At 45.9% G+C, this 121,896-nt stretch overlaps 1 protein-coding gene across 1 annotated transcript; it reads left to right on the top strand.

The window, feature by feature from the left end:
• The first annotated feature begins 204 nt into the window (after positions 1 to 204).
• Positions 205 to 104,332, top strand: LOC125706401 (thyrotropin-releasing hormone-degrading ectoenzyme-like). Its single transcript, XM_048973124.1, has 19 exons — positions 205 to 1,651; positions 5,247 to 5,520; positions 11,076 to 11,202; positions 46,159 to 46,313; positions 55,646 to 55,759; positions 64,603 to 64,740; positions 65,159 to 65,224; positions 71,785 to 71,850; positions 73,958 to 74,145; positions 79,784 to 79,872; positions 81,388 to 81,521; positions 81,627 to 81,682; positions 87,998 to 88,145; positions 90,132 to 90,229; positions 90,333 to 90,440; positions 95,046 to 95,213; positions 98,943 to 99,083; positions 99,871 to 99,952; positions 102,763 to 104,332. Exons 1-19 carry the CDS (start codon positions 930 to 932, stop codon positions 102,901 to 102,903), a joined length of 3,015 nt encoding a protein of 1,004 aa, XP_048829081.1. The 5' UTR covers positions 205 to 929; the 3' UTR covers positions 102,904 to 104,332.
• Positions 104,333 to 121,896: the final 17,564 nt, after the last annotated feature.

Raw genomic sequence — 121,896 nt, 5'->3', positions numbered from 1 at the left:
ATAAATCTGTGTGGCAAAATGTACGTATCCTTCATTCTAAAACAACGTTTAAATCAGCGAACATTACGCTGTTGTTAGTTAAGGATCAAATTGAAGGCGCCTGTCTTTTCGTGCAATGCCTATCCCTCTATGTGCCTTTAGCCGTATAAGAGGGGGCGTGACATCGGTATGTGCAGGTGCTCCTATCAATCTGAGATCATTGGTTGTAAGCCCACACAGCCCGTCAGTATGCTGCCTAAAGTGTATTTAGGCAGGGGAAACCCAGACACATTCACCGTAAGCAGTGCTTCGTGAGGATTTGAGGATATAAATGTTTCTTTGTGGTCCGCAGCTAGAGAAAACCCCAGACTCATCATCCGATCACGCAGCTGCAAAGTTCTCCTTCCGTTGTTTCTCGTGTTACAAAACATTAAAGGATATAGGAGTGGAAGAAGAGGGCTAATATTTGTTGCTCCAGTGATTGATACTTTGCTCACATCGGATCGGGCTGGGATTTTGCGAACCCCCGTATCTGGGAGCGCAGCTGTTGGCCGGGGCGAAGTTCGTTCAATATGCGGGAAGCGCGCGGAGACGCTGGGAGCCCAGCTGCATCAGCACCGGAGCCCAGGATAGATGGATGCACTTCCAGGAGCCCCCTTACCCTCCAAGGACCGGGACTGTGATACAGACTGCGGAAGATATGATACCGAATAATATGCACGCCGTCGTTTCTTCGCGCTGCCACTGACACGGATATATCCTGTCGTTGAAGTTAAAGCAACACTTCGATTGTTCCTTTTTCGGGGCGTCCATTGCATCGAGCCACTTTTTAAGTGTTTACAGGACTGCATGCATGACTGCTGTCGGCTGCTGACACCGGAGCTTGGACTCCGGTAACCGATTCACTTTCTCGACGCCGTGCTGAAACTTAAGGTCATATTCAGTGGAGTATGGCATTGGAAGACAAGCGTGGCAAAGGCTTATCTTTCACGCAGATGGGCATCGAAGACAACTCTATGAGCAACGGGAGAGGCCTCCCGGATCAATGGGCCGACACCGTTGTGGTGCGACCCAGGACAACCGAGCGACACATCACGGTGCACAAGAGGCTTGTGCTGGGGTTTGCCGTCTCCATCCTGACGCTGATAGCGGTGACGGCGGTCGCCGTGCTGCTCGGGGTGCGCTTTGATGAGTGTTCCGCCGAGAGCATCCACCGGGCTACCAACGGCTCCTCCACAAAGTCCAACCAGTCCCGGGATTCCCAGTCCAACCACAGGGAGGAGGACGCTCAACCATGGAGGCACGTGCGGCTGCCAGCATCTCTGCGACCGCGCCACTACGAGCTGAAGCTGTCAGTCTACATGGATAACTTCACCTTCTCCGGGGAGGTGAACATCGAGGTGGAGTGCATCACCTCCACCAGGTTCATCGTCCTACATGCCGATCGGTTGGAGCTGGAAAAGGCGGTGGTCTACTCAGACAGCAAGAAACCCGGCGTAATGCGAATCAATCGCCGCTTCAGTTATCCGGCCAACCAGGTTTATGTCATTGCTTTGCACAGGGAGCTAAAGCCCCAACGGACATACAAAATAAATATCACGTTTGAAGCACAAATTGAAAACGAACTTCTGGGATTTTTTCGCAGCTCCTACGTTTTGAACGGAGAAAAAAGGTAAATCCATATACCACCTGCGTTTATCTGTGTAAAACTGTATCAAAAATGTAGACTATGTATTCTATAACCACATTGACTACCTATAATTTAATCGAACTTTGGTATCCTCCGAATTAAATCGTAAAACTTTTCCATTTTATCATTGTCGCGCAAGCTGGGGTTAAGTCGTATTTTAAGCAAGATGAGTACCCTAAACACGTGGCTTTGTTTACTCCTCGCCATTGCCATCGATCGCATTTGCCATTAATCATTTACATTGAGAAAGTATTTTTTTTCGGTTCTTACCAACTGCACCCGTGCCTTATACAAATAAATCACTTGCACTGTAAAGTTGACTTTGCAGCTGTAGGTTTCAGAAGTACTCAAGGTATTAAATCGTCTCTTGTAAAATGAGGACATATGTATATCGTAAATGATGTACTTCCATGTTATGTCATAACTGGTCATTTATTGGCTTCTTATGAATCTGCTTAAAGTCACCTAGAGTAGAACATAACCTGATGTATTAGATCAGTTACATTAACGGTTTTTTTGTAAATAATATCCTTGGCTTTAGGTTTTTATTTCCTTTCTTGGCCTTTCTATTTCTTCCTGTAGAGTGGTTAGCTGTTACGGGTCTAAGCTGTTTCAAAGTTTCTGCACATGAAATATGTCTATGTCTCTAGGATCATGCTGTCATGCCACATGATGCGCCACTGTCCCAGCATGCACTGCTCAGTGTCTCCAGGTGACTGTAGCGCCACTCGCTGGGCCAACGTGTTTGTCACTATGCCATGGCACAGGCCGAAAGGAGAGTCAGCCATCACAGATTTTCAGCTTCTGATCCAAATGCTGACATATTTAAGATTCTGATTTTGTCTTGAGCTGACGTCAGCAATTATTGGCGGATACTGCTGACACTGCAGGTTCTTTATTTAAACAAACCTGTTGCGTTTTAGTTCGTTCAGTTAGCATTATAAAAATAAGTGGATTGATTTGTAATTTAAGTATACAATTTTGGAAGAGCTGCATTATTTATCAGGCAGCTAATAACAGAAATCACTGGGTCCGCGACGGCTTGCTGAGTTTTTTATTTTATTTTTTTTTAACTTTGCGCAGCAAATTTATCAGTAGCGATTTGGGAGCAGTGCGTTCGGGTGCATCGATTTCCACTGCCGCAGCCAGACTGGGAAGATGCATTGGCCTTGTTTAATTTAACTTTGACTATATAAAATATGAAAACTACCAAAGTTGGACTAGGGAACGAAGCCAAAAACAAAGCAAAGTTGACACATGTAGAGTCGCAAGCATAACTGAAGGCGAGAAAAACTAACGCTATTGGTTACATTTAAGCTTTTTACGTTTGTGTGCAATTACCACATTACACTGATATTTAGAGGTTTCGGCTGCGTCGGATCCCTATTGTTGATCAAATTCTGGATCTGATGTCCAGCATTAAGGGCGGTTTGTGACGTCATGCCCAGACTAACGGTGACACTCCCGCTGGTGGCTGGTCTTTCAGCTTTCATTCACACTCATGAATGAGTTTCTTTCTCTCCTGTCAGGGGCGCCCTTCATCTTCTCCGTCCAGTAGACGAGCCCGATTCCAGCTGTGCTTTTTCTCCCCGTGCTCACTGTTGCTGGCAGAGTTCAGCGCTGCTAAATTTCCAAGCTCCGTATCTAAATCACTCTTTTCCATGTGATGTGACGTCTACTGTCGGGTCACCCTGCGCCAACGTTTTACCCGTAATGCATTGAGAAAACGGTCGGGTTTTAGGGAGAAGGCTAGAACCGTCAGATTTGAGAGATCATTACGTTATAAGGTGCTTAATTGTCATAAAATGTGTTCTGCGCAACATTTGCGTACATTTTGACGATATAACCTAAGTAATTCACCCATCTCCCACAATTGCACGCTTGCATATTATAGGGATGTGGTAAGCCTGTAGCCTATACTGGGAACTGCACCATACAAAGCAGTGGTCACGCTGGATGGGATGTCAGTCCATAGGAGGGAACACACAACCATTTTAGGCAGTTTAGAAAAAAATTGTTCTTCAAATCTCGTTTTTGGCCGGGATTTGGAAATTGCAGTAGCTCAAGGGAATTCACATAAACACGGGGGGAATATGCAAATTATATACAAAGAGTGGTGGGCGGGAACTGAACCCAGAACGGCCGTGATGAGACGCAGTACCCCACTACTACCCACTGAGCCACTATAAGCACAACATTGCGAGGAACTTTTATTAATATCACGGTTATTAAAATATGCCTGATTATAAATTTAAAACATGCGCCATAAAAATAAGAAAGGTCTACTTAAGTATGCGGTTCCCTCACTGTTGCAGAATGTGTGGTCCTTAAAAGCTGACGTTTTTCATAAACATTTCAAAAATACTTTTTAACTTTTAATATCTTCTTTCACAAGCAGAGATTCATAAAGCCGTATGCTCGCACTAAGCAGGAGTGTCGGGCTACGGGGACTGAGCTCATGAAGCGTGAAGCGGTAAAGAGGCTCCTCTGTGCGGAATAAATCAGCGCCGCGCTGGTATCAAACGCCGGAGCTCCGGTGCCGCCGCGGCGGGTCACTCCAAAGTGTGTATGCGGGGTCTCTTTCTTCCCAGCGACCGAAAGTCACTTTTATGGCTGTTTGTCTAGCTGCAGGCGGATGAAGTGATACTGCTGTTCGCGAGATTATGTTTTTTTCTAAAGAGATCCGTTATTAGCGCCGTTCTTGTTGGATTTTGTTTTCCAGAAAGTGTCCCCAGCTCCCAGCTTTGGGAAAAGAAAAACCCGTGAGCATTTTAATTTTAACATAAACAGTTTGTATTTATATTAACAAAAATCGCGGTACAATAACAGCCTTTAGGGATGTTGCTGAGAATGGTAATTTGAGGATAAAAACATCTTTAAAGAAGTGTAGTAAGGACGAATCAGGGGCGTAGGAACGGAGGGTGACGGGAGGGGGACATGTACCCCCTAAATTATAATTTAACTTCATTTGTAACATCTACAGATAGACATTTGCCCTTATATCATCAAGCTGCCCTCCACCCAATATCAAACTTTCTTTTACACCACTGGGACAAATGTAGCCTATTACATTTCTGGCTGACGACATGGTTACGTCGATTACTCATGTTTTTGGAGAGAAACTGGCATGATATCAGCTGGATGGCGGATATCGATTTACAGCAAAATCATTTTATTGGCCTAGATACGTGAAATAATTTACGTGTTTATTATCTGAAAACCAATATTGCTAGTGTGCATATCATAAATCAGCGGTGATTCAATTAAAATTATATTGAAGTATATCCAAAAATAGGAATTGAAATGTAACTTCGAAAAACAATCTCTTAATTGGTTTGAATTTTATACATATCATTAAGTAGGTGATTAATGCTGGTTAATGAATCCAGACATTCAAGAAGAAAGCGGTATATTTAAAATGTAGAATATTACTAAAATGGCTGAAGAATTGAAGTGATTTGTTTCACCTATCCTTACACTTCAGCAGTCAAAGCTAGCTACAGTATGTAGCCGAGACCCTCTAAGTGCTTCTTTCTGTAGCACAAAGTGACCCCGTGCCTTCTCTCCCCACTGGCAGGTTCCTCGCTGTAACGCAGTTCTCCCCCACACACGCCAGGAAGGCCTTCCCATGCTTCGATGAGCCCATCTACAAAGCCACGTTTAAGATCAGCCTGAAGCACGACAGCACCTATCTGTCACTATCCAACATGCCGGTGGAAACGTCCTTAACGGACGAAGACGGATGGGTGACCAACCACTTTGCCCGAACTCCACGCATGTCCACGTACTATCTGGCCTGGGCAGTGTGTAACTTCACGTACAAGGAGACCGTCACCGAGAGCGGTGTGGTGGTAGGTGATCTCAAACTTCTCACTGATATCCCTCTTTGTTGAGCGTCTCATATACTAAAAACAAATACTAAAAAGAATCTCATAAACTAATAAAAATTCTAAAAATATGAATGTTTTGTTGTACTGTGGAGAGCCTTGATTGAGAACCTTCTCAGCAAGAGTGTTGAAAAGTCTTAAGCTGAGACTCAGCTGCATTTTTTAAAGGTATATTTTACCTGTCATTTTATTCATCCGTGGGCCTCTGTTTACTTACTGTCTTCATTTATTTTATTACAGTCTGCCATCTTGCTATAGTTACTTCCGGCTATTTGGGAAGTGTTGCACGATCATACAGGATGTTAATTTTAATGGCGGTTATTTCACACTGCATGAATGATTTAATCGCACCACATATCACGTTGACCCAAAACCCTTCCTGTTAAGTGCATCCAACAGCATTTCCCGCCTCCTCTCTCAAAGAGGGACAAATGAGGTCACAACCCAGGGCCCTATGGTAGGGTTAGGGACCCCAATAGTTCTGTCATTACCAGATATGGTGTCAGTCTGAGGTAATTATACGCATAGAGCTTCTCCTCCCATAATCCCTGCAAGTTTCAGCAAACCTCATTGATCACCGTGGTAAGACCACAGTATCCACTGGCATTAGTGGCAGCCCATGGGACCCTACCAGGGCATAGCTTCTGGAGAAGGAACAAGAAAACCAAACATGTGTTTCAGCTTCGTGGATATTTGTAACCTGCATGTAGTGATTAATTATGCCGCTGGTTTGTGCTTTTCAGCCTGAATTGCTTCTTTGCACTCCGAAATTCAGTTTGATTAATCTGTATATAGGATTGCCACCTAATCCATGTCAGGTGGGACACTACTGTATGAGCTGCAACAGGATTTACAAACTATCATTTCAGCCGTTTCAATTTAAAGGGCCCGGATTTCAATTAAATTCTTGCTGCGTGCTGATTGGTCAGTCTCCTATAACCATGCACATGTGTCACTAATGTTAATGCGAAACAGCTGGATGAGTCTTTCAATCAAGGAAACAAACCAGTAAAAGTACAGGACGAACTAAACAATTTATCTGAGCATGGGAGCCTTTCACTTTTAAATTAGTTTGTAAAAGCTCATGGAGTCCCTCCTGACATGGATTAGGTGATAACCCCCATCTGTATACATGAAATGACACATGAATTCTAATACGTCTACCTTGGGTACCGGTAGCAAACCTGATCCAGCGCTAAATTAGGTGTTTCCCTTCTTGCACCGCATTTCCTTTTGTTTTGAAACAGAGCAGTGTGTATCAAGAAGCGAGGAAAGTAACACCTTCGTAAAACATCTAATTTGGTCCCTGAGCCTGGGCTGGAAAGACGGTGGCTGGGTGTTGTTTTTCAGTTCCATTAAATGCTGGCTGAAAGGTCTCAGATCAGCACATAATAGGCAGAATTAGAGCTACAGAGCTGAGCTGGCACAGCATCTGGGGTGGGTTTATAGTGGCATTTGATAGCCTGCCTTGCTTATTCAAATGATCGTCCTCAATAGGCAATCTGCAGCTATTTTAAAAACCGCAGATGGAGATAAAAAAGTTGTCTAACACTGCAGGAGCAGCAAGGAATCTGCCTTAAACCCTGTGAGTCGGGATCCATCCCACAGTCTCATGAACACACAAAAAACTGTCTTCTTCCCCTGAACAATTACCTGGCCCTTTGAAGTAGCACCTACTCCCGCTATCTCTCCTCCTGAAAGCTTGGGGCAACCCTTGGCAGTGTTCTGTTATGTAAATTGCCCGGCAAAGTTGCTAAAACATTTACCTGACACCACTAGCGTCCCAGTGGCACAGAAGCGGCAGACTCACAAACTCACCTAGAGCCGAACGTGCATGTGGGGAATGAAACGCAATCATCTGATAGCCCAAGTGGATCCATTCGTGTGGATCTGAAGAGGAATTGCAGCTCTGGTGCTGTTCTCATGCAGTTTAATATCTCTTTATTGATTGGTCAGTCAATCTTTTGCCTCTAGTGGTTGGTGCTCATCTTGTGCTGATGCATTTCAGACAGTGAGCTCCAGTGGTCAGCCGCTTTTAAATTCATTAGTTGTCATCCTTTCCTGCCCTGTTGCCGCTGTGTTTTCAGAGCCACACGTCATGACACCAGTGCTGAGTTAGAGAATATCTAACTTTAATAACGAGGTCATGCCCCATGGCTGGCTTATCTGCCTGTCAATCCTTTCTTCCTTGGCAGGTGAATACTCAGAGCTCAGTACAGCACTGGGCTGACAGGCCTGGGGATGCATCTGAGGTAGCTAAGCAGGATTTGTGTCTGGTTGATAAGAGTATCAACAAAGATGAAACTGTGGAACTGAAAGGTCTGGTGAGCAGCAACAAGGAGCCATGACCCAGAGCAAAGCCAGGAACCAGAGAATGAACCAAACGTTAGAACCGATCAAAGAAACCCAAATGATATAGAATCAAACCAAACCAGATATTCAATCAAAAACAGATTCAAAAACTGGAAAAGCCTTGTTTTAAGATGATGGGAGGGGGATATAGTTCTTTCGAAGGAACAACAGGCAAACTTAGGTCCTCTTCTAAAAACGCTTTATTACAAGTAACACAAAATGACCTCACATTAAAATCAATACCAAAATACTGGATCAAAGGTAATGCAAAATAATTCCATATCACAAGTGATATCCAATGGTATTATAAATCATAAACAATAATCAAACTGCCAATACAACTAATTATATGTATATATAAAAAGTAACAATAAAACATCCATACATAGGAAGTACCAATTAATATTACTATTATTGTGATTCTTATAAAATGATACTCAATCCCAAAGATGATTAAATCAGTACACAGACATTGCAAAGCTGTTCACACTCGGACGTGGATCATCACTCACCTTCACTCTTAGACTGGGGAGACCATTTCAGTCCTGGCAGGAGACCAACATGTAAGTCCCGAGAAAGTGCCGGGTGATGCGCGCTCTATCCCACGGTTGAGCTCCAACCAACACAGATCTCCCCTTTCCTTTATACTAACTTTTGGGCATTATGTGTGGGCAGGGGACGAGCTGGCCAGGCTCACCCCTCCCCTCATACAAGGCATTCTCAAATTTCCAATCTTCACCAGGTAATGCGGCTTGCGGTTAAAATTAAAAATACAAAAACACCTTCCCCTTTTCTCTAGATAAGATCAGTATCCCACACCAACTGCTAGATATGGTTTCAATCAAACGTAATTAAACAAGGATCCTTGAGCAGTGCTTTCCCTCCCCATGAAGATACTGTAAGGCAGGTGTCCCACACACTGACCAGTGGCATATGAAACAGTCTTCAGCAAAGCCCCTCCAAACCCGGGGAAACATGGTAAGCGTCCTTGAATAGGGTAAGCATCCCAAAACACATAATACAAGGATACTTAGAAATCATTTGTGAAAGACAAGTTATATAAGCGATCAGAAAGAGAGGAAAAAAAACATGCTTGTCAAAAGTAATTGGACAAATATCCTTGAACAGAATAAGGATCCCAGAACAAGAGATCTTGGGACAAGATAAGCTGATTCTTCTCATGAAAAGCAAGTTACGCAATTCAACCTTGACACGCCGATATTATGAGTGAATCACGGACGATATGGGCGCTGTGTCTGAATTTCAGGATGATTATGATCCACACCTCAACCACCTCATATGTATGTCGGCTAGGTGGAGCTGGAGGTGCTCCACCAAATCGTAAGTAGTGGAGCTGGACAGTTATTACCTCCCAGATCATCACAGTGACAGGGGGACATTCAACATATTTCATTAATTCTATGCTCCTGGGAGGACGTGGCCAGTTACGGGGCCACCTGAGAGTTCGTCTTAATGCAAGCCAGAACAAAAGAACAGCCTGTAATAGTGAGTAGGGAAAAGGAAGCCTGGAGACTGATAAAGGATACATTTGCCCAGACTCAGTTTAAACACACTCATTTGTGGATGATCATACATAAGAGTCATCTGGAGGTGGGTGTGGCCATGGAGAATGACCACGCTTGTGATAAGTAACTGGATTTTGGACTTGATGTGCCGCTACATATATGATGTTCCATTTGTTTCTTCTTGTTGTGTGAGTGTGTGTCCACTAAAAAGCTTCAACGTCATGGATACTTACCTTAGGTTACTGCTTCTGCATCAGTCACACACGTGTTTGTCTACGGATATTCAGTGGCACGAGTGCAGGAAACCTCACGTCAGTGGAGAACACACAAGACATTGCCTCCTCTGGACATCACTAATGAGCATGTCTGTCAGTACAGACACCCAATTAAATTTCTAAAAACCAAGAGACAGAAAATGTCATTCGCTGATCACCGCCATACACTCTGTTGTACTGTGCTTGTAAAATGATGAAGTTTGGATAATAATGTGTTGACCTCCCAGGTTACGTTGCACTCAAACAAGATGACAGTGTTACTTCTGTATTGTTACCTGAGGTAAATATTCTACCCTGTGACCTTTTCGTGGCTGAAAACGTGTAATAGTTTCAACCACCAGCATAATTAGTACAACAGAACTGGCAAAATAAGGGGAAAAGCAGAGGCTTAAAGCTCAGTGATGCCACAGTGTATTATTACTGTACAAGTGTCTCATCCAAATTGTGCATTTTTCAGCACTTCAGACTCCAACTGAGTCGTGTTTGAATCTTGCGTGAAACTTGGAATGACAAACACTTTGAAGTGTGTACACAGTTTCTACAAACACCTCAAGTCTATCAGACGTCATTAAGAATCTAACGAGTCGACACGGCATCATATTCGCAGTATGATTTCATATCACCCAGGTACTTTGACTTCAGAGTGTTGTCAGTGCATTTCAGGATTTTTTTGAAGTGCTTAATCTTATCACTGGTTTTCGAAACATTTCAGTGACCTTGAGTAAGTGAAAATCCCCACGTTGTTCCGTTACGGATAAGGAGTCTTTTTCATGTTGGTGCTTTGCATATACTGTCATTAAGTGTCTGATATTTTCCGGGGAACCCATTCAAATTAGATTAGCAGAGTTTAAAATTCCAGTCAGGCTTTGTTAAGATACCACGAGTACTTAAAATATCCCCTTTCACTCTCAATAGCTCTTAAATGTTGTTGATATCCATATCATAGAACGTGTTTCTCTTTGACTGATTAACATGCATTAACGTGGGCAAACTGTTAATTTACTCCCCTTAGTAAAACAATTCTATCTTTTAATTTAGCACTTATTTTTTGTGCCAAGGCAGCAAATGGAGGGAAAATGGTAACTCGTGACTTAATGCGCGTGGCTTGTGTGTTGACATGCACATGCGTGCATTTGAGGCCACCATGCATCTACTTTGAACTTGGGAATAGGGCTGCCTTAAGGGGGTTCAGATCAGCCATTGTGGCAATATGTCTCACTGACCACTCACTGCATTCTAGTTATATAAAGTTATGTACATTTTAATGGATATAGGAAATGAATGCGGCAAACAGCGGTACTTCAAGGTACAAAGTAAACAGTAACGTGTATTGCGGTCTCTTTCTTTCCCCATTTTGTCTTTGAAGATACGACTCTATGGCAGACCCAATGCCATCCAGAGAGGATCAGGAGACTACGCACTTCAGATCACCAAGAGGCTTCTGCAGTTTTACGAAGAATACTTCAAAGTAAAATACTCACTCCCCAAATTAGGTAAGAGTTATCAGTACCCTACCTTCATGTACTGTACAGCAGTGATTCCCAACCGGGGGTACGCGTACCCCTAGTGGTACGCGAGCACATTACAGGGGGTACGTGGAAAAAATTTTTATATTTAATTTCCCTGATGATGGGTAAATATTATCAGCCATTCCATTAGCTGTGCCCTGGTATAGAAAGAAAATCTATCTGGGATGTGTTGCTTAATGAATAACAAACCCAGCTTTTATCAATGAAAAGAGCAAAAAAAGACATAAACTATTGAATCATCAACACATTTGACAAAGGGGGTACTTGTGGTATGAGAAAATCTCTCAGGGGGTACACAATTCAAAAAAGGTTGGGAAACACTGCTGTACAGAGGTGCTTGAAGGTTCCTGGTGGCTGGGGGGATTTGAGGACTGGAATTGTCTACTCTAAGGGTGGTTAGCTTCCAGGAGTTACTTAGTTCCATTGCCTGCTGAGATGACCTACACTGCTTCTGGTCTTTCAGGTTGAGTGTTTCATGAGCCTTGGAATCACCTGTAACTCTGTCTTGTCAAAAGTCCACCATAGAGATGGGGAGGTTTTGCATGCTCCGGGATTGTTCCCCATTGTTTTTAAAATGGCTTGTGGCCAATTCCTAGTTCATGCCTCTCTTGGTCCATTAATGCATGAAGCCATGAGCCCCCCCCCCCCCCCACCCCGACACCACCCTCCCCCCCAATTACTCATACTTTATTCATGCCATCAGATGAGGGATGTACCAGTCAGGGAATCTCTTGGTACTAACAGTAGGCGTCATTCTCGGGTCAAGACTTGCTCACTCTGAGAAGACAAAACACAGTCTGTCAGTAGGAGCTTCCTCTGCCTTGTGGCAGACCTTGTTTGCGGACCGACAGAGCTCTGCTGGCCTGCAGTTTTTGACTACTGTGGGAGTCCCAGGAGCACAGCGATGGTTTGCTGTATTGTACCTCGGCATCAGTGAAGGCAGAGAGCTGGGGAACAGAGGGAGGTTAACCCAGGGCCGGGATTTTGTTGGATTAACTTGAGCTGGCCTGGTGCTGTGGCTAATCCCTCGACAAGCACGTTTGATTTAACTGAACCTGTACTTCAAACCATGCAGTTCTGGCTCCTCTCTTCGCCTTCCGTTTTTCTATCCGACCAAGCGCACTGCGTGTATGTGAACCTTTGGCATGTCATATCCACTTAATGCCCCTCTAAGGGGTAAAAAACCCACAGCAGCAAGGAACCTCATGCTAGCGAGTCAACACTAAGTCGCATGCACTAGCTTCTGTTGTCTACAGCCTCTCCAGAGCTAGCCTCAGTGTGCTCGATGAAGTCAATAAGTCTGGTTGATCGATATAAATTGGACCGTAGTAAACTCAGTGATGTTTGGGTGAACCTAGCCGAGATCACAGAGAACTGTGAAGCCAATGAGGAAAAGGAGGGAAGAGAAATGATGAGGAGGTGAGATCCTGAGATGGGAAAGTTCAAGTGAGTAAAAAAAAGATCATTCTTTGAATGAATGAAAAACGGCCACGTCTGGGAGCCCACTCTGCATAGGTGCTCTTAACTTTAAAAAAAGGCCGAGCCTCGTCCAGCTATGTCACAGGGGGTCTATGATCATTTGGAGTCATTTGGAATCTCCCGACAAGGCGAGGCAACCACATGGTGGGTGGCAGAACCACGTGAGGCACCATCTGCACAGAGGGCAGAGGCAACGGTCACTTGGCCCAAGGGCTCGTTACAGTGACCCCTTGCCCTGCCATCCTGATTGCGGAAGATTTCATGTAAATATGGCAGCGTGTTCCAGCAGCAACACCTAATGGATACATAGTCTGCCGACTGCGTCCTTGAGGGGAGCAGGCCTGTTTCATTTGCTGTTCCTCTCCTTCCTCCTCAAAAATGGTGTCGGCTGGTTCATGCCTCTTTATCTTCCAGTGTCCATCAGAGCACCTCTGCTAAAAGGTGTTACCGTCTTATTTCATGCCATTACGCTGTAAAGGAGGGCACTTATGGCACTCTGTTTGGACCTTCTCGCTGCCACCTTCATAGCTGACTGTCCTTCGTAATTTCTACTTTTAGCTGCTGTTACCTGGAGCATCTTCACCGACTTTATTCAGTTTGTTACCGAGTTTCTCCTAACTTTCTACTGGGAGCGGGAAGTTAGTCCCAAGGAAGGATCTGTGTTGTCTTTTTTTTGGTCCTCTTGCAGTGACATGAGCAAGTTTTCCCCAATTTGAAACGATGCGGAACATGCCGCTGTGCTTGTTAGTCAGCACATTCCCTTCTCTTGTTCTCTGAAGTGGTTTTCCGCTGAATCAATGCCTCAGGAAAGACTGAGATGCAAATACACGTGTGGATGGCAATACAATGTCGTGTCTTCAAAATTATATACAGCAGTGTTTCCCAATATGGTCCTCGGGGACCCGTAGACGGGCCATGTTTTTGCTCCCAAATGTGGACTGTGTGACAGGAAGCAAAAATGTGGAGCACTTGTGGGTCCCCGAGAACTGGATTGGGAAACATTGACATGCAGAGCTTAAGGTTTTCATTGTAATTATCATTATGTATGCATTTTCCTTAAATACCGGGCCGTGGTTTGTCTGGAACCTCTTCCAGGAAGCACTGGGTACTGGATACTGAAACTCTGGATGGGATGCCAGTCTGTTGTAGGACTCACACAAAAGTACTTACTACAAAAACCAAACCAAATGACTTTGGACCGCAGGACCAAGCTGCAGTGAGTGGAGGCTTCCCAAGCAAATATACAGTAAAATACATAAAATCATCCACATGCAACGGATCCGGAATGAAACCTGCAGCCTTAGTGGGGCAGTGCCACCATGCAGGCCACTGAGCCATCATTCATTGGTGCTCCGTCTGCGTAGATGCCTTTAATGATATCGCATTTTTCATCACCATTCCTGATTATAGACTCCCTTGTCAGGAGCAATGGAATGCCTCCCTCTGCCCCCCCCCCCCCCCCCCCCCCCCAATTAACCCCCCTGAGGAATGTCTTTCCAAAAACTGCACGACTATGTTTGTTTCTCCTGAATCACCCGGTCTGGGGTGCATGAAGCTCCCCACGCCTGTCACTTTATTTTGTCAAGGATGCACATTTGTCGCTTGCGAGATGGTGGCAGAGACCGCAAAAATAACATCAATGAAGAGAGAGCGAGAGAAAGAGATGGGGGGTGGGCAGCGGGAAAAGACTGAATTAGATTGCAGTGGCTGTCCCGTTAGACCCCCAGGTGATTGCTGTTGCTTCTGATGTGCACCCCCCCCCACCCCCCCGCCTCTCGCATGCCTCCTCTGAGCCCCCCCCAAACTTCAACATGTCAAGATCCTACTACCCGGAACCCCACCCCCTGGAAAAAAAATCTTTCCGGCGACCACGCTGCGTGCAAAGGCTTGTCTCCCACGTCCGATTCATCCCCCGGTTCGCTATGCCGATGAAGAATGGGAGGCACAGAGAGAGAGAGAGAGAGAGAGAGAGAGAGAGAGAGAGAGAGAGAGAGAGAGAGAGAGAGAGCTCACCGATCTACTGTTTTAATCCACAACGCCCCGCATTAAGGTGTTGTTTGTAATTGCATTCAAGCTGGGTTCTCCTGGACTACCAGTAATGGAAGTCATTCAGGTATTAAAACCCATTTCATGTGGGCGAAAGAATATGAATCACTTTGACAGATGTAATGTATCTGCGAGGAAATATTATATCTTGTCTATTGATTCGTGCTAAATGCTTAGAGAGAGATAGATGGACAGTCGCAGAGACCTGACCTGCCACTGACTGCAGCTCTTAGAGGGGAAAGTAGGAGGTGTTGGATTAAAGTACTGCAGGAAAGACGCAGATGAAGGAGATGGACATGGCTGAGGGTGTTCAGTGCCAGAAAGCTGGGCCCACTGCAAAAAAAATGAAAAATGTGTTGCTAGAAAGCTGGTTGCTCGGGAAGTATAATTGCTCCAGATTAGACTATCTTCTGGTGACATTGGTATGATGTGATGACACTTTCACCTTTCATCATCACCTTTCATCTTAGATTTTTCTTTTTAATGTGTGATATTTACCGGGTCATAAATTTAGCTCCTTAATGATTAGATCACAGGTGTTTAACTAGCCAAGCATCTGCAGGTTGCTGGAACAACAAATTTACACCAAAGGTCAGAATTAATTCAACTCCAGGGATCAGCAGTGGCTCAGATGTCAGCGTTGAGGTATCTGTTAGACAGTCAGGAAACAGAAACCAGACCTGAAGAAACTCCACTTTTCTGTAGACTGGCTGAAGCTCTCTTGTTGGTATTGGATCTGCATCTTTGGGGCTGTGGGTTTGGCTCTGTTCATCATTGCAGCCGCAGACTCAAAACATGAGCTATCGACTGCAGCGCGGAGCGAGGAGCACCGTCCTAGTGGGACGGGCGCCGTGGCGGGGAGTGGCGCCGCGGTTGCCTAGCTGGAGCCCCAGGGAGACGCCCCGAATTCCAAAAGTGGGGGTCAAAGCCACAAATCCTTTAGCACTGGTTGATGTGCAATGCAGGCTGAAGCAGCATTAGCTGCGTATTAGCTTGGTGGAGCTTGTAGACCCATGGATCAAGCAACAAAGGTAGGATGAGGTAATTGGGGAGAAATGGAGGGAGGGGGTTTAGTGAGGTCGGGGGGCATTAAGGGAATAAAAGCTGAGAAGGTGGTCTCAGTGACGGCAGACATGTTGGGAATACGAACAGGCTAAGAGGGGCCATGTGCAGAAATTTACTACACCAGTGTAACTCATCCCAGTCCTTGGGGATCCACAGTCAGTCCCATTTGGCTCCCTCCCAGCTCCCAGTAGGAATGAGAAAAAATGTGGACTGTCTGGCAGGGTACCAAAGAACTGAGTTGGGAAATGCTGCTCTATACTATCCGTTATATTCTATACTGATAGGAACAAATACAGCAGAAATTGTTGAGGTCATGGGGGTTAAAGGGAAGTGGAGGAGACCTCAGTGAAGGACCCTGCCTCTGATTTCTACAAACACATGGCATCAGAAAGCTGGCAGGTCCCATATGGGGGGTGGGGAGGGGGGCATGCCACTCGTGACTCCTGAATCTGCTGTGCAGTGACATCGTACATGGCAGATTGGCAAAGAGAGCTGGATAAGGGACGTAAAATGACATTGCGGCCATTTGGAAGAAAATATCATGGCGGATTGGCCGATCCGCCAGTGGGATCAAAGAGCAGGACATTAGGATTCGACTGGAAACAGCTTTCTAATAAATCCCACACACAAAACAGAGTCTGGGCCCCTTTAAAGCTCACTCTCGATGTCACATGTCAGCTCAGGGCTTCCGAACACTCATGCACGACCCCCTTTGGCTGGGAGGCGAGCCTACCGCTCCACAGCAGCCTCCTGAATCCACCAAGCTGGCCTTATTTACTATACATTAGCTAATGAAGGCCAGATGGGTTTCATTAGAGCAAAGGTGTATCTTGGCACGGGCCAGGAGTGGGCCGTCCTGCGGCTCTGCAGTGTAGGACCCCGTGGCCATGTCATCCCGCGGTCAGCTGAGTGATTCCACCACTGAGCCCCCGAGCAAGACCCTTAACCCCAATAGCGCCAGGGTTTGGCTAAGCCTGCTTTCTCATCTTCATCTGCTAAATAAATAAATATCGGCATGAAAGAGCTCAGATGGTGTGGGAAGGTAGTCCCACATCCCCCCCGCGTTCCGACAGCGGGTGCAGTAAGCAGACAGTGTGCTTGCGTGTCAATGTAAAGCTCTTCTCCAAGAAAAGACAAGGTGTAGTTTTCTCATGGTCCACTTCATTGATTTCATCCGCAGATACAGTGTTGCTGTCAGATACAGTGTTCGGACTGGAAAATTTGTAAGAACACAGCTACAATTTGGCTAATCGGGTGACTCTGAATTTAATGTTATGGATCGTTATAAGCAACATATATGGATTGATATAAAATTTGACTCAGTGAGATGGGAGGTCCAAGGAGCAGTTACTGGTAATTTCTAGGCAAAAAACATTTACACCACAGTTTATGCCTAGAACCTGATATAAAAATTCAATATGCACTCAGAAATTGCTGTTTTTTGCTTTTGTTCAGGGCGTGCGGTACCTCACCTGAGTGGTGTTTATGCAGTAAGGTGTTATTGTGTAACAGTAAGTGCAGAAATATAGAAAGAATGATGTCATGGCTTAAAAATGTGCATAATTACAATTGACCTGGGGCTGTACATGATAGAAAAGCAGGCATATGGCGAGACTCATCATTTCATTTTATCTTTAAAATGCCATTATCCACTAGATAATGTTTCGCCGGTAGTTTGCAGCACGTCCTCTAATGTCGAGCATTGCTGAAAACAATTTGATTCAAGCTTTGGAGTTGCAGAAAAATCTGTTGTTAAAATTTAACAGCGCGAGCCGTCAGCGATCGAGAGCTGATTTCGTGCCCCTACAGGACACGTGTTGAATTTCAGTTGTGAATGTGCGGTGCTTTGGGGAAGAATGCCAGCGACCCCCCCCCTCCCCCCCCCCCGCTGTGAGTTCACACTAAGCTAGTATGACTGACATCATGCTGACTGGGAGGTGAGGCCTCTCCTGTTTCATAGGTCCCTGTTGGCGTCCATCCTCTTATCCCAGTCCTTTGCCATGAGGGGCTCCCTTCTGTGGATCTGCGCCAGCCCAGCCTCCCGAAGGGGACCCGCTACAGACGGCGTCTCCGCTTTTGGCCATCATTTGGGTTATACTGTTTCGCCCCCCGATGCCTTGCATGTCGCTGCCACCCGGCCTACCATCACCCACCAGCGATCGTAATCTCCCTCTGCTTCCGGGGGTTCGCATACCATCTCGCTGACTCCGCCTTGGGTGTGCCACGAGAGAGGTTCAGCCGGGCCGTTTCAAGGTTGGTCGAGTGATTAGAAAGCAGCCCGGACGAGCGACCTGTGTGGCAGCTGAACAATCCCTTCATGAAATTATTGATTGGTTGGATAAACAGCAGGTGGTCAATGGAAGGCTGAGACGCCGGCCACGTTATTAGCGTTGAATTAGGCTGGAATGAACTGTGGCCCAGTCCTGTGTGGAGTTTGCCCTCTTTACTGGGCTAATTGGCATTGTTAAAGGCCCGACTTTCCGGGGATGGACTGGCATCTTGGCCTGGATGTCCTCTGTGTAATGCCCTGTGCTGCCTCGTATAGGCTGCAGGCTCACTCCAACCCTGTATGGCATTGTCCCAATCCATCCCTCTGGGGCCCACAGACAGTCCACGTTTCTGCTCCTTGCCAGCTCTCTGCTGGATACACAGGCTGTGTGGCAGCAAAACAATCCCTTCATAAAGTTATTGCTTGGAGGGAGTAAAAGCATGGAGCAACTGTGGGTCTCCGAGGAGCACAGGGGGGTGAAATAGCAAAATGGGGGTAAAAATGAAGGCTCTCTTTGACTTTTTTCAATTAGCAGAAAAAAACACTTTCTTTAAATGACATAATCCTTATGGCTAGGGTTGGGCGATATGGCCTCTTAAGAATACCTCAATATTTTTAGGCTATATCTCGATACACGAAATGTATCTCAATATTTCGAAATTTCCTCAATTCATAAATGCTTGATTTAGCTATTTGATTCATAATATTTGCTCCTAAAAACAGTATTTATTTAAGGTTATGTAGTTGCACAGATAGGTATTTAACAGAAATATTTATTATGAAAATAATGGCCAGGCAAGGGTGTGTGATGTATATTGTAGCGTTTTCTGGGTTTTCGCCACCAGGGAGTAATGGAGACAGTCGAGGACTTTGCTCAACAGGAGAGAAGTCTCCGAGCTTTATTCCATCAGCAAAGAACAGAACAAAAGCACAGCCAAGGCAAGCAAAGGGCAAACTCTACCATAAGCTTACTTGCTCGCACTCCCTTTGACACACAAAAACCCTGCCCAGATACACAGTACTACCGAGGATCCCGTCCACGGTAGCCTGTGTGCGTTTACACAAAAACCACCCAAACACATTTCCAAACATGCCAGAACCCAATTACATTAACAAATACTAACAACTTCCCCCCCCAAACAACACAAACAACAACAACAGGAATCACAGGTAAACAGATTCTCCCCCTCGGTGGGAGCAATGCATTATGGGTGCCGCCGCCCCCTACAGTCCAACTCCGTTACACTGCCCCCACCTCAGCTGCGGATGTCCCCATACGCAAAGTCCGTAACAAAGTCTGCAAGGCGCCGTGGCCGGCGGCGACGCCTCCGCGGCCGGTCCCCAGCACCACGCTCAAAAGGAGTTGGAGAGACAGGGGACGGGGGCTCGTCCTCAACCTGCCCCACCCCTTGAGTCTCTACCGGTGGAACCGATGGTTGGTAGGGAGCGAGACGGTCCCGGTGGAGGACAACCACCCGCGGCCTTCTCTTCAAACGGACCCGATAGGTTACGTCAGACAGCCTCTCCAACACAACGCACGGGCCCTCCCAATGGGACATGAGCTTGGGTGACAGCCCCCTCTTCCTCATCGGGCTATATACCCAAACTCTTTCCCCGGCCACGAAGTCGCGGCCCGCGGGAGCGCACATCGTACGCCCGCCGTTGCTTGGAGCCAGCGTCTGCCAAGGCCTGTCGGGTCAACCCATGGACCACCCTCAATCGCTCCCTTAACTCATAAAAATAGTCCAGCCCTGGCCTACCTGGAAGTTCCGGTTCGGGCGGAGGGCCGAACACCAAATCCACCGGCGTCCTAAGCTCCCTACCAAACAGTAGCGCCGCGGGGGTAGACTGCGTAGACTCCTGCACCGCGGTGCGGTACGACCACAGGACCAGCGGCAGGTGCACGTCCCAGTCTCTCTGGTGCTCGCTCGTGAGGATGGCGAGCTGTGTGGCTAGGGTCCGGTTGAACCGCTCAACCAGACCATCGCTCTGTGGGTGGAGGGGAGTGGTGCGGGTTTTCCTCACCCCCAACCGCGAACAAACCTCGCTGAAAACCTCAGCCTCAAAGTTGCGGCCCTGGTCGCTGTGGAGCTCCTCCGGCACCCCGAAACGGGAGAACATCTCGTCCACAAGGACGGCCGCTGTAGTCGCCGCGCTCTGGTCGGGGACCGCATAGGCCTCCGGCCACTTTGTGAAATAGTCCATGGCCACGAGCACGTAGCGGTTCCCCCGGTCTGTCACAGGGAACGGGCCCAGCACGTCCACGGCGACCCGTTCCATAGGAGCCCCCACCCGATAATCCTGCAAGGGGGCCCGGGAGCGCTGTGACGGCCCCTTCTGGGCGGTACAAGTGTCACACTTGTGGACATACAGGGCCACGTCCACGTGACAGCCCGGCCAGTAAAACCGCGCGCGCAGACGGTTTAAAGTTTTGGCCGTCCCGTAATGGCCCGCTCCCACCGTTCCATGGACTAGGGGAAGGACCACAGACCGCAGGGACCTGGGGACGATGAGCTGGAGCACTGCCCTCGCGCCATCTGCCTGTGTCCAGCGGCGGTAGATCAAGCCGTCCCTCTCGACCAAGCTGCCCCACTGCGACACGAACGCCTTAAGTTCCAGGTCCCTGTCCGAGACCTCAGCCCACTGCGGATGATGACCGGTCCGTAGCCACTCTGCGACCCGGCCCAAGGTGCTGTCACGGCTCTGCTCCACCCGCAACCGCTGCTCGTCCACCTCCTCGAGGACCTGAGGGCGCGCCGTGCACACCGCGGCCAGCTGCTCCCCCGCGCTGTCCTTCACCTCCGTCCGCTCGCAGAAACGGCACTCCCCCTCTGAGCACGGCCGCCGGGACAGGGCATCAGCGTTGCCGTGCAGGCGGCCCGCTCGGTGCTGAATCTCGAAATCGAAGGTCTGTAAGACCTCCAACCAACGCGCCAGCTGACCCTCTGGTTCCTTGAAACTCAGTAGCCAGGTGAGTGACGCATGATCCGTCCGGAGCTGGAACCTCTGCCCATACAGGTACGGGCGGAAGTGCTTGAGGGCCGCCACCACAGCCAACAGCTCCCGTCGCGTGACACAGTAATTCCGCTCTGCCCGAGAAAGCGCACGGCTAAAGTATCCAACAACGTGCCCCCCCTCCTGAGACAACACGGCCCCCAGCCCCACATCACTGGCATCGGTGTCCAGCACAAATGTCCCTTTGGGATCCGGGTAATCCAGCACAGGGGCGGAAATCAGTGCTGCTCTCAAAGTCAAGAAAGCACGCTCACAATCACTGTCCCACATGAAAGCTTGCCCCTTTTGTGTGAGACGATGTAAGGGGCTTGCAATCGTGGCAAAGTCCCGCACGAACCGCCTGTAGTAGGAGGCCAACCCCAGGAAGCTCCGGAGCTGGCGGATGTTAGCCGGCACAGGCCAGTCCTTGACAGCGGTAATTTTGGCCGGGTCTGTAGCCACCCCCTTTTCACTGATCACATGCCCCAAGAACGCAGTTTCTCGGCGGAACAAATGACACTTGCGTGGGTGCAGGCGCAGGTTGGCGTGCCGTATGGCGGTGAACACCCCCCGTAGGTTCCCCAGTGCCGTTTCGAAGTCCTTAGCGTGCACTAAAAGATCGTCCAGATAAACCACACAGCACGAACGTGGAATGCCCCTTAAAACCCTGTCCATGAGTCGCTCGAATGTGGCCGGAGCGTTGCATAACCCGAACGGCATCACTCTAAACTGCATTAGTCCGTGCCCAGTGGTGAACGCCGTCTTTGCCCGCGCCTCCGGAGCTAGTTCCACCTGCCAGTAACCGTTCCGCAGATCCAGTGAACTGAACCAGGTAGAGCCGGCAATCCAGTCTAGGGCCTCGTCAATGCGGGGGAGTGGATATGAGTCTTTGTGTGTCACCGCGTTTAGTCTCCGGTAATCCACACAAAATCGCCACGAACCGTCCTTTTTCCTCACCATTACCACCGGTGCTGACCAGGGACTGGAAGACGGCTCGATCACCCCCGCCTCCAACATCTCCTGCACCTTTTGCTCGGCAGGGCCACGCTTGGCCAGCGGTAGTCGGCGCGGCCGAAGGCGGATTGGCTGCGCGTCACCAGTGTCGATGTGGTGCTGGACTAGATTGGTGTGGGTGCAGTCCTTCTCGTCAACTGCGAAAATGTCCATGAAACTGTCCAACAGCCGGCGCAGCTCGAGCTTCTGGGCTGGATTCAGTCCCTCGCAACTGCGTTTAAACAGCTGATCCACTGCTTGCCGATCTGGCGACAGTCCTGTACGCGTGGCACCCTCGGCCGACTCCGAGGGCCGTTCGCAAGTCCGCACCGGCAGAGGAGCCCCGGAAGTATTCCACCCTGGCTTGCGTAAGGGTATTCCCCCAGTCCGTTTCCCGAGCCGTACAACCCCCCGAGCAGTGTCCACCACCGCGCCCATCCGTCGCAACAAGTCCAACCCCAAAATGCACTGGTCCTGAATTCCCCCGATAAGGAACGAGTGTCCAAGAGTGAGTGGGCCCACCATGACCTGCACTGTCCTCCTGACTGGCATAGTCACTCTCTGTCCCGTAACCGTAGTGATTCCCCACCCATCTGTCCCCTCGTCCGCAACAGAGTCAGTATCCGCTAAAAGTCCGGTACGGATCAGCGACACGGTGGAACCGGTGTCCACCAAGGCACGACATGGCACGCCGTTCAGTTTACAGTCCACATAGAATCCGTCCTGACCAGTACGCGCACTAAATCCACAGAGCGGGGAAAAGGGAGCTGAGGCGGGTGGCGGCTCCCCCTCGACGCCACCCCGTCTTAGTTTAACTGCTGCTGGGGCACATGGTCCAAAGGCGTAGGAGCAGGGCAATAGCGAGCGATGTGCCCCAGCTCTCCGCAGCGGAAACACCGACGTCCTGACCCCGGCGTGACGTTCGGAACTCCAGTCCGCTTGGGCGGCTCCGTCGCTCTGCAGACCCTTGCATTGTCGCCGCTCGCCTCGTAGGACACCTGCCGGACCCGTTCCGCCGTGGTGGATGCTGTGCGCTTGTCCGCCAGGATGCGCTCGGCCCGCTCAGCCACGTCCACGGCCTGCTCTAGGGTGCAGGGTGCGGAGAGCCGCACATGTTCCCGCAGCCGCTCCGGCCGAAGACCACGTAGGAAGGCCTGTAACGCTAGCTCTTCCTGGATGGCCACCGGGAAGTCTGGATGGCCCCGCTGTGCCAGCTGTCGAAGGTCAGAGGAGAAGGCGCCTAGTGTCTCACCGTCGCGGCGTTGCTTGGCAACTAGCTGGGCACGGGCGTCCTCCAGGCAAACCCGCTGGCCAAACCGGCGCTGTAGGGCACTCTTGATGGCGGGCCACGAGCTCTGTTCGTGCGGCAGGAGATCGTCCAGGACCCGCAGCGCCTTCCCCTCCAGGGTTAACGCGACCCGGACCGCCGTCTCTGCCGAAGTCCAGCCATTGAACTCCGACGCCAGCCGCACTTGGGTCAGGAAGGAGTCCGGCGGCTCGTCACCCTTGTACGGCGGAAGTTTCACCGTCGAGCCGCTGGGCTGTCGGGGCCGCTCAGTGGCGTCATCTTCTGCCGGCCCTCGGCGCACGCTCAGCTGCCGGAAGGCTGGGCCAGATGCGCTAGACCCCACCGGAGGACCCTCAGCTGTCCTTTGATGCTCTGTGCCCCTTGGAGTCTTCTTCTTTGGTCTGGCTCCTTCTAGTCGCCGGATGAGCTCTTCGATTTCCTCGAGCGTCGAAATCTCCATGATCCCACTTCTGACACCAATGTAGCGTTTTCTGGGTTTTCGCCACCAGGGAGTAATGGAGACAGTCGAGGACTTTGCTCAACAGGAGAGAAGTCTCCGAGCTTTATTCCATCAGCAAAGAACAGAACAAAAGCACAGCCAAGGCAAGCAAAGGGCAAACTCTACCATAAGCTTACTTGCTCGCACTCCCTTTGACACACAAAAACCCTGCCCAGATACACAGTACTACCGAGGATCCCGTCCACGGTAGCCTGTGTGCGTTTACACAAAAACCACCCAAACACATTTCCAAACATGCCAGAACCCAATTACATTAACAAATACTAACAACTTCCCCCCCCAAACAACACAAACAACAACAACAGGAATCACAGGTAAACAGATTCTCCCCCTCGGTGGGAGCAATGCATTATGGGTGCCGCCGCCCCCTACAGTCCAACTCCGTTACACTATATATGTGGATTCATTTTGTATCTTTGAAGGAGAGAACTGAAATGACTCTCCTGGCTTAAAAAAAAATCAACAATTTGTACCATATTCGATCTGCACGATACAGTGATTTACTATATCTTGCATAGAATAAGCCGCGATACATGAAATATATTCAATATATCCCCCAGCCCTACTTATGACTATAATGTCTTGTTGTTTAGGTGGTTATCCAAGTAAGTTATAGGAAAGTATAGTTTTCTCATTTCTTCTAGTCTTTCACTAAAACAAAACATCTATGACCTCTTTATTTAGTTTTATTTTCTAACACACTATGCACTCTTTTATTAATATGCATGCAGCACGATGGTCAAGACTTCAAAACAGCTTCCGAAGAGCCTAATGATCCCCTCCATATCTAAGGCATTATGAGTCATTATCATTGTAGAAAACTTACTTCACACTAAGTCTTAGTTGAAGTTGATCTCTGGGCAGTACTAAAATTCTAGAGACCAGAACAATGAAAAGATTATCAGGATAGAATACCACAGACACAATGAAAATCTAGCTATTATATAACTTAGAGTTATTAATATTAATTCAGGTCACAAGGCATGCAAGTACTTTTTAGATGTGTTTTTATGCCAGAAAGACAAGTTTTACATAAAGGAGAAAATAGTATAGAGCAAAAAGTAGCAAATTTCAATGCATTGGCATTGCTAGTAAAAGTCCTTATTGTAGGGTGTGTCTGTGCTCTCGTTGGAGGGTTTGCCTGTGGAATCCTTCATTAGGGGGTTTGCCTGTGAAGTCGTCTTTGGAGGGTTTGCCTGTGAAAGCAATCTTTGGAGGGTTGGCCTGTGAAAGCCCTCATTATAGGGTTTGCCTGTGAAGTCGTCTTTGGAGGGTTTGCCTGTGAAAGCAATTTTTGGAGGGTTTGCCTGTGAAAGCAATCTTTGGAGGGTTGGCCTGTGAAATCCCTCATTATAGGGTTTGCCTGTGAAGTCGTCTTTGGAGGGTTTGCCTGTGAAAGCAATCTTTGGAGGGTTGGCCTGTGAAAGCCCTCATTATAGGGTTTGCCTGTGAAGTCGTCTTTGGAGGGTTTGCCTGTGAAAGCAATTTTTGGAGGGTTTGCCTGTGAAAGCAATCTTTGGAGGGTTGGCCTGTGAAATCCCTCATTATAGGGTTTGCCTGTGAAAGCAATCTTTGGAGAGTTTGCCTATGAAAGCTGTCTGGAGGGTTTGCCTGTGAAAGCCCTCACTTGAGGGATCCCCCATGAAAGTCCTCACTGGAGGTTTTCCCTGTGAAAGCTCTCTTTGGAGGTGTGCCACTGAGCAGTCAGCTAGCTACCTATCAGGGCACTAATCCTGAACCATTCCTAAGATCACGTTTAGCCCACTGTTTACAGTTACAGTTTTTCCTGAGTCACTTCCCCCAGAAAAATTGGTGGTATATCTTCAGCTTTCTTTGAAGGATCCAGCTTGCCAGAAAAGAACTTACAGTGACATTCTGAGTGACCTTGCCTAGCAAAGTGCCACCCTGACCTGAAAAGCAAGTTTGCCGTGCTGACTGTAGGTGTCGACGGCTGTGGGTCACTGAAAGGGGCGTCTGTTACCGGTGTATGAAGGCAGGTCGTATGAAGTGTGAAATACAGAGATGTGACTGGCTAAAGGCCTCCCCCCATTGAAATAAGCAAAGAGCAGCTCCTTCAGAGTGGCGGTCTAGCATGAGCGTCACCCTGTAACTGGCCTAATAGAGAGACAGCGAGTGAGGCAGGTCGAGGTGGATCAGCGTGGGTCCCGGATGCCGCTTGCCAATGATTGGCACACGCAGGGGCTCGTAGAGCCCGCGCCAGGTGAGAGTGCCCACTGCTTTCACACCTACACCACAGGGAACGGAGCTGTCAGGGAGAGACCGAAATTAGTGATGGGCCCATCACCGACGTCAGCTGTGAATGAACGTGGCAGTGAGCCGGGGAGCGTGGGCTAATCAGATGCGCCGTGAAACCTGGTACGTTTCCCACCGTGACGGGACGATCTGATGCTTCTGTGGAGTAGCATGTCGGCCTTGCTGGTGTGGGGGGGGGGGTAGGTGATGGCACGTCACGGCGTCAAGAAACATGCTGTACAGGGGGTATCGTTCACATCACCCTGCGCTGCCTGTCTGCCTCCCTGTGCCGTATCCGAAGCTGCTGCCTCTCTCACTGTATCACAGCTCTCTGAGGGTCATATTCCTCATGGGAAGAGTGAATGGTCTGTACCCTGCGCTGGTAGGCAGGCCACAATAACAGGGGATGTCCATAATGTCTGTAAGATATTTAAAGGCTGGTGTGGACCTTCCAGGGCAGGTCTATATCAAGTGGGGTGTCTTTTATAGTTTAGCACACTTGTTGATGTCTTTCAGTCTCGTCCACAGGTGCAGAACCTGTTGCTCCATTTGTAGACCCCACAGCCATCTTTCTTTCCCCTTACATAGCACTGAATTACTTTTTCAGCCATGTTTTTTGTACTATTTTCTCTCTTTTTGTTTGTCGAAAAGACAATTCGCCCCGGTCCCGGTTTCACAAGATTGATCCTCGCAGGCTCCTCATACGTTGCACAGCTGTGGCGTTTGGCCAACAAGGTGGATGGGAAGTCAACCCTGAAATGTGACCCCAGGGAGTGGAAGCAGGGGCTCGATAACGGCATCGGTGGGAAGCACCACGACACCGGCTGCAGGCAGCTGGCAAATCCTGGGAAGGCTGTAGAAGGGATTAGTTGTGAACAAAGGGGACTCGGGAGAAAGAGCCATTGATCCGCAATGTAATCCTGTAATTGGACTGATCATGACGAGAAAATAGGGAGAAGGCAGGAGAGGAGGACCGGTGTGGTGTGTAAACTCCACATGGGGTCCCCACCTGAACCTGCTGCTGAGATACTGTACCTTGTGGGGGGGGGGCATTCTATGACCTGCTAGATGCGATACTGCCCCCCCCCCAGATTTCTGCGAGCAGCATTGCAGCAGTAAACAGTCAGTGAACTCTGCTCCGCTCTGTTTGCTACAGCAAACGCAGCACTTTCCAGAGTCTTTGCTCTGAAGTACACAGAGGGAATCGGGCCGCTTTTGGTGAGATTGTAACTACGTGGATCTGTCACATTTTATTGGTTGTAATGTAATACATCTATATTCAGTTTTTTTCATTAATGTGTATAAAACAACCTAGAAATACCCCATTTGGATATTTATAAATATCCACAAACACTGTCATTTGTCAAATCCTAGAATCGACCTTGTCCACCCTCGCCTAGTTCCCACTGCCCCCCGGGTGTTGATGACACTATCACACCGAGCGGGCTTTTAGCACGCCGAAAATCCTGCCATTTCCTGTCGTAAATCGATACTCTGAGAGGGGAAAGCGAGGCCTGCCATCACTTCCCTGTCACATTACGATGTCTCTCTGGAGCTGCTGACGTTCAGAGGCGGTGCCAGGAAGCGAGGCGGCGTCACAGCCTTCGGAAAGTCGGGTCCCACCTGAGCTCCTCTCTGCCCCGGATAGCCTCGCTGTGTCTTTCGAGCCACTCTGTACTGAATGAGTGCAGTGTGAACTCCGTAATTGATGTTTACTTGGAAGTAAGCCAGGGCTTCCAATAAAACGGATGAACCTCAAATCCCAACAATGCAGTCTAGCACATGCTGCCTGCCTAATTTTACATAAACACAGTTTTGCATTTATCTTCCTTTATAGCTTTTACTCCCTAAGTCAGACTCCCAGAAGTCAGTTTCCTCCCACAATCCAACTCACAGTTAGGAGAATTACTTTGTGTGTGTGTGTGTGTGTGTATGCGTGTGCCTTGAGCCTGATTAGTGTCCTGTCCAAGGTGTTCCCTGCCTCCTACCCTTTTCTTCCTGGGATCGGCTCCAGGAAGACAGTGACCCTGTAACCACATAAGATGTATGAATAAAGATGGATGGTTGATTTAAATAAACAGGCCACAAAGTAATCAGTGAGTTTGAGGAAACTTAAGCAATTATAAAGTAAACTTTAACGTTCCAATCTCATTACTGCACCTGCACTCTTCCTTTGATTGATTTATTGTTGGTCTTTACTGATAATTATCGATATTTTTGGGTGCCCCCCATGGAATTTTTGTTGAGTAAAATCCTTGATTAGAAGCTGAGATTAGAAAATGATTCCACCTTGATGAAACCACACTACACTCTCTGGTACTGAAGAAAATACCTGTTGGTCAAGGACATAGTTTGATACTGGGAGGGAAACAACTTAATCATTTAGATGGCAAAGATTTTTTTATGGGGGGTGGGGGATGAAGCCAAATTAAACATTGGGGGTTCATATCCCACTGGCCGTGTGAAGACAGGACAGGAGGCTATAGTGCTGCCACATCTGTAACTCTCCATTGAATGATGGGAGGACAGGCCACTGGGAGCTGGACTTCCCCAAAGTGGTCACATGATGGGATAACCTTGAGCAGGTTCTGGGCGGTGTAGCAGAGTTGGGGAGGGGCTGAGGAGCATGTATTTTAAGTCTCTGGTAAGAAAACAAGCAGCATCACGCTGGGAGGTGAAGTGGCTCTCTGAGGTGCCGAGTGTAACAGGAAATTCACAGAATGGTGCTAAAAAAAGATGGCAGACTGGCGAGCTTGGGTTGGCACTGCCAGCATCGCCCATCTGTCGGGAGCCAGGCGGGCTGCAGCAGACGCTTTCTGCCAGCCCAGAGGCCGAGATTCCCCCCTGCACACTGTCATCGTGCTTTGAACGCCCACAGTCAGGCACTGGATATGGGGATTGAATCGAGAGCAATGGATGTCATTTTCCAATCTGCGTGGAGAGCCACGGACTGTGGGATGGATCCTGTGAGCAGAAAAGCGGCCTTCTTTACCTCTATCGCAGTGGGGAGAGTCGAGTAGTGCAGGAGGATCAGGGGACACCTCCTCACGCCACGTGATCCAGCTTCTGGCTAGTCCTCATGGAGTCGTCTGGCACAAACAAGCACAATCTGATCACGTCTTGTCCTTTATAGCTGTCCAAAGGAGGTGGAAAGTTCAGGTCCAGAAAGTACAAATCCAGACCAAGGTTTTGTTTCAACCAAGCAGCTGAGTCACACTGAGACTGTGACTCTTTATACTCAACTGATTGGTTGGAAGAAAACCTTGGTCTGGATTTCTGCTTTCTGGACCTGAACTTTCTGAACCTGAACTTTCCACCTAAGCTGTCCAACACATTCTCCTCCTGTTGACACATTTTCACGATTTTCGCCAATTTAGATATGCAGCTTGGTGGCATCCCGCCCAGGGCGTATATAAGTGCCCCCTGGGATAGACTCCAGGCCCCTATGAATCCCTGACCTTCATTGCTGATTTCAGATGGAATCATGTGACATGGGGAGGGTAAGTAGGAATAGGGCCTTTGTTTTTGATAAAGGAGTCGAGGAGTTCAATACCTGCTTGTCCTGTGTAGGGTAATGGAGGTCTGGAGCCTACCCTGGAAACTACAAGCACAATGCAGGGAATTACCCAGGATGCATCTGGTAACTCCAATTTACCTTAGCATGCTTTTGGACTGTGGGGAGAAACCGGAGAAACCTCCATGATGACACAAGGAGAACATGCAAACTCCATACACATGGAGCCATGGCAGAGGCAGATCTCAGTCTTATAGAATTGATAATATTGAATGAATGTACTAGAATGAATCTACTAGACCTCACCCTGCCTTGGGACATACAGCCTCCATATAGTGTTGTTATTAAACTGAACTTGACCATGATCAATATCTGTGTGCAATAATCTCTGTTAGACCAAACGAATCGAATGCCCATTTATCGCCAGTATGATTAAGGGGACTTAACAACATCTGAAGGAGTGATTCCAAAGCCTCATACTGTTATGTAAAGCACAGGCCGATATCTATTACTGACAGAATCAACGCCAGAATGATGATGCCAAATGAATAACTGAAAACATGAATATGAAACCCCAGAAAAGATAAACAAAGGCAAATGGGAAAGACATGAGCAGTGCTTGTGTGATGGGAGATCAGATTGCAGCTGCAGATTACTTGTAGGAATCGCGGTGTCGATATAACAGTCAAGCCGCTGCCTGTCATCAGAGTGACACTGTTTTAATTAGGTTCCTCAGGCAGAGTCCTCACCTTTGAACTCTGATCTCCGAACTGATTCTGCGCCAAGTCTGGATGATGGGCTGCTGATGTAAAGTGATGTGAAGCGAGGCGACAGAGGATTTTAATTGGACATGTCGCAAGCCAATGGATTTGCTGTCATGTCAATGGGAGTGCACAATCGCTGATTAATGTCGGCGTTTGCTGCGGTGCATTTCACATATAACTTCTTCCTTTCTTCTGGCTGCGGTTTGTTTGGGGGGCTCATTACCTCATAATTAAATGCTGTCGCTGTGGCCTGACAAAACAGTTTTGTCACTTGTGAAGTCCAACTTTCCAAGTTTCCGCCCTTGGGACCGTTTCCAGTCCAACGAGACAGTGTCTCTTGCCCTTACGAGGTTCTGATTAAATATCCGAGACGGCGTCTTGGCAGCAAGGACAGAATGCTGATATTTGGAGGATTTGTGAGTGGAGCTGATGTGAATGTACCTGTTACCCGTGTGTCACCTGGGGCTTAATTAAAATCTGGAGTCCCAGACCCAAATGCACTGTGCGGCTCTCCTCACAGAGCCAGGACTCCACGCTCCTGTCTGGTCAGCCTCATGTCAATGTCTTTAGCTTTGGTCTTTCGTAATCTCTCTGTCCTGGTTTTTATTTCCCCTCGGTTTCACCAACCATTCGCGCTTGAATTCTCCTGCATCACACCTTATTCTGGAACCTTCTGTTCAGTCAGCACCTCCTGGGTCCCGCCGGTTACCTGTTACCTGTGGCGTAAAGTCTGTCGGGTGGAGAACCTGACAGCATATGTCTGGTTCGGGGTACTTTGTGTCTGGGTCTGGTCTCGTCTTGCAACAGTAAAGTTAGTTTTGGAGTTCTGGAGTCTTCATCATGGCCTCAGAAACTGTGATTCAGCTCGGGACACAATGTGGAGGATGCAGAAAGGTTTAATGATGGCAGGGGTCTTCAGCTGCCCTGCTATGTGTGGTCTTTGTGTGGCTGCTGTTGTGAGCTGGGAGAATGAAAACAACGGGTAGCCGTGCAAATACACCTACATGGTGATATCCCAGAGAAACATACTCTCACTCACAGAGCACATGAAAGCCAAAGCTGCTAGCGTGTAGCGCAGTATAGTTACATTGGCAGGATGTGATGTTCACAGGAGAAATGCCTGTGATGCTGGGTGTAGAGACCTCTTCACATGTTGACGTGTTACAGGAGTAACATCCATGACCTAAACATTGATTAATCATATCTTGGAGTGGCCCTAATGAGGGAGTTAGGGTAGGTATGACCTAGGATGGGATTGAGACACATGCTTTGTATATTTATCATATTTTTTTTACACAGACATTATACAATAATTGCGTAAAGTAGTTTTCTAGCTGTAAATGAATTGCATAAAAAGTGCATTTTATTTATCTACCAAATACTTATCTTGAGCAGGGTGGGGGGGGGGGGGGGGGGGGGGGATGCATTCAAACCATAGCATGTGTATAATGTGTAAATATTTGTTTACATGTCTAAATATTAAACTTCTGCTCCTGTTATATTTACTATTGCTTGTGTGTTGTCCGGAAGCCAAATGCTTGCTGCAGCATCCCAGGTGCGCTGGAAGCTTCTGGTTAGTTCTCTGGACAGTCAGGTTTCAGTCTGACAAATATCAATGTCGTAAATGTTCATCGCATTTTGGATGAAACGCGCAGCATCAAGGGTGCAACTTACGAACCATTCAGCAGAAAATTCTCGCACAGACAGGACTCTGTGTGCATGGACTTCTAGTCTGGTTCTCTCACCAAAACAAGCCAATTTGATTCTGTGGAGCGTCTCTCTCCCACAGGCCTTCAGAGGGCCCACAGACAGTGCTGCAATCGCTGATCGAGATAAATCTGATCCTAGGAAAAAAAAGAAACAATGCTCATTTTTTCCTGACAATGAATAAGAAGGAAGGGAAATCTACAGATAAGTTCAGAGGTGTCAGGCTAGGTTGTTTTCATATTTGCAGATGGCCTTAATCGCTGGAGCCTTGAATAATGAGCCTTTTTGTAGTATGAGGTTACCATCTATGGATTGTTCTGGAATAAACTGCATTGCTGTTCTGGTTCTGCTTAAGCATCAGATAAAGATGTTGCATTTCAGTTATTAACTGCACTGTTTTAACTCTTTTTACAGACACACTGGTTAGTGAAAGACCTCCTAAACCATGAATTTCCCACAGCTTTTTTAGAGAAATGTCACTGTACACAAATGTGTCATCATGCTTCTCTGGTTTATTTGTCCATCCTGTCATCTCATCATCTTCTCTGCCATTACCTAACTGCCCTCCTGCTGGTTATTCTGCTGATGTCCCTGAGGGTGTAAGTGCTGTAGGAAGCACATTTCACTTACCGTTACCGTGAAACTGATTTGATGGACCATCCCGCGAGAGTCAGACAGGGTACATCAGACATCTTTACTTTTTTAATCTGGAAAACGACTCGCTAGTTTGTCAGTGAGCGCAGTGCGAATTTTGTGAAGGAACAGTCTGACTTGCCAGGTCTGTCTGGGTGGGAGTGGCATGCGATTTCCGTCCCACGTTAACGCTTCCGGAAAATTCTGTTATGATCAAAGCAAGTCGTCAGAAAGCCTGGAGAGTCGCACAGCTATGATCTTAGTGGAGGGGGAGGTGTTTGCTCAGTTGGACTGGACTATTGATCCTGTGGCCCTGACGTGACTGAATGCCGGTTGACGGCCAACATGCGGCCCTGTTGTTTGTTTGGGATGAGGAGGCGCTGTCTACATTTGGGGTGCTGAATTAGCGGCTTTCTCACGGGCGCCGGTGTAGTGCTGACGTCCATGAGGTCGCGCCATTAGATGAGGAAGAAAAACAGACACGTGCACAGACATACAGAAGCGGTTCTTCGTTAAGATTAAAACAAGTGCCATCTGGACACTTACAGAAACACGCAGCTTAGCCACATGTGCATTTTCGACTGTGACAAATTGAAACAAAACAGCTGTGAAAACAGAAATGAATCAGCTGAAAATGTTCTTCAACTCTTACAAGAATTGATGGTCTTCTGGGTTGCAGAAAGGGTCTTAAAGAAGCTTCCGTCCAGCTTATCTCTCAAGAGTTTGTCTGGATCAGAGTGGGGGGTGGGGCGAGTGAGGGTGGGGTTTTGGGCTATCTCAGGAAGCACCGGGTACTTTGCTGGGTGGTATGTGAGGGTAGTGAACTGCAGGACACACAAACTGTATGCCGTTTTAGAGACCTCAGTTAGGCGAGCTGTATATCTTCAGACTGTGAAAGGAAGCCAGGAAACCTAGAGGGGACCCACTGGACAGGGGAATGACATGCAGACTCCACACACACAGAATGGAGGCAAGATTCAAAGCCCCAAGCCTGCAAGTGGGAGGAACTGCAGTTTTGATAAGTGGCCTAAAGGTTTCTGGCTGAGTTAAATTATGCTGTGTTGTTCATGTCAGGTTCTCAGTGGAATTTGAATAATGAGCGAGTTTTGTAAAGGGAAACACACTATTGAAGAAATAAGCACAATTTTTTCACATGACGAAGTAGTATGTCAGAGTGACACAGGCTGCAAATTAAACTTAACTACTTGTTATCATAAATAATTCACTGGCTTTGATTGTATGCCTGTAATTTTATTTTGAGTACTAGAATATGTAGGATTGTGTCACATCCTGCCTGCCATGTTCACCTCACCCTCCTGTCTCCTCCCTGGTGTGACCCTGTCTTACCTCTCATTCCTAACACTCCCACTCCATCGCTCTAACCACTTATTCCCAACTGGCCTTGTGGGGGGGAGCATGGTGTGTGTGTATGTGTGTGTACACACGCACACGCCAACCTGCCCTGCATGCTTTTGGACCATGGGAGGAAACTACAGGAACATGGGGAGAGCATGCAGAAAGGACCTACACCCAAACCCAGGACCTTCTTACTGTGAGGCAGCAGCGCTAATCACCACCATGCTGCCCCACTGTCCCACTCCCCAATCCTAATTCCTAATCACTACCACCTGCCATTTGTTAGCTTTCCTGTTGGTCTTGTATACCGTATGTGTGCTTCCCAGTCTTCTGTTCCTCAGTCTGGTCATTAATGACGCTCCGCCTGTCGGCTGGTGTCCATCCCGGTTCCAGCCTTCTCGTTTTCATCTTTCACAATCCTGTTAATGTCCAGTCCTTGTTTGTTTAAGTCCAATAAAACTTCTTTCGCTTCATGAAATGCTAACCCTCGAGTCATTCGTCCTACATGTCGTGACATGTTCGTGTGACAGGTTTTAAGATCTGGTTTGGGTTTCATTGAGATTCTTAGGTATAAAATTCAGACCCTGTAAAAAATCTACAATTTTCTATGGTTTTACATTTTGCAAAGTAATTGTGGAATTTGATGTATCCAAAACCCCCAAACTTTCCATAATTACTGCACTAGAAGTAAAGTAACAGTTAAATCTCAGCAGGCCAGACCCGATCCGGTCTCCTTCCATGGTCGCAGATTCTAGTTGGTTTTTATGGATGCCTAGAGGTTCCCAAGCCAGCTGGGAGATTTAATCCCTCCTGAGTCCGCCCTGGGGCCTGCACCCAGTAGGATGTGCCTGAAACAGCTCCATTGAGATTCGACCATGTGCCATCATTAGAAGATGCCCAAACTACCTCAGCTGTCTCTGATCTGAAGGAGCAACTGCTCTGTTTCCCTTCAGAACCACAAACTTCTCACCCTATCAAGGGGAGTGACTCCAGCATGAAGGAGACACTTCATTTTGGCTACTTGTACTTGTGACCTTGTTCATTACCCACAGCTGATGACCACAGGTGAGGATGGGGATGTACACTGAATGGTAAGCCATGAGCTTCGTCTTACACCTTAAGCCCTGAGGTATTTCATCTCCTTCACTAAGAGGAGACTCTTCCCCCTCATCTGAAAGGGACAATCCACACGTTTGCAGGGAATACCATGGCCCTGGATCTGGAAGTTCTAAATCATCCCTGCAGTTTCGCACTAGACACCTGACTGTTGCAGTGCGTGCTGGATGAGCTGGTCTAATGAGGCCAGAATCATGACATCATCTGCTGTTTTTTGATACCCTGTACATAGAAATCACTAACAGGAGTGGAGACAAGACACACCCTTGATGGAAGCTGAGACTCACTCTAATCGGCGTTGATTTTGTGCCAAGGAGGCAGAGACAACTCTTACCAGGAAATGTGGTCATTCACCTTCTCCAAGGCGCAAATGTTCACTGTTTTTGAATCTTCCCACAAACCCACTCGTAGCTGTGCGAAGGAGTTGGAGAGGTTCTACCTCCTATCCAGAGGTCTGGTTCCAGACCTCATGCTTTTTGAGTGGGGGTGTCCATCTAGTTGATTATTTACTAGATGGAGCTCCTTCCTGAGCGAAGTCACTGTCAACTGGCAAGGTCACATCTACCTGGGTCCATCCTGATCATTCCTGTTGTCTAAATGGCACTGCACGTGACCACCACCTTTCATCTCGAAGGTGTAGTGAGCCCACAGGATGGTCCACATATCTGTTTCGGGCTGGGCCAGCGAACACCACCTCTGGTCCTGGTTCGTTTTGGTCCCTGGACTCTGCGGGTCTTGGGGGTCTTTTTTGGATTGTAGTTATATAACCTCTATCTTTACACCTGTTCTCCAGTGCTCTATCATGATCACAGGATCCAGACCAGGCTCAAAAACACTCCTCCAGACTAATAACATGACTAAAGTATGCCAGCTCATTGTAATAATGAATAAAATAACAATGGGGCAACTATCCTCAATGCCCACTAGAGAGGAACAGATCGAACAGTGTTTGGCTCAGTACTCTCAGTAACGGCGTGACCTTTATTTTAATGACTTTGGTGACAAAACGGGTCAGCTTTTTACTAGGGACTAGTGATACTTTTATACTTAAAGATACTTACTCTTCATTTTCCTGTCCAGATCTCACAGCAGGTGTTGAATGTTTTTAATATGCTGTTAAAGTACAGAATCGATTTTGTTGTGAGGTATTCACTCAGGGCATTTGAGTTTCAGGATAGCTGCTGAACGTACCTGAAATACCACAAACGGGTCTCGTGGTTTCAAACTGCTGTCGTCCCAGCATGAGACTTGAGCAGCTTTCCATCCATCCATCCTCCATGCAGCGAATGCACTGCAGGGGCAGATTATCGCAGTCGGGATGCAGGGGTGGTCCGCCGTGTGCATTTCTGCCACGCGTCACACGCTGTCAGGGTGATGTATGTGTGTTTGGTTGCAGCGAGTTGCCCGGTGATACCCGTTACCATGGCGCCTCCTGTCATATAGGATGCGTGCTCCGCGACTCGTTAATTGACTTGTTTCTGCATTAGAAGTAGAGAAGAGTTGCAGGGGGAGGGAACAGAGATTGTGTACAGCAGAACCTCTGGTGTATCTGGATTGGATGGGTGAGTTTGAAAGCTGTTCCGGAAAGCGTGTAAGGTAACACTACAGCCTCACGCATCTAGGATTGTAGGTTCAGGTTCTGCCTCCGCTCTGTGCGTGGAGTCTGCATGTTCACCCCATGTTAGTGCAAGGCACAACGACAAGTGGTTTGCTGACTGATGTCTTTAAATTGCCCTCAGCTTGTGTGCTCTGTGATGAACTGGCATCCCATCCTTGATGTCTCGTACATCCTGGTTCACCACAACAATGGAGTGGCTACGGAAAATCCATGGATGGATGAAAATATATGAGAGCGCACTATGGAAGTAAATTATGACAAAAGTCGTTGATGAAAAAAAACACGTTGAATTACTCTTATCAAATAAAAAAGCATTGCATTATTGATGCTTTGAATTTTTGGGGACTGTGATTTAATATGTGCATACATTTAAACATTGAACATTTCAACTGAAAACATTTCGATTGCAATTTCATTGCTTAAATATTGTCATTAATTTACTTCCATAGCGCACAGTCTAGAAATTGAGGATTTGAGCATTTTATTTTTTTTTTTTGCCAAACGGCTCTTTCTGTGATCTTCAGTCTTCTGAGTCACGTTGTCTTCTGTTTGTTCTTTCATAAAATGAACAAACAGAGATGTTCGCCATTCTCATCCTGTGGTGGGCGTGTCTCGTATTCCTGGATCCGTAAGCTCCTATGGCTGCCAAACCACCTTCCCACCCCCCCCACCCCAACCCCCCCGAAGCTGTGCCTCTGGAGATGTGGCACGCCTCTGCTGAAAAAGTCCCTTTCAGCTTGGAAGAGGGAACCCGGGGAATCTGTTTGCTGCTGGCAGTGGAGCCGAATCCTTGATGCCCATTAGAGAGAAACCGCAAATCGAAGCGTGCTTGGCTCAGTACTCGTAGTAAGGTGTGACCTTTATTTTAATGACTTTGGTGTTAAAATGGATGCGCTTTTTCTTCCATCACTTCACATTCCTGCTCCTCATGATCATTCTCAAAGATGAAGCTGGTCTATGAATAAAAGACGGGCATGATGTATGTTTTGCTGATGGAGATCCCTGCTGGACATACATATTACTGTAGCTTTCGCTGTGCAAATCTATTGTGTTGCCCTGCCATTGTTTTAATTCACGTTCTGTCATGCTGGCACCTAGCAACCACTTTGGATGTGTGCATTTTACCTGATTAACCAGGGCATGCCTTCACAGTAGTTAAATAAAGTATGTGCACGGTAATTACTGGAGGCAGCGGAATTAAATTTCCATGACTTATCTGGATCTGGGTTTTGTTTGGTAGTTTGGGAGTTTATAAAATAAATACAATGGCCACTGAACCTTTGTAGACAGCATTCATAAGTCTTCTTGTGCTGAATTTAAATCTGTATCTCAGAAATCATTTGTGATTTTCAGTGCTTTTGGAATGAAACAGGATGTGCTCCTGAGGCTGGATTTGACACGATGGTTTTGCTCCATATCTGCGCAGACGTCTTTTTTTTTCAGGGAGATGTGAGACCCACGCAAAGCCCCTTGTTCAGGATTGGCTCTGACAAATAAAAACAGCCTGAGAAGATAAGGACTGACACATGCCCACATGCATCTGAACCAAAACTCTCATTCTCTTCTGCTCCTCACCGCTTGTCAGATGACTCGGTGAAGTTTTCCAGCTACTTCAGATGTTAGATTTTTCCTTTTGCTCACCTTTTCTGAGCTTTTATGCCGGAGCAGCCTTGCTGGAGAAGACCAGAGCTGTCATCCTTGTAGGGTGAATCGGTTGGGTCAGCTGGTCAAGTGGTTTGTCCTTGGGCATGTCATCTCAGGAAACGTATGCGGGCGAACGCAGAGACAGGGATCGGCATGTGGTGCAATTATTTCCTTGAGCGTCTCCATGCCAGTAGGGTGAGTGAGACAGAGGGTAAAGTATGGCGCCCTCTAGTGGACGGCCAAAATACCATACCCTACAAAGTTAGCAGATAACAACCCATATAGGAAACTTCTGTGATTCATTTTACGTGTCGTATTATGTGAATGTGAGGAAAGCAGGGAAAAGGCAACTTTACAAAGTTATATAAAACATCTTGAAAAGAATGATGTTTGTCAGGTACGGGTGAGAAAACCCAAAGTAGAAGCGATTCTGCTGGCGATGTTACCTCATGAAACCAACAAACAAATAAATGAAGAGAGAAAAGCAGCTGGGATGGCACAGAACATTCTGCCAAGGTGAAGTAGATTCATGTCACACTGGCGTTTGTTGCCTCACGGGCATCATTTGAAATGAGGTCGTACTCTAAGATGATGAGTCATGTGACCAGGGTGATGAGCGGCACATTCAAATCAATCCATTCCCAAAATACAGTCCCTGTATAGAGACTGTTTTGTTAGCAATTATTACGTTCCAGTTTCCAAATTTGATTATTATGAGTACATAGTTCAAAACATTCTGACATGTGCATCCTTTATATTACCGTCACTAAATATAAGACTATCAGAACAGCAAATAGTAATAATAAAGAATAAATGATAAATATCACAGTAGACAACAGTCTAGGTTCACCTTTATATCTAGATCGATAAGATATTCAATACATTTTTCTTGGGGATCTCCCGCAAGTGGTCTTTGGGGTTTCTTATTAACAAAGCTTTTATAGCAGGTGGTCTGACACAGCCCCCTTCTGTGGACGAAAGTAATGGTATTCAGCTGTAAATTTATGCTTAGGCCTCATATCAGTCCCACACAGACAGTACAATGGAAGTCATAGTTTTGACCTTTGGCCTTTCTCTTGGGAAGTCATGCCCTACGTGGGAGAAGCGGATGTGGTGGCCTGACCGGGAAGGCTGCAGGTGGATGAGCTCACGCATATGGGGGATTGTGGACAGATGGGGAAATCCAGTGACTTGGAAAGGATGGTCCAGCTGGGGTGAGCATGGCCCAAGGCCCAGGTGAAGACCAGAGAACAGAAAACAGGCCACTGCGCTGCCTATAGGTATCCCCCACCCCACCAACATGTCCCTGTAGCCATACCGGTAAAGTCCTTCACCAATGACCCTGATTTTAATGAAATAATACATCTCGAACCCCAAAGGAATGAAATTGCAAACAAAATCACGTGAATATCTGTGACTGTTTGTCCATCGGGGGGCCCTGCAGCCAGTCTAAGTGTGCAGATATGCATGTGAGGCGTGCCTGTCATTTTAATGCTGCACTGTGCTGTGTTTTCACTGTGCTGTGTGGGGTTTTAGCCTGCTGGATGGGATGCCAGGGTGCACTGTTAGTTCCAAAACTGCATGTGTGAAGCTTCTTCCGGACTTACACATACGCGATTTTAACTGGAGGGAAGAAGAGGAGCTTGTAGCTGAAGAATTCTTTTCCTTTAGCTACTGATTAAAAGGAGATTGTTAATTACGTAAGGAAATTGAATGGCCCGTAGCTATGTATGTGTGCAGCCTGTTTGTAATAAAACTCCCTGTGTGATGCAAGCTTCCCGTGGCTCTAAAGGGCGAAATGCAGTCAGCCAGTTTCACTCAAGCACTTACAATCCTGCTTTATTTCACTGGCACGAAGTAAAAAAAAAAAAAAACACTTGCATTTTCACATGTTGTTTCCCTCTGGTGAAGAACCTGTTCAGAACTTCCATGTAAAGTAATTTGTACAAAAGGCACATGCAAAATGTGACTGATTAACTGAAAGTTTGCATGTCTTAGCTACCCTCTTCTGTCCGCTGACCTCATTGCAGCACTCATTAGCATGCCGAGGCTGCAAATGCATATCAATGATTTGGCAATGTGGTCCTGTGAATAAGGTACTGCTGCACAGTCACAGACTCGTGGCACATTCAGCCAACATAGGCATAGCAAGAGGAGTCAACAAGACTAACTCTGACTCCACTGGGTTTGTTATTATCATAGACTCAGATGAGGATGTCATCATCTCTGACTCTCACGAGTATGCCATTTTCACAGACTCTGGTGGGTATGTCATCATCACGGACTCTGATGGAAATGTCATCATCATAGACTCTGATGGGTATGTCATTATCACGGACTCTGGTGGGCATGTCATCATCACAGACTCTGGTGGGCATGTCATCATCACGGACTCTGATGGAAATGTCATCATCATAGACTCTGGTGGGCATGTCATCATCACGGACTCTGATGGAAATGCCATCATCACAGGCTCTGATGGGTATGTCATTATCACGGACTCTGATGGGTATGTCATCATCACGGACTCTGATGGAAATGTCATCATCACAGACTCTGGTGGGCATGTCATCATCACGGACTCTGATGGGTATGTCATCATCACGGACTCTGATGGGTATGTCATCATCACGGACTCTGATGGAAATGTCATCATCATAGACTCTGGTGGGCATGTCATCATCACGGACTCTGATGGAAATGTCATCATCATAGACTCTGGTGGGCATGTCATCATCACAGGCTCTGATGGGTATGTCATCATCACGGACTAAGATGGGTATGTCATCATAACGGACTCTGATAGGTATGTCATCATCACGGACTCTGGTGGGTATGTCATCATCACAGACTCTGGTGGGCATGTCATCATCACGGACTCTGATGGGTATGTCATCATAACGGACTCTGGTGGGTATGTCATCATCACGGACTCTGGTGGAAATGCCATCATCACAGGCTCTGATGGGTATGTCATCATCACGGACTCTGATGGGTATGTCATCATCACGGACTCTGATGGGTATGTCATCATAACGGACTCTGATAGGTATGTCATCATCACGGACTCTGATGGGTATGTCATCATAACGGACTCTGGTGGGTATGTCATCATCACGGACTCTGGTGGAAATGCAATCATCATAGACTCTGATGGGTATGTCATCATAACAGACTAAGATGGGTATGTCATCATAACAGACTCTGATGGGTATGTCATCATCACGGACTCTGATGGGTATGTCATCATCACGGACTCTGATGGGTATGTCATCATCACGGACTCTGATGGGCATGTCATCATCACGGACTCTGATGGGTATGTCATCATCACGGACTCTGATGGGCATGTCATCATCACGGACTCTGATGGGTATGTCATCATCACGGACTCTGGTGGGCATGTCATCAGCAAGTACAGCAGCATAGATCATCTCCTTAGAAATGATGCTCTGTCTTCAATATTCCATTTTCCCATCTGTGGCTATGAGTTGAGTTGCATTTATTCACAAAACACATGCTGGATGGTCTAGTCACCCACAGAAAAACACAAAGGCCACAGAGGATATATTGCTGCTCATTGCTTGTGTTCAATGTTCTTCAGCAAAACGGTACATTAAATGTACTTTTGTTCCCTATTCCCTATGGTAATGACAGCTTTAAGATGGCTCACAGAAAGAGAGACAGGTGTTTCCGCTCAAGGTAGAGGGTCATCAAAACTGTTTATTCAATACACACGCAGTGAGATATAGCTCTCAGTATGATACTGTATGAGTTTGTATCACCCCCAGCCAGAAACCAGATGAAACGATGCCTTAAGGCATTTAAGAACTAGGCACTAAAGAAACTGAAGCTTTGATGTTGTTCATAATTAGTGCCCGTAATTTGCAAATATTACTCAGTCCGTGGCCCGTTGTGATGTGTGTGAGTGTGTGTGTGTGTGGGGGGGGGGGCAGAGATGTGACGAGCGTAAAGTCTGTCTGCTTATGTGTGACCAGATGGGTCATCTTCATGGGGACGATTCCATTTTGTCACAGGAGAGCAGCGGCGTGCTCTACAGAAAATCAATTGGCAATGTGACATTCAGCACCCCCCCCTCCCCCCGTGGGCTATTTCTGTCTTTCACCGAAGCGCATTTCATTTTTGAGGGTGGGGGGAAAATCACTGCTTGGAGGCCATCGTTGGGGGGTGCTTTTATTTCAGGCGGTGTAGGTCCTCCATCTGTTTGTTTTGCTCTTTCCTATGCTGCAAATGACAAATGAAAATTGAGAGACCCCCCCCAGACGAGCCTTTTTACAGACACACACGCACCCACACACACACTCATGCACTCACGCACCCACACACACACTCACGCACCCACACACACACACTCACACACTCACGCACCCACACACACACTCACACACACACGCACCCACACACACACACACGCACCCACACACACACTCACACACTCACGCACCCACACACACACTCACACACTCACGCACCCACACACACACTCACACACTCACGCACCCACACACACACTCACACACTCACGCACCCACACACACACTCACGCACCCACACACACACGGTCACACACACACGCACCCACACTCACACGGTCACACACACACGCACCCACACTCACATGGTTACACACACACACACACACACACAAGTTGGTCTTCCTATTTAAATGGGGACTGTCCATTCATTTCTATGGGAAAAACTCTAATCCCAATCATGACACCCTTAAACCCCTACCCAGCTCTAACCTTAACCATAAATAACCAACCCAAATTTTTACTTTTTTTATTGCATTCACAGAGTTATCCAAATGGGGACTTCAAAAGGTGTCCCCAAAAGTAAGGAAGTTTCAGGTTTTACCACACTTTGGGGACAATTTGGTCCTCAAATGTGATCTATGCAAACCCACACACATGCAGACACACACACACACACACACACACACACACACACACACACACACACACACGCACACACATGTTCTAAGAAACATGCACGGTCACAGATGGGGAACCGCAGAGGGGGAATTGACCCTATAAATATGCACCCCCTTTGCTCTATCCCTCCCCCGCTGCCAGCTGAGCAAATGAAACCCTGCAGAACGTGGCTGCACAATCTTCATGCCAGTTCTTAAGGACACCAGTGGGGGTGACGAGGACGTTTGGAGCAGCTGTCCAGGGCCGTCCGTAGAGTCCTGTGCGTGGTGGGTCGCTGTCTGAGGTGCTGAGCCCCTCTACAGGAGGGGGTAGTGGGGGGGGGGGGGGTTCCTTAGTAGACAACATGCCCCCGCCAATGTGTTTTACTTTGATTGGGCACGCCATGTGCTCCTCAGTCGGAGTTTTTGTGATGCAAAGACCTGGGGGAGAGAGTGGGTGTGATGTGATTATCTGTGGGAGTAATAGGCAGGTAATTAAAGAGGCTGCTCATGGCGATTGATGAAGCCCATGACTACGCTGCAGGCCCTCTTCATGACTCTCGTGCTCCGTTAAGGCTCGGTGGACTTCATCGCGCTGATAACTCATTTATTTTTGGGCCCCCCGAGATTCGGCCTGACGAGGGCTCACTTTGAGAAAGCAAATCAAATCATCTTAAAGGGTCTCAGAGTGACACCAGACCGGTGTGTATGTCTGTGTGTGTTTGTAGGTTCTGTATATAACAAATGTCCCCACAATATGATATAAATCATCATTTTGACCTTGTGGGGACCCTTTTCCTCCCCTCAATCAAAAAATTAAAATTCCAAAAGTCTTATATTTCATTTGGCTACTTATTGGTTAACGTTACGACCGGGTAGGGGTTAAGGGTATCATGACTAGGATTAGAGTTTTCCCCATAGAAATGAATGGTGAGTCCCCACAAAGATATAACTACCTCTGTGTGTGTGGGGGGGGGGGTTTGCATAGATCACATTTGGGACCAAATCTCTCAAAAGTGTGGTACAATCTGAAACTTCCTTACTTTTGGGGACACTTCTTCAGGTCCCCATTTGATAACCTTAATTTTATAAAAATCTGTGAATGCAATCAAAAAAGTAAAAATGCCGAAAGTTTTGCGTTTTGTTTGGTGACATGGGTAAGGTTAGAGAGAGAGAGAGAGAGAGAGAGAGAGAGAGATTTGAGTGTTTGAGAGGGCTTAAGAAAATGTAAGAGAAATGCTGGGTGTTTGATGTGTGTGTGGGGGGGGGATATGACCCAGGCAGCCAATCGCAGCACCAGCTTTAGCTACTCAAAAGCCTTTACGTAACTGGGATGTGGTGTGCGGCTCAGCAGGGTTGTAAGCTGTGTCTGCAGTCAGAAAGTTGTTGGTTTGAATCCCAGGGATAGCAGACTGAGTCCCCTTTTGGGCTCCTGAACAAGGCATGTAATTGCTTCAGGGACCATCTGACCCTGCTTTCATGAAAACATTTACACTGTTTCAGATAAATGCACCTGCTAGAATAAATAAAATGCAAAATGCCTTCATCTGTTAAATGCTAACTCCTCCTCAGGTAGCCCTCATCCCTCCTTCCAGGCTCTGAGATGCTCGTTGATCTTTTGCTGGCCATAGCTTTGGGTCGATTCTGGAGGGTCAGGGGTGTAAAGTGTGGTACATCCAGCAGCCTTTAGGTCTATCTCAGTCGTTCACAGACAGACAGACAGACAGACAGACAGGCAGGCAGGCAGGCAGACAGGCAGGCAGGCAGGCAGGCAGACAGACAGACAGGCAGGCAGGCAGGCAGACAGACAGGCAGACAGACAGGCACCCACAGAGGCACAGCCCAAATGAAGTCAGGAGTCTCTAATTCATTCAAACAGCATGTTCCGGAATTAGTACGACTGGAACACCTGGAGGAAACCCACTTAAACACAGGACAAAAACTCAAACTCTGCACAGAGAGCTTCCGGAAGGGGTACATTTTTAGACTGCATTCCTTAAAAACTTGGCCATTAAATAATAAGATGTAATAATATTCCTGTATTTTTTAAATACAGACTCAGCCATTTGCCCCTCTGGATATTTGGTCGCCCGTTAAATGATTCCTAGCCAAGCACGGTCTCCCAGGCAGCTGGATGCACGTTTGATGGAAGTTTTCTTCTGTCAGACTCAGCCGGTCATTAGGGTGGCACTGTGTTGTCCTTCTCCGGCGGACCGTTTGGCACATAGCACTTTTGGGAAGGCACGGTAATAACCTCACAAAGTCAAACTCAAAACAAGCCATTAGCAGTACTGAGGGCTGCCATGTCGTGACTCCGGAGATGTCTAACTCGAACAAATGGCACGTAATGAGATAAATTAGTATCGGACGACACTCTTGTGTCCTTCTGCTGCTGTTTTTTTCCGCCTTGCGCTCTTTGTCTATAAAGAAGGTCGAACATATATATGCCTCCTGTCTATTGTTAACTTGCCCTACTGGGTATATGCGATCCTTCACAGAAATGCCCCTATTTCTCTAACAGAGTGGCTTTCAAAGTGTCATTCCTGCATTAAAAGGAACAGAAGTTTTGGGAGCAGGGAACTGTAGAGGTTGTTTGTTATTAGGTTGACTGTCAACTTAATACTTAATCTTGAAAAAAATCCCTAACATCATTATCATGTATGTTTGTACAGTCCCCGTTTAACTGTAACCTTTGGCTCATACTTTATTGCCCTCTTTGTTACTGCAGACCTCCTAGCTGTTCCTAAGCACCCCTACGCCGCTATGGAAAACTGGGGACTCAGTGTCTTTGTGGAGCAGAAGATCCTTCTGGACCCCGAGGTGTCCTCGTTCTCCTACCTGATGGAGCTGACTATGGTGGTGGTCCACGAAATCTGTCATCAGGTAGGGATGCATCATATTTCTCCCTTTCTCAATTTTGCATGTTCGTTTGGGATCCTGCATTAATATCCAATGCTAGACAGCATTTAACCACCGTATGGGAGATTAGTATGAGAGATAAGTATGGGAGATAGCACTTGATGTTTGCTCTGCGTTACTCAAGGCTTCCAGCATTAGCTCTGAAGTTACTCCACATTTTTTCTTCCTTCTGCTTAAGGCCGTCACTTTGGACTGAATATTGGGGTGGTTGAGGCCCCCACCTACTCACCATGACAGTATGATTAGTTGGGGAGGTTATATTGGCCCGTTTTGATTACTGGGGGTGGGGGGGGGGGGGTAATAACCCCCCGTAATTTACACTCTTGCTTCTGTTGATCAGTGACTGATGCATCTTTTGAACTCATCTTACTTCCCCAGCTCGAGCGTTCCTCTCTGTTTAGAATGCCTTTGGAGCTGTTCCATGGACAGGAAGGTGCTCTTGTAATGGCCTCTTGACGGAGTGGGGGGGGGGGGGGGGGGGCGTCTCTGACAGCTTAAGCCGATGGATTTGTTTTTCTTTGGCGGCCGGTGTAGAAATGAGTGGGTTTCATCTCCTGTGCGGGGAAGAGATGGGAAGCGTAATGCCGGTAATGGCAAACGCTTGAGGAAAAGAGGGCCAGACAACGCAGCGCTTCTGAGATCTTCCTTTCACCATCTCCTGAGTTAATGTCTATTTTTATCCACCCCCTTGTGTAAAGTAACCTACTTCTGGCACCTGCTGTTTTTTTTTTCCAATATAGATCATTACCAATGGATCAAATACATCCACCAAGGCTGGTATTTTTAGTATGAATGCGCTTAAAAATTGTGATTAGCTGGCGAATCTACCTGACTGTTTGAAATACATGTTTTGACCGTTCTTGCTTTGTAGCGACTTATTATAAGCCACAAACCTGATGACGACCATCACCCCTTTAAGAACGGAATGCCGGAAGCTTCCGTGGCTGATCATGGGCTTCTCAGGGGACAAGTGTTTTCACTGACAGGGGAGGGAGGGACGGCCGACCAGACAGCCAGCTGTCATGTTAATGAGCAGAAATTACAGCTTTTCTTATTTATTGACAAGCAGCCTTTCCTAATGTGACTAGCGCAGGGTCTTGGTGCCAGGCGTCTACATTGGGAGACACTCCCCACCTGGGTCTCCCATGCTGACTGCCGCAGACTGATCCGCTTTAAAGCAGGACACTGCAAGATGGCTCTCAGGGTGGCTTTCCTGATGAACTTGACTGCGCTTGTTGAGGGGCTGCTGCCTGAGACCTTCTCTGATGGATACATGGTGTAACTGAACGTAATGCATAGTCAATGTTTTTAAAAGCTTAAGCTGCCCTGTTTTAAAGGATTACAGTTAGGTATGTTAGGTAATGTTGGCCACCCCTCATTTGTGAATTTATTATGTTCTTATGGATGATGGATGGATGTGCGGATGGATGGATGGAGGGATGGATGGATGTGTGGATGGATGGAGGGAGGGAGTATCCTTGAGCTGGACCCCATGTTGTAATCTCTCCGGAGAGGGATGTTGAGGTGTGGGGTGTGGTGGATAGCCAGCTTCTTCCTGTCCTCCATTGCCTCTGCTTCTGCTCCCTCGCTCAGCCGCCAGACACAACCCCCCCCCCCCCCGCCATCTGCAACCTAACTTCCCCCCTCCCACTCCCACACACAGACTCCCAGGGGATCTTGGTTTTATCAAGTTCGACGTGTCCCTGGGTTGACAAGAGAGGGGCTTGCATTTCACTTCTCTAACCAATCAATGTCTTCATCGTGTGACATCACCTTATTGGTCCATTTTCTTCCTATTTTCAAGCACAAGGCTTCCAGCCTTCCAGTACATGGCTTTAGCAGGTTAAGGTTTGGTGTTTGGGATCAGAAGGTTGCTGGTTCAAGCCCTTTTATTATTATTGTTTATTGCTATTATCATCAGCATGAAGACACACTCCTGCATAGCTCCGCACAGTCTTTGTATGTAAGCATCTTCCTATGTTGTGTCCATGTTTATATATGACATACTCCTTAACAAAAGGCAGACACAATAAAACAGGTACTTCAGAAATCTGTGAACCTTGACATTTAACAGAAAACGCTGATGTTAAAAAAGGCAGTGTTGTCATACAATGAAGACGTTGATTAGTGCCACACTACCACAGTCCATAAAGTCTCGCAGCATTTCTAGGACTCTTGCTGACCTTCACATGTTCTCATGTCCTTTTGGGCTTACATGCCAGAGCCACGTTTATCCAGGTAGCATTTCACCGTGACATCATGTCTGCTGGGTTCAGAGCCCCCGTTGTATTCGTCACCCCATATTGGAGGATTCCTCCCGTGTTCAGCTTATGTGACTATTTCCCAAAGAATATCTCCAGGATAATTCCCTGAACTGCGTGAGATCCTACATATGTCGCTTATGATAGATCAAAGCTCTCGTGAGTGGGAATTTTCTGCATTTTCATCCAAGAGGAGGCTCTCGGCAGAATCACACCTAAATTTATTATAATTTTTTTAAAGGACGGTCTGCTGTCTGAGGATTATTTTATTTATGTTACTGAAAGCTACAGAAATGTTGGAATCAAGAAGTAACGCTTTAGATGTCAGTTATTAATTTATTAAACGCAGGCCTGATTTGCCTCATTTTATGTTTCTTTTTTTAATTTAAAATATATCTTCTACTCCTTGTGTGTCCTGTGGCATATATTGTATTGCACTACCCTGCAGGACACCACACTACACTGCTATACCATACCACACTGCTATACCATACCACACTGCTATACCATACCACACTGCTATACCATACTACACTACTATACCACACTGCTATACCATACTACACTGCTATACCATACTACACTGCTATACCATACTACACTCATAGATCACAGGCTTAATGTTGTGCAGTTTGGGGTTGGGCCTTTTTTTTGCCCAAGGAATGTATACTACACTATGCTGTGCTATGCTGTACTATACTATATCAGCCTTCAATCGGTCTATGACAGTATATGGGACCACAGGGTTGACAAAGTGCATTACAGACATTTTAAAAGAAGAAAAAGAAAGAAATTAAAATAAGGATACAATAACAAAGAGCAAAATTTAAAATAGAATAATAAAAAAGAATAAATAATAATAAAATGCCACTAAAAACACAGGACTTTAACTACCCATGTTCTCAGTAGGGGACTCTAGCCCCTACCTCACAGGTATATACTGTACTTTACTACACTATACTATACTATGTTACACCACACTATATTATACTATACTATGCTCTGCTACACTAAGTTACATCACTCCACACCATACCATACAGTACCATACAATGGCATGCGATGCTGTGCTATGCCATACTATGCTATCCATCCCATCTTATGCATATTAATCTCAGGGTGTCAAATGAAGCGCTGGGGGAGGAGGGGGTGCTGGCTAGGCTTGGGAATGAGTGTCAGGGAGCTTCTGTCAGTTTGCTATACTATACTATACTATACTATACTATGTCCATTGTCCCACTTTGCCCTTTCAGCTGGCCTCCCGCCCTTGTGTCACCCTGATAACACATGAGCCCCATTTCCCGGGGCTCTTCTAGTGCTTCCATAGCTCCCTTTTAAAGGTTCATCAAGCTGTTAAATGCACAGCTAATGAGCAGGTGCCTTTACTCAGCCTTGACGAAACCCCCTTTACGATTCTGCCATTAATGCGATAATGTGTGATCAGGCCTTTTGCAAAGTGCCAGGTTTGATATTCAGTGTTGTACTGGAGCGAATGTTAGAAGGAGACCGGCCGAATGTTGGCCAGTCGTGTCGAGTCTGAATAGTTGTGCTAAAGAGCCCTAATGGGATTCCTGTGCCGGCTACCTTTTGAGATCATAGCCACGTGAGATTGAAATGGAGACCAGCAAAGGGAGCTGCCTTCAGCTTCAGTTCCGTGAAACATTCTTTGGGCCAATAACGGATACTTCCATTAATATTGTAAAAAGAAAATAAATCAAACCCCATTCAGCCAGTGTTAGTTTTCTGTTTGTGCATTAATCACCATGCTATTGGGAAATGGGTTATAGTAAGTTAATCATTCTTGTGGGGTACCTGGGATAGAATGCAATGGAGGGAGATTGGCTTACTGGTTTTCGCAACTAGCAGCATGTGACGTCAATATTTCAAGCGGAAACTAAGGTGATCATGAGGGAAAAGGGTCCGGTGACCCGTGGCATGTCGGCTTATTTGTTTAAAGTGAAAGATGCCCACACATTGCCCTTTCTCTGGCATGCTTAGATGAGTGCCCTCCAAAAGCCATCTCAAAAAGGCGGCGTGGGGTGGAGGGGGTGTGGGCGTCTCCAGCCCCCCAATTATCTTCTCAGGCGCTGAGGCTGCGTAGGCAGATAATGGCACCTCTGCTGCGATCGGGGGCCTGGCTCCGGCAGGGGGGGGGGGGTCCACACCACTCATCAGCAGGGCAGTAATTAATCCTGCACTTTGGTTCTGACGCAGCAGGTGCCTGCTCAGCCTGGCCGGACCTGCTCCCCCCCCCAGCTCTCATACCTTGAAGACTGCACTATGGATGCATTACTTTACTGCCAATGTCATCTGCAATGCAAAACAAAGGTGCCATTTTCCTGTTAATGCCTTAAATGCTTAGAATATGGTAATAAGATGGACAAAATCAATTTAGTTTGATATTTGCAACACCCGTGACTGGATTGTTTACAACTTCAGTACTGTGTTTTCCAGCCTTGCCAATTTATAAGTAAAAGTATTCCGGAGAGACTTATAATTAAGGGAAATTTTTGAAATACATGTACTGGTTTATATTCATCGTTCTGTCTGTAGTCAAAATAGTCCAAAAATCAGCAGCAATCAGCAAAAAGGCTCCATCACTTCTGACAGTGTCAGACTCGCCGCCTTTGTCGGAAATTAATTGGAACTGTTTTGCGTTATGCAACCTGTCTGCCGTTTAATTAGCATCCCCCTGATTAATCAGATGCTCTCAATTGTTAAGGGTGTCTCATGATCATTGCCAAAGCAGAGCGTGGGCGTTTACTGACACCCCACCTGGGTGTAGCAGCACCATCGGGGGGAGCCTCTCGCAGACACCGTGCTGGCAGTGATGGTATCGGGGCTAACAGAGCAGCGGCGTCTTGCGAGGTACGCGGGACGTCGGGATCAGTTCAAAGCGGGCGGATCAAAGCCGGGCCGTTTTCCTGCAGCTTTCGTGAAGAGACCTCACTCTGATTACCAAACCCGGTGCGCAGACGTTGCCGCATGATTCCTATTTTATGGATTCATCATTTATTTATTTATTTGTTTTGTTCCCCAGCCAAGAACATTTTATTACAGTACTATGTGCTTTTTATCCTGGAGCCTATTTCAGGCAGCGCAGGGCACAAGGGTTTGGGCACATTCTGGATGGGATACTAGTCCATCCTAATCAAATTTGTATTAACAGATTGAATAAAATATTTACCTCATGCCTATTGATTGTCTGTCTGCAATGAGTAGTTGATAACCATTAACTACCTTATTGATAGCTCAGTACTGCTAAATGGAGAGTCCAGTCTGAGAACGGCGGGATGTGGACGGAAGTGAGTGTGCGAGAGTGGGGGCGAGCGCAAGCGAGGCCCAGAGAAAGTGATGCTGAGACAGTGGGGGGGGGGGGGGGGGAGTGAAAGTTCGAGGGCAAGAGAGGAAGAGAGTGGCAGAACTGACAGAAGCTCCCTGACACTCATTCCCATCTGAAAGAGAAGGGTGTGATGGAAATTAGGGCTGTCACAATTAGTCGACATAGTCAATGACGTCGATGTGGAAAATGCGTGGATATCAATATTTCAGAATGACGCATCATTTAAAAATTTTTTATAAAATTATCGTTATGATTTCTAAAACACTTCAGTTCACTAAAACAAGTGTTTTCCTTTAAAATCACTATGTAATTATGAGAGTAGTTCAAATTATCACAAAAGAAAAAGGTGGTTCTACACTGTGCACAGTGTAATGGCGTATACCACGGCAGTACACCTGAAGAGAAAATGCACCTGAACACCGGAAGAGAAAACACCTAAACACCGGATGAGAAAACGCACCTGAACACCGGAAGAGAAAACACACCTGAACACCTGAAGAGAAAACACACCTGAACACCTGAAGAGAAAGCGCACCTGAACACCGGAAGAGAAAACGCACCTGAACACCGGAAGAGAAAACGCGCCTGAACACCGGAAGAGAAAGCATACCTGAACACCGGAAGAGAAAGCACACAGGCGCTATTCTAGACCAGCAAATCACCGTGTTGTCTGTTCATGTTCATTACATTACCATTACTACGGAGAGCTTTTTAATATCTTTTGTTCTTGTAGCTACTAAAACACTCATTATTAAAGCCATAAAGTTGTCTGCCTGCTACATTAGAATCTCCACTGAATAAGTGTTTGTGAAAATGTTTATGCTAAAATCTGGGCTTATTCTACGTTGTGCTTTCATGTGCATTGGACTCGTTGGGACCAGTGTCCTTATTGTAAACTAAAACTGAAACGAAAACGTACATTAAATAAAACAAAATAATTTGTGAATTGAAATAAAAATGAAAAGCATATTTACAAAAAAACGTGTTGGGCTTTAATCCGCAAAAGTACCCGCCACACCATCAAAATATTTTTTACCTTGTTTAACCACAGTATCTCCTCGTTTAAAAGATGTTGTGTCTGCTGACCCTTCCTTCATCGCAACGTCAGTGCTTATCGCTTATATGTCGCATGTGGCGTGGTCTGTTAAGCAAAATTATTACGCATGAGGATACGCCAAATTTATAAAGATTAATCATTTTTGGGTATCACAAAATGCATCTCATTAATATTGTTATGCACAGGTCTACTACTAATCTGCTTATTGAATTGTGGCTGAAAGTAATGTTCATATAGTGCCGAATAGCCCGTGTACATTATCTAAAGCCCAGTAACGGCATGCAGTTTGTTGTCATCAAATGAAATTAACCTACATTAAACCGTCAAGTTAATTTTCTGGTGGAAAATTAATAGTTTAGATTAATCGACCCATCGAAACAATAGTCGATAGATTGCTCAATAGAAAAATAGTTGTTAGTAGCAACCCTAATGGAATAGAGAAAGTGAGAGACAGTGAGGCTGAGAGGGAATGAGTGAGCGTGAGGGACCGAGGAAGAGAGGGAAAGAATGAGGTTGAGAGAGACAGTGAGTGTGAGAGAGCAGGCAAGGGTAAGAGAGAGCTCTGACGCCATGCTCATCCTTACTTTTTGAATCTCATATTTTCATGGCCTGTTGGCCCCTTTCTTAAATCCAAAAGGGTCTGCATGTGTTCCTCTAGAGTACTACTGAAGTTCCCCACACCATCCTATGTCTACGGTAATCTAAAGCCCCAATAGAAACCCGATGTCTGTGGTAATCTAAAGCCCCAACAGAAACCCGATGTCTGTGATAATCTAAAGCCCCAACAGAAACCCGATGTCTGTGTTAATCTAAAGCCCCAACAGAAACCCGATGTCTGTGTTAATCTAAAGCCCCAATACAGTATAAATCTGATGTCTGTGTTAATCTAAAGCCCCAACATAAACCCGATGTCTGTGATAATCTAAAGCCCCAACAGAAACCCGATGTCTGTGGTAATCTAAAGCCCCAACAGAAACCCGATGTCTGTGGTAATCTAAAGCCCCAACAGAAACCCGATGTCTGTGGTAATCTAAAGCCCCAACAGAAACCCGATGTCTGTGGTAATCTAAAGCCCCAGTAGAAACCCGATGTCTGTGGTAATCTAAAGTCCAATAGAAACCCGATGTCTGTGGTAATCTAAAGCCCCAACAGAAACCCGATGTCTGTGGTAATCTAAAGCCCCAACAGAAACCTGATGTCTGTGGTAATCTAAAGCCCCAATACAGTATAAATCTGATGTCTGTGTTAATCTAAAGCCCCAATATAAACCCGATGTCTGTGGTAATCTAAAGCCCCAATAGAAACCCGATGTCTGTGGTAATCTAAAACTTCAAAGAGAAACCCGATGTCTGTGGTAATCTAAAGCCCCAATACAGTATAAATCTGATGTCTGTGTTAATCTAAAGCCCCAACAGAAACCCGATGTCTGTGTTAATCTAAAGCCCCAACAGAAACCCGATGTCTGTGGTAATCTAAAGCCCCAACAGAAACCCGATGTCTGTGGTAATCTAAAGCCCCAGTAGAAACCCGATGTCTGTGGTAATCTAAAGTCCAATAGAAACCCGATGTCTGTGGTAATCTAAAGCCCCAACAGAAACCCGATGTCTGTGGTAATCTAAAGCCCCAACAGAAACCTGATGTCTGTGGTAATCTAAAGCCCCAATACAGTATAAATCTGATGTCTGTGTTAATCTAAAGCCCCAATAGAAACCCGATGTCTGTGGTAATCTAAAGCCCCAATAGAAACCCGATGTCTGTGGTAATCTAAAACTCCAAAGAGAAACCCAATGTCTGTGGTAATCTAAAGCCCCAATACAGTATAAATCTGATGTCTGTGTTAATCTAAAGCCCCAACAGAAACCCGATGTCTGTGGTAATCTAAAGCCAGAACAGAAACCAGTGGATGTTGGAGTTCTGTGAGCCCACGGGCTTCTCTGGGACCCCCTGTCCTGCTATACCTGGGCATAAATGCTAATGAAGTGTTTTTGAAAGCGGATCCTCTTTACATGTGTGCGACTTTAAGTTCAGAGGTCCTGCCCAATCTCTGATGAGCACTGATGAGCATTTAATTGTACAGAGACTGACAGGGAATTGATACCTTACTGAGATCCACTCCCCTCCTCGCTGAACTGGGAGGAAGCATTAACATGTGTTAATTCTAAACGCCTGTGACAATGTCAGATAGTAACATGAATACATTGTTTATCGTGTTCTCTAAAAAGGAATTTGTGGCAACGCATGAAATCCTTCATCGCAAAAGGATCTCAACAAAATGGATGGCAAGCTGTGTAATACAGGAAGGACCCCTTTCTTCACTTGCCTTATCTGTACATTCAGATGCTGATTGTGCTTCAAGATAACTGCTAGTATCAAAGACTGGCTCACTATCTTGCAGCATTCATGAAGAAAAAGTACAAAGTCGATACCAAGGGTCTTAATACTCATTTTTATTTCATTTTATGTTGTGAGTGAGAATAATATTGTTGCCCTTAGACCCAAATAAAGCTGATCTTCTGTATAAATGAAAGTGCTGTCCTTGAATACTAATGGTTGTGATGTGAATGGGTGAACACAGTCTAGCTGGGGTTAGATCATCAGAGGTTGCAGTAAAACTCTTTATGTTGTTCCCCTGCAGTGGTTTGGCGACCTCGTGACCCCTGTTTGGTGGGAGGACGTCTGGCTGAAGGAGGGCTTCGCTCACTTCTTTGAGTATGTGGGCACTGACTTCCTTTTCCCCAAGTGGAACATGGTAAGGTTGCATCCCGCAGCTGCTAGCTTCAGATGTTCTGCGGAGCTCATTTGTAGTATAGTGTAAATGCTAATCTGTTATGACTCATGTCATTCAATTTCTCTGTTTCCCTCTTGCTAATCACAATTAAGCCTCGTAATTATCACTCTTCTCAACGCCACCCGTGACAAATAGTGCCCAGTCGTTGAACTGTTTGCAGAGCTGGGCGGGACCCTCATTTCCCATGTAGATTTCTGCTCCCCAACTCAACAGAGAGTAACAGCTGGCAGTCCGATTGCTCATCAGATGTGTCAAGACCTTATTCTTTGGTGATCTGCTGGGCGTGGGTGGGATTTTGCATTGCAAATCGTTGTGCTCCATTGGTGAGACAACGCCAACTCATGTACTAAGGCCTATGGCAAAATCCAAGAGAACTACACTTCATCCATATGTTACAGCCATATGACTGGTGTACTGGTTGTGCCCTGTCTGCAACCTGCCACGTATCCTGGTGTCCCATTGATGTCCGTCTCACCTCCTGCCTTGTCTCTTCGTGTCATGTCGGCTCCTGCCTCGACTCCTACCTCATCTCCTGTTATCCCGTCAATGCCTGCCTTGTCTCCTGTCATCACCCTGACGCCCTCCTTGCAGGAGAGGCACCATGGCGCCCTCTTTCTCCTGCCCTGGAGTGCTCTCACCACTTTTCGATGCAGCTATCCTCTCGGGGAACTGCTCCAGCCCTGCTTCACATCCCAGGTTCACTGCCCAGCTCCTGAGGGTCTGGAAGACTTCCTGTTCCATCTTCACTCCAGTCCCACCTTAGTCCCTCTCCCGCTACTGTTGTTGCCCTTCTAATTTGCCCTGTTCTGTTCTGTCTTCCCTGTCTCTGCTGCTCCTCAGTCTCCTTTGATGTCTGGTGTTTGTCCGGTTGGGTCCGGTGTCCCATCCTGTGTTTGGTCTGTTTCATCAGTGTGCCTCTGTTCAGTGTTGCTCTTGCCTGTTGTCCTCTTAGTCCCTGGTCCCGCCCCTGCCTGTCCCATGTACCCTGTTGCTCCTGCCATGCCTTGTTCTGTCGGGTGCCTTGTCTATCCCTGGCTTGGTGGTGATGGTGGTGCTGCTGCGGGGGGGTTCTGTCACGTCCTGACCATCTTTTCTGCCTGATCCTCCTGTCTCCTGACTAACAGGCCTGATGAGCCACATCTGTTGCTTTTTAGCATTTGTATATAAGTACCTCTTTGTCTCGTCATCTCCAGTCCGTTATTAACATCTGGCTTCCTGTTGCCTGTGCCAGTCCCAATCTTATCGTTTTTGATTCCTCACAGTTCTGTTTGTTTCCCCGTCTTGTTTAGTTTGTATTTAATAACGCCCCTTCCATTCTCCCAATGTCTGCTTTCAAGCGTGTCAGTTTCGAGGCACAACACCTGTATGGAACGTTTAATCTGGTTTGTTCCTGTGGAACATATAGCTTTAAATTGAAGGGACTTTTTGCTCAACAGCCTGCTCATAGTTCTTTTCCTTTAATGCTCTGGTCTTAATCCTTGGGGTGGCACATTGTCAGATGGTTCATTTATATCTATTTTGCCCCGACACTGACATCAGCTCGGATTTCGCAGCCCTTCAGAGGCTCTTCTCCACACGTCATAAAGCAGTGATAAGTATCAGCCATGTCCCTGTCACAGAGTTGTTCTCTCTCCCTTTGAAGAGATATAGTCAATAAGAGGATTGGACTAGTCCTGTCAGGCTGCCTCCGGCTGGCCCTGGAGGTCTGGAATGGCTGCTGGAGTCCACTTTTCTCAGAGCGGGGCAGAGCTACAGCAGACTTGTCTGTGAGGACGCCCCCTGCTGGATGTTCCTACAAGACACGGTGGGGTCTGAACAGACAGGAGCTTCATCAGACCACATGAGTACTCCGAGTCCCTCCTTTCTTTTGTAATCATGACAGGGCCTTGGAGGGACAACTGCGTTGGACCCTTTCATGTTGCTGCCCATGAAGATGAAGATGAGAGCTCTTACTGGTTTTTGTTGAGATGCTAATCTGGTCCACCAGTGCTCCCCCCACTTGAAATGGCAGCAGCACGTAAAAGGGGATCCATTAGGCTTTAATGTAAACCTGCTCGCATTACAGCAAAGCACTTTGGGTTTTTTAATGGAAAGCAGGGGAGTCAAGGTGCAGGAGCAACAACGAGCAGGACCGCTGAAAGAGGACAAGCAAGCGGCCGGCAGAAATGGAAAATCGTACAGGAAACCAATTAGGCTCTACATCTCCGGCATTCCGAGTCCTTGGCATTCTTCGGCTACTGGATGCGATCCACGATCATATCGCGTCAAGCTTGCTTTGGGATCCGGCCTCAGTGAATTAGCAGCGCTGACTCGGGCTACTGTCTTTGAAAAAATGGACCTTTGCAGACTGCTCTGTATGTGACTCACACTCCTTCAAGTAAAATAAATCGATGAATGTACACAAAACTTTTGACTGTTTGACATCCACGGGGCTTTGACATCTGTGTAGAATCCCAGCAGCCCCTTGTGTGTCACATCTCTCTCATTACAAAATTTAATGCAATTATAAAATTGAACGTCAATCGGTCTTTCATAACCACTCATCCAGTACAGGTTGGCAGTAAGCCTGGAGCCAGTCATAGGAAGTACAGGGCGCAAGACAGGTTTCACCCTGCATGGGATGCGAGTCTATCACAGTCTCACACACGTTTGTATTCGTATGTTTGTAGGGACCTTTCATTCACTTCTATTTGAAAAACCCTAATCCCAACAATGCCAAGCTTAACCGCAGTGTAACATGATGATAACTTGCCAGCTCTGCAGGATAGAAGCTGTGGATGTGTGAGGCCATGGTGCGGCCTACTGGTCATGCACTGGACACCGGATACAGCTGCACACCTGCAGTGTGCTTGATGTCCATGCTGGTCTTCATGGATATGTGAAGACTGAGTGGAGAATGGAGGCCCCTGCTGCCGCTTTGCCTTCCTTCAAACAAGCTCTTCATGGATGGTTGAGGATTCTGTGAAACCCAGAGGTCACCTGCCTGTGAAGAAAGTGTGGAGATAGAACTTCAGATGACAGTGGTGGCCAGGGTGGGGTTCCGATCACCCGGAAGCATCTGGCCGTGATGTTGCCGAGACAGGCATGTGGATCTTCCTGGATGCACAGCCAATCCTTCACCCCCGGGTCCAGCGGTTGTGAGATGCAGTGATGCACACGTGGGAGTGTGACACTCTTATTCCAGCCCAGGTGTCTCTGTTGAGCTCCCCCCCCAACAGAGGTTTTTAAAGCAGCCAGATGGAGAAGAGAGCCCTCAGAAGATCTGCGAGTCATATTCACCCTCAGTGCAGCCCGGGACACTGTCGCAGTGCTCAGAAAGCAGAGGAACCGGGTGCAATTCTAGTGCGTGTACGTGAGTGAGTGTCTGCGTGCACGTGCGTGAGTGTCTGCGTGCACTTGGGTGAGTGTCTGCGTGTACGTGGGTGAGTGTCTGCGTGCATGTGCGTGAGTGTCTGCGTGTACGTGGGTGAGTGTCTGCGTGCACTTGGGTGAGTGTCTGCGTGCACTTGGGTGAGTGTCTGCGTGTACGTGGGTGAGTGTCTGCGTGCACGTGCGTGAGTGTCTGCGTGCACGTGAGTGAGTGTCTGCGTGCACGTGGGTGAGTGTCTGCGTGCACGTGCGTGAATGTCTGCGTGTACGTGAGTGAGTGTCTGCGTGTACGTGGGTGAGTGTCTGCGTGTACGTGGGTGAGTGTCTGCGTGCACGTGTGTGAGTGTCTGCATGTCCGTGTGTGAGTGTCTGCGTGTACGTGGGTGAGTGTCTGCGTGTACGTGGGTGAATATCTGCGTGTACGTGCGTGAGTGTCTGCGTGTCCGTGGGTGAGTGTCTGCGTGTACGTGGGTGAGTGTCTGCGTGTACGTGGGTGAGTATCTGCGTGTACGTGCGTGAGTGTCTGCGTGTACGTGGGTGAGTGTCTGCGTGTCCGTGGGTGAGTGTCTGCGTGTCTGTGGGTGAGTGTCTGCGTGCATGTGCGTGAGTGTCTGCGTGTACGTGGGTGAGTGTCTGCGTGTCCGTGTGTGAGTGTCTGCGTGTTCGTGTGTGAGTGTCTGCGTGTACGTGGGTGAGTGTCTGCGTGTACGTGGGTGAGTGTCTGCGTGTACGTGGGTGAGTGTCTGCGTGCATGTGCGTGAGTGTCTGCGTGTACGTGTGTGAGTGTCTGCGTGTACGTGTGTGAGTGTCTGCGTGTACGTGGGTGAGTGTCTGCGTGTACGTGGGTGAGTGTCTGCGTGTCCGTGTGTGAGTGTCTGCGTGTACGTGTGTGAGTGTCTGCGTGTACGTGGGTGAGTGTCTGCGTGTACGTGCGTGATGTAGAATTTGACAGCCAGGTGTGTCAGTGACACAGTCTGTCTCTGGGACGTTACACTGACTCATGACAGGCTGTTTGGAGAATGATTTTCAAAAGGAAAATTCGGCCGTTGAAGCTGTGGAGAACGTGACTGGCAGATGTGGGGGACTCACTGACCTCCATCTGAGAAGCTGCCCATGTGCTCCGTCTGTAGCATTAGCGTGCTAATTGCCATAAAGCGATTGCATTAATCGGTGTGGAGGCTGGAGGTCTACAATATGGTCGTTACCACCCGATTTCAGTCACAAGGCCTGACAGGCCGAGCTCATGGCAGCCACCCCCAGCAAAGCAATCAATTAAACACATCAGGACAGGGGTACAGCATACCCAGGCCACGGGAGGGGGGTCAGGGCAGCACAGACGCACGAAAATGGAATATCAGCATATTCCGATATCCTTGCGGATATGCAACAAGGCTTTCCTAGAGGCTGAATGTTCACCTGGATCACTGTATCCATCAGAAAGATTAATGAGAGAGGGTCTGTGCACCTGCTTGTGTCTACACTGTCCTTAGGCAACTGTGGAGTCTGATTTGTTTTGTAGGGTGTGTGTGTGTGTGGGGGGGGGTGGGGGATGGGGGGGCATAGCATGGTGGTGGAACATCTGTGCTGTAGATTTCAGCCTGTGCAGCTTCTTAAAGGAGCCTCACATGTACAAACGAAAGCCGATTTGCTGCCCGTACAGGTGGCTGATAGCCCTCCTCCAGCTGTGGCTGCAGGTGTAAACGTGGTTACGGAACAGGCCCGAGGACTAAAGACTTGCAGGTTCAAACCCTGGAAAGTGGGTTTCTGGAAATGGCTCGTGACCCGAATCCCTTGTGCAGCTTATCCAGTCTATTAATAAAGTGCAAAGGTGCTATAAATCAGTAGGAGGAGATGTGACTAAAATGAGCAACGTCGTTTTTTTGTTTTTTAGTGAGCACTTTCAGCCAAAACCCACGATTGTGGGAGATGACCTAGAATGAAAGCTTATGTGAAAGAAGAGGGCAGCTATGACTGCATGTGGTCTGTGTGGAGTCAGGCTTTGAGGTCCTGGCCTTACAAACCGTCGATCTAACATGGCTTTGAGCATCATGTATCTGCCAATGTCACGTGTCACCATGTCCCTGTACTGAAAAAATGTTTAAAAAATGGATGGATGGATGGATGGATGGGTGGATGGGTTGGTTATCTCTGGTTCCCTCCTGTAGTCCAAGAACATGCAGTTAGGTGAATTGGTCTCTCTAAATTACCCGTTTTGTGGGGTCGTGTGGGTACATAGATACTCAGTATTGATGGAAGATCCAGCCTGTCATTTTTGTGTCTGATACTGTATGTTTTATTGGAAAACACAGTGTTTGTCTGCGTGTGTGTGTGTGTGTGTGTGTGTGTGTGTTTGTCCCTTCATGACAGCACGGTTGTTCTGAGGCCGTTATAATGATTCATGCTCAAGAGGAAAGCAGTCTGCATCCTCATCCATTTATTTTGAATGATATGAAGGAAGTAATTTAGGACAAATTACTCAGCACTTATCTTTAAAGCACACAAGAGTGCTTGTCATTCACATGGCCTGGGTGCATAACGGACCCTGAATTTTCTCTGCTCCACTGGTGCTTGATCGCTGTCCTACTGCCGTCCATGCAGCATTCAGCCAATGAGACGTTCATAATTTGGATGATCTTCTTCCTGTCTCCAAACACAAATCATTAAGTCAAAGGAAATTCAGGGAAAAGTACATTAATTGAAAGTATAGATGCTATATCCAGACATATCCTGAAATTAGGCATAGAAACGAGATAATGAGGTTTAACCCAGAGTAGCAAAGGACATGCAGAGCTGGCCTTATGGCATTTCTCCCCGCCATTTTGAATCTTTGATTTATTTGGGAATTCCTATTTCCTCACTTTTTGTTTTGTCTTGTAAAAATTTGCCAGTTGACTAGCTGTGACTCCCATCAAGATGTTGTAACTGAATATTATTTTTTCCTCCACAAACCTAATGCTTGTATTTGCTGGACTGTTCCAGTACACCAGACACTTTCACACTTATCCCAATCACACTTATTCCATTCACATCTTATGCCTGAATATGTATATATACTTCAGACGTCTGCTGTCTTAGAGTAAGTGCTAATCAGGCTAACAGGCTAAGTGTGGCATTTTTTTGGCTACGTGAGAATGGGGTCTGAGGAAAAGAAGCATAATAAGTCTGCTTAGGGCTGATAACTGACTGACATGTAAAAAACAGTAATTATCCGGCGATAAATGTGCTCAGCAGGTAAAGGCCTCAGCCATGGAGAAGGCAAGATGCTTTAAAAGTAGCTTGAAAATAGGACCAGTGCTTTTATGGTGATAAAACGAAATTTCAGATGATAATTTATACTTTAACTGAATGGTTGCGTCCTACTTAATTATAGCCCGTACAGAGATGGCATGGTGGCTCGGTGGGTTTGAGTTCCATCTGCATGCCCTTCCTGTATTTGTAGGGGAATCCTTTGGCTGCTCCAGTTTCAATCAAAGACACAGGTTTGGTGTATCGGTGTCTTTAAATAGTGCATGAATATGTGCGGTGTGATGCCATCTGACCCAGGAGGTCCTGCACCTTAGGATTAGGCCTAAGGTTGTTGTGGCCCCACAACTGATAAATAATTTTTAAAGTAAATTAAGTATATCTGTCTGCGATAAGTATATCTAATGACGATGCTTTATGCTCCATTTGCACAGGACCATCGAAATGCTTGTTTTCGCATATCCCATCATGCACTGAGGCATACGCACACACATACAGCTGAGAGTGAAGCTTGGGGTCTGAGTGCAAGGTCAGCCAATTATGCATTTCTACCGAGGTTGAAGGTCTCGCTCTAGGGCCCCAGGATCTGAACCAGTAAACTTCTGGTGGAGAGTCATAGCCTGCGGGACCCTACACACTGTGCCCCAAAAGCTATGCTCCAAATGCAAGGTTTGCAGGCCTCAGTGAGGCTCCCACTCACAACCTCGGGTTTACAAGGTCAGTGCTCTAGCCGCTGAGCTATGGAGCCTATCAGTACTGCACACGGATATTATCCAATACAAGCAGTGAATCTGAAGTCTATTCCACGATGAATAGGGAACGTGGCAGTCAGCCACTTGGATTGAGTGTCAGGGTTTACAGTCACACACTCACAGCGGGTCAGACCTACATTGCATGTCTCAGGACTGCAGGAGGACGAAGATAACATGCATCAAAAATATCAAAACGTATTAGGCAACATCTTATTATGTAGCAGCTGTCATCGAACTCCATTGCCATTTGGTTGTAAGGCTTGGAAGTTTAAGGTCTCAGGTGCAGTGGGATAGAAAGTGAAAGAGTTGCAAATAATTAATAAGAGCTGAAATTATTTGAAAAGAGTCAAAGCAGCACAGAGCCACATACATTCCATAGAAGCAGAGGGTGGCAAACAGTGATAAATCTAAATCTGACATATTACACAAGCAATATTTTTCTATGACTGTACATAGTTTATTCTCTTAAATATCTACAAATGGGAAAAGGAGGGGCTTAGGTGACATTTAAGAATCCAATCTGACATTTAGGAATCAGGGAATTATCATTTTAGCAGGAGTGTAATTTCTGCTCTGCTGAATACCATCCTGCGGAGAAGTCTGTCCGTCGTTATTAGCTGACTGGCATGCAGGAGCAGATGATGAGGAAAATGGGCTCCTTGCAGATTGAATTTTTGATTTTTAAATGTAATTTCGCCTCAGATTGCTTTGAGAAGGATAGCAGATATTTATTTTCTGGTTACGGGTGGTGGTAATTGGTAATTCGTCCGCGGTGTGACCAAAACCTGTGGACACATGGACATCCGAAGGCAGATTTGCATGCTCACCTGATCCAAATCCCCCCCCCCCACATGCAGCTTCCAGTGAGTCAGATTAATTCATTTTAGCAGCAAATGAGGCGTGTGGCTGACTGGCTTCAGGGGATGAAATCGGACTGGGTGCTCCAAGGGGTACGGATGACCCCGAGTTGAAAATGGAAACGAATCCTTGATTCTCATAGCAGAATAGCAGATGGTGTACCGAGAGCATATGCAGTGGGGCTCTCCCAGGGACGAAGTGCTCGGCAAGGGTGTGTACAGGGGCGGGACCACAGGGGCGCTGGCCTGAACCGAAAGCTGATTGGCTCCTGGAGTGTCCCCTCTCCAATTCAAATCATATCATTGGCTAATGATAAAGTTGGCCCCTCTGCATGAATTATTGTTCCTCATATGCCCCCCACTTTAAAATAACCTTAGAATCAGCCCTGTCACTCCCAGTGTAAACCAGCAGTATCATTGGGGCCTGTATTTACTCTGCAGGAATTTTTCATTCTCTGTGCTCTGAAAATGATCCGCATCCTCACCTCTCAACTTTAGCAATCCAACACGTGGCACCATCATGAAGCCGGTCCAGCAGGGGGTGACTCTATTCTCAGCTTAGCCTTCTGTCCCCTGTGCCCAGGAAAAACAGCGCTTCCTGACAGACGTCCTACACGAGGTGATGCTCCTGGATGGCCTGGCCAGCTCGCACCCTATCTCCCAAGAAGTCTTCCAGGCCGCTGACATCGACAGGGTGTTTGACTGGATCGCCTACAAGAAGGCAAGGCTTGAGTCACCCTGCGGATTCTGTTAAACCCTGGGGGTCTGCTGGAGGGGTGATGTTATACAATCTTAAATTAAAAAAAATCACAATATTCATTTGCAGTCCACACACTTTAAAGCTAAACAGGGACACATGGGCAGCAGCCTGAAGCACTCTAGGGGCTGAAGGGCTACAAGACCTGTGGAGCCTGGATGTCCAGCGACGCCTGCGGGCCAAATGGGGACAATACACAAAGGGCAGGGTCAGATGACACTGACCCTGACAGTGGAGATGCTCAGTCATACCTATAAACCGTTCATATGGAAACCATTTTTACCAACACCGCTGCTGGGGAAGGGTTGGGGGAGGGGTGTGGAAATGCTGAGCAGGTACCAGCCAGGCGACAGGTGATATTTTCCTTTTCTCTTTACTCCAGGGCGCCGCTCTCATCCGGATGCTGGCAAACGTCATGGGGCAGCCTGTGTTCCAGAGGGGCTTAAATGTAGGTAAAGAGCCTCGCTTTCCCGCAGTTATGTGTAATTAAGGAGTCCTGTTCACCTCACTGTAATGGTTCTGTTCCTCTCTCTATGTTAAATGCTGCTAAAGGGTCCGTTCCCCACACTGTATAATTAATGGGTTCTGTTCCTCTCTCTATGTTAAACGCTGCTAAAGGGTCCGTTCCCCACACTGTATAATTAATGGGTTCTGTTCCTCTCTCTATGTTAAATGCTGCTAAAGGGTTCCGTTCCCCACACTGTATAGTTAATGGGTTCTGTTCCTCTCTCTATGTGAAATGCTGCTAAAGGGTTCCGTTCCCCACACTGTATAGTTAATGGGTTCTGTTCCTCTGTCTCTGTTAAATGCTGCTAAAGGGTCCCGTTCCCCACACTGTATAGTTAACGGATTCTGTTCCTCTTTCATTGTGAAATGCTGCTAAAGGGTCCCGTTCCCTACACTGTATAGTTAACGGGTTCTGTTCCTCTTTCTATGTGAAATGCTGCTAAAGGGTCCCATTCCCCACACTGTATAGTTAATGGGTTCTGTTCCTCTGTCTCTGTTAAATGCTGCTAAAGTGTCCCATTCCCCACACTGTATAGTTAATTTGCCCTGTTCCCCTCTGTCTGTTAAATGTAGTTAAAGGTTCCCGTTCCTACTCTGTTAAATGTATTTAAAGGATCCTGTTTTTTCTCTGTTAAATGCTTTTAAATTGTCCTGGTCCTCTCTCTATCAAATATAATGAAATGGTCTTCCTCTCCCACACTAGCTAAAGAGTTCTGCACCTGCTCATTTTTGTGGTAGGTTTGATGTCAATTATAATGTTAGCCCCCCCCAAGAATTCTTCAGTTTTATGTATCCCAGAATACACCAGTGCAGGGCTCTGCTTTTGGGTGTAGAGTAGGCACAAACGGCTATAAATCTTGTATTTTCAGAGCAGTGGCAGGAGCTGAGATCTGGCTTGTCCAGTCGGCTCAGATGTGCTGCTCTCCACTCAGACCTTTATCAATTTCACTCCGGTCTAACTGGATTTTCTGTCACTCTCTATTGTGATCATTACTGAAAGTGAAAGTAATTACACTGAATGCATATGCACACACATGCGCACACACACACACACACGCACACACAAGTAGGGTATACATATCTTTATGGGGCCCACTCATTCACTTCTGTGGGAAAAATGCTAACGCCAACTATGACAACCTTAACCCCCACACTGCCCTAACCGTAACCATGAGTAACCAAGCAAAATACAACAGTTTTTGAATTTTTATTTTTTTCATAGCAGTCACTGATTTTTATAATATTTATCATGTTATGGGGACATTGTGTCCCCATAAGGATAGGTATACCCGCTCACACACACACACACACACACACGCACACACACACACGCACACACTCATCCACCTTCATTCCCACTTAATCTGGTGCTTTTCTCCCTCATTACTTCCTTTGAACTGTCTGGTCAGCTGGGGAAGTTCACTCAGGCAGTCATCTTGGTTCTCAGTGAAATGTGCATTTGCTTGTTTTCCTAGGTTTCAGCGCTGATGAGTTTCTAACTTCCTACTTGGTTTAATCTCTCTTTGTACGGCGACGGCTCACCATCCGCACTGCGGAATTTAAGATTTCAGCTATGAAAACAGACTTCGCTTTGCAGGATTAACAAATCAAACAGACGACCCATCCCAAACATTACTGCGAACTGCTTTGACGGCAGAAGAATGGGGATTGGGGGGCTGATTCAGGCTCATTGCGCTAAATGAACCTGACGGTAAACAGAGTCCAGGCCAGGCCAATAGGAATGATGTCACCTGAGATGAACTTCACCCCCCGACTGTGTAAACACATGCCGATCGACCAGGCACTTTCATTTGGACCGGGAGACGGACCCAATTCCTGGAACTTGGATGTGAGATGGGACCTTTCTGGAGTGGGACATCGCGCTAACCGCAGTGTTAAATAACATATATAAATAACTAAAACATACTGAGTTTTAAAAGTTTTGCTATTTTAAACCACCAAGGCTTTCTTGAGTTTTATTTTCTTGCCCGAATCTGCCAGCTTTTCTGCGGCTCAGTCTGACGTGTGTAATGCAGGAACGCAGGCATCGTGAAAAGGGCCTCAGCACATAGTGGAGATGAAGGCAAATTCAGCCATTTAGAAAAAAAATCCAGTCGGATGAAGCAAAATAAAGCAGCTTTTTGGTTTTGTGTTTTGGCGAATAAGTCGCTGACTAACCATTAGTAACATCATCAGTGAGTGCGGTTTGATTAGGCGTGTTGCATGACAGTTGCCATATTACTTATTCATGAACTAAAGCATATTTCTTGAAATGCAGTGTGAATGCTTGCCTTAAACCACTACATGGGGTCATTGTTTTGCTGTGTTTTGTTTTTTTGTTGAATCTTTCGGCAGAGTAATGCAAAACGAGGATACCAAATAGACACCAGTAGCATAAACATTAAAATCTCACTGCAGCCGGATTCTGCAGAACTAGCTAGACCCAGGTGGGGGCTGATCTGGATTGTTTGTTCCCCCTGGAAGAGTATGTTTTTGTACACGTGAGTGGAAACTGTCTCCACTGCAGCCAATGCTGCCTGGACAGTTACGTTTAGCATTTAACTGTAATGGGGGTAATGTGTACTGCTTAATCTTTGTTGTATGGCCGAAAATATATGCTGCAGTTTAAGGTAACATTATTAATCCATCCATCTTCTAATGTTTTATGCAGGTTCAGCACATACATGCACACGCTACAGGCAAATTAGAGAAGCCAGGTAGCCTTAGAATATGCATGTGAACAGGGAGCATGAGGGAGACCCACACAACATGGAGAGAACATGCAAGCGCCACATGTATAGCGGAGGTAGAAGCCCGCCTTGGGGGTGTAAGGCAACAGCGCCACCCTGAAGGTGCGAGGCAGCAGTGACATTGTGTGGCTGCAAAATAACGTTAATGAGGTTAATAACATGGAAACTAATGCTTGTTGATGTTTTTGACATTTCCCCTGTTTTGCATGAGAACTCGGGGAAAGTTTCTAAACATCGCTTCGTTTTCTGTCAGGTGCCACTCAGGCACCCAAACCCCCCCTTCCCTCCCCCGGCAATGGCTGGTCATTTGGGGCCACTGGAATTGCCCGCATGCATGGATGATGGTTGTATTGCAGCGGGAGAGGTGCGGCGCGCTGCCGCTGACTCCGTGACCGCAATTATTGCAATCCAGAATAAACGATTCTGCCACAGCAGCCACATGCCGTATTGGGGAGTGGAGCACAGGGAATGACCCGCATGAGCCCCTTTCCTCTGGCGATTAGGTGGCGAGGGGATTGCCCTCATAACAAAATGTTCTAATCGCTTATCAAATCAGGCCAAAGGAGACCTATTGCCAAGCCCAGAACTGGAAAGTAAAATAAGCAATAAACTATAAATCATAAAAATAGCCCCTAATATATCTTGATACGCTTCTGTTTTGCTTATAAATTGCAGTATAGATCTGCATTAAGCTTGGCAATGTGTTATGAAGGTTGCCCACGGATGCAGCATTTGCACTGACCAACCTTCTTAATAAGAATTTATACTCACCTGCAAGCTAATTATGGAGAGAGCAGAATCCAATCTAAACGTCTGTTATCTGAGTAATTTGTCTGGAGATCGACTGATATTTTGATGCAAAAACTGACCAAATTAACTCAGTAAACCTTCAAATCAATGTAAAAAGAAACAAAAACACTGCAGTGGTGAGGACAGGAAACGAAACATGGGTACAGATGATGCTTCTGGAGTGAGAGATGGGATGTAACTAGCGTGTGGAAGTGGTGTGATCATGTTTGATCCTCTAAGGTTCTGAGAGTGCACCGTCACGCACCACCTGACTTTTATGCTCAGCTTCGGCCCACTGAATGAAGTCCCGTGCTAAGTTTGTCGTTAATCCGAACAGGAAGTACAGTGTAAATGGGTTACATTCACCGTCATCCCTGCAGAAAGTTAAAGGCTAAATTTGTCTCTGTACTGAGAATATCTTTGTGCTTTCGTTTTCTTAGGTGGAAAATGTTCTCGCCCTATTGGGGTTGAACTCTAGGATGGTGGAGGAAGTTGACAGGTCACTGGGGTGATGGTCTTCTGCAGTGTACCGCACTTCTGGCCCTTGCTCTCTCCCTGTCTCCCCAGACAGGCACCCTGAGTGGAGAGCAGCAAATGAATTCTGGGAAGTCACAAGCGCATGTCAATCCCGCCTTTTTGAGGCAGCGTGCGTATTGGAATTCCGGAGCGTTCCTGGAGTGACTCTGGCTTTGTTGGACGGGGTTGGGAGCTGCCGATGGGCCCGGAAAAGCACTTGTGCTCTTCCCTGCCGTGTGGGAACCCTCAGACTCGCATGCCAGCTTCCTGCAACCGGACTCTGTGAGGGTTTCATGTACTGAGCCGCAGTTTATTTTGGTCAGCGGGGATGCTGGCATGCGGGGAGTCGACGGGCATGTGAAACGGAGCTGCATGTTAGTGCTCCCATTTTCCCCCATGCTGCGATGGCCGCCGGGATTTGGGCGGTGTTGGCGTTGTGGGAACAGGCAGTGACAGGCAGCTCCCGGGAGAGGCGGCCCCCCTCCTGCCCGTGCTGCCAGAGGGCAGCCGGTGGCTGACGGTGAAAAGTGAAAGTATATGGGAGTGGGAGGGGGGGTCTTAAAATAAGAGGTAGAAAGACAGCAGTGTGTGTGGCTTCCACCCCAATCCTACTACCCCCCACAAGGGGCTGGGGGGGGCTGTCTCTCAGCTGTTCCATACAGAGCTCAGTGCTGCCTTTATGGCGTGATTCTCTCAGGCGTGGATGATTCCAGAAGCTCCCTAAACCGTTGTGGATGTGTTGTTTTCAGAGTGAGGGGGGTGTCTCTGGTGGCTGGGGATTTTGCCAGCCCTGTGCCAGTCCCTCACTGCAGGGTACTAAGTTCCTGTCAATGGAGGGGGGGGGGGTGTTATGTGCAATGTGGAGTCTAGCGAGTCCCGTGGGTTTCCTTTAACACTGGGGGGCGTTCAGCTGAAAGCTCAGCTTAAAGGAGCCCCGCCAGCGATTCTGCGTCTCCCCCCCCCCCGCCCCAACGCTGTTTTCCGGTGGTTAAATATCTTAATTTCTGTGCTGTGTGACACACTGTGACACTTTGTTCCGGGAGAATAACACTGGAATGAAATATTTTCACTAGAATAGAAATATTGCCGATATCTGCAGGGTTTTAGCTGGGGTTTTGAGCAGATCCGTGATACGCAGGGCTTCTGCTTGGGAGAGTGCGGGGGGGGGGGGGGGGGGGGGGTGGGGGGCAGTGAAGGTGAGGCAGACGGAGCTGACAGAGGACAGGGAGGGGTACATGTGGGCAGACAGGCAGTACTCTGGTTGGGGGTTAGGGCAGTGCAAGATAAATGACTGAGGATGCAAGGGGCGTGTCATTTGTCTTTGCTCCACCCCCTAGAAAATCCACATCCAACCCCTGACAGCAACATCCGTTTATGTGACAAGGTTACAGGTTACAGGTACAGATCAAGGTAGTTTTATAACCTAATAGAATAAAATGCTTTTATTGCAGAAGTACAACAAAATTCTTCCCACATCTCATCTTGCTCTCCCCCGAGACACACAGACATGTGCAGGTGAGCGTGAAGCTCAGGGTCAGAGTTCTGGCGGAGTCATTTATCTGGAGCCCCTGGACTAACTTTCAGGGTGAAAGATCTTTCGAGGTCAAAGGGTGATGGGCCTGACGGTGATATGGTTATTCTGACAGCCACGGGATTTGAACCGCTGACCTTATGGTTATAAGCATGAAGAAAGAATTTGGTCAGCTGCATGGAGAAATGATATTGCTCAGTATCTACTGTATTATGTAACAACAGCAGCACAGTTCTGGAAATGAATGATATGTTAATGATTCCTTTAACAAATGCATATATTACATTTACATTTCATATTGTTGCATTTATGTTGTTACATTTTATATTGTTACATTTATATTGTTACATTTTATATTGTTACATTTTATATTGTTACATTTATATTGTTACGTTTTATATTGCTACATTTAATGTTTATATCTGTTTATGTTTTACTGATCTTTGCTCCCTGTGAAATGCCCCGAGTCCCTCTAGCACAAAAGCATAGAAATATGAAACTCATCCATATAAGATATGAAGTATGGCATTAGTGTGCTTAATGACACCGGGGGTAGCGGGGGTCCGCCCCGAACGCGACAGTGAGAGGCGCTGGGGCGATCTAAGCGTGCCACTGCTGCCGCTGCTGTAATCTGCTGGGCCTTTTATTTATTTTTAAGCGCACAGTGTAGAGTGTAAGCTGGTTTCCTCATGGCTGTGGCCCCGCACCCGTCTTCGCTCCCCCAGAAGATTCCTGTAAATCTCCCGCAAACAGCTGGCCAGAATTTGCATAAATCACACAGACGCTGTGCTGCGGATTAGCCGTGCAGAGTTGGGACGTCCCGGGAAGGGTGCCGGCAGCTGGCAGCTGCTTCCTGCGTGTTTGATAAAGAGACTCGCCGATTTACACTGTGAACGGCTCTTTTCTTCGTTGCAGGATTATTTGATGACACACATGTACGGCAACGCAGCGAGGGACGATCTGTGGAACAAGTTTTCCGAGGTAATGCGTGTGAGATTGTGTTAGTGAAACATGAGCACGCTTTACAGAGAGCTCAGCCTTACAGAGAGACCTGCATCGCAGCCCGGACAGCAACATTTAAAAGGTGTGTCAGTAATAATAACCAGAGCACCAATCAGAAGAAGGACAAAAAATGAGAGAATGTAAACAATAAGAATTGTGGCAATGCTAGGGTACAGACATATATCTTCAATAGCTTTTTAAAACAAGGAAATGATCCAGCTTCCCCAATTGCTGCCGGTACCTCGTAATGTATTCCACAGTTTTGGTGCATAATGACTAAATGTGCCCTTCTTTCTAGCTCTGGGTATGTGGAGAACCTCAGAACTGAAAGATCTTACATTTCTAGGGGGTGTAGATAGTAAAAAATGAGGTGCTGGGTCATAAGAAGGTGCCTTGAAAGTATGTTTTTGCTTTCGTTAGTTTTCTAGCTGCTGCGTTTTGAACAATCTGTGATTTCTTAGTGGTGTTACTGGGGAAGCTGGCAAAAATCGCGTTGCAATAATCGAGGCGACTAGTAATTGAAGCGTACATTAACTTTTCGGCATCTTTTAGTGAAAAACAAGGTCTGACGTTATGTTCCTCAAATGATAGAAATGTCTTGGTAACAAACTGAATATGGCTTTTAAAATACAAATCACAATTCACGATTGCGCCAAGAATTCTGACATGTGATTCGGTTTGGGTGACTAGGCTACCCAGCTTTGATGTTACCTTCTCCCTCATTGCCTGGGGGTCTATAATTATCATCTCTGTTTTTTCTTCATTGACTTTTAGGAAGTTATCGCACATCCTCTCATTTGAAGTTGTTAAAGGAGCTAGTACTGTAAATGCTATAGTGGATAATGATCAGTGCTTTTAGTTCACATCCTTAGTTCACATCCTTAGCCAATTCACAAATCCGCTGACATCAGTTGCCCACGACAGCCAGTCATTTGCTGGCTGCTGGAATCCTGGGCCGTCATTGGCTGTTAAAGGGATGTGGTTTGCCGCAGCAGCCTGACACGCCCCAAAGGCGGCGCTCAGCCACACTGTTGCACCCCAGTTCTCCGTGCCTCCCCTTCCTGTGTAACGATCTTATCCTGCTGCCCGTCGGTGCCCCAGGGAGCTGGGAGCAAGCCAGGCAGGCGAGCCTAAGTCTGTGTTCCTGCGTGCCGGTTCTGCAGGCTGTGTAATTTACTCGCACCCTCATTTATCCACTCCGTTTATTTACCCGTGAGGGCAGGGCCTGTGGAAGCGAAAGCACGTCACGGTGATTAAGAGGCCGGGCGTGCCGTGGAACAGATAAATATTTATGGCCGTTTGTTTGTCGGTAAATATTTAAACACGGAGCCCTCTGCGGACGACACCGTGGGGCGACTAAGTGTTTCGGAACGTGGAGGGAGCCTGACATTTATTGACAAAAGAATTAATCAGTCGTCGTGCTGATGAAATAAAAACGAAGCAAAGCCGCCGTGAAGGAGCCCGACTCGCCCCCGAAAAAATGAGCAAATGAGACAAATTCGTTCATTATTTATTCATTATGCGAATGCATTGTTTTTCCTCTGCTTTCACTTTGCTGAATTATAGATAATCCTGCCCACGTGTTCAGTCTAATGCAGTGGCTACACAGAGCTGATGATTACAAACACCTGATAATTTATTTGCACCTATAAGCATCCATCCGTTCATCTTCCATAAGAGCTTATTTATTAGAGAGTCGTGTTTGTTCCTATAATAATCATATTTAAATGAGACTATTGGAGGAAGGAGGCTTATGAAATGTTTGAATCCCATAATTTAACGTGGATAAACAGTCTTTATGCCTCTAATTAACCTGCAGTCTAGAGATCAAACACCTGAGACGTGGTTCCATTATAGAGCCAGATGTGGGATTCAAACCCCCAGCCGTGGAGGTGTGAGGTGACAGTGCTGCCCACTGAATCACCCTCACATGTTTTGTAACGAGACGTTTGAAGTGAGTCTGGGTTTATAGTCATTCTCTGTTTCATTGCACCCTGATATACCCATAGAATTACTTTTGACAGGGCTAAGCTGGCTGTCTTTTTAATTTTGTTGTTGGCAAACATCTGGCTGCTTGTCCTTCCAGGCCCTGCAAAGGGAGGGGAAGGAAATCAATATCAAGGAGGTGATGGATTGCTGGACGTTACAGATGGGCTACCCTGTGGTCACCATCAGCAAGAATGACTCCCTGGACAACAGCGTCATCATCAGCCAAGAGCATTTCGTCTACGACGCGGACGCTAAAACCAGGAACCCGGACGTCTTCAAGGCGAGGTAATCCCCCTAGGTGCCTTCAAGTACCGCCCGGCTCCTTCCCCAGACACCAAGGCTCTTGTAGCCGTGTTGGTGCGTCGTTAATACTTCTGTTGAAGTATTTCTCAGTTATTTTCTGTGTTTTTCTTTGACTTTGTGAAACAGTGGTTTTTGGCATTTGAGAACGGGCCGGGTGGTAGCACTACAGTCAGCAGGTTTGATGTTGTATGCGTGGGCAGGAGCGAGAGGCTGTGAGAGAGAGAGGGAGGAGAGGCACTCATGGGAAGAGTGGATCTGGAGTGAAGAAGATGGACCATGAGGATAAGCCAACACCGATCTGGTCTCCAAGTGGTTGAGCCAACATGCTTGTATCTATCAGACTTGATGTATCCATTCAGCTATGTTCTTCTGTCAGATTGAGCCACAGCTTGAAAATATCCTTCGTTTAATCTTTCATTATGTGTACTGTAGGTGAATTATTGAGCATCATTTCTGAACCAGTTTAGGAATGGCTTGTTCGGGTCCTGGCTGAAGTGAAACAATGTAGAAATCAGAGTCACCTTCACCTACAGCACAGGCCCTTAAAAACACGGATATTTTAGGAAGTCACACCGTCCACCTGACGCGACATGAGATTCGGGTAAATCTCCCTCCGCCGTGTTTCAGTTGGTCTGCTACTGTCACCCATCCGCATGCACAGACGTGACTGCTTGGAGATATTTCCGTGCTCGGGGGGATATTCACATCTGGGTGTCTTTCTTCTGGATTTCGCCTCCAGTTGTACCACCAAGGAATACCGCTGCTCCATGCACTGTCACCACCTCACTGGAGCAAAACCCTGATCAGTCACAAAGGATGCTGGGAATATCTGTTTATGTGGATTTTCACCTTCTTATTGGCTGCTTGATGGCTGATGCTCTTACTTTTTGCGAATCAGGATGCCTGTTTTATTCAGGATGCCGAAGTCTGGCTCTGCCAGAAGCAACTCAGATGTACACCTGACGCGTTCTCCCACGTCTCGTTTATCTGGATCCGCCGGGCAGCACGTGGAGGAGCCTCCTGCAGGCCTGCAAGCAGCGACATGCGCCGCCCACAGTTCCGCTCTCCGTGCTCCTGTCAGCCGCCACAGCGTGGATGCGCACTTCTGCAGCGTCGGCCCCCTTCCCCCCCCGCGGTGTTCCCGGTCAGGACCAGCAGTTAAGAATGAAAGGCTGTTTGGAAATCGATATGAAGTGGGGGTGGGGCCCCCTCCGGCAAGCCTCCGGCGCCGAGTGAGCATGATCTCCGTCAGCCAAGGCCGGCAGGACGCTGGGAGGAGTGGCAGGAGTGGAGGGTGGGGGTGGAGGTGAAGTAACTGTTACACCACCCCCAGGAAGGAGGGGAGGCAGCTAAAAATGAGTAGAAGGAGGGGGGTGGGCACTTGGAATCATCAGATTTTACACAAAAAGGTTGGCTGCCATTTTCTTTGTTGTCTGCTGAGTTCAGCTCATCAGATATGTCTGTTCTGGTATGGGGATGCAGGTCCACTTAATTATTCACTATAAAATAAATAAATAAACACAGTGTTCGGCCTTTTATCAAAAGGATGCCTGCTATCGGTACGACATTATAAGGTGGTGCGTATTGTATTGGTTTGTTGTGCGAGAGGAAGACGGGTCTCACTTGCATGAAATCAGGCCCTGATGTGTAAGATACCAGCGGCCATTTCTGGGGAAAACATAATGGACCTGGCTTCTATCTTAGATCTAATTCTGAAATGGCATTAATTTAAAATGGTCAGGTATCATGTTCATATATAATCTATACATTCTGTATTACATTATACACAGTGCTGTGCAAAATTCTCAGGCAGCCAAAGAAAATGTGAGTGTTTATTTGCGCAGAAAAAAAACAACAAATCATAATACAACATCATAAATTAACAGTAATGAAATAAATAAATAAGAAGTATTTCTTCATCCTTCGTCATTTCAAAATCTCTACTTAGGGGCTACCCAGCCAATCCATGTATGTTGTAAAATTTCACCGTCAGCTCAGGTAATTAATTAACCGAATTAGTTAAATAACTTAATGAAGTATTGATTTGCCAGACAAGGTTTCCTGGTGGTCAAGTCACAAAACACGTGGCTGTACTGGGTGGCTGCTGCCAATACTGGGGTGATGTTAGGAGAGGGTTTGAAATGCTTAACGCACTTTGACAGACTTAAAATCATACTTTTACACCGACATGAAGATCGTTTAAACATCATTTTCTTTGACTGCCCGAGACCGTTTCATCGTTCTGTATGTATAATGTACCTCTTGGATGTGTGGGAGGCATCTCTTCTGGGCTCTAGCATAAGCAAGCATGAACTCTCCTTTATATGTACATCCCCAAACAAGTCATAGATCTCGTTAGTCAGTGCAGGCATTGATAATAGATTGATTCTGTGACATGTTGCCTGGTTCTGACCCAAGAAGTCTGATCCATTAACAAACAGAACTTCCATATTGGTTGCAGAACTTACTTATTTCCATATGTCTCTGTGGGAATGGTAATATTTCAGGTTCAGTAAATGCTGCCGACTCTGTCCAGTCTCCCGTCTAGTCAATTTTTCAGGTTTTCCATTTCTGTGTTTCACTATTCATCTGTCCCCGTAGCAAAGTATGCCTGTAAATCTAACTTCACTAGCCTTTGACACAATAGTAAAAACAGTCTTCTATAATGTGGACGTGTAGACTGTGGTTCAAAACCATGTTACTTTTCATAACAGACGCAGCGGACTTGGTGGTACAGACGAGCCAAATTGTATCTTTTCGCTACACACCTCACCTGCTAGCTTCAAATTGGACATTAAGGCATAGAGCAGAAATCAATAAGAGCATATGTAAGATAGCAAGCAGGTGGATCCAGCTGCATCTTCACATGTGGCGATGCTAGGCCTTACCAGGCAAATTGTGTTATTTCACTTTGGGTGCCAGCATTTATCCATCTATCCATCCATCCATCCAGTGCAGAATCTTGGTGAAGCTGCAGCCTATCCCAGAAAGCATGGAGCACATGGAACGAACACATTGGATGGGATGCCAGTGCGTCTTAGCAGTGCGACTAAACATCAATGACGATTCAAGGTTATCGAGTAATGGTGCGTAAATAGCCCCGGTTTATGGGGCCCATATGCCGGGAGTTACATGCCAGCAGCTGTGGTCTTTCTGCACGCACAGGGAACAGAGCAGCGATTTCCTAAACTCCGGAGGGTTCCCTGCTGGTGTGCCGCCCAGCGAGGGTGATGATCGATTCATCCATCTGTCTTTATTTCGCTGTGACGTCCTCTGAGAGGCGCCGCACAAGGGCCGCATTGTCCAGTCGCGGATATCAGATGAGGGTGGAGGTTGGGTTAGGGTGGAGGTTGGGTTAGGGTGGAGGAGTTGCAGCATGAAGAGGTGACACGTTGTAAGGACGGCCTTCAGAAGAATGACGCTCTCTTATGGTCAAGGGTCTGGGCTGAGCTTCCCAGTTGGTTTTGCATAAGTCGCTGCGAAGGTGCCTGCTGAACGTCCTTCTGGGAAATCTTATTGGACGGGTCCCATGATAATAATTACTTTGTTACCTTCTTACCCCAGAGACACTGTAAAAGAACCAGCACAAAAAGCCTGCCAGGCCGTGTAGTTCGTTACCTGCAGGGTCCACGTGAAACAGGACTGCATTTGAGCTACCAACAGGAAAGAAGATTACTATTAAACTTGTGTGATGCTTAGCGACCTGCTTTCTGAGATTTCCGCCCACACTCATGCGCACACCCACCGAGTGAAAGATTAAAACGGAGTTAAAGCTGGACATTGTGGGCAGGGCTATTTTGAGATTCCTGCACCTGAAGCCAACTCACTTTATTCAGGGTCTCCTCGAAATCAACCGAGAAGCCCCAGAAGTCTGGGCTTAATAAAGTAGAGGGCAGAAGAAGCTGGGAAGAAGGAGGTGGATGTACCGGTGTTACCCGGCTTATGGTCTAACTCTGGTGTGGATATAAATGAACAGAGGGAAAAGCACATGTGCACTATATTTACCTAATATGCTGGAGCTGATTAGTAGAACCTACCTTGAGCTGCTCTCCTGGAAGCATCTCAGACACTTAGAACAGCAGAATATCATCTGTGTGATTTCCAGCCACCTTAGTCAAATACCGGCGACATTAGAGCATGTGTAAGACCCATACCATGTCCATTTTGGAAGCTATGATCAAGATCATCCAGATCTCCAGAGATCTGCAGATGTGAAGACTGAGAGTTGCCTGCATCCAGAGAGAAACATTTTGTTCGGGGAATATGGATGTTCTTCAGCTGATCTTAATCTCATCAGGTCAATTGATCTTCATTGATCTTCAGAGTGGCTGGTAATTGAGCGATTTTGACCTGGAACGGGATGGATTTTGGAACAGGCAAAAGCTTGATAGGACAATCAATTAGGTGTTTCTGTAACTTTGTTAGCAGATTTGTAGCAGCACATTGATCTTTAGCGTTCCTTACTGTGTTTGCATGATTTTTCTTTCATTACTCCAGGTTCCCCAGAATCAGAGGTGTTGGTGTCCTTAGTGTGTCCTTGCATGTCTTCTGCCTTGCTCTTCCTCCGATATTTTGTAGGCTCACAGATACCCAGTGCTGGATATGCAGTTATGAAAGATTGATGGGTGAATTTTTAATATTAGATGAATTTATAGCATGCTTTAAAATATATATATATATATACGGTATTTTTGTGTAAATAAAATTGTTCCAAGAATGATGGCGGTGGCAGGACTTGTTCTGAAGCCATGGCATCAATCACGCGCGTCAGCTGGGCTTGATGAATCCGTCTCCACTGGGCGTGCGAGTTGCGTACCATTTCCTTTCTCAGCGGTTTGTGCACAGCAGCGGCCTGGTCGATTCCGGAGCCTTCTAATGGGTTCCCAAAGAGGCGGCTGGTGCCACAGCAGGTGGGGCTGTCAGCTTATAGCTCTGGGCTTGTTTTCGCGATGCCTTCTCACACTCCAGCTTCTACTCTGCTTCTTTATTTTCCCCTGAAGTCCGAAGAGGTAAGCTGGCAACTAAATTGTTTTTATTGTCAGTATGGGAAGTGGGTGAATTCCCCCTTATACTACGTGCTTCCAAGGTTTGTGCCCCCATCATCGGCTAACAGTCTGCATAACTAGCTCCAGATCGGAGCTGGAAATGTAGCCGTCAGGAGGTGAAACATTGATGAGCAGCGTTTACTAGTGAATCGTAAGACTCATTGCTGTTTTCCACACCAGCAAAGAACATGGCATCATCTGACCCACAAAATCCATTTTCTTTTGGCTTCTATGTCAAGGTCCAATGGCTTGTTATGTGCAGGGGATGCACACCAATGTTCCTCATCATCTCACCAGCAGAAAGCAACGTGACAGCTGGTGGAAAGGGGAAGGTTCTGTCAGTCAACTTAGCCCCTTCGTTTAGTACGCCTGAAGCAGAGATACGGGCAGCGTGGAGAGACAGGTGTCAGACGGCTCCGGAACAGTGCACAGCTTTCAGTTATTGAGTTTAATGTGAAGCCCAAACATTGGGACGACATTATAATCCGCCGGTTTTCTCGCACACAGACTTCAGAGCGGGAGAGGAGGATCCAGCATTCGCTCTGTGATGTTATACCGTTTTTGTTTCTCTCCAGTTTCCAGTGGCAGATTCCCCTCTCATTCTCCATTGGAAATTCAACTCACATATCCTCAGAATCGATCATCTGGATCTCCAACAGAACAGGTAAATGTACATAAACAGGCATCCACATTGGCCAGGTCCTCCCTCTGCTGCAAAACAGGCACACTGTGAACAAGCCCAAGGAGTGCGTGTGGGTGGCAGTGGCTGTTATTGTCCCCCCCAATCCCCCCCTCCCATTTTCCTGACAAGCCAGTCGTGCAGCAGATAGTGAAAAGCCCTTTTAGCTGTGCATGCACCACAAATAAGTAAAGTCAATGCCTCTTGTCTCCTATTGATTTTTTTTTCTCCTAACATGGTCAGAAAAATTTACACTCCGATTACAATTATAACGTCGGGTCTGAGCAGCAGGGCAATTATACAGCCGCGCATACATTGCAGTAAAGGCTGCAGTTAAATTAAGGACCCTTAAATTACCGTGTCACTCTGAGCCGCATGTTCTCAATCACTCGGCTTAATTAGGATTTTGTCCTTACAATGGTAAGGTGACAAACCACTTATGGAGTGCGAAAGTCCTGCATGGTCCGTAATCCACACAAGGTCTTTGGTTTATAGTGGATTTTTGTAACTAGCTTGTTAGGTGTTTCCCAGCAGAAAAGCACCCTGGGAAGATCCAGATGTCGAAATGTCCACCTCTGTAATTACTTATTGTAGCACTTAACATGAATTCATGGAGGACTTGACTCCGTAGCAGTGCGAGCTAAGACAACCCATACCGATGTTTAATCAGACCCCCAAAGAGGCAGAGTCACACGTGGCATATGTGTGGCTGCCATTGGCTAAATTCTTCTTTAAAATTGGCTGCCGTTGACTCGAACGTGCACATCAAACTGCCGTCAGCAGATCCACTTAGTGATTCCACCAGGACTTGGCTAGAGGATGTGCGCACATGTGTGGCGGAGAGACGCGGCCATAATGAAGCTGTGTGCAAGTGGGCTGCCTGAAATATTAACTATCAGATTTCTTCTCCAGATCCCTTTAATCCTCTGAAAAATCATTCGTTCTTATTCTTCTTCCTCACTCATTCCACACACCAAGATGGGTTTTGTTAAAGGAATTGGAACACACAATCTTACAATTAAGAATGCGTCATACATCAGCATAATGCACTATTCTCTTTTTTGTCACTGGGTGATGGGAAATCATTTTTTGGCCCCGTTATTTATGAATGTGCAATAGTGTTCAGGCTCCCAGTGTCTTCCTTACCTGCCATTCGCTCTGTGGTCCTTTTTTGAACTGCTTTGAACCTGGACAAATAATGAGTGTATGGAGGGGTGGGACCAAAGAGACACTGGCTGCAGCTGAAAGCTAATTGGCCTCCGGAATATCCTGCTCCCTGTCACTCACCAATTCAAAACATATCATTGGCTAATGATAAGGCTGACATCTGTCTACGAGTTATGGCCTCTCTTATGCACCCACCTTAAAAAAAGAACTCTGATAAACAAGCTCCTATTTTTAAGCCATGCTCCCGTGAAGATGCTGGTCTTTGACGCCAATGACCTTCCCAATGTGATAATCAGAAATGGCTCTTGCCTGTATTTCTATTTTTTTATTTAGAGTCACACAAAATCAGCCTGATGTATGAGAGCATGTGGCTGCTTGGAAACATCAATCAGACTGGCTACTTTCGAGTCAACTACGATCTGCAGAACTGGAAACTTCTCATTAAGCAGCTTCTGAAGAACCCCACGGTAATGTGGCCTTCCATCTTCAGCCGCCACTCTGCTGTACACAGTCTCTGCTGGGTATTACCATACTGTCGATATTAAATACCCCCCCCCCCATTTCTTTCTCAGGTTATATCTGTGGGGAACAGGGCTGGACTTATTGATGACGTCTTTAACCTCGCAAGGTGGGTTACTAATGCTTGCATTGCCTTCCAGGATTATTGAGGAATGTTTGAGAAAAAGCACATTTACATTTCTAGCCAGACTAAGTAAGTATTTAACACCCGGTACCTTTTCGAAATGTATGATGTTTGAAATTGTCTTTATAAAATGCTGGACTCATTAGCTACATAACCTCAATTAAAAGTATCACTGACGTTAGCACAATCTTTCACTGGAAAATAAAAAGAAAAATTACTGATCTAAGTTACCTCTTCTGCTGTTGCCAGTTAGTAACGTTTGGCAATCCATCCCAGAATACAGTATAAACAAAGTTGGGCCTTTCAGACCAAGATTTCGTTTCTACCAAGCAGTTGAACATAAACAGTCACAGAGTACTCAAGTGGTTGGTAGAAACAAAATCTTGGTCTGGATTTGTAGCACCAGGACCTGAAATGCCTAAAATGCCTAGTTTGATAAGGTATCAGTTGGAGACATGGGTAGCTCTAGCCACCAAGTAGGTCTGAAGACCCAAATCATCAGAACCTTCCATCTAAATGACTATACAGTCTATTTTTACCTCAGTAATCAACTGATGACTGTCATTAGGTGCCATTAATTCCATTTCAATTGCTACTAACTATATAGAGGGTATTATTCCGGAATGTCCTGCGTCTGAGGATTGCATTCATCAAATAAATGTCAATTGTCTGGCTTGTGTCTATGACAGCTGGCCAGGTTGGGGGAAGGGGAGGGGGGGGAATCACAGCCTTCAGTACTTTTCCAATATTAGCAAAAAAAAAGTAAACTTAATCAAAGGAAGGAAAAACCATCCACACAAGCTGAGTGCCTTTAGATAAAATGCAGTCACATAACTGAGCGGCAGATTGTATAAGATATGAAACTTTTATCCAGCTGTTAGGTGTCTGCCTGTGATGTGAGGAGATGAATGGGGCTTTGAAACCCTTTGTGGGTGGAACCAGCGCTCTCTGTCACTCCCTGACTTATTTACCCTACGTCCCATTAGCTTAAGCCAGGCCATGAGTGACAGCAGGCGGTAAATCTTACCTATTGGGTGTTTTCAAGCCTCATTTCCCATAAATATGGAAAAAGATGGAAGCGAATCACCTTTTTATTGAAAAACTATGATTGTGGCTGTAAACTAGCAGTAATGAGTGTAAAGGTTACCGTTCTGATCCTCTTGTGACTGTTAACATGCTTTTTAATGTAATAAACCATCATGCGTTGATAAAATCATGAGTCTGTGGTATTCCATTACCCAAGACTTCCCTGAATTAATGAATAGATACAGGGTGGAATCCCTGAACATTCATTATAAAGGTTTCTTTTCTTTTTATTATTTGTCTTTCAAACATAAATTAGTGGAGACGAGCCTCTAGAATAATTTTTGGTTTCAGATCAACAATTGCAGGTTCAGGTTGCATCTGGAATAACAGCCAATGTTATTACTCAAATTAATTTCAGCCTTTACATCCATCCATTTTCTGTAGCTGCTTGTCCAGTCCAGGGTCTGGAGCCTATGGGTGCAGGGCAGAGAGCAACCCAGGATGGGGGGCCAACCCACTGCGAGGGACACTCACACACCCTTCACTCAGACATGCACACACAAGCGCCAATTCACATTGGCATATTTTTTGCCTGTAAAACATACAGACACTCCTCCACTTTCTTATAGACTTTGAGGCAATATATCGTAATGCACAGCACCTGGTTTCAGTAAGAAGAAAAGTCAAGTAATAATGCAGATGCCACAAAAACAAAATGTACCATGAATGTGCTGCGAACTGGCAAATGGTGCATGCACAGCGCATGTGAAACACACGGCACATGCGACCGCAGCTTAGGCAGTGACAGTGGTGTCAATAAACAAGGGGTGATCTTTTTAATTCTTCGGCAAGGAGTTGACTCCTTGTTACCGTAGCGCTCAGCTTCCACACTGATCAGCCTGTTTAGCTTATCTGTGATGAGTTTACTGTAGCCTACATGATTTACGTTTTTTTTTCCTGTTTTTTTTAATACGGTCTTAATCGATATACCGGGTGAAATGTCTAGAAGGTATGAAAAATTAAACGCTGCCCAAGCCTACTCCACACACAGAGCCAAGGTAGGGCCTTGAGCTGTAGTCTCAGGGCTGTGAAGCAACAATGCTCACCACTGTGCCATTTTTTGCTTAAATTTGTAGTTTGTTAAGTGCATTACTACTAAACATGACGGCACAGCTGTTTAATCCCAGGGAGCACGGATCAAATTGTCATCCTACCATCTACTCTAAATAATTTTGAATAAGACTGACGAATGTGAATAAATGTGAATGTAAAAATATAAACTTTTACATAGCCATCTTTTGGGGACTCATAACCATTTCCGTTATGGCGTCCACTACAGTATATAACAAGGTCCTTGTTTACCTTTTATTCATGAAGGAGGTGACTAAAGCCTGCTATGAGGAAAACTGAGGGTGACTCATCACTGAACTATCAAATTATGGTCAAAATGATGTCGTGTTAGAGGTTCAGGCCAATCGGGGGTCTTGTGGAAGGAGGTTGTGCCTCGACTGTGGGCACATGCTTTCCCCTACAGACCTGCGACAATATTCTGTGTGTCTGACAGCCGTTATGCGCTGGGGGCCATGGAACGTCCCTGGTCACTACTGGAAAATGTTATTACTGTTAGTTTGCTGTGTAACTGTTAAGGATATATATATATATATATATATATATATATATATATCCCCAAGCAACTTAATTATGACAAAAAGCACTGCCTATTTATCCTGTGGCACGGTTTGCTCGAGCAGTTCCGGTTAGTACCCTTGTGAAAGGATCCCCCGGGGAAGTGAGCCTTCAGATTACGGACGCGTGCTCCAAAGCGTCAGGCCCATGATTTATGCATGAGGGTCGGTCTGGGAAGTGTGCGAAAATAACAGCAACGTGGCAAGACCCCCCCCCGCCAAGTTAAAGCAGCACATCCCAGTGTCCGGCTGCTAACATCCATGTCAGAGCCATGTATCGATCCCCTGTGCACTAAAGAATTACCACATTAGCCTGCGCGGCTCAGCTTACACAGTGCTTGTCGGTTGTTTACCCAGAAATCTCACGCCATAATTGCAAATACACGTACGGCCACACATTCATGACTGTAGACTGTATTCACATTAAATATAAAAGATCTGCAATCAACAGCACAACTGAAAGCAATTTTCCCACTAAAGTTCAGCAGTCAGCAGTCTTGAACACTAGAAAATTACATTTTTCTACAGTAAATGATAATTACCTTAATGGCACCGTATTGTAATGCTTTACTTGAATAATCCGTGCTTAGCTCACATTTAAACGCTGGTCATTTGAAGAGTTAAATTCGTTTAAAGAGCTGTTTATTTATCCTTTTAGTCTAGCAGGAACGCTGCCCCTTTGGAGGTAGTTAGCATTCCTGTATGGTCGACTGCAAAAGCATCTACAGAGACCAAGTAAATCCTCCTTTAATTGGAAAACAATTAACAAGCTATCAAGATGTAAATGGCGGTTTCCATGAGGTGAAACTCTCTTCAACTAATTGGGGTCAGCTAGCTTTAAAAGCATCTGGAGATTAAACGGTGAGTCATTCTTTAATGAGGAGACCAGAAATGTCTCAATACCAATTTATAGGGTGATTTCTTTACATACATAATACAGTTTTGGTTTAAATATCTTTTATCCTGCCTTTAATGCTATAGGACACAAATTGTTTTTTAAGTGCAGCATGTCACGGTTTATTATGCTTTATATCATATAATAATGAGCTATAATTAAGAATTTTATCTATCATTTTCTACACCTACATGCCCTATAATTTTAAGTCATGAAATTCCTGATTTTACTTCTGTACAAAGTTTCATAATGAAGGAAACCACGTTTGTAGTATTTATTAGTGGCAATCTGATTCTGATGTTAATAATTTATTTGTCTGATTTAGATTAGCAGATGATGCGTCAAACACCAAAACATGACTCATTGGCAAAAGGGGCCTGTATCATGAAGCGAGATTCGTTGCTTAGCTGGATAACTTCCCGGATTTAAGATACCCCAGTTTAAATGGACTTTGGGTCCTATTTTAACTATCTAAAGTGTACTGTCTGAAATGCATGCTGCAAGTTCTTTTAGGGTGTGGCCAACACATTTTTGCTAGTTTAACAGCGGAAACATAGTCACAGCAGAAGGTGCATGGTCTTAAAGGGTTTTACTAAGTTTCATAATTAGTCATGGGTGTGTTTGGGGCTGTTACAAACCAATCAGAATGTCACCTCCCATTCCCTTTAAGAGCCAGGTGCGCTTGCACCGGTGTGGATTGCTATTATTACAGCGGATTAATAATAATAGCGAATATGAATGAATCCCACATTGTGACGATGGCTGGGAGACGGACAGGCAGGTAACGGGTAAGGACGAAGCCGGCAGGCAAGAGTGCAGGATACGGGGTTTTATTTTGGGTACGGAGAAGGCAGGGCAGACAGTGATAAGGTAACATTAATGACAGACCTGGGGAACTGACTCAGACGCAGACTGATATACACAAGACAAGTTGAAAAGAACAGGAAACAGCTGGGCACAATCGGGGAAGCACACGTGGGTGATCAGGGACCGTGGCACACACGAGGATAATCAGGGGGCGTGGCACACATGAGGATAATCAGGGGGCGTGGCACACACGAGGATGTTCAGGGGGCGTGGCACACAAGAGGATAATCAGGGGGCGTGGCACACACGAGGATAATCAGGGGGCGTGGCACACACGAGGACTGGACGCGCAGGTCATGACACATATATACCGTGATTTTTGTGTACAGTACATACATACAGTACGGTAAAGTTTCATTGATAAATTACACATATTACCAAGACATTACCAATATTAAATACAGTAATTATACATTGTACATCAGCATCCAGTACTGTTCTCTCTTGAATGTAAGGGATTCTGACATTTAATTCTCAAGAGATGATGCAATGAATAATGAAAGAATATAATTTATCAAGGAATGATGGCGCAATGAAATTCATGCTTTTTGTACTGCTCAAAGGCCGAAAGAACAATGAAAAAACATAGGCCACTGTTACACATTTTACAATGAAAAATATCGTATCACGTACCTGTACATAACCTGTAATGAGAACATTTAATTTGTTTAAAAATATCTTAGCCTTTTGTGGTAGTAGGGCACATGGTATGAAACTGATGAACTGTCGCTGTAATTCTCATACTTTTTTTTCGGACTGCGGTAAACCTCGGATATGCACAGTCCCGCTGTAATAGTTAGCCAATTTCATTCGTCATTGCTGTGATTAGCTCATTCTGATGAATTTGACTAATCATTACGACATCCATCCATCCATCCATCCATTTTCCAAACCGCTTATCCTACTGGGTCGCGGGGGGGTCCGGAGCCTATCCCAGAAGCAATGGGCACGAGGCAGGGAACAACCCAGGATGGGGGGCCAGCCCATCGCAGGGCACACTCACGCACCATTCACTCACACATGCACACCTATGGGCAATTTAGCAACTCCAATTAGCCTCAGCATGTTTTTGGATTGTGGGGGGAAACCGGAGTACCCGGAGGAAACCCCACGATGACATGGGGAGAACATGCAAACTCCACACACATGTGACCCAGGCAGAGACTCGATCCCAGGACACAGAGGTGTGAGGCAACAGTGCTAACCACTGCACCACCATGCCACCCTCATTACAACATATATTTCTTAAAATATTTTGATGTACATATGATGAAATACACAATTCACAGGCGGCAAAACAGAGATGCCAATTCAGTTCTTGTCTTCGGACAAAACACTGAACATGGGAGATCATGCAGATTACAGGTATGTAGCAGAGAGAGGCCTTCCCACCACAACCCTGAGTTGCTGCTTGCTGAGCTATTGTGACTGGGATATTTTTAAATATTTCTTTTTTTCCACTTTATGCCCCATCACGTGATGTATGAATTGCTAATTGCTACCCTGTTGCTTTAAAGGGTTTGATGTTTTGTACTTTTCAATGTTAAAATCTCATAAAATTTCATTAAAGCACATATGAAATCAAATCCATATAGAAAATTAAAGCTATTTCAGTTTGATGCAGCCATAAAGTCAGTCTTTCTGAGATACCAGAGCGATTCAGAGCAACATGAAGGCATTTATCAAAAAGAATTTTCAACGTTTCACGTGCTGTAGACAGTAGTCATTATAAGTCTTTATAATTATTTAATTAATTATTTAGCGGTGATCATTGCCTGCGGTGTTTCCTGTGACAACGAGCCCTCGTTGGTTCTGTGTTCCTCTCAGAGCCGGGTATCTGCCCCAGAACATCCCCTTGGAGATCATCCACTACCTACCGCAGGAGAAGGAGTTCCTGCCCTGGCATGCAGCCAGCCGCTCCCTCTACCAGCTGGACAAGCTCCTGGACCGGACCGAAGAGTACAGCCTCTTCAGTGTATGTGAGCGCCCCATTACAGCCTGCTGCTGAGAGAGTCTCCGGCACTGTATAGGGGCAGCCAGTACTGCACAGTACCTGTGAGGTTAAACTGTATGTGGTGACTATACAGGACAGCCAGTACTGCACAGTACCTGTCAGGTTAAACTGCATGTGGTGACTATACAGGGCAGCCAGTACTGCACAGTACCTGTGAGGTTAAACTGCATGTGATGACTATACAGGACAATCAGTACTGCACAGTACCTGTCAGGTTAAACTGCAAGTGGTGACTATACAGGACAGCCAGTACTGCACAGTACATGTGAAGTTAAACTGCAAGTGGTGACTATACAGGACAGCCAGTACTGCACAGTACACGTGAGGTTAAACTGCATGTGGTGACTATACAGGACAGCCAGTACTGCACAGTACATGTAAGGTTAAACTGCATGTGGTGACTATACAGGACAGCCAGTACTGCACAGTACATGTGAGGTTAAACTGCATGTGGTGACTATACAGGACAGCCAGTACTGCACAGTACCTGTGAGGTTGAACTGCATGTGGTGACTATACAGGACAGCCAGTACTGCACAGTACCTGTGAGGTTAAACTGCATGTGGTGACTATACAGAACAGCCAGTACTGCACAGTACCTGTGAGGTTAAACTGCATGTGATGACTATATAGGAAACTCATAAGATAGAAATTAAAACATGGAGTCTAATCCACCTTCACATTCGTCTCAAAAGGTCAAAATGCACAGGAACGGCAGAGCAGGTTAACAGATTATATATTAGCCATGGGGACAGTCCTGATGGCTCAGGCTACATTAAATGACTGAGCTGCATGTTAGAGCTGCATCCCGTCTCCACAAAACAGCTATGAACTGAGGTTGGTTCCACAGTGACATTTTAGTTTAATAAGCCTAAGAACAAACAATGCGGTCTCTAGGTGCTCATAATTACAGGACACCCGTTATGTGTATGACATTAAGCTCCGCCTACAGCTGTAGGCACTTGATCCGAAGGCTTCGTCACTTGGTACCTTTGAGTGACACAGGCAGCCCTGTTGCTGAACGTCTGCAGATACATTACAGGACCTTTCCAGGCCCTTTATGAAATGGCAAACCCCTGTGGGGGACCCCTGTGATTCAGCCGTTTGTGTCACACGCCCCGGCAGATGTTCTGAAGGCTAGGAGTGGCGAGGGTGGTATCCTGGGCGCTGAATATTCAAAGAATTCAGACAGAAGGCCTGTTTCTCTTGTTGTTGGGGGGGGAGCAAGTCACAGAAATGTTAAAAGCTTGTTTCCTAGGCATTGGTTTCCCCCATTAAATGAGAGAGGTGCGAGTTTTCATTTGGAACCGGGTTCAATCGACATTCTGGCGTTCTGAAACATGTCCCTCGTACCATCGCCGATCTAATTTGTCCAAACAAGAGAGGGTCGCTTCTGAGGCTCATTAGAACCAGATCCAGCTTGGTGTGGTGGCAGCTGTGAGGAAGCACTTTTAAGGAAAACAGCCGACCGTTTCACCTTGAAAATGTTCCAGCCTTTGTGCTTTGCATAGTTTTCCTGTAAATGATGTGTTAGTATGACGTGCTAAACGGACTATGCCTGCCTCCTATCTAGGACCTTCTATCCCTCATTGGAGGTTAGTTAATTGGATAAGGTAGGAAGATTGCCAAAAAAAGGAGGTATAGAGGGATTCCAGAATACACAGCATTGTATAATACTCAGTCTAAGAATTTATCTGTAAAATGTTTTTTTAAAGTACAGAAAATTAAGATAGAGATAGATAAATTAAGGTAGAGTTTGGTAATGAACTTTTTTTTGTGCTTCAACGGCTCACTCAGTGTTCTGGGTCATGTAAAAACATTAAGTCTGAAAAATAAAGCTCAGAACAGATAGCTTTGTGATTGGCTCCTCAAGTTCTGACATGGATGAGGCTCGTTATTCGCTCAGTTCTGACGTCCTCTGCCCTCCCTGTGTCTGCTCGTCTCCAGGACTACGTGCTGAAGCAGGTGGCCTCCATGTACCACCGGCTGGGCTGGCCAAATAGCTCCTCCAACAGCTCTGTCATGCAGGCGGCCTACCAGACTGAGTAAGGCTCTGCCCCATATGAACCTCCACCTTACTGTCTCTGTCTGGAAAGCAACTGCGATGCCTTTGTTATTATGGCTAATTATTGTGTTCCAACCACTCAGACAGCTACAGAGGGAAGTTCTCATGCTGGCCTGCAGTTTCGGGAACAAGCACTGTCATCGGCAGGCCATCGCCCTCATCTCTGATTGGATATCCAGCAACAAGAACCGGTAACATTCACCCAAAGCCACATATAGCTTTTATTTACATCCACAGACAGGCAGCACACGCAGCCCGAATGGTCCTTCTGGCATTTCGAGGCTCCGTCCTCTGTGTTTATCTCTGCTTTCTGACAAGGATAAAGTTAAGGCATTAACTAAAGGGCATAGTTTACAAACATTATCTCCAGTAATTCTTCCCAGAGGGTTACTGCTAATTATAAAAGGAGAACAGCTGCTGTTAGTGCCTACTTTCTCTGTCTGAAATATTCATCACAGGTGCTGGGCTTCGGAAACATACCGTAACATTTACATCACATTATCACGCATAGAACAAATATTTTATACAGCAGAACTTCTGCACGATACACAGTAATGGAGCCATGGCTAAGGGCCAGTAAACATAGCTTGTATTTGGGATTAAATCCTTCAGTCCATCTTCTGGACTGTTTATCTGGTACATGGTTTTGCTACTAGCCTGGAGACCACCCCAAGAAGCTCATGGGCCCCGGATGAAATTCCAGTCTATGGCAGAGCACACATTCACATGTACACTTGCAAACTCCACACACACAAGCAGAGATTCAAACCCCCCTTTCAGGGGCTTGGTTCTGCCCACTGAGCCATTCCTGTGTTTATGAGTATCTGCTCATTGCTCAGCTTCAGTACCACGCATCCTCTACCACGTTTTAGCTGATGAGCTTGTCTGGTGGTGCTTCAAGGTGAATCATTGCCAGTCCCATGTTGCCCTGATGCTGTATTCTGTGGGTGATGCTGCTGGAGTACACATTCGATGTGTGGGGTCACTTAATCCCTCGCATGTTAAATGGGGTTGGTATCAACTCCTAAACCTGCATGTTAAAGGTTCCTCGACTTCTGTGGTCGTCCCGGATACAAATGAAGTGCTCGCGGTACCACGTAAACTGTGGCGACAAATGTTAAATTCAGCTGTGGGGCGGAAATACTCCAGTGGTCACTTGACGTTGGATCAGCAGAAGAGGCTTGATGCAGACCTGCCGCATATAACTTCCAGGCCCGGTTCAAAATTACTTCTACCAAGCCCCCATAGCACAACCCCTCCCACCTAGGCCCTCTCCTGTCCCTGTGTTCCACACAAGTTCACCAATTGTCCCCCCAAGGCAGTGGTCCTATTTGATGTTGTGAGTAGGGGTGAAGGAGAGAAGTGCGGTTTGCTAAATGCAGGTAGGGTGTTGCATTCGGTAAGACTGCACCTCGTTGGGCATGCTCAATGCAACCCAACAGCAAATATCGCCACGGTGCCAGGTGTCCATGGCAACAAAAACCGTGCAGGATTAGATTAGTTTTATTTCTGTTTCTCATTTCTTTTATCTGCAGCTCTCAAAAAGAGAGCAGCATCCCTCTCCAAATAGTGACGTTCGTGTTCTGCACCGACAATTCATCAAGTTCATCAAAGTGGCGCGGAGGCTTTGAACCTGGAGCAAGTTTTCCCGGCGAGCAGAATCGCGGTGGCTCCCACACCGGCCACCTGCGGGGTCTCCTCTGCCCCAGACATCATCACCTGTCTTTAAAACAAATACCAGTAAATTACAACTGCGATCTGATCTGGACAGTTGTGATTGGTGCTCAGTAGGCCTGATAAATGTGAGAGACCCATAGCACCCCTCAGAAAGGTACCCACAATACATAATATTCCACTGCGGTTATGCCATTGATATAAATATGAATCATAATTACTTGCCAGTAATTAGCATGTAATTATGGCAAATCACTGTGTGCTACAGTGGCATACTAACCTGTCTCCAATTCTGACAGCCAGGCCCACGATTTTAACGGGTTGCACCAGTGCTGTTACCAGGATGTTATCCTGGGGTGGGCATTTGGGTATGTTGGGTGGGATCGGAGTTACTATAGTGTCAAGAGTCTTGGGGGGCCGGGATGGGCAGTTGTTGACCGGAGGTGGGGGGCATGGCAATGCTTGAATGAGGGGGCCAACCCCCACCATGCCCTACCCACAAGGAGTCACTGTTATTAAAGGTATGGCCCCCGCTTCATGTATCCCCTGACTCCCACATTCACAGGCTGCACACCGCTTGCGCGGACATGAAGTCGGCCTGTTGCTCTCTCTTAGATCCCCCCCCCCCCCCCCCCCCCCACTCCCCGCCCCGCCCCAGAGGATCCTGCATTATTTACCACTCGCTCCTCTGCCCTATCATGAAGGACAAGGCAGGAGGCGTGTAGATATACAGAGAGCCGCCTCACCCTTCTTTACCAGCGGCCCCCCAGCCATCCTAAAGCTCAGCTTAGGGTTTCTGAGTGTGACCCCCCCGCTTCGCACTTTCTGAGACTCAGGGGCTTTTGGCTTTTAGGGTCAGGTGGTGTGCATGAGGTCAGTAACATCAAAAAAACACATACTGTATATAAATGGTTTGGGTACATATTCTGCGGCCTGACATTCAACTTTGCGTTTAATTGTATTTAATTTAGATAATTAAACATAATGAGAGCTGTTCATAGTTTTCTTTTTTTTTGAATGCCTTTAATTTTGAGAAATTACAGGCCTGGCCAACGCTGAGGACACTTGAGTCCATAAGCACAGGTCTGAAAGACCTCTAGCCTGCAGAGCTCACCTGCCATTCTGGGTAATTGCCCCCGTAAAAAACACAGACTACGCCACCCTCCACCCCCGAACCAGCAGTCCATGAAATCTCCAATCGGCCGCACCGTTCCCGTGCCATGTGGCTGTGATTTTTCTTGAAATCAAATCAGGTGTGAGTCATTTGAAATAATAACCGGAGAGAAGAGTGTTGGTTTCTTTCATAGGTTCCTCAAAGGTTACTGCCCTCTGTTGTAACACAAAACATTTCATCCATCAAACAGAAATTAAACTACTATATTCTAGATGGAATTACATTGGATGAACGGCACTGTGGGGAGTTTAGCTGACACCGTAACCTCACATTTGCAAGGTTGGGCGTTCGATCCCTACCCCCTCCTCTTGTGTGGAGTTTGCATGTTCACCCCGTGTTTGTGTGGGGTACAGGCAGTCCCCAGTTTACGAATGAGACCCTGAAAGAATGAGAGCCTGGAAGTCAAATTAGTAGGTAAATCCGAATAATAATAATAATGCGTTTCATTATAATAGTAATAATAATACTGTAATAATTAAAGTAACTGCTTATGGTAACTGTACTGTACCTCGAGCTGACGAAGCCACGCAATGTTTTTATGAACGTAACCAAGTAGCGCATGTGCTCATTATTATGAAGCATTGTGTTTCACCTACATTTTTATTATAATAGGCTTTACCAGTCTGTTGGTAAGTATGAGTTACTGTATCTCTAAGTTGCGCATTCTTAACCTGGGGACTGCCTGTACTGCGGTTTCTTTGCACTGACCAGAAACATGGGTTGCAGTCTCTGAAACGCCTGTTTTCTGTCTGTGTGTGTGTGTGTCCTTTGATGGACTGAAGTCCTGTCCATGGTGCTTGGTCCTGCCTCATGCCCTGTGCTTCCTGGGATGGGCCCTAAGCTCACTGCGATGCTACACTGCAGAAGCTGCAATTCAGAACCCCCCACCAAAGCTGCTTTTACCCACTACTTGTCAACCCTTCATTTTTTTTTTTTTTATCACGTCTGATTTTTTTTTTTATCGCATCTGATTTTTTTATCGCATGTGAGTTCGCCGGAAGTTTAAGAGGTGCTCCGAAGGGGGCAGGGGTGATACAGTATGTGGGTGCGATGCCTCTCCATCGGTCACTCTTATGCACATTTAATGAGGTCACCAGTTTGGTAAACACTCCTTCCCCACAGAATGTGTATTTCTGCTAATGACTAGCCAATGGATTCAATTATTTATCAGTTTCCTTGAAACCCAAAGCTGTGCTGGCAGAGGGGAGGGAATCAAAGCTGGTTATGGACCAGGATAGTTAGCATTAAATGTTGCCCAGGGGACGATTACAGAGAGGAATACCTCATAAGTCGGTCTGTGTGTCCTTTTTGTACTCAAAACTATTAAGGAGGGAGATGAACGTGTGTAATTATGTATTCTGTCACCTGGATGTTAATGTGAATTCTCGTTCGGCGGCTCACAAAGCTGACCTGTAATGAAGGTTGGCACATCAAGCTTTTTCTTTTTGTTTTGGGATATGATCATTCAGGTGTAGCGTTGAGCTTACTGGGAATGGCGTGAGCTTGTCCTCATGCCAGTTTGCTGTCTGGCAGAAACTGAAAGCAGCTGTTTGGCAAAGGTCGCCGCAGAGCAGCCGAGCTATTGACGATACGTTACTAAGAAACAGCTGCTGTTGACGCAAAGCTGAAATGTAGCGATTTTGTTTTTCTCTTCAAAAACTCGGGTAAATTTAAAAATGGGCGCCATAGTAATTATTTTTCAAGGGATACAGGATAATTACTATGATTATTTCACATGTTTTTCAGGTTATTGGTTTCGTAGGGTGTTTTAATTACATGAGATGATTTCCCACGCATTTTGCAAAAGCACACTCTCTTGTCCAAAGTGAGCAGAGCTTGCGGTCAGAGAGCAGGTTAGCCAGTGTTCCTGAAGCAGGGGATGGCGGGGTATTTTCTCAGCGTCAATCTGCAGTTTAGGTCCTTGTCTAACTGCTGTCCACATCTGCAGGATCCCACCGAACGTGAGGGACATCGTCTACTGCACGGGCGTGTCCCTCATGGACGAAGACGTGTGGGAGTTCATCTGGATGAAGTTCCACTCCACGTTGGCCGTCTCAGAAAAGAAGGTGCTCCTGGAGGCCCTGACCTGCAGCGACAACGCCTACCTGCTGAACCGGTGAGAGGCCCCTCCTGGATGGAGGCTGATTGGCTGCTCGTGTTTGGGTTTCTGCGCCTCATCATGGCCGCCAGGGCAACAGCGGCTCAGGCGCCTGGTTACACCTGGATGCGCTAACAGCACATTGAAAGCAGCTTTTCTGTGAATATGGTAGAAATGGCAGTGATATGATGGAGGAGCGGTCTGTGAGGGTTCAGCATCAGCGCCATCATTTCCAACTATCATTTTAAGATTCCTGCTGTTGGAAAATCAGCCATGTCGATCTTTCAAGCTTCCCCACGTCTACTTTCCTGTAGGAATCTGTTTCTCCATCACGGTTTTCCTCGATTGATCCATGGATTCCGAAAGCTGCCGCTCAATTCATCCTGGTCCGGGTTCTGAGAAACGTTGGGGCGGGGGTGGGGGTGGGGGGGGGCGTGCAATTCAGGGAACATGGAGGATAAAATTCACCTGAGTCCTAGTTTATACATATACATTGTTTTGTGGGGGTAGGGGAGGGGGGGGGGGCTTGACATTGGCAGCATGCACTTGATTTTGTTCAGTTTCATCATCCATTCAGCTGCCATGAAGAGTTAACAGTGGAACTTAGCCAATCAGCTGTCATCAGGAATTAACCGCATGCTGTCAGTTCAGTCCCAAATTACCTTCAGAGAGTCTGTCCACAGACAGACTTTGCTGAAGAGAAAGGTCTATATGTTCAGTGAGCAGTCAGTGATGTGTAACCTTAGGGATTATACCAGCATTTCATTTATTGCCAGATGAGGGACAGAATACACAGCTGTGAATGCTGAGCACCGTGGTGTCACTCAGAGAATGACTCTCTGGAAGTGGCAACCGGCTACTCAGCCTTTGCCAGCCTCTACACCAGGGGTCTCAAACTCCAATCCTGGAGGGCCGGAGCCCTGCACAGTTTTGGGTTTCCCCTCATTTAACACACCTGATTCAACTCCTTGCGATAATTACCGCACAGCTCTTGAGCTGAATCATTTATGGTGGAACAGGGAAAGTAGTAAGCTACACAGGGCTCCGCCCCCCAGGACTGGAGTTTGACACCCCTGCTCTACACTGTCTGCTTACAGACAATGTGACAGATAATATTAATATCTAAAGGACTAAGAGTCTTATTATTGTTTTGTTATTATACTTATTATACATCATCTAGGGCAGTGGTTCTCAAAGTCGGTCCTCAGGCCCCACTGCCCTGCTTGTTTTCCAGCTATCCCTGCTCCACACACTGCTGATTGATTGTACACAGGTAATAAAAAGCTGAAAGACAGCTGGGACTTGTGTGTGGGGCAGGGATAGCTGGAAAACAAGCAGGGCAGTGGGGCCCGAGGACCGACTTTGAGAACCACTGAGTTAGGGTATTGCTACAGAAATATAGAACTAGACGTAAAACACTCTTTTTCATAAATTGTTGTATAGTTATAGCTTTCAGTGTTGAAATGTTGGCATTACCTAGTAAAAGATAATGTAAAATGTCCACAAAACCCCACTGTTTCCTATTGTATGCTGCATTGTCTTACTAAATTAGCACATAGCATATTTTCCTTATACAGTATGAGTTCATTTCCTTCAATTGTGATGGAATATTAACTCCCATCTGTTCATGTGGTTGTTCAACTTAAAATAATCTTGCCCGTAAAATTAATCTATGGTAAATGACATGGAATAATAAGTAATTCTGAATTCACCTTGACAGATTTTTGCACATTAATTGGCTTATGCTTCAGTAAAATGAGTGTAACAGTCATGATTATTCAGAGTATGACAATTACAGGTGTGTTAAGCAAATTGTCTGTGAATTGCAGAATAACACCATGCTTTCCCCAGTCAGCATTGTTATAACTGTACAGTTTGACGTTGTGATTTATGTACAGTATTCTAGGACCACTGTTAACTGCTCAAATTGACACAGCACAGATACACATACAGTAGACATGCTGCTTTCCCGTTTTACTTACAGTTGCTTGTAGGACTAGTTCGTGTCAGACCACTGAACACTGAAGAGAGTCATGTGACACGGGGATAGTTCAGTTGAATGAGGAAATAAGGACGTTTTGGGGAATGTCTCACTGGAGGAGAGCAATGACCGCATCAAAAGCTGAAAGCTCGGCCCACGGGAGAGCTGAGAGAGGTGGGGGCTTGTGACTTGTGGTTCCAGTTCATTACGGATTCCTGTTGGAACTGTCGCATGCTCAAGGTCAGCCCTCTGACTGACCCCCCGCCCCAAGAGAGGTGAAGTGCAGTGCTATAAGCAGCATTCAATTACAGGCTGGACTTTTGACACCAAGCTGCTGTTGTTTATGCGTGGATGTGGTGGAGTTCACCTCATGGTGGCATCATACCTACTGTAGCACATTGTCCCACACCCTTCCAGGTCATTTTCGTGGTCTCCCAGACATTCCCAAGCCTGCTGGGTGTTTCCTGGGGTGTCCACCCAGTGGGACGTGCCTGGAACACTGGAACAGATGGGTGTCGAACAGCTTGCATTATATAAGATACCCAAACCATCACAGCTGGTTCCTTTCGATTGGACGGAGTGGCCATTCTATCTCAAGGTTCCTCCGAATCTCTGAATTCCTGATCCTGTTGTGGAGAGTCAGCCGCTTATGTGTTCACCATACATAAAGATTTGGGACATAGACTGACTGGGAAACCAGGACTTAAGTCCAACGGCAGAGCTTCCCCACCATCACAGATCTTTTCAGTGCTCTGAAAACTGTAGTGACTGAAACTATCCGCCTGTCAATCTCATACTGTCTGTTACCATCACTTATGAACAAGATCCCATGGCCGTTAAACTCCTTCACTAAAGGGTGGAATTTCTGCTCCTCATCTGACAGGAGCAATTGGCTCTTTTCCAAAAGTGCACATGGCCTTTTGATTTGGAGGTTCTGATTCTCATCCCTGCAGCTTCACATTTGGCATCGAACCACTGGAGCTGTGTGCAGGAGGTCCTGGCTGGGTGAAGCCAAAAACACAGTGTCATCAACAAATAGCAGGGACGTCACTTCTAAACCCCTCAGTACCAGATGCCCTTCCAGCCCCGGCTGCTCGTTGACATCCTGTCCATGAAAATCACATACAGGAGTAGACATGACCTTGTCAGAGGTTAACATCTGCTCTAAATGGCTTCGGTTTTGTGCCAAGTATGCGGACGCAGGTTTGCTGCATTTATACAGTGACTGAATAACATGCAGCAGTGACCTCAGCATCCATAAATCTCTGCACCACCAGGACAACCACCCCGCTACCCCAACCCACAGGCACTCAACCTGCCTTTCCTGCAGCATTGAAGAATGTATCACCAACATCACCTAATAACATCTCAGGCCCTCAACATCTCTTTCCGCAATCTTTCCACTATGGAGTCCTCATACCGTCATAGTGACTTAGGTGCAGTGATAGACTCTGATCCACCAGAAGTTTAGAAACTCCGCTTCCTGTTGAGACATTATATCCGCTGGGTTGAGGAGTTTCTCAGACTGTTCATTCTAATGCTCCACTTTCCCCTCCTGAGGCTTTGAATTGTCCGCCGCCCAACAGTTTGGGCCACCCTACCATCTCTCCCCATAGACTGTCACAGCTCCTTCCACTCCCCGGCTCCTGCCTACGTAACAGGCCTCACTGCAGCCTTTGTAGCCTGTCAGTACCTTCTCAAAGTTCTCATGTTAATATATCCAAACTTCTTGAGACATTTTGCTTCTCTTTGGTTTTTCTCCTGAGGCTCCTGAACCTCTCCCTGACTTCAGACCTGGTTCCAGATCAGGATGTTATAGACGTCATCATACACGTGGGTCGGAATCCGCATGGAAGACACCTGGCCTGGAGGTATTTCCGGGAGAAGTGGGACATTCTAAATTCCAGGTAAAGTTTCAGAAGTTTCTCTTTGTTGTAATCTATGAAGAAATGTGTGTATTTATATAGTTCTTAAGATGTTTTCCAACAATGAATGAATAACTTCATAATAATAGCTGTATTCATTCTCAGTCTTAAAGTCTTGATTTCTGTGTGTAAATGCAAATTTAAATACAAAATTTAACATAAAATTAAATTATGGTTTTGTATCCTGTTAGGGATAGTGTAGAATCTTGTCATCAATAATATATAAGTTTTGATAATATTCTTCTATATACTGTGTATAGTGAATGCAAGCAGTACTAAATATGTTGCTTAATTACAAACTTACACAATATAATTTGTGTATTAGGAATTGATGTACTTGACAGCATTTTACAGTTGCTCCAAGAAGAAAATCTACATTATCAAATACAGAACAGTGAAAATATAATGAAGGAGATTGCAGTGAAAACAGGTTTAATGATTCACAATTAAGAATTACAGGCACCAAAATATATTTCCGCAATCAGGGTCAAAGTTCAAGCTAAGCTCAGTAATCTGTGCTGGGAAAGACACAAATCAAACATGGGTCACATCCAGCGAAACGGTTCAGAAAATCAGGCAGCAGAAGAACAGGAAGTGAGCCAGACTCAAAACCTCACAAAGGTTCTCATTAAAAGACAGAGTCCGTAGATCTGTTAATCAAGGAATGAAAAAGGGGCGTGTCCTGCATTCCGGTAAGGCGGGGCGTGGTCTTGCTGTTGGTTTCTTCGCTAACCATGAGTAAGAAATGCGTGCACGTTGTTCTTCACAGATATGGTGAGGCCTTATTTATGAATTCCAAACTAATCAACGGAGTGACCGAATTTCTAAACACGGAGACAGAACTCAATGAGGTGAGTGACAGTACTACACGTGCTGCGGTTCAGTGTCCCGGAGAGCCAAATAATGATGAATTGTGTGTTATAAAGCATAGTACTATGGGATAAAGGACGGAGAATACGATCTATTCATTAATCAAGGTCTTAACATACAGTCCATTTTGGCCCAAACTTCATGCATTTGTTTGTTAATTGTCGTATTCATGCATAATACAACACCCATTAGGACGGCTTTAAATTCATGTTTCCTCATTATAAATGCAGGGCTCTATTTCTGTCTCTAATTGGCTACTGAGGTTCGCAAAGCTTTTTGAAGTTTGAAATGCTAAATAGACAGAAATTTGCAGAAAACGTGAAGGTGTCAAGGCGTCAAATAAGTTCTACTTCAGACTTTAATCACTTGTGACTTGCGCTTCATAGCCATTAGTACTTTCATTACTAACCAAATGATATGTGAGTCATCTGCATGCAAAAATTTCTCCTTGATTTAATTAGTGTTTTGCTGAGTGGAGAAATAAAGGGGAGAAAATGTGTCTTTTATCAATTTTAATGCCGACCCCTGAGAACATCCTTGATTACATGAGCTAAACTTTAGTTTGGTTAAAATGTTTGTTATTGGTGCTTGTTGTAGAAGAGTTAGGGGCTTTTCCAGCTGGAGGCCCCTTTTTTAAACAGAACTGTCAATTGTTAAAAGAATTATAAAGATGTACCAGGATGCTGTGATGGACGCAGGGTGTCGCCTGCCTTGTTCCCAATGCTACTTGGGATAGGCTCCATGCTAAGTGTGAAACTGTACTGGATAAGCAGTTACAGCAGATGGGTGAATCGATGGCTGTTCCAAGGAAATTCATCTAAAATTTTCGAATGTCCTCTCCTGGAACCAACACCTTATCATGGTGGAGGGGTTTGCGTGTTCCAGTGATCCCAGGAGCTAAGTTGCCTGGGGCTTTACGCCCCTGGTAGGGTCACCCAAGGCAAACAAGTCCTGGGTGTGGATCCAGATGAAGTGCGGCTCAGAAAACCCCTCATGAAGAGAACAATTTTGGACCCACAATTTCCCTTGCCCGGACGCGGGTCACCGGGGCCCCCCCCTGGAGCCAGGCCTAGGGGTGGGGCTCGATGGCGAGCGCCTGGTGGCCAGGCCTACACCCATGGGGCCTGGTCGGGCACAGCCCGAACAAGGCACGTGGGTCCCCCCTCCAATGGGCTCACCACCCATGGGAGGGGCCATAGGGGTCGGGTGCGAGGCGATCTGGGCGGCAGCCAAAGGCAGGGACCTTGGCGGTCCGATCCTCGGCTGCAGAAGCTAGCTCTAGGGACATGGAATGTCACCTCTCTGAGGGGGAAAGAGCCTGAGCTGGTGCGCGAGGTTGTGAAGTTCCGGCTAGATATAGTCGAACTCACCTCGACGCACGGCTTGGGCTCTGGAACCAGTCTCCTTGAGGGGGGTTGGACCCTTTTCCACTCTGGAGTTGCCCACGGGGAGAGGCGCCGAGCGGACGTGGGCATACTTATTGCCCCCAGGCTGGGTGCCTGTACATTGGGGTTTACCGCAGTGGACGAGAGGGTAGCCTCCCTTCGCCTTCAGGTGGGGGGGACGGGTCCTGACTGTTGTTTGTGCTTATGTGCCAAACGGCAGTTCAGAATACCCACCCTTTCTGGAGTCCTTGGAAGGGGTGTTGGAGAGCAATCCTCCAAAATCCGAGACCATGGTCCTCAGCCGGAAAGGGGTGGAGTGCTTTTTCCGGCTCGGGGAGGGAGTCCATCCTCTAGTGGAGGAGTTTCAGTATCTCGGGGTCTTGTTCATAAGTGAGGGTATGATGGAGCGGGAAATCAACAGGCGGATCGGTGCGGCGTCAGCAGTGATACAGCAGTGATACAGACGCTGTATCGGTCTGTCCTGGTGAAGAAGGAGCTGAGCCAGTCGATCTACATTCCTACCCTCACCTTTGGTCAGGAGCTGTGCGTAGCGACCGAAAGAACGAGATTGCGAGTACAAGTGGCTGAAATGGGTTTCCTCCACAGGGTGGCTGGGCTTTCCCTTAGAGATAGGGTGAGGAACTCGGTCATTCGGGAGGGACTCAGAGTAGAGCCACTGCTCCTCCGCATTGAGAGGAGCCAGATGAGGTGGCTCGGGCATCTGGTCAGGATGCCTCCTGGATGCCTCCCTGGTGAGGTGTTCCGGGCATGTCCCACTGGGAGGAGACCCCGGGGAAGACCCAGGACACGCTGGAGAGACTTTGTCTCTCGGCTGGCCTGGGAACACCTCGGGATTCCCCCGGAGGTGCTGGACGCAGTGGCCGGGGAGAGGGAAGTCTGGGTTTCCCTCTTTAGACTGCTGTCCCTATGACCCAACCCAGAAAATCAGTAGGAGATGGATGGATGGATGGATTTTTAAATGTGTCACATGACACAGTGTCAGGCCGGGGTGTTGGGAGGGGGGGGGTGCTATTTATGCTTATGAGGTTTATTCTGATGTTGCCATGTGCCTGTTAAGGGACTTGAGTGTGCAGGATTAGCCTGTATTTCTCACTCTGAGCAGTGCACGTTTATCTACGAAGAGGCACAGCCTTGGGCTCAGCTTGGAGGTGGAGGACAGGAGGGTAATGATGCGGCTCAGCACAGCTGTTCCACACCGGCAGCAGGGTGGAGTTTTGCGTGGAGCTCCGGAGGCGCACGACTCTCCCGGCGTGCAGCCCCAGGACGGAGTTTTAGTCTCCCCCCCACCCCCCCCCCTTCCCAGGCTGACCCATTCGAAATCATCCCCAGCATTGCGTGGACCCAGTCTTACTTATCCTCCCCCACGCTTTTTGTGTTTGTCCCAGCTGAAGGAGTTCATCCGCAGCAGCGGAGGAGTAGCGGCAGCCTTCGCCCGAGCCGTGGAGATCGTGGGCGCCAACGTCAGGTGGCACAAGCTCTACGAGCAGCAGTTCTACCAGTGGCTGAGGAAATCTCCCAATCTCTGATGGTGATAAATATTTATAGCATGGGATCTCTTTGGAACATTTGTACTCCGGTAAAAAAGGGGGAAACCGTTTTATTTATTTATTTTTTCTTTGAAGACCTGCAAATTAAATCGCTCGTAATCTTTATTTTCATTTTTTTTTTTCGCTTCATGAAAAGAAAGGTGGATAAAACAAGAAAGGGGGGAGGAGTAGAAAGGAATGTGTGGGACTGGTTACGGTCCTGAATAGCGCGAAGGGTTGCGTTTTCGCAGGGGTTGCATGTCATTCATCTTCGCTCAGCGTTTTCTTTTCATGCATGGTTGTTCGCTCCCTCGCTGCTTCCAGCATGATGACCCATTTTCTCCTAGTCACACGAACCCCATACTGCTTTTAATGTGCCATAAGAAACAGCAACAAATTAAGGCACTCGCAACAACCGCAAGCGTAGAATGGCTGCCGTGAGAATCCGTGCTATTGATGCTGAGTTGTGTAGGGCAAACCGAATATAACAGCTGACAGAAGACAAGTTCAGCCAGAAACTTTGTCTATTCTAGTAGCCATAGTGACGCACGGCACAAAGGAAGCTATGCCAGCCATTGTGAGGACTGGTCTGCGTCAGAGATAGTGTTCAGTGTCATGTGTAATCTGTAGGAAGATTGATTTTATACTGTAGGTCCTCGCACTGCCCTGTAAGCAATTCTAGCTTAATAATTGGCCATGGAAGGTAAGCCAGTGTGAAGGGGGCAGCTCTGATTGGCCGGATTTTATCTCAGATGACAACTTTTTTTAATGCTGGGTGGTCTTCAGATTTCGATGTTGAGAAAATGTCAGTGTGATTTATATTGTATGTAAAATAGTCCATATCTGTGGATTCATTGGTATGTGCGGATGGCCTGTTGATATCGTTCTGTATAAGCACAATCCTAGATCGATTTACTTTGGTATATTTATTTGCTGGAGTATGATAGGCTACCAAATAAAATCTGTTTATTATTGTTTCATTCTAAGATCTTTCGTTGACTGGATTTTAGGTATCCCACGTATCATTACTATGAATAGCACCCTACAATCGTTCTGTCCCCGAGGCACTACGCCTCAGATTTTCATTCCGGTTTTCAGCCGTTTCCAAATCACTGTCAGGCTTGGCTTTTCACGATGTATCCTTGCCTGTCAGAAAGCCAGAAGCCGTAGATGTGTGTTCCTCAAATTCACATCCCCGCCAGTCCACGCTCGTTTTCACGTGTGGGAGAGCACGGTGTGAAGGTAGAACTTTTTAAGCCAAGCTCTGAAGCGTGAATCACAGATGTCGGTCACATTGCTCTTGTTCCTTTGTATTTAATTGTTAACATAACAGCGTTTTTTCTTTTCTAAATGAGAAACAATATCTTCTGTATTTTAAGCAGAACATCTATTGAATTTTAACTTGGACAATAAAGTCTTTTGTACAGTACTGCATTATAGTCTGACTCTTTGACTTTTTGATCTGACTCTGTGACAGTGTGTTTATGGAAACAATGAAGGGCTTGTAATTACATTTCTGTTTTATCTTGATGGGGAAATTTTATTAATGTCTTTGAAAAACAAGATAATTGTAAGAAATTATTCGCAATTTTGACTTGCTGACAAAAGCTATTCTTCACAACTGACGTTATAAATGGGATTTTTGTGTTTTAAGCACTCCCTGGTGGTAGCATGTTATCTGTTGAACTTGAAGTAAATCTTTTTGTTGCAATTTTCCATACAGGACATTTTTTATCTGTATTTCTTTGCCTAAAACTCATTTGTGCCTGAATTTGGAATTTCTGCTCCAAGGATCAGAGAACAGCGAGGAAAATCAAAAACTAGTTGAAGTTTCAAGTGTTATTGTTCCATTTGTTCTGAAGAATGCAGTGAAATTCTTATGCTGCAGTGTCAGTGCAGGTCATCGGGGGGGCAGAATGAACAGCACTGCCATGTAAAACTGGACAGGGCAAGACAAAGCGGTGAAGCACAGGAAGGAAGAAGTTAACCGACTTCTTTCAGTATTTGTGTTTGTTTGGTAACGTTATACATTAACTGCAACCTCATAATGCAGTCATTATGCATTCATAGAAAACTCACAAGCAGTATGTTAGTGGCAGCTATAAGGGTAACGTGTGGCTCAGTGGGTAAAGCATCCATGCCTGTAATTGGAAAGTTGCTGGTTCAAGCCTTGACAGAACATTTATGTCTGTGGGGCCTTGAGCAAAGCCCTTAACCCACCCCCCCATGGGTGATGCTGCAGGTGGCTGCCCTTTGCAGCTAAGCTTGCTCTCACCTTACATGCGTGTCATGGAGAGCAAGTGGGAATAGGTGAAAAAAGAATTTCCCCCAAGGGATCAATAAAATCTCATTATCAGACAATGTTTGCTATTAAGGTATAAATGCATGCTGTTTATGAATGCATTATGAAAGTGCACTGAATGTTCTATGAATGCATTATGAAAGTGCACTGAATGCTCAATGAATGCATTATGAAGATGGACTGAATGTTCTATGAATGCATTATGAAAGTGCACTGAATGTTCTATGAATGCATTATGAAGGTACACTGAGTGTTCTATGAATGCATTATGAAGGTACACTGAGTGTTCTATGAATGCGTTACAAAGGTGCAGTTAATTTAAAGCATTGCCATTAGTTTTAAGCACATTTTGTTTGAGGAAACTGCAAATAATGAGCAATAGACAACCGAGCCATTCGTGCCACATCATAATGACATGCGATACGGATGCTCCAGTATGTCACAGAGTTCCATAAGTGTTGTCCTCGACGTGGGAAAGCCAGGGCTGCCCTGGGGACACGGCCATGTGGTACAGGGACTTATCAAGAGATCGCAGCCTCGTCACTGAGGGTTTAACCAGGAAGGAGCAAATAAAACTGTTTTGGAATAAAGAAACAAACCAAAGTGCTGTTTCGGCAGGTAGTGAAGAAAAATGAATACTGCATACATAAGCATGTTGTTACTCTGGGACTCCATGCAGGCAGACAAATGAGGATGTACTCCAGGTTATTCCGAATACCCCCCCGCCCAGACATTATTATTGGAGCACTATTAAGCTGAAGTGATGAACAATCTAAAGGAAACACCTGCAAATATTTGAATGTTAACTGTGAAAACTTTATTAATAAAAGCTTGAATTATATCCATGTATTTTACATAAAAGGTTATATCTGAGCTTTTCAAAAGCAGACAGAGAAGTGAACATGAGCCCCCCCCTCAAGTGCGCTCCACGTTCAATGCTGCATACAATATGCTAAACTTATACAGCATGCAGTACCCTAAACTTCAAATCCTTAACGCAAACTATAGTACTGTTAGTACAGGGTAGGTCAGGTCAGGTTGAGGAACATGCACCACATGACAAAACACCTTGGGATCCTGGTTGCTGACCCCCCAGGCCAACATACAGTTCAGTCTCACCCTCCAGAAATGCCCATCTATCTGCCACAGCCTGGTGTTAGATGGGTATCCCCTTGGCCTGGTCTGGTCCACAGCAATGAGGATCCTGCGAGCCAGATCACCCTCGGAATCACGCCACTTGACCGTAGTGCCGTAACTGACACTCCCTCACAATGCAGGTGATGTGCTTCATTCAGGACTCCCTGTACCACTTGTTTGACATGAAGCTAAACCAGCGGTACCCAAGGATTCTCCAAAGAGACACAGTACCAAAGGAGTTCAGTCTTCATCTACCTCATTGGATAGCATCCATGTCTCATAGCTATACAGCAAGAAAGGGAGCACCAGCACTCTAATGACTTGGCCCTTCATCCTCTTGCAAAGATATTGGGAACGCCACACATCCCTTTTCAGTGACCTCATGACCCCCCATGCTCTTCCAATCCGTCTGTTGACTTCATAGGAAGAGTCACCAGAGACATGAATGTCGTTGCCGAGGAAAGGGAACCTCCCAATGAAGCTGATATTCCCTCATCAGAATTGACTGGGAAGAACGCAGAGATTCTGCACAGTAGTCATAGTACCCATATACAGGCTGACCATGACGTCGAGCGATTATGGGGAATTCTGGGATGGCTCAGGATGTCCCACAGGGCAGCTTGGTCAACTGAGTGGAACACCTGATGGAAAGGGACAAGGGCCTGGTTATAACATTAAAATGAATGACAGGGAAAAATTTGGGGTTTAGTGCCGGGATTGGCATTCCAGCCACCATTAAACAAATAAATCGAAAATACTTCCCACAGCTCCGACAAAGCGGACAGGACTCAATTCTGCTATATGGGGCCAGTGGGGTCAGACCTGTCGCGGATCGGAACTGGTGCTGTCTCGAAGCGTCCGGGTCAGTGCGTGGAACGCCTTGCCACATAAACAGTTAAAAAAAAAAAATAAATGGCTGTAATTTTTTGATACTTTCTTCAAATGAACTGAAAGAATTTCTGCTAATAAGAGTAAAAGGGTAAAATGCTAATTACTCTGGAATCAGCAGTGAGAGAAATGCTTGCATGTGGAAAAAAACAGCAAAGCTTGATTTTCTTTCAGGTACTCATTAACCTTTCTGAATATATTTGCATTTGGATTTTTGGAAACATATTTGATGCCTAAGTCTCTTGATGCCTTCAAAATAGCTTAGATTTATAGTTATAAATGTCGCATAACACCATCGTGATGCTTTATGACAGATATAAGGAGACCAATCATTCAATTCCTCACTGTCGTAATGTGGAGCCTCACATGACATAAAGGATAATATGACATGTGAATGGACTGCTAGACTGTCAGTACTATACAATGTCCTCTGTCACCTGCAAATACATCTGATATTTCACTCAACGTGAATGTTAAGATATTAAAGCTGACCACCGTGATATGCAAGAGCCCAATGAAAACAATTGTGAGCTCATTTCAATTATGTAAAAAGCTTATTGCTTGTTTTCTTGCGTTTTCCCTGCCACGTGAAAGTCCTCGTCATTCTTTCCGTCAAACTTAAACTTTGAATCTACTTTTTATACGGCTTAGTTTTCCCCATTCACAGTTGTAAGTGGTTTTAAGCATTAAGTTTCAGAAGTGTTGTGTCTTGAACCAAAAATCTGCATGATTATTAAATGTTCAGATTTTTATGTAAGACGATACAAACGTGAGGATTCTGAAAGGAGAAATCACAAAAGTATATTTGTTAAAGCTGTATCTAGGTTTGTGCAGTGTTGTGTGGACTGACCGGCTCTATAGTAGTATAACTCGTACACTGACAGTATTATGGAAATTGACAGTTTGTTTATGACAATGTTATGAAGGGATTGTGGCAGGAGATCTGAAGTGAATCTGATTCAGGCTTTATTTTAGATAAGGCAAAATAGCTCACAAGATTTATTTTAATTTAATACACTAAACTGAATTATTTTGTTCATAAAGTGGAACACTTACATTGGCAAAAGTTAGAACAGGCAGTCAAGTGTAAGCAAAAAAATATTACATTTTTTTGGATAGAGACGAGGTTTTGTTTGACAGGAAGATGAGAGCAAAATGTGGGAAAAAGTCATTTAAAAAGTGTTTACTTGCTGACTGTCTCCTCCAAAATGACTACCATCCATCAAGCCTGGAGAGTGTGTCCTTCTTTATACGGTAACTGAGGTAATGTACATTTCCTATCATATTAAAAATCTGTCCTGGAGACATATACAGAGGACCAGGTACGCATGTGCATCCTAAGTGAGTGAGTTCTGGTTAGCAAAGGGAAGATAACATTTTGACTCGGAAGACTTTGCAGTTGCTGAATTATATCGTTTAGTTAGACCTCAGTGGTACCAGAGATAAAACCAAATTTCAGTGCCTTACTTCTGATTCCACCTTATCTTGAACATATGAATTGAAGGAAATGCCATTTTATCTAACAAGACAAAAAGCCAGACAGCATGAGATGACCTGGTGCCCATTAGCGGAAAAGTGAATCAGTCTAGATTTGACGGATTTTTAGAAAAAACAAATTTACATAATTCATTTATTCAACCATCTGACCTGGATTAGAATCCATCACAGAAAATTTACATCAATTCAATGTAAATATCTAGGATTTAAAGTAAACATATAGCATTTATGGCATTTAACTTGACATCTAACTTTAGTTGAGGTCTGTTTAGCGGAGTCCATCATGTCTACAGTGGACCACTTCAAAGCAACAAATAGTTGGGAGATGAATATTGAGAAAACGTCGCTTGTGGTACACACACAAATTATTTAAACCCAAGGCCGATCCTGGAGAAGTCTGAGAATTGATCAAGACACACCATAAGGCAGACTGTTTGAATACGACTGTCTCCCGTGAGACACTGTGGCACACAAAGGAGAAAATCAAAGTAGTTGCAATCTGCCACAAGCTACAGAGTCATCGTTAAGTTTGTCGGGAACCTCAAAGACAATATTTAAATTAAAAAGAACTACAAACATTCAAAATGTATTTTAATTATGCCTTCTGGTCAAATTATCCTGCTTTCCTGAGCACAGGACTGCTGACTGTGGCGATGTGTTCTACTAAATACCAAAACTGCGGCATCTTGGCTGTGGACAGAATGTGTTCGCACTCGAATACGTGCCGGAAGTAGCTACCTTGATCACATCAAAATGAGGCCAAGGCCCTTTAGGGAAGCTGACGGAATCACTTTAGCATCCACTCCGCCACAGAGCCAGCACCTACCTCTCACTGCGCTGTGAGGCTTCTAAAAAATACGCTTTTAATCCTACCTCTAATATCAGCACAAAAGTTCCCGTGGGGACAATCTTCAGGCAGGCTGCAATCCTGGTCAACTACACTGAAAGCCGGACAACTACAACCAGAGACTTTTAGGTACTTCTGACAATTGCCTATACTGTATATTACTATTGCATTCCACGTCATGAGCCACTTCCCTTTTAAACAGAAAAACGGAAAAACAGTAATTGAAAATACTGAGTTGAGTAGGTGCACAAACTGCCATTGAGATTTTAGCACACATACATGTAACAGCTCTGTCTTCATATATATATCTCCCTCTTTTTTCTATACTCATCTGTATTCAGGCTCGTGGGGCTCTGGAGTCTATTCCAGAGGTTATGGGCACAAGGCACCTGATAACCCAGGATGGGGCCCCAAGCCAATTGAGGAATTGTCACTACAAACAATCTGCCATTTCACTTTAGTATGTTTTTTTGACCCAGAGGAAATCCCATGATGACATGGGACTCCACACACATAGAGCCAGGGTGAATTACTCGAACCCTGGTCACAGAAGTGTGAAGCAAGCAAATCTACTCTGGTTTCCCCCCACAGTCCAAAAACATGCTGAGGCATGCTAAATTGCTAAAGTTGCTAAATTGCCCATAGGTGTACACGTGTGAGTGAATGGTGTGTGAGTGTTCCCTGTGATGGGCTGGCCCCCCATCATGGGTTGTTCCCTGCCTCGTGCCCATTGGTTCCGGGATAGGCTCCGGACCCCCCGCGACCCAGTAGGATAAGCGGTTTGGAAAATGGATGGATGGATGGATATATATATATATATATATATATATATATATATATATATAGACACAGACACTCTCACTTACAAATGAGATGCGTTCCGAATGGCCGTTCGTAACTTGAAATGTTTGTAAGTCGTTATTCAACATCATTTTAAGGGTATATGCAAGTACAATGAACTAAGATGCTGCGAGTATACAGGTTACGCTGCTGCGTGGTGGGAATAGTGGCCAGAAGTCATATTACCAGGAATTGGGGCGCAGAAAAAAAAAATTGATGTTGTGGACAGGAAACAGGAGCCCAATGAACACATTTCATGTGTATGTCTGAAAGTTCGTAAGTTAAAAATTCATAAGTAGAGGAGCGTCTGTATACTGCATATATACACTCACCGGCCACTTTATTAGGTACACCTTGCTAGTACCGGGTTGGACCCCCTTTTGCCTTCAGAACTGCCTTAATCCTTCATGGCATAGATTCAACAAGGTACTGGAAACATTTCTCAGAGATATTGGTCCATATTGACATGATAGCATCACGCAGTTGCTGCAGATTTGTCGGCTGCACATCCATGATGCGAATCTCCCGTTTCACCACATCCCAAAGGTGCTCTATTGGATTGAGATCTGGTGACTGTGGAGGCCATTTGAGTACAGTGAACTCATTGTCATGTTCAAGAAACCAGCCTGAGATGATTCGAGCTTTATGACATGGTGCATTATCCTGCTGGAAGTAGCCATGAGAAAATGGGTACACTCTGGTCATAAAGGGATGGACATGGTCAGCAACAATACTCAGGTAGGCTGTGGTATTGCAACGATGATCAATTAGTACTAAGGGGCCCAAAGTGTGCCAAGAAAATGTCCCCCACAACATTACACCACCACCAGCAGCCTGAACCATTAATACAAGGCAGGATGGATCCATGCTTTCATGTTGTTGACGCCAAATTCCATCCCTACCATCCGAATGTCGCAGCAGAAATTCGAGACTCATCAGACCAGGCAACATTTTTCCAATCTTTTATTGTCCAATTTCGGTGAGCCTGTGCGAATTGTAGCCCCAGTTTCCTGTTCTTTGCTGACAGGAGTGTCAGCCGGTGTGGTCTTCTGCTGCTGTAGCCCATCTGCCTCAAGGTTCCATGTGTTGTGCGTTCGGAGATGCTCTTCTGCATACCTTGGTTGTAACGAGTGGTTATTTGAGTTACTGTTGCCTTTCTATCAGCTCAAACCACTCTGGCCATTCTCCTCTGACCTCTGGCATCCACAAGGCATTTTCACCCACAGAACTGCCGCTCACTGGATGTTTTCCCTTTTTCGGACCATTCTCTGTAAACCCTAGAGATGGTTGAGCGTGACAATCCCAGAAGATCAGCAGTTTCTGCAGTACTCAGACCAGCCCGTCTGGCACGAACAACCATGCCACGTTCAAAGTCACTTAAATCACCTTTATTCCCCATTCTGAAGCTCGGTGATTGGCTGATCAGTAATTTGTGTCAAATCTAAAATGTGCGCTTGTGTTGTTCTTCATTATACCTTTAAATAGATTTAGGTCATTTACAAGTCATTTGTTATTTCAGTACTAATGCTTGAGTTGTTTAAGTGTTGACAAAATGCCAAAGACTGACAGAGTAAACGTGTAGAAAATAAAGCGATTTATAAGCATAAATATGACAGGGAGCCTGTTTAAGCTGTCGGACTCCTCTAGGGGAAAATGTCTGTGCTCTACTCACATGGGACCAGAGCATCAATGGCTTTTGGGCTCCTTTTACTATCATCTGAGGCATTTGAGGGGTAGAAATCAGATGAAGAGAGTTATGGTGAAACTCATAACAAATCAAAAGTTTCTATTAAATGGTTACACCTTGGCTCAGAGTTATGTTTAGTCTGTTTATGCTGAAATATTAAAAGATCAGGCTGATAGAGTTGCTGAGGCTACTACCCAATTTAAAAATGTATATATTTCATCAATATTTTGGGTCTAGGAGTGAATAAAATCATTTCACCGCTCTTCTGACACTTAAAATGTAAACTGACCTCCTGTAGATCACCGTCTATTTATACTGCTTGTGTATTCATTTTCTTATTGTAGGCTAAAATCACATTGCTAACATTGATCTCATTCGGTATGAGAGACTGAATTCTAATGAAATACCGAAGAGTTCTTCACCGGCAGGAAGGAATGTGTTGGAGATCAAGAAAAGGCTGGAACTGTATGGCACATTGCTCAGAGCAATACAGTATCTGTGCCTGGCAACCGCAGAGGTCAAAGGACACAGAGCGCATTACTTTCTGCATGCGGTATAAAATCCTTCTCTCACCTGCCAGTTTAAAGCTTCATTGCAGATTTTTGGAGTTTATTTCATGTATTCCATTTTGGGCTCCATTTTGCAAGCGCAAGTGTATGTTACTTTTGTGCACTTTTGTATTTTGTGTTACGTATCAGTCCTCATTTTAGATATGGGCTGGAAACACGGTGAGGAAAAAAACCAATCCTCTTATCTTTGGTCAGGCGTCCTTTTTTTTTCCAGAATCTAACAAGTGTATATCCTGTATTGAACGTAAAATCGGAGAAAGGGAAACGCAGAATGACGGACTGCTATTCACACAGCACAGCATTTTGTGTATCTCCGAGGAAGTAACATAAGGCAGAGCTTCATTTTTTGTTTCTAAGCATTTATGATTCATATCAGATGCAGTTAAAAATGAGAAATTTCAGTTACAGAATGGTGGCGCAGTGGCCTAAACTTCAGGGTTGGGGGTTTAAACCCACATGCGTCAATCTCTGGGCTGCCAAGCATCTGGTGTGACACTCAGGCGTTCAGACTCTCATGCTCACGTAAGAAATCTTACATTAAATCTATATTGTTCCATTATAAACCAAGAATTAGATACATGAAAAGCACTGGGGCAGTTTGCAAACCCATCAGGTTATTTAGAAGGTAATAAGACTATTACACACATGTGCATGTCTGTGCAGACTGGTCTTGAAGTGAAAATCTCACACCAGCCAGCTGACTAAAGTTGGCAACCCTGCGATCTGTGCATCTTCTTCCAGGCTGTGTTTCCTCTTCAGTACACAATGCAAAAACAAATACCAAGGTTAGCTGGCATGTCTAACCTGCCCATAGTGAGTATATGTGTGTGAGTGTGTGTGTGCGTGAGAGTGAATGTGTATGTGTGTGCGTGTGATGGACCTGCATTGTGCCATTTACTTCCTGCCATTGTCTCCAGGCTTCCTGTGACCTTGTACGTTAGTAGCTAGAAGATGGATGGGCACCATATATTAATTTCATTGCAGATTTTAATATTGTAATATATTCACCCATATTATTATAGCTGTTGCGGAAATGTATGGCTCTTCACAGTATTTTATCACACTTTATTAAAACTTAATTGAAGACCATAACATCCTTAATTAAAATCTGAATCATAAACAGCTGGGCTGAGGACTTCAGACATTTGACAAGACGGCAGATGATTCACTCCTCCAAACTGTTAATTGATTCCTTCCGCTGTGTGGCTCTCAGCTTTGCCGACTGGATCCTTCATGCAATCAATATTCAATTACATTTATTAAAAGCATTGTGTACACAGAGCAAACACTGTAGACCTGAACCCAAACAAGTCTCCCCCCACACATTTTATTCGCTCAATATATGAGCTTTTCCATTTGGCAGAAAATCCTTCCCAAGGTGGAGGTGTCCCGTGCCAAAGAGGCAGAAAACCCTGGCCGAAGTAGGCGTGACATCAGAAGACGAAAAGACCAAGTCAGTTCAAAGCGGAGGAAGGAAAACGTGAATAATTTAGGCTGTGATAGATATTGCGTGACAGATTGTCAGTCAGCCTCTAGATTAAAGGGGGGGGGGGGAGGAGGGGGTGTTTAAAGAAGAATCTGAATCACAGATTGAGAGTAAGCAGGGAACAGCACCTTAATGATGCTGTACTGTAAGCAGTCTGATCCAGTCATATTATGGCCTCTAGAGAAGATGCTAGGTGAACAGCAAGGAACAGCCCTTTCTGCTGGAACCTCTTAACAAAGGTAACCATAGTTCCAATATCCAAACATACCAACAAATAAAATCTTCCTTCTGAATGCCGAATGATTTGACTAGTGGCCCATCTAGGTTGGGATGTTCTTCCTGTCATAGACTGTAGGTTCACTGCAGTTCTGTACAGGATAAGGAATAGGAAGAAACCTAAGGTCATCAGATGTTTCTTCAGGCCATATACATACCTGTAATGTGGTTAAAATCAGAGTTTGTATCTTATCTCTATGATGTTTAATAGGAAATTCAAGTAAGAGAATAAGCATAGCAGCTAATTTCCTTGTCTTTCCTGGATGGAAATATTCAGAGAATGGAGCAGATTCTCCACAATGCAGGTTTTATGAAGCACAGCAAAGGGCATGTCATCCACTCTCTGTTCGAAAAATTAATACAGCATTGTCTGATTTGCTGCATGACATAAACAAGAGTGGTTGTTGTTCACTGTCTTGTCGTAAGCCGATTCCTAAGTAATTATTTGGCTGATATGGTGACTAACTGCAAAGCTCTGGAACCTTCTGGTGTCACATGTGAGCTCTGTGTAAGCTCATGTGAGCAGCAGTAATCGGGTCGAGACACCGAAGGAGGAAGTGGAAACAAGTCTGACTAAGGCATTGTGGGAAAACAACGTGAGTGTGGGTGAGAGCTAAGAAAAGCAAAACATACCTAACTATATCCTAACTATATCCTAACTATATCCTAACTATATCCTAACTATATCCTAACTATATCCTAACTATATCCTAACTATATTGCTAATACCTCTGGAATGAGAAAGTCTCTCTAATAAAACCCGCCCCCCTAGCTTTGCATCCCCCACTTTTTTGGGGTGTCGGGGCATATTGTGGCTTGTCCTTTCTTCAAATCCCAGATCCCTTGTCCTTTATCGATGATTTTAAATGGGATCCTCACCGGCAGCTCCTTGCAATCAGCCAGCAAAGCTCACAGCTGCAGGTGAGCTGCGGCTCCCGGGTGGGGCGGCTCAGGCTCAGGGCTGTGTTATTTCGGCTTTCAGTCTTCCATTCTCCTGGGCTTTTAATATGAAGACACAGAATTATTGAACTAGTCCTTAAATCCAGCGAGCATTTTCCCTGTATTATTTTATATCTTAATACCTTCTTAGTAAAAAGCCATGCACTTCCAATACATCCTAGTGTAAAAAGGCAGCATTTTACTATATACAATAAGTTGGATTATAGGATTACACCATATATATGAATTTTAGTTCATTATAGGATTATGCTACATATGTATACATAGTACAGTTAACATTTAAATGAGGAACTGATCAATGCAGGAACCACCTGGTGACTTATCACTGCCCCAGTAGTGCCTGAGGACTGGCGCAGCAGAGCCATAGCAGCTACCTGATCTATAACTGTATACCGTAGCTACTGCGGCGTACGCTAACATAGCCCTCATTGTGTGTCCCCGTTCCGGCCTGTTTACGCACTTCAGTCTCACCCAGATGCCGCTCACGTGGAGCGCTGTCCGTGAGCTACTGCCGGACGTCGGCAATGTTCCCTGGGCTGCGGCCTGCCTATCTCTGCCCTTCTCATTGGTTGTTATTATGTGCTACTGCGTCAGCTGGTCATTTCACATTCCCCCACTCTCTTGACATTTTCAAGTTTGTGCATTTAGCTAGCATGCTATTTGTTTAAGGTACTTTCAGACAGTGGTGCATCAGGGCTGGTTCTTTTAAAAGCAATTCAGTATATGCCTCTATTTTACCATCATTTCATTTTAATCATTGATTCCAAAAAAATCCATCATGAAAAAGGATGACTTACTGCAGACTTAGACTGATATTTCATTCAAATTCTAACGACTGAATACAGTCAAATCTAAAGACCTAGACCTCAACACACAAGGACTTTTCTCTATTTAGCAGAAAACAGTCTCTGCTTATTTTTTACTGCAAGGATGGGTTATTATGTTCTCTTTCAGCTGTCTGCTTGCTGCAAGGGTGAACATGATTTGTTCTTTGAAGTCCATGTTTGGCACCAAGGTGAGTGACATGCTGTTAAGTGGGAGTGATGTTTGACTGAATCTAGAAATCTGAAATATCTGAATTTTCATTTTAAGGTGATAAAACATAATGCTTTTGCGTTCATGTTGTTGGGTGATTTTGTTTCTTTCCCCATAACAGAAAGCTGCATTTTGTATAAGACTCTACATCTGGTAGTTGGAGACTCCCATCTGGGATGCAGACTCCAGTAAATATAACAAGTTCTCTCTTTATAGATACAGCACAACATTTCCCGAGAAGTTATTTGCAAAAAGAAAAAAAAAACCCAGATCTGATTTCTGTGGCTTTTCCCATCACCAGATTTCCATTTGTGGAGGGATAACAGGAAAAACCCACAACATACAGTAAGCCCTCAGGAAGCAACTGGATGAAGAAAGAGCAGAAGAAGGCAGACATGTTAAAGAACTGGATGCTAAATTGACCGTGTGATAAAACAGAATAGGCAGTACGTTTTAGGTTCACTTCCTCACGTTTTTTTTTTTTTTAATTCCTTACAATTTTCCAGGGTAAACTTCTGTAAGTGCCGTTTTACCCTCAGATATCCTCCAAATAACAGAAGTCTACCTCAAGTGGAACACAGCTAAAGCAACCTTTAAAAAAAAAAATTAAGTGCCTGAAGCAAAAGGTCTCCGCCCTTAAATACTGTATTTAAATATGTGCTTGGTTAGTAATTGGTCCTCAAATCTAATCGGCCATATAATTACACATTCATTAGCTGCTGGGAAATGCGACAAGGGGGTACAAAAAATGGGTGGTTGTATGGCTGCCTGAGGACCAGACTGAGTCTCTCCTTTCAGGGTCAGCATTATGCTTATTTAAATCCAAGAAGAAATTGTGGGAAGTGTGTTAGTAGACATTTTTTTGAGAAAGTAATTAAAAACATCTAGGACTTGAACCGATAACCTTCTGATAACAGGCACAGCACCTGAACCCGCAGAGCTATCCCAAGGATTAATATTACAGTCGGCCTTTCTGGATTGGGTTCTCGATCTGGAAAAATGACGTAAAATGTCATGGTCCCCTTAGTGAGTGAAGCGAAAAGATACCAGGAACATGAGATAGAATGATCACAGCGAGATACCACGTGAGAGGCTTCCTTTGGCATCCTGCAAACCAGCCCTGTACGTATGCTTTATGCATTTATGATGTTAAACTTTTTGTGTAAACTTCCCATAAACTCCCACATAAATTCCCAGTTATGAGGAAAGTTGCGACGTAGAAGGGTCCACTGTATTCCTACAAGTATGTTCTTACAATATCTTAACACTGTAACAATTAGTAATCATTCAACCAAACTGGCTTGTGTAATTCATCAATGAGTTGTTCTTTTGGATCATTTAAATGAAAGACATACTGTAGGTTACTGATAAATTCCTTTGGTTCAGACTCTTCAATAATTTATTGGTTATTCAGTTTGTATATCTTTTCAGTTCATTTGACAGAAAACGATATACAAGTGAGAAAGCTGGGTCAGACAGTTCCCAGAGCAGTAGGTATTGAGAAATCACTTTGGCGCCAGTGGGATTTGAACTGAACCCAGCCAATCACATTGCCTGCCCTGCAAAGCCACGTAGCTCCAGTATGTACAAAGGCGACTCATTAGAGCTCTATATGTTGGCTTGAGTTAAGCTCTGTGTAACAAATACAAAATTATTAGAGCAGAGGTGCTGCTAGAGATTTTGGGTCCCCAACCCAAACCAATCCTCTTCTGTTCCTAACTTTTCCTCTAAAACTGCCCAAGCTGACAGCATTGCTTCAACCCCACGCGCAGCTTGCAGCCCACCCTCCTTCTGACAGCAAGCCACAGCCCTCCATACATTATTTTTTTTTACTGCCTGAAGAGCTTCAGTAAAACAAACAAACAAAAGAAAGGTAATCAAACCGGAAACGGCCTCATGAACTCCTCACAGCACCTGGTGGCTCTGGAGTCACTGGGACGGCAGTCAGTTCTGGCAGGTCCAGCACCTTCAGTCTCCCTGACGTCGGTGACAAGTTGGATTACAGCAGGCGCCAGTATCCAAACCAGCAACCAGTATGCTTGGACTGCAGGGGAGGAACCCTGCCACTGACATCCACAATCCGGCTGTAAAAAGTGCCCATGCTGCAGTACAAATAAGAAAGCAACTTTATAAATATTTAGAGAATTGCTGCATCTCCCATTATTTTTCATTTTATAGGGCTTACTCAAATTATAATAGGTGCAAACATATTTTTTGTTTTATATTTATATAATCTATTTTACCATTCAAACTTGCCTCCATTATTACATTGTTGCAAAATGCAAACCGTGTCATGAACGTAATGAATTGAAATGATGAAAAAGTACAATGAAGTACAATATAAATATTTAAAGCATTGCTACACCTTCTGCAGCTGCTCCCATCACTCGGTGTTTTATACGCCTTACAGGAGCATGTAAATACCTGACAGGAAGCAATGGAACTGCTGCTGCCAAGATAACTTATTGGAGTGATAAAACCGGTGGAGGTTCCAATAAGTTGAAATCCAAGTAACGTGCATCAATATTGGGTGAAATACCCACCTGTCACTGATACCAGGCTGGTTGGGGAGCCTGAAATTGTACGGTAACCAGTACTGCCCATTGACCAGCCTCAGTGCCGACCAGGGAGAAGATCACATCCCAAAACCCAGACTACAATCGACAGGGGTAACTGTTAAATAATATTTTCAGCATATATTAGAACGTATACGTTTGTGTTAAGCGTGTGAGAGGAAAGGCTTGTATATAAATAGCGTGTGTGTGTAGCAGCAAAGGTCCGCAATGGTCGAGACATTTTTCCTCGTTGGCCATGACCGCGAAGTCGACCGCAAGCCCGAATGCGTGTCTCCACATTCTGGTGTCGGCAGGGACTCAAGTGCGTCTGTCGCACATGCGGTGCAGAGACTGTGGAGGCTTTCGACTAAAAGTTACGTGAAGAGATCCTCCGCACCCACTTAGTGTCAAAGTATAAAGGAGCCTTAAGCACTAAATTACGTCTGGTGTCTGGGCTTCACTCAAAAATCAAGTTTTCTATGAGAGGACTGTGAGAGAATGACATGGTGGTTATAAACCACAGGGTCCACAGTCAGTGAAGATCATAAGGTGGTCTGAGTTGATGTGGATTCCAGGCCAATTAGTATCTTTTGGGTTCAGAAGAGGAATCCATTTGTCAACATTCACAACACGACTGGCAAGCTGCCGTCTCCTAGATTCAAAGCAGGGCACTGCTCAGTGAGGTATTCATGTAAGTTTGCAAACACACACTAAGCCTTTGCAGGGCAGCTCTCTAATCCTCATAAAAAACTTTAATAATCACATAACACACGTAGGCGGCATGGTGGTACAGTGGTTAGCACTGTTGCCTCACACCTCTGGGACCCATGTGTGTGGAGTTTGCATGTTCTACCCATCTTGTCGTGGGGTTTCCTCCGGGTACTCCGGTTTCCCCCCACAGTCTAAAAACATGCTGAGGCTAACTGGAGTTGCTAAACTGCCCATAGGTGTGCATGTGTGAGTGAATGGTGTGTGACTGTGCCCTGCGATGGGCTGGCCCCCCATCCTCGGTTGTTCCCTGCCTCGTGCCCATTGCTTCCGCGACCCAGTAGGATAAGCGGTTTGGAAAATAGATGGATGGATGGATAGCACACGTATTCTGCAGTATAATTATGTCCATCCATAGACAATTAATTAAAGGACGCTGTGATCCTTTGATCGAATGGTCGCTGGTTCAAATCCCAATGGTGTCACCATTGGGTCCCTGAGCAAGGCCCCTAACCCCCAGCTGCTCCAGAAACCGGCTTACTCTGCTTTCTCAAAAGGGTGTCACTTTGGATAAACACACCTGCGAAAACAATAAAACTTAATGGACACTAACATCCCATGGGTGATTACCATAGTTCACAATCAAATAATCTTGGCTCTCTGGCAGCTCCACAAGTTTCAGAAAACCTTTTAATGAGAGCCTGATTTACTCATGGAGAATCAGGAGCAGTGACATATTTACTAATAGTTTTCAGGTAATGTCCATTCATTATGACCATTACATTGATTACAGCTTCTTCCAATACTACTCTGTGTATCTATTTAGCATTAAAAATAGCAAAAGGTAACTGCTGGTATGGGTTTGCTGGTGGTGCAGTGGTCATCACTTTTACCTCACACCTCCGAGACAGGGGTTTGAGTCTCCGCTATGGCTTCATATGTGTGGAGTGAGTTTACATGATCTCCACATGAGACAGGTTGGTTTCCTTTGGGTTCCTTGGTTTCTCCCCAAGGTCCAAAAACATGCTGAGGTTATTTAGAATGAACAAATTGACCTCCCAACCCAGCATATACTGCATGACAACCAGATACAGAAAATGAATGGATGGAACTACAAACAAATATCCAGTGTGACTCATGAGTAACATTCAAATGTATAACATTTTAAAAGAACGAGAATCTTTATAAATTTACCACATCAAAGCAAATATTTTCCAAGTTTACAGTGGTGTCTGCTGTTCATAAACACAATCCGTTCCAGGAAAGTGGTCGTGAACCAATTTGTACGCGAACCAAGGCAATTTTTCCCATAAGAAAGTATTGAAATTCAATTAATTCGTTCACAAGCCTACCAAATAATTTAAAAATAATTTTGTTTTTTTTTTTTATAGTAAAAACTTTAAAGAAAAACATATTATAGCGTGGCGACGACGGACCGAGGCATCGCGGGAGAGGACAGACATGGAGACGCGCTTGCCGGGAAAATCATGCTCTTTATTAACAGTCTTTAACCCTTGTATTGTTGTTTTTAATGTTAACGGTTACATTTCCCTATTGTCGTGTGTGTGTTTGCCCGTGTCTTGTGCGTGTTTGCCCGTGTCTTGTGTGTACCCCGTCCGATCCTCGCGTGTATTTCGCGTGTGTAAATCTTCCACCGTGTGCATCTTGCACTTCGGCGTCTGACAACCGCGTGTTTCCTGTCTGTGCATTTTGGTTCGATACTCGTTGGGTGCCTGTTGTGGTCCTTATATTTACAATTGCACTTTGAATTCACAAAATATTACTACACATATTTTTGCAAATAGCAGAATACCTTTAAAGGTTTCACAGATTGCATTTTTTTCCTCAACTTGTTCTCTAGTGTCTACACAGGAGGTATGTGAACTCAGTTTGGTCAAAAAATGCCCAGAAATTGTTTTACAAGCCAATTTATAACCCTATCACTTGGCCCAAGAATGAAACAGGCCAATTTCTCTTATTTGGTGGGCTCATTAATGTGTTCAGAAGCTCTGCTCTGATTGGCTGGTTTACAATGAGGTACTGCATTGGCTCACTATAGATGAGATGAAACATGGAGCGTGTGTAGGCATCCAACCATATATGTTTGATCCTATATCAGAGGAGGAACAGCTATTGGATGTTAAGAAACAGCCGGTTGCTCGGAGATTGCAAATGAATGCTTCTGAGTGGTAAGTTTTGTCATTTA

The sequence above is a fragment of the Brienomyrus brachyistius genome, chromosome 1 (genome assembly GCF_023856365.1).
Source record: "Brienomyrus brachyistius isolate T26 chromosome 1, BBRACH_0.4, whole genome shotgun sequence".
Classification (NCBI taxonomy): Eukaryota; Metazoa; Chordata; class Actinopteri; order Osteoglossiformes; family Mormyridae; genus Brienomyrus; species Brienomyrus brachyistius.
The sequence above is the reverse complement of the archived record's forward strand: the minus strand, read 5'-3'. Positions and strand labels throughout refer to the sequence as shown.

Coding starts and splice junctions, on each gene's coding strand:
- LOC125706401 (XM_048973124.1), top strand. CDS start 930: ATGGCATTGGAAGACAAGCGTGGCAAAGGCTTATCTTTCACGCAGATG. Junction 74,146..79,783: donor CCGGACGTCTTCAAGGCGAG/GTAATCCCCCTA, acceptor GTTTCTCTCCAG/TTTCCAGTGGCAGATTCCCC. Junction 90,441..95,045: donor ATATCCAGCAACAAGAACCG/GTAACATTCACC, acceptor CCACATCTGCAG/GATCCCACCGAACGTGAGGG.